Source organism: Aegilops tauschii, chromosome 6 (assembly GCF_002575655.3).
Source record: "Aegilops tauschii subsp. strangulata cultivar AL8/78 chromosome 6, Aet v6.0, whole genome shotgun sequence".
Classification (NCBI taxonomy): Eukaryota; Viridiplantae; Streptophyta; class Magnoliopsida; order Poales; family Poaceae; genus Aegilops; species Aegilops tauschii.
In genome coordinates, this window is record NC_053040.3 from 430,789,058 (window position 1) to 430,933,236 (window position 144,179).

Consider the following 144,179-nt stretch of genomic DNA (forward strand, 5'->3'; position numbering starts at 1 on the left):
CGCAATGCGGTGCTTGCCGCTAATGCAGCTTCAGCGATGCTCACCTCGAACGCCCTGTGCCGCTCCAGACGACCCCTCTCGAAGCGGTGGTTCTCCTCGTAGATCTCCTGATTCCTCGCCTCTGAGGCGGCGTGTGCCGCGGCCACTGCGGCGGTAAGGCTCTTTGCGTGCTCGACGAGGCGCTCCTCCTCCCGCAGGAACTCGATGTAGCGCGCAAGGTCGCTGTCGCACGTGCGGGCATCCACCTCCGCCTCCCGCCTTCGGGCGGTGGTGGCGGAGCGGGTGATGACCCTGGCGGTCGACGGTGGGCTGGCAGCCACGGCGGCCGACGACGGGGTGGCGGCCACGACCACCACCTCCCGCCTTCGGGCCGCGGTGGCGGAGTGGGTGATGGCCACAGTGGCCGGCAGTGGGGTGGCGGCCACGACGGCCATCTCCCGCCTTCGGGCCGCGGCGGCAGAGTGGGCGATGGCCCTGGCTTTCGACGGTGGTGTGGCGGCAACGGCGGCCGGCAACAGCTTCCGACGGGCACCGGCGGGGGAGCGTGTGGTGGGTGTTCCGCCCACACCCAATAGGGACGCCACACACACTACACTACTCCGGGGACTGCGCCGCCGTCGCGGTGCAGCCTCCCAGCTGGAGCTGTCCTTTGATGACGGCCGAGTGGCTGAGCGACGACAACGGACCGGTGCCATTGGCGAATGTGGGAGAAGCAGACGAGATAAGCTAGAGGGATGGAGGGGAAAATATGACGCAGGACTCGCCGGCCGTGAGGGTTTTTAATTCTATAGCAGGCCGGTAAGCATTGGGATTTTGTGGGATTTCCCTGAGTCGGGCGGGAAGCTTGCGCGGGAACCTGCGAGGTTGCGCGGGAACAGGCTCACCGATGATTCATTGGCGCCACCGTTTGGCAAAAAAACGCCTCCGCGTGCTGCACAAGCTTGCGCTGTAAGCCGTCTGCGGCAGTGGGGTGACAAGTCGTGCGAGAGGAGGACGAAAGGCCACGTACACTTACGGTTAATAAAAAAACGTTTGCGATTTAATTACCTACTATACCACCGACCTAGTTTATAAGTATGATTTAACTAATAAAACACGAATGCATGTCGCCAAAGATTATATAGTTGGATTTGTATTTGAACATAGTTTCCAATTATATAATTTTTAAAACATGCAGTAACATTTTGTTGGTTAAATTTGAGGGCAAAGTATGGCACGGAATATAAAGGAGACTATAGACTAGACGGAGGTGGTACCACACGGCCGCTCTCTACGCAGGGACGCAACTGTCAGCCGGCTTGTAGGCGACCTTTTCCTGCGTGTTCAACTGCTCTATGCGCGCGTGTGGTTGCTTGCGGTTCAGGCGGCCGCGGGGCGGTCCGCTCGTGTCCCGCCGCGCGCGCTCTGCTCTCGTGTCCCTCCGGGTTCTCTGCCCTCGTCCCTCCACGCGTGCTGCCAGTGTTTTGGGCCGGCGCACGATCACACACGTTCGTGTGCAAGCGGTTGCGCCGAGCGCGGCGCGACGATGCAGTTACCCACTGCATGCAGACGCACCGAGAATCCACGCCACCTGGCCCCCTTTTATTCCTGCGGCTATTTACCTTCATCTCTCGTCTCACACGACACAATAAGCACACCCACGAGGAGACATACAGAGAGGACATCCAGCGGTTCCAATGGCGCTCCCCGTGGCTCCAATGGCGCTCCCAGCGGCCGACGACGACAACGGCGGGCAGTTCACCACGCATCACGTAGTGGACACCCACGTGAGGGGGAAGGCCCTCTCGGTGGTGTACACAAATGATCCGGTCTCGGTGGAGAGCTCCATCCAAACTATGGAGAAGTTCCTCGCCGAGGACAAGTACCGAGTGGTCGGCTTCGACCTCGAGTACACCATCGGTCGTGCCGGGCACGATCAGAAGGTTGCCGTCGCCCAGTTGTGCGTGCGACATGACGTCCTCGTCTACCACTTCCACCTTGCCACAAGGGCTTGGGAGCGTTTCTCCAGGTTTATCATAAGCTCCGACTACAGTTTCGCTACGGTGGACACCACCAACGATCTAAAAGCGCTCAAGGTTTCGGACTTGAAATGCCCGAATCTTGTCAACATCCAGGACCACTACAAGATCTGGGCAGCGACAAAAGCAAACTGAACTCCCTGGTTGACCTCGCCTCGGCCATCATCGAACCCTACTACGAAGATGAATCAAGAGAGCAATAAGGACAAGAACGCCTGGCACAGTGTGTGGCATAAGAGACTGGATGAACAACATGTCAAGTACGTGGCCATGGACGCGTACACAAGCTACGAGATGTACAAGCGGATCGTTGACATGAGGAACTGTCTTCTTCCTGACCCAGACGAGGGATCGAGCCACATAGTAGTGGTGGGAGCGTCACAAGAAGTAGATGACTAGACGATCGTTTCTCCTACTTTAGAATGCATGCAATTGTTTATTGAGGTGTGTGCGAATGATCTGTATAGTCACTTATGTAATTGGATGTTTATTTCAGTTATATATATATATACACATACATGTTATTCTATTGTAGACAGAGCAATTCACACGGCTTATTAGCAGCAATCATTTGTGTTATTATTGGTCTTCGCACACATTTCAGATTACGGACCTGTTTGCCGCGTATCACAGACATCTTGTTCGGTTGAACTATTTCCATTATGTTGCCTAATCACACACCGTTCATCCCAGTGAACCGTATGCTGTATATCGCACACGCCTTCATTTGGCTGCCCATTTCTTTTGTTCCTCCTCATCGCAAACAGTTAATTGAGCTGAACCGTATGCCCTGCATCGCACACGCAACTAAATTCTGAACCGTGTTTGATGCATCTGTCATCGCAAACGTTCTGCACCTTTTTTGACGGGTTTTTTACACCACCGTTTGCGATTATGGCATCGCACACAGTTTCGTCGAAGGGTCTTTGAACGTAGTGTCGTGTTTGGACCATCCCGCAGTAGTGTTGAGCATGGTTATTATGATAATATGAAGAATCCGACATCGAATATGAGAAGACTATGAGAAATCTTAGTCTCATGTCAAATCTTCAGGATTACATGGCCGGAGGAAGAGAGTGGATTCTTGATAGTGGTTGCATCGATCACATGACCGGAGATAGACATGTTTCGTGAGTGTGCCAAAATGATGGTCCACGCAAGTATGTGACTTTTGGAGACAACTCCAAGGGTAAGGTACTTGGCCTTGCTAATAACGTGGACATATCCAATGATAGCTCCATTCAAAATGTTATGCCTGTTGAATCTCTTGGTTACAATCTTGTTTCTGTATCTAGACTAGCCAACTTTGGTTTCAATGTTCTATTTACTGAAGTAGATTGCCAAGTGTTTTCTCGATACATTGTTGATTTCACTAAAAGGGCCCAGCCTCATACATGTCTTATTGCAAAATCTTCTAAAGGTTGGCTATGGCATAGAAGACTAGAACATGTTGGCATGCGAAATCTTGATAAGCTTGTTAAAGGAGATCACATCCTTGGTGTTAAAGATGTTATATTTGACAAGGATAGACTTTGTAGTGCTTGCCAAGTAGGAAATCAAGTTGGAGAAAGTCATCCCGTGAAGAACATCATGACCACAAGGATACCACTTGAACTACTCCAGATGGATCTCTTCGGTCCGAACGCTTACAAGAGCCTTGGTGGTAACTCTTTCGGTTTGGTCATTGTTGATGATTTTTCAAGATTTACATGGGTGTTCTTTCTTGATGACGAATCACGGATACAAAATATCTTCAAGAACTTTGCTAGGAAGGCCCAAAATCAATTTGGAGTGAAGATAAAGAAGGTTTGAAGCGACAATGGAACGGAGTTCAAGAACGTCAATGTAGATACCTTTCTTGACGAAGAAGGCATCTCACATGAGTTATCGACTATGTACACACCTCAACAAATTGGAGTTATTGAGAGGAAGAAACGTACCCTTATTGAGATGGCAAGAATGATGCTAGATAAATATAAGACACCAAAACACTTTTGGGCGGAAGCGGTTGAGACGGCTTGTCATGCTGCATCGACTTTATCTTCACAAGCCTCTTAGTAAAACAACATACGAGCTACTCATTGGTAACAAGCCACAAGTTGATTACCTTAGAGTATTTGGCTCCAAGTGTTACATTCTTGACAAGCATCCTCGTTCAAAATTTGCTCCCAAATCTCATGAAGGTTTCCTACTTGGTTACGGATCGAACTCTCACACTTACCATGTCTACAATAACTTCACTCGAAAGTTGAAGAGACGGTAGATGTGAAGTTTGATGAATCTAACGGCTCGCAAGTACAACAATTGCCAATTGATGTAGGAGATAAAGATCCTTCCGAAGCAATTCAAGACTTGTCTATTGGCAAGATCCGTCCAACAGAGGTGAAGGAGAGCACTTCGTCCATTCAAGTGGAAGCCCCAACTTCACATCAAGGTGAACCATAAGTTGACATGAAAGCATCCACAAGTGGAACACGTCAATACAAAGGGAATGAGGAAGTACAACAAGATGATCCACCTCGACCTCCTTCTCCACCTACACAAGCGAACAACGACACCAACAACAATGAAGAAGAAGAAGAAGATGATGAGGATGCATCACCACAACCCAAGCAAAAGCTACCCCGAGATTGAGCAAGAATCGACAAGCATCATCCCATCGAACAAATTCTTGGCAACATCAATTCTGGGAGAATTACTCGCTCTAAATCTCGCTTAGCTAACTTTTGTGAGCATTACTCATTCATATCTAGCATTGAGCCTATGAAGGTTGATGAAGCTCTTGAAGACCCCAATTGGGTAAATGCTATGCACGAAGAGCTACATAACTTCGAGAGAAACCAAGTGTGGACATTGGTTGAGAAGCCCGAAGATGAACAAAACATCATTGAAACCAAATTGGTGTTTCGGAACAAGCAAGATGAGGATGGACAAGTCATACGCAACAAGGATCGTCTCGTTTCTCAAGGCTACACTCAAGTTGAAGGTATGGACTATGGTGAGACCTACACCCCCGTTGCTAGACTTGAGTCTATTCGCATCTTACTTGCTTATGCCAATCACCATGATATCACCCTCTATCAAATGATATCAAAAGTGCTTTTCTAAATGGTGAAATTGAGGAGGAAGTTTATGTAAAACAACCTCCCAATTTTGTTAATCCCAAGAAACCAAACCATGTCTACAAACTTCACAAAGCTCTCTATGGTCTCAAACAAGCTCCTAGAGCTTGGTATAAATGCTTGACAAAGTTTCTTCTTGAAAAAAGTTTTGAGATTGGTAAAATTGATTCAACCTTATTCACTAACAGAGTAAATGGTGAACTATTTGTGTGCCAAATTTATGTTGATGATATTATCTTTGGATCTACTGACCCTCTCTTTAGTGAAAAGTTTGGAAAGTTAATGTCAGAAAAGTATGAGATGTCTATGATGTGTGAACTCAAATTCTTCATTGGTTTGCAAATCAAGCAAACTCGGGATGGTACCTTTGTTTCTCAAATAAAGATATGAAGGATCTATTCAAAAAATTCAACATGCGCAAAGGTATGAAAACTCCCATGCCTACCACCAGACATCTTGACTTGTCAAAGGATGGCAAACCCTCTGATCAAAAGGTTTATCAATTCATGATTGGTTCATTGATATATCTATGTGCCTCCCGTCCCGACATTATGCTAAGTGTGTGCATGTGTGCACGATATCAAGCGACACCAAAAGAATGTCATCTTAAGGCCGTGAAGAGGATTGTGAGATACCTTATAAATACACCAAACTTTGGCATTTGGTATCCCAAAGGATCTTCTTTCAAACTTGTTGGCTATTCCGATTTGGACTATGCCGGAGACAAGGTTGACAGAAAATCTACTTCGGGTACATGTCAATTCCTTGGTAGATTTCTCGTGTCTTGGTATTCCAAGAAACAAAACTCGGTATCTCTATCCACCTCCGAAGCGGAATACATTGCCGCGGGATCATGTTCTGCTCAATTACTATGGATGACACAAACTCTCAAAGATTATGGGATACATATGAAACATGTACCATTACTATGTGACAATGGGAATGCTATTAAGATTGCACACAATCGCGTGCAAAATTCTCGAACCAAGCATATTGAGGTTCGTCACCATTTCATTCGGGACCATGTTGCTAAAGGTGACATTGACCTCAAGCATGTTCGTACCAACAAACAATTGGCGGATATCTTCACTAAGACTCTTCATGAAAAGATATTTTGTCACTTGAGAAGTGAGTTGGAGTTCATTGATGCTTCTGACATGAACACAATTATAACAGTAGCATAATTGTGCAAACACTCAAGAACAGAAAGAAAAAGACAAAAATAGATTTTATTCATTGGGTTGCCTCCCAACACGCACTATCGTTTTACGCCCTTAGCTAGGCATAATGCAAAGGATCTAAGTGTTGTAATCTTTGTTTCTAGATCCATAAGATGTCCTCATGATTGATTCATATGGTGGCTTAATTCTAGTTCTTGGGAAGTGTTCCATACCCTTCCTTAGTGGAAATTGAAATTTAATATTGCCTTCTTTCATATCAATCACGACACCAATAGTACGTAAAAACGGTCTACCAAGAATAATTTGAAAAGACGGATTGAAATCAATATCAAGAACAATAAAATCTATGGGCACATAATTCCTATTTGCAAGAATAAGAACATCATTAATTCTTACCATAGGCTTTTTAATAGTAGAATCCGCCAAGTGCAAATTTGAAGAACATTCTTCAATATCGGTAAGACCAAGCACATCACATAAAGATTTTGGAATTGTAGAAACACTAGCACCCAAGTCACATAAAGCAAAACACTCATAACTTTTAATCTTGACTTTGATAGTGGTTTCCCATTCATCATGTAATTTTCTAGGAATTGAAGCCTCTAATTCCAACTTTTCTTCTAAAGCTTTCATCGTAGCATCAACAATATGTTTAGTAAAAGCTTTATTTTGTTCATAAGCATGGGTTGAATTTATCATGGATTGCAACAAAGAAATACAATCAATCAAAGAGCAATTATCATAATTAAAGCCTTTGTAATCCAAAAGAGTGGGCACATCACTAGTTAAAGTTTTGACCTCTCCAAACCCACTTTTATAAAATTTCTCAACAAGATTTTCACCCTCCAAATTATCGGCACACCTTCTAGCTAAAGTTGACTCTTCTCCAGTCCCTTTATTATCAATATTAATTTCACTAAATAAGGAATCAATAGAAGAAACACCAATCATTTTAAGATCTTGATCACTTTTATCTTCTAACGAGATTGGTTTAGCAGCCATTTGATTTACTAGGGTAGCTTGTGCATCGGATATTCTGCCTAGCAAAAATTTCAGCAAAAGTATACTTAGATTAGAGATTGCAAACTTCTCTACTAATATCATCAAGTTGTTTTGTTATAGCATCTAGCACAACGGAGTGCTCCTTGAGTTCTTCGGTAAAATATTTATTATGCTCAAATTGTGTAGTCATATATTCCTTAGTACTTTTCTCAATTTCAAGCAAAATATTGGGGTAAGGAACATCATAATATTTTCTATGAGGCATCATGACTACACAAACAAGTATGCACTCAAAAATAGATCTGACGAGAAAACGGCGAACAAAAAAGAGGGCGAATAAAACGACAAATTTTTGTGAAGTGGGGGAGAGGAAAACGAGAGGCAAATGGCAAATAATATAAATTGCAAGGAGATGAGATTTGTGATTAGGAACCTGGTATATGTTGATGATGTCTCCCCGGAAACGGCGCTAGAAATTGGTGAGTTATCGGGAGACTATCTTGACACGATCCTCCCCGGCAACGGCGCTAGAAATTCCTTTTGATGCGGCTTGAACTATGTCGGTATTTCCCCAAAGAGGAAGGTATGATGCAGCACAGCTGCGGTAGGTATTTCCCTCAATGATGAGACCAAGGTTATCGAACCAGTAGGTGAACCACGCAACACCACGTAAACAACTCCTGCACACAACGAACAAATACTTGCAACCCGACGTAAGAGAGGGGTTGTCAATCCCTCACGGGTAAAAGGATAGGTAAAATTGTAGTAGATTGGATAAATAGATCTTGCGGGAACGTGAGATAAAATAAATAAATAAAAATAGCAGCAAGGTATTTTTGTGTTTTTTGGATTAATAGATCTGAAAATAAAAGCAAATAAAAATAGATCTCGAAGGAAAATATAATAAACAGGAGACCCGGGGGCTGTAGATTTCACTAGTGGTTTCTCTCGAGAAAAATAGCATATGGTGGGTAAAAAAATTACTATTGGGCAATTAATAGAACTTCAAATAATCATGACGATATCCAGACAATGATCATTATATAGGCACCATGTCCAAGATTAGTAGACCGACTCCTGCCTGCATCTACTACTATTACTCCACACATCGACTGCTATCCAGCATGCATCTAGTGTATTAAGTTCATGAAAAAAATGGAGTAATGCAATAAGAACTATGACATGATGTAGACAAGATATATTTATGTAGAAATAGACCCCATCTTGTTATCCTTAATGGCAATGATACATCGTGTCGGTTCCCCTTCTGTCACTGGGATCAAGCACCGTAAGATCGAACCCATCACAAAGCACCTCTTCCCATGGCAAGAAATCGATCTAGTCGGACTAACTAAACCAAAGATTCGAAGAAGAAATACGAGGCTATAAGTAATCATGCATATAAGAGATCAAAAGACTCAAATAACTTTCATGGATAAAAACATAGATCTGAACATAAACTCAAAGTTCATCGGATCCCAACAAACACACCGCAAAAAGAGTTACATCAAATAGATCTCCAAGAGACCATTGTATTGAGAATCAAAAGAGAGAGAGGAAGCCATCGAGCTACTAACTACAGACCCGTAGGTCTACAATGAACTACTCACGCATAATCGGAGAAGCACCAATGAGGATGATGAACCCCTTCGTGATGGTGTCTAGATTGGATCTGTGGTTTCTCGAACTTGCGGCGGTTGGAATTTATTTTCGTCGACTCCCCTAGGTTTCTGGAATATTGTGGTATTTATAGATCAAAGAGGCGGTACGGGAGGCCACCGTGGTGGGCACAACCCACCTGGGTGCGCCTGGGCCCCCAGGCGCGCCCTGGTGGGTTGTGCTCCCCTCGGAGCCCCCTCAGGTACTTTCTTGGCCCACTGTGTGTCTTCTGGTCCAGAAAAAATCACCAAAAAGTTTTGCTGCGTTTGGACTCCGTTTGGTATTGATTTCCTGCGAAGTAAAAAACAAGCAAAAAACAGCAACTAGCACTGAGCACTATGTCAATAGGTTAGTCCCAAAAAATGATATGAAGTTGCTATAAAATGATTGTAAAACATCCAAGAATGATAATATAACAGCATGGAATAATAAAAAATTATAGATACATTGGGGACGTATCAATGACCTATGATCAAGTGATCTCACTTGACTCCCAAGTCAATATACTCTAACATAGGTGACTTAGTCGCCGACCCCCCCTCTAGATGAAGTTTTCTAGTGTTCTCTTCATTTGCCTTTCTTTTGCTGGAGTGCTTCCTTTATCGAAAAAAACTTCATCTAGATTTCTCTCATTTCTGTGTTCTTTTTCTTAGTCAGTTTCTAGTAAATTCGTTGCAAATCTTATTCCAATTCCTTGCAAATCCTTGTAAGAATTATTTGCCTAGTGAGCCGTGTCTGTTAAATATTCTCTCTGTGATGAACTCGGCCCCACCGAATTGAAACATGTCGGCGTCACCGAAGTGTAGTTAACACTACGGCATAGTTCACCGGCACAACCGAAACGGACTACTTTGGACTCATCGATGTGGCCTCTTTGTGTTGTCCTAATGTCAGACACACCGATTAGCACAACTCAGGTCACCGATTTCACCACCTAAAGAATATTTAATCAATCTTTTTCTCTCTATTTCTTCTTCAGCTCCACTCAATGATTCTTTCCCTCTGTCTGCATCTACAATCTACAACTACATAATGCCTAGCTATGCTTCTCCAGGACCACACTCACTTGACTCACAACCTTGAAGCCAACCCTTCTTGGAAATTGATGTCAAAGGGGGAGAGAGATGCACATCAAAGCTTATTTTTTAAATCTCTTCCATATCAAAAGGCATACCCTAAGGGAGAGAGATGCACTTAAAAGAGGAGAGAACCTACATGTTTCTCAGAGGGGAGAGACATGTTGTTAATTCAAGTTGAGTCTTTGTTTTCTCAGCTTGATAAGTAATGTTTGCTCTGTCACAGTTTGCTAGTTTTACTCTGATTTTGTCTCTACCTACCTACTTCCATTATCCAATGATAGATTCAGGGGAGAGGAAGTTCAAGTTTAGGGGAGAAAATCCTTGAAAGTTTATTGCAAATCTTATTAAATCCTTTTGGGGACATGTCTATATCTAAAGAATTACTCACCTAGTGATACTTATCTATTACATGCCATCCCAATCTTGGTACTCTTGTGGATCTTGTGGCTCCTTTCTTGTGTTATCTAACCTTGTTTTCTCAAGCCTATTTCTTCAAGAACCAGTTCAAGAACCCCAAGGTAAGTATATGCATCTCACTCATGCACATGATGATCTCTTGCTTGTTGCACATATTGTTTGCAAGAAGGTACATCTTCCATCATACTGCTGTGATGCATATAGCCAAGATACATGTAACTCATTACTCATTTCTTCCTGTTGTGCATTCACATCTCTTTAGCTTCTATCACAAACATGATTGCACACTTTTAGGGGGAGCATATGCATGTTTCATGTTCTTTCGAAGCTTTGATGTACTATTTACTATATTCTTACTTGAAGCTTTGATGCATGTTGTCATCAATTACTAGAAAGGGGGAGATTAAAAGCACATTTGCTCCCTTGGTGGTTTTGGTAATTAATGTCAACATACATATTGTTGGACTAGCACTTTTACCTAGTATATTTCACACAAGTTCAACACCGGCATGGCAAGGACATGAGGATGTGGACCTCTTCAAAATGTCAACGACAAGAATTGGCTACTCCAAGACTCTACATTTTTGGTTTAGTGATCCAAGATCACATTGAGTCCCTTAGGAAAGCCAATACTATTAAAAGGGGATGAGGTATTGTTGATGAGGTTGTTGCTCAAGTGCTTAGTGATATTGCTCCGAAAACCCTCCGTCATTTTCTCAAAACACATTTGTCCAAACCCTAATTCCCTATCTTGGTCCCACCGAAAATATCCCATTCGGACCCACTAATATGACCACTAGCATTTCCACAGCCAAACCCTAGCAATTTAGTTTAACTGAAAAGGATCTCGGTCCCACCAAGATGGCATTGCCAAGTTTCTGTGATGACATTTTTTCACTTCGGAATCACCGAGTTGAAACAATCGGAAATTCCGAGATTGGGTTCTGCCCTAACCACTGCACTTCAGTCCCACTGAGTTGTTCCACTTCGGTCCCACCAAAAAGCCCAACGTTCATATCTTTTACACTAATCGGTCTCACCAAGTTTTATATTTGATCTCACCGATTTGAGTCAAAAGTGTGTAACGGTTGGATTTTGGGTGAAGGCTATTTATACCCCTCCACCCCCACCTACTCTCTAAGAGAGCCATCAGAACGGAACACAACTTCCACCATTCATATTCTTAGAAAGAACCACCTACTCATGCATTGAGATCAAGAGATTCCATTCCTACGATTTGAACCTTGATTTCTAGCCTCTTCAAGTTGCTTTCCACTCCAATCCTTTTCCTACCCAAGCCAAATTTGTGTGAGAGAGATTGAGTGTTGAGGAGACTATCATTTAAAGCACAAGAGCAAGGAGTTCATCACCAACACAACATCTATTACCTTTTGGAGAATGGTGTCTCCTAGATTGGTTAGGTGTCACTTGGGAGCCTCCAAGATCATGTGGAGTTGAACCAAGGAGTTTGTAAGGGCAACGAGATCGCCTACTTCGCGAAGATCTACCCGAGTGAGGCAAGTCCTTCGTGGGCGTTGGCCATGATGGAATAGACAAGGTTGCTTCTTCATGGACCCTTCATGGGTTGAGCCCTCCGTGGACTCGCGCAACCGTTACCCTCCATGGGTTGAAGTCGCCATCAATGTGGATGACGATAGCACCACCTATCAGAACCACGCCAAAAATCTTCGTGTCCTCATTACGTTTGATCTTCTGACTCTACCCTTTACTTTCTGCACAATTGCATGCTTTACTATTTCCGTTGCTCTATCTCTAGATATGCATGTGTAGAAAGTCTTGGTGTTATCTTAACTAGTGCCAAAATCTGCCTAAGTTTCAAGAAAACTAAAGACTGCACCTTTGGTTGGTTACGAGTCTATTCACCCCCCTCTAGACCTATCTTCTTCGATCCTACAGAAGTGTAGATCTAGGTCTCCTCCCTCAAACCCTAGCAAATCAACAAGTTTGGTTGGCTAGAGAACGAGATCGGGAAAAAATGAGCTTCGGGCATTAATGGAGAAGAGAGAGAGAGGTAAGAGGTGGGTGGGAGGTGTGGAGGAACCACCTCCTTTTATAGCGGTGCCACAAATCCAACCATTATGTGCAGAAATGCACAGGGTGGTACAACCGCTGGGAGCACCGGTACAGCCACCCTAGGCATAAGTGTGCACTTGCAGAAAGAGAGGGTGGTACAATCGGGATGCCATACAGTTGTACCACTTAATAAATATAAACAGGAACAACTGCCTGGCCACCACCCTTGTACCGCTCATCTCGCGAAAAGAATCACCCTTGGGTCTGTTGATCGAGCAATACTTGGGCTTATACAACCGCCGAGAAGCGACCTCCAGAGGTTGCTACGTCCCTGGCGGTACAACCAACCTGGACCCAGTTGTACCTGTAATTAAATACCTACCGGAAGAACCGCACAGCAACCGCCGGCTACCACATGCCCTACCTGAGGGCATCACCCCTCGGGCGGTGGTTGGGCCCGTGCAAGGCCTGGTTGAACCGCCCACAAGCAAGCTGGTACAACTGCGTCAGCATGCGGTACAACTGCCAGGGTAGTAGCAGCGTGGCCACTCCACAGAGGGAGCGGTACAACCGCTGCTACCTGCGGTACAACCGCCCTGGGTAAGTTTCTCTGCATATGTTAGATAACAGACTCTCTCCTTGAAATGGAACGCTATATCGTGGGTGCAATATGTATTTTTGTACATGTTTGATTCCACCCGTACCTTCCAATACGACCCCCTCTTAATAGTATGGATTTCCTACAACCAAAGGAATAAAACATGTCGAAAATGTCATCTTCACTCTTTTCCATCCGAAGGGTGCCCAACAGTCTTGTGCCAAATAATGTATACATGTGTAGCTTAGGCACACAATTACTCTGCAATTTGCATTGTCATCAACACCAAAACACTTAAGGCGGGAAATGCCCTTTCAACATGCTATCGATTCCAGAGTGGAAGGGTCTACAACCTGGTAAAACAAGAGCTGGAGCACCCAAGTAAAGGCCTTGGCCATCCCTGCATACCGCGGCAACAACTCAAGTCGTCCCAGGCCTAGAAATTCACCATCGACATTGATCTCTACAGACCCACCGGAGGAAACTTCCAAACCAAGGTATTCTGCCCCGAGGCCACGTGTATTGATGGTTTTATCACCTTCAACTTTTTTAGATCATCGAGCTTAAAGATATACCGATTTACAAATTCAAGCGTAGTGAGCGGAGTTTGGAAAATACTCTCATGGATTTCCTTTCTCCTCGCCATCCAGATCACCCACATAGTGCCCATCAAACGGACTACTGTTCATGTGATATAGACTTGAACATGGAGAACAACCATGACTTAGGGTTAGGTTCATTCATGGCCATCATATGCTCTAGCGGATCCCCATCTACCAACACCCAGAGCCCCTGATGCATCGGCTCATCGAACACTCAATGAGAGAATGTTTCCACGAATCCTCAACGCTACACAGTGAATTTGTCGGGACCCCGATTCCAAGTCACACCGATCTAGCCTGTAACACCTCATATCACTTTGCGGCCTCACGCACGGTACTCCCACGGGTGTCGCCTTACCATGGCCCGGGACCGTTTGCGCCTTTTGGCTCGCGTATATGACAATGTCGCTAGCATCCATATGACAGAGAACCCGGGCCGACATGGCTAGTCGTGAACCCAAAGCGGCACTAACGTATGGGGACAGGCATACATGAATCAACATCGAACGTGTCGGTCAGCAGCGTGCGAATCCGGGCTGTAGCACTGGGCTAACAGGACTCCGGGAACCCGGGCTGTAGCAGGCTAGGCAGGACTCCGGATGTCACCGCGTGACATCTCCCCGAAGGGACAGACACAGGAACGATATGAAACACATGCCGGCCAGTCAAGTGTCCAGAGCAGTAGTGCTGGGCTAGCAGGACTCTGGTGAACCGGGCTGTAGCGGACTACTATGGCTCAAGGAGGCACTAGACTACATTTCCCCATAAGAGAGGCTGCTAAGGATAGACAACTAGATTGTCGGATCCCACACATACCAAGCATTTCAATCATACACACAATATGCTCGATATGTGCAAATACAACATGGCATCACAACAAGACTCTACGACTCAGAGTATTTATTCATTAGGCTCTGAAGAGCCAGATATTACAAACATGGGTCTCATGACCCAACATTCAGAGCATACAAGTCAAAGCACATGCGGAAGCTTAACATGTCTGAGTACAGACATCTACAAATGAAAAAAGGCTGAGAAGCCTGACTATCAACCAGATCCTGCCGAGGGCACAAGATCGTAGCTGAGGTATCAAGCTAAACGTCGAAGTCCACACGGAACTACTAGCGAGACTGACATCTCTCTGCAAAACATAAAATAAGCAAATGTGAGTACAAATGTACCCAGCAAGACTTACATCAGAACTATCTACATATGCATCGGTACCAAAAGGGGGTGGTGGAGTTTAACTGCAGCAAGCCAGCTTTGACTCGGTGGCTATCCTAAGCTACAATTGCAAGTAACTCTTTTGAGGTGGTGCACACGAGTCCACATATTCACCATATCAATACACCAATATGGATCCGCTCCCGTCTCCCTACGAGAACGCCATCCATAGCACTCACGCTTATCTTGCGCATTTTAGAGTATCCACTTTCACTTGTCTATGAACTGTACAGGCAACCCAGAAGTCCTTTACCGCGGACACGGCTATTCGAATAGATCATATTAACCCTGCAGGGGTGTACTTCTTCACACACGCTCTCGCCACTTACCACCATGTACACATCGTGTACCTCGGCAACCTTCAAGCGGAAGCCTGGCGAGGGAGTCGGCCACGACCTGACTAACCACACAAGTCTCTCGTCCAGGTTTATCGCCTATTCGGGTTCCATCCGCAAGGAGATCCGGCCGGGGTGTCGCTCATGGCCCCAAACGATGTGTGCAGGGTTCCCGAGCCCACCATCCGGGTGCCACTCGGTACACCAGGCCACGTGTGCCTAGTCTGTCCCAAGCCCACCTGTACCGGGTGCCACTTGGTAGACTAGTAACACTACCTACAAACACCAGAAACTAGTTGCAACTCCTGGACAGAGATCAGGTTGATTAATAAGTCGAGAGAGCTTGGAGTGCCCGGAGCCCAATGTGTGGTAGTAACTGTTCATGGATCACAAACACAGAACTCAGTTCCTGAGGACGGCTGCAATGAGACAACCCACCATGTACTCCTACATGGCCTCTCACCGCTACCTTTACCAAATCGTGTTCACACACTTAGCTCTCACACAGTAGGACATGTTCACAACTTTCCAATTCATTCCCGATGAATCAGACCTGACACAACTCTAAGCAATAGCAGGCATGACAAACAAGCATGAATGAGTAGGCACATCAGGGCTCAAACAACTCCTACTCATGCTAGTGGGTTTCATCTATTTACTGTGGCAATGACAGGTCATGCAGAGGAAAGGGGTTCAACTACCGCAGCATGTAACAGATGAATCGTTGTTGTCCTAATGCAATAAAAGAGAGCAGGAGCGAGAGAGTGGGATTGTATCGGAATGAACAAGGGGGTTTTGCTTGCCTGGCACTTCTGAAGATAGCATTGAGTCTTCTTTAGTGTCAACGATCACAGCGTCGGAACATCGTCTACTGAGAGGGGACAAACACCGGCAACAGAGAGGAAACCAATCAATGCAATGCAACAATATGATGCATGAATGTGACATGGCAATATGCTGTGAATTGAGCTAATGCAGCTAGCAACAAGTGCAAGGGAGTCCATTTGAACCAAAGGTTCAAATGCAAACTCTAGTTTGAGCATTTAAAATGCCATTTGAATGTTTTCACTTATACAGCAGGTATAAGTTGGTTTTTCATGCATGAAAGTAGCATAAATGGATAGATTGGATTTTTCTGATAATTTTTCATATATAAATTATTTGATTTGGAGCTACGGTTGAATTTATATGATTTTTGGAAGTTTATAACAATTTCTGGAATTTCTGAATTGTTTTTAATCCAGAAAATGATTTTCTGCGTCAGCCTGACGTCAGTGTGACGTCAGCAAGTCAACAGTGGCTGGACCAGGTCAAACCTGACAGTGGGGCCCGCATGTCATCTGGTCAGCTAATTGATAGGGTTAATTAACACTAATTTAATCCTAAACTAGAAATTACTTAGGGGTTGGCCCCACATGTTAGTGACTCAGGGGGAAGTCAAACAGGGTCAACCCGGGTCAAACTCGCCAGAGTTGACCCGGGGCTCGTCGCCGGCAGGGCCAGAGACGGCGGAGGGGCTCGGGATTCCTGCTACGGCGACCAAATGGCCGGCGGAGGGCATCTACGCGACGGGGAGGCTCGTCCGCGTCGAGTGGTGCACGCAGCAGCGGCTCCAGTGGCCTAAGTCGACGGCGGCAGCGACTTGCGCGGCGGCCGGAGTTCGGGAGTGCTTGGACTCGGCGTTGTGGTGCACGATGGGACGAACGGGTGGGCTAGTTCGGTTCCTGGGAGCAGCACGAGCGCGATGACGTGCTCAGGGGCAAGCTGAGCTTGCTCTAGCCACGGTGACGACTTCGCTGGCGGCGTGGAGCTCACGGGCATGGCGGAGAGAGATGCTACGGTGAGCTACAGGCCACGGGGATAAGGGGAGATGATGAAGGATCTCACTGGGAGGTCGAAGAGCAGCTCCGTGGGCTCGGGGAGGCGCTCGGGAAGGCGAATCGACGGCGACGATCTTCGGTGGCCGACGAGGGAAACGGCGGCGGTGGCGGCGCAGCAGTGCTTCTTGCGCCGCGTGACTCGGTGGAGAGGACGAATACGGCGAGGCGGAGACGCCTGGGACGGAGAGGGAGTGAGGGAGTGGTTGTGGCCGCGGCGGTGCACGGCGGCGCTCTCTGATGCGTTCGGGTCCGGGCGGGAGAGAGAGCAGAGGAGAGTGAGGGGGTACGGGGCTGGCGCGTGGCGTCTTCCAGAGACGTCCGGGCAAGCAGGCAGAGAGGAGGTGGCCGGGCGCGTGCGTGCGCGCCGCGGGCACACGCCCTCGTGCCTACTGGCACGAGGTTGAAGACAGTGGCGGCTGCGGTGGGCTGGGCCGCGCAGTGCTGGACCAGCACAGGAGCTGGGCCGGCTCTGGTGGGCTGGCTCTGGTGGGCTGCACAGGTAAGCGCTTCTCTCTCTCTCTCTCATTTGTTTCTGTTTTTCTATTTTGCTATTATGTTTTGATTTAGTAAAAAATACTAAATCACTTCCAAAACTCCTGAAAATATTTGTGGGCACCTTTTGAATTATTTCCAACAGCCCTCAAATGCTTTCAAGATTATTTGGATAGTTTAAATATTTTATAGAATTTAAATGTCCAAATTCAAATACTTTATGATTTAATCCAATGATCCAGAAATGACCTAGAAATATGTTTATCATTTTGGCAGAGGTTTTTACCTTTATCAGAAATGATGAACATTTCCAAAGGCATTTTGGGATCATTGAAAATATTTCATTGTGATCCTAGTTGGATTTCATTTGGTGCTGGGGTTTGAACATCCCCATTTCAAGTTTAGGCAAAATTTAAACATGATGCACACATGAATCTAGCCTAGTGCAATGTCAGAAGCTAGGGATGTGACAGAATTGATAACCCACAAGTATAGGGGATCGCAACAGTTTTCGAGGGTAGAGTATTCAGCCAAATTTATTGATTAGACACAAGGGGGGCCAAAGAATATTTGCAAGTATTAGAAGTTGAGTTGTCAATTCAATCACACCTGGAGAACTAAGTATCTACAGCAAAGTGATCAGTATCATATTAGTATGATAGTTTGATAGCAGTGGTAATAATAGCAATAGTAATGGTAATAATCACAGTAGCAGCTTTGTAGTAATTGTAACAGCAACATCAACGGAAGTTACTTAGCAAAGATCAATGTATGAAAAGCATAGGCATTAGATCAGTGATGGATATTTGTGTTGGATGACATTCATCATGTAACAGTCACAACCTAGAGCGATACACAATAGCTCCAATTCATCAATGTAATGTAGGCATGTATTCCGTATATAGTCATACGTGCTTCTAATAAGCACTTGCATGTCGTCTTTTGTCCTACCCTCCCATGGCAGCGGGGTCCATAAGGAAACTAAGGGATATTAAGACCTCCTTTTAGAGAGCCGGAGCAAATCATTGACACAAAGTGAATACATGAACTCCTCAAACTACGGTAATCACAGGAAAGAATCCGAAAATTGTCACTTTGGGGTATGCAGATCATAACACGTAACAGGTGCATATAACTTGCAAGAGGATTAAGAACTCAAATATATTCATGAAAACATAAAGGGTTAAGATCGGAAATCATGGCACTCGAGCCCCAGTGACAAGCATTAAGCACACCAAAGTCATAGCAACATCAATCTCAGAACATAGTGGATACTAGGGATCAAGCCCTAACAAATTGACTCAATCACATGACAAACCTCATCCAACTCCATCACCGTCCAGCAAGCCTACTATGACAACTTGGTTTTTGGCCCTTTATTTTTCTTTTTTCCTTTATTTGGTTTTTGCCATGTTTTTCTTTTTGGAGTGGATCTGTGGACTTGAAACCTGTGAGATCATCAATTCTTCTTCTCCCAAGTGGCTCATCATCCTCAAACCCATCCCAAATTCTTTTTCTTGGGGAATATTCCTTTTTCTTATTAAAGGAATAACCTCATATGCCTTAGGTTGTGAAGCAACCTATATTTCTATCACTCCCAAAATTCCCAAATAATTCTCATGATTTCTTTGGGTCATATATTGCTCAAATATGCCCAAACTTTCCTGTCCTAGCCCAAAAATAATTTCCCAATAATTATTCTTCATTTCTCTCCAGAGTGGCTTTCTGTGAAGGAAGTGCCACCTATCCTTTCTTGATTGCTCCCAAAATTTTTGGGCATGATATATCATCCAACTTATTACCTGATGCAAAAATTCAACTTTATTTGCCTAGCCAATCTTGCTCAGCATTTTTCAAAGTTTCTGTCAGACAGAAAGCATTGTGAAGGAAGTGCTAGCTAGGAGTATCCAAATAAGTTGAAATTTTGCACACTTCTTCATGCTCTCATATGATCACACTCCTCCAATTTTCAGCTTCATCCAATCAACTATGTAAGCACATGATCAAGTCTATGATTCTGTGAATATTTTTAGGTTGTGAAGCAAGTATATTTTATTCTTCTTTATTAATGCTGAAAAAATTCTAGATCATGCTCCTACCCAATTAACCTCTCTGCACCAATTCTGGGATCAATTCTTCAAGCCCATATTTCTCTAGAATTTTTGCAAGTTTCAGAACAGGAGTATGTTCGTGAAGTAAGTACCATTTTGGCAAGTCCATTTGGTATGAAACTTTTACATCATCTTCATATGTCCATATAATGAGGCTTTACCAAGTTTCATCCCATTTCATCACTCCATGTGAGTGCCCCTTCTTAATCTAGTTTCTGGACCATAATGACAGTTACAAAGTAACCCTATTGTTTCTTGGTCCATTTCTCCTCAAACTCCCCAGGATTATAGTCCTTCCATAGTTAAACACCCCACATAACAGCTTTGGCGCCAATCAATTCCCTGTTGATCAGAAGTGCACAGCCAAGTTTGCTGCAGCAAACTTCAGAGCTTAACTCCAACCCAACCACAGTTCCCCATATCAAGCCATAGCCTCATTTATGATCTACTCCCTCCGTTCGGAATTACTCGTCCAAGAAATGAATGTATCTAGATGTATTTTAGTTGTAGATACATCTATTTTTGTGACAAGTAATTCCGAACGAAGGGAGTATGTTGGAAGGACTATCAGCTACACAACATTTTGGGTGCCAGAGAGCATTGAATGCCCCGGTTCACGTGATGACTACGACGATGGCACGCCTGTGCACACGCTCTGCTCGCTGGGCCGCGTCCAGAGCGCCCTTTGTGCTTCGGCACCTCCCCCTCTTGTCGTCTTCCCGCGCGTGAGCATGTCCAGTGGCTTCACCTCGTCGTCGCCTTCTCTCTGGAGCTTTCTCCCTCTCCGAAAACCTCCTCGTCGGCGCTCGCCGACGCACGCCCCGGGTGAACAGTGGCGGTCTCGCTTTAATGGCGCCCGTCTTCTTCCTCCCCGTGCTTCCTGGCGTCGTCTACCTCCTCGTGAGCCCTCCCCTGTTCCTCCCCCGTCGCCTACCGTCGAGCTCGCGAGCGTGGCCACGCGTCTACGGCGACTCCAGCTCGGCCACCTCGCCCCGCGCCTATTTAAGGCCTCCCCGACCTCGTCTCTCCTCACCACTCGTCTCCTGCACCTCCTCTAGCCCCGCCCATCCACTTCGCCGAGCTCGAGAGCTCCTCCTCGACCACCATCGCCGCCATGGTCGCCGCGACACTCCTCTCAAATTCCGGCCAGCCGGCCCCTTTCTCTCCTCCTCTCCGCCCCCAGAAGCTCTCTACCACTCCCCGGAACAACTCCAGCACCACTTATCCTCCTCCCGCGCCCATTTGCAATGAGCTCCCCAGTGGCCGAAGCTCTCCTCCGCCGCGGGCTCATTGTTCCGCCTACTCCGCTGCTCTCAGGCGTGGGCAGATCCCTCAGGCGGGAGCGTCTCCTCGCGCTGGTCACTCCGGTGGTCCGAGCTCCACGGGAGGTGGCCGGAGTCGACCGGGCGAGCGCCGGCGCCAGCGACCCCTCCCTCTGTTCTGCGCCCGCGTCGAGGAAGAAGAAGGAGGAGCGGGAGAGGGAGATGTCAGCCGCGAGCCCCACCTGGCAGCGAGTCAGCGCTCGGCCCCGCCTCTGCTGACTAGGATAAGTGGAAGCGTATTCCACTGTAATACGTCTTCCCTTTCCGAAAACGTACTTTGGCTCTGCTTCTAAACAGTTTATGTTTTCTCAGTTGGAAAGCGTATTCTGGGAAAGGCGCGTTCTGTTTTTTCAGCCAAGGGCTTGTTTGTTATGATTTTATTACAGATAGGTCCCTGGCAGAAAAACAACTATATCTTTTTTATCCTAACTCCAAATGAGGTGATTCCAAAGCCCACTTCTTCGTATCGTCGAGCCCGTTCTGTTGGTATCATTTCCACCATGTGTTAACATTCTGAAAATGACCATTATGCCCTTGCCCTTATTCAGCCCCCTTCGAGAGAGAACGTTTTCCGGCGATTCTTTCCGCGAGTTTCTCGCACTTCTTCCCGGTGGTTCCACCCCTCTCAGGCAAGCCACACCCTCCATTTGCATGATTGCAATGCAGTGACATGGTTTACTTATTTAAACTTATTTAAAATATTGCATTAGCTATGTGTGATTTTGTTCATAGCATTTCTCGGAGTATTATTATGATCTTGCTATTGCCATGATATTGTTTGGAGTTCTAGGACTAATATTTTGCAGCTTATGTGGATGACATGTTGCCATGGATTATTAGTGGCTTATATTATGATTATTTTCATGTTGGTATCTGGTATTATTTTGGAGTATTACTTTGGATGTCATGTTGCCTTTGGATTATTAGTGGCTATTATGATTATTTTCATGATGATAGCTGATGTTATGCTGGATATGATGACTGCATGAGGATCTTAGGTTAATATTTTGATCTTGTTATTGGATTAGTAGTATGTTGGTACTTGGATTCATCATGATAGTAGTGATATGTTTCCCTCAGAGTATTTTGGTATGATGATAGCATGCTTTGGATTAGTTGTTGGATATTGCTATGACTTGGATTACATGTGGATAGATGATATTGGAGTATCAGTTATCGCAAATATACATTGGGGATAAATTTCGTCATTAAGTTGGTCAGGTGCCACCTAACCGGGCTTTTCCAGTGCAACCACATTTGCCTTTATGGGAAGGCCCTAACGCGGTCTATTTTCATGTCTCTCGCCGGTGCCTCCAACGAGGGAAGGTTATGGGCGTGCGTTACCCTTGCCCGGTAGGCAGACATAACCTTGTGTGCCCGTAGTTGTTGTTAGGTGCCTTTTTGTCCCGTTTGGGACCGTTTATGTTTTTCCACGATGGTGGCCGTTGGATGTCTTTGGTAGACATCGGGGCCACCCAGGACTGAACCCAAAGGGGGTGTTGGTTGGAGTGGCTGGGAGAGTGTCATGGCAGTAGGTCGGTTTTGTCGGAACACCGTTGGTCCACCCGAATGGGAGTGTGAGGCCGTGGGTTCCGTTGTGTGGGTACAGCGTGCTAACCTTTGCAGAGTGTGTGTGTGTGTGTGTGTGTGTTTAATCTATCGATAGCCGCGTCCTCGGTCATGGGCACCAGTTCATACTAGGTCACACCGTTCGATCAACACTCACATGACGGAATGACATATAGGTGATTTACATTTTGATATATTGTGAGTAGTAACAGTTTGGCAGGATGATGTTGGGATGATCTCGAGGATGATCATTCGGTTTGTGATGTGGTCACGAGGTGATCACGTGGAGGTATTGGTCACGAGGTGATCATGTGGATGTTTCGATCACGAGGTGATCGAGATGGTATATTGCTTGGCCGGTTAGCCAAGAGTGAGATGGTTGTTGAGACTCGAGATGATGGTTCATCAGTTTGGTAGTAGTTTCATATCATGCTTAGTAGTTGCTTTCGCATCATAGTAGTTGTTAAGTATTAACCTGTTTAATGCTATGTTGTTGTCTTGCCTTGATGCTTTTGGTTGTTGTGAGCTTGCAAGTACATTCAATGTACTGACCTGGCGTGTCATGCCAGATTGCAGGTGATGCCATGATTGCTTGTTTGTCGAGGTTCCCATGTGTGCGAGCTAGATCGTGTCCCAGCCAGAGTCCCTGCGGAGTGGAGTTCACCACCTTCGTCGTTGTTCCGCTGCTAGAAGATTTTCCGCTGCAACGAGTTGTTCCGCTCCTAGCATAGAGCAAGCGTAGTGTCACCGTGCTGATGTGATCCCTTGTAACATCAGACCCGTGTATTTACCCTTTGTAATAAGAGCTGATTTGTTCTATGTCAAGCAGTGCCGTATTCCAGAAGACTTCTCCTCGATCTCTGGGCTAGAATACGGGGTGTTCCGGTTTCTCTGAGCCGGGGTGCCACACCTATGAAGGAATTACTCACTCCTGGTGGTGAGCATCATGAAATTGGTGACGAAGAAGGGTTTGTGATGATGATGGCGACGAATCCCCCTCTCTGGAGGCCAGAAGGGACTCTAGATCAGCCCTCACAAAGAAGAACAGGAGGTGGCGGCAACTCTGTATCGTAAAACGCGATGATTCCTTCTCTCTGAGTTTTCTCCCTGAATAGGTATATATGGAGTTGGAGTTAGGGTTGCCAGAGGCTCCAGGGGCCCACAAGCCTGACAGGCGCGCCCTGGGGGCGTGCCCCCTGGGCTTATTATGGCGCTTGGGTTGCCTGCTACTTGTGAGCTGCGTTGGGATATCCTTGAAGAGGAGAGGAGGATGCAGTACAGTAGAGATAAGGATTTCCCTTAGTTAAGAACCAAGGTTATCAATCCAGTAGGATAAGCACGCGAAACCTCGTTAATAGCACCTACACACAAAAGAGCAAATACTTGCACCCAACACGAACAAGGGGGTTGTCAATCCCCTTGGCGGCTATTTGCAAGGATCAAATCTGATAGTGATAGATAGATAATATAAAACACAAAATACAATAATCGTAAATAAATTACAGCAAGGTATTTTTGGATTTTAATATATGATAAAAGTAGACCTGGGGCCCATAGTTTTCACTAGAGGCTTCTCTCTCTCACAAAAAGCATACGGTGGTTAAACAAATTACTGTTGGGCAATTGATAGAAAAGCACATAATTATGACGACATTCAAGGCAATGATCATGTATATAGGCATCACGTCCGAGACAAGTAGACCGAGTCCTGCCTGCATCTACTACTATTACTCCACCCATCGACCGCTATCTGGCATGCATCTAGAGTATTAAGTTCATAAGAAACGGAGTAACACCTTAAGCAAGATGACATGGTGTAGACAAAGTAAACCCAATCAATATGAGTAAACCCCGTCGTTTCCCCCTTAATGGCAACAATACAAATACGTGTCTTGTCCCCTACCTTGTCACTGGGATACAGAGCACGGCAAGATTGAACGCATTACAAAGCACCTCTCCCATTGCAAGATAAATCAATCTAGTTGGCCAAACCTAACAAATAGATTAGAGAGAAATACAAAGCTATAATAATCATGCATAAAAGAATTCAGAGAAGACTCAATTAATATTCACGAACAATCTTATCATAAAGCCACAATTCATCGGATCCCAACAAACACACCGCAAAAGAAGATTTCATCGAATAGAACTCCAAGAACATCGAGGAGAACATTGTATTGAATATCAAAGAGAGAGAAGAAGCCATCAAGCTACTAGCTATGGACCCATGGGTCTGTGGTAAACTACTCACACATCATCGGAAGGGCAGCAATGTTGATGTAGAAGCCCTTTGTTGGAGATATAACTCCGAGGTGTGACCCGCCCAGGAGGGGCCTGGTTACACTGATGGCGGTTTAACATGAAGAAGGTCCAAAGAGGCCCAAGGGGAAGTATGAAGACGGCGGCTCTTGGAGGCAGGCCAGGTGAAGGCCCAAGACCGGGGCCTGTGAACCGCCGAAATAAGACTTGCTCCATAAGGCATGACTAGTTAGAAACCGTGCCGGTCACGTTGTGTGAGCCGGCCGGGACTCTGTAAGCCTCCGGGTCTCTACCTATGTATATAAAGGTGAGACCCGATGGCGGGTTAACTCAAGAGACAAGCAATCGAGAACTAGGTCAAGCGTATGCTCTCCCTTGTAATCGAAACTCAAGCAATACAACTAGAAGCAGGACGTAGGCTTTTACCTCATTGAAAGGGGCCGAACCTGGGTAAACTCCTTGTGTCCTTTGTCCCGTTCAACCCCTTCAAGCTAACCTAGTTGTGATGGCTCCACACCTAAGTCCTTTCACTAGGGCATCTGTCGTGTTAAATCCACGATAGTTGGCGCCCACCATGGGGCCAAAGCACGGTGGTTTCGAGTTCTTGAAGGGCAGTTTCTCAGGGATCGAGGGATACAACATGGGCCGGATGACCAAGAGCACCACAGCAAGATCTACATTGATGATTCTGGCTGGGGTTCCGAGGACGATTCAATCGAGTATGAGTATTGGGTCCCCTTCGGCGGAATTCAAGTCTTCATCGGCAAGATTGGCGAGTCAGATCCTGAGACGGTCGCCTGCACCGACACCGTTGATACGGCTCGGCACGCGAGACCCGCCAAGGTCCAACCCGTCCGGAAGTGTGCTTTCGTCGTTTTTATCCATGGGGCGGATCTTGAGGAGGGTTCTGTGTCTGGTGGAGAAACGGCCATCTATTCAGGTGATGAATCTTCAACCGGCGAGACCGAATCAATCTATCGACAACAAGATGGCGGGCTTGGGGGCTATTCCGACGGTGACAGTATTCCAGACCCCTATGAGCCACCGACCACGGCTGCTATCTTCATGGCCGGTACACAACAGATGCTGAATTCATCAACTGCAGCAGCTATGACCTCTAGTTCAACAACTGCTGCAACGGCCGGGGCAAGCGGCCCTGTGCGCCCGCCGGCTCAGGTCTTATCCGAGCTCTTGGATGCTTTGGCAACTCTGTTAGCTGCAGAGGTAACCCCGACGACTCAAGCACAACATAAGGGGAAGTTGCGAAACTGCTGGATGAGGTAGCTCAGGCTAAGGAGGAGCTTAATGCTAAGAATGCTAGGATGGCAACAGAGCAAGCCGCGTTGGAGGCCGAGTCACAACAGATTCAAGCAGAAACTTTCCGGTTAAACTTGGATTAGAATGCATCAAATGATGTTCTTCGAAGGAGGCACCAGAGCCGTCTACCTTTGGAGTTTGAGGCGAGGAATCTTTTCAATACACCTGGGGCAGGACCAAGTAACCCACCCGAGGTGACCTGAGCTGTCGAGGCGCCCGTGGCCAGGGCGACGGCTCAACCGCGTGTAACAGACCCGCCTCGTTTGAACTTAACCCTGCCTTAACAGACCCGCGAGTCATTATTCTAACCCTCTAGATAACATGATTGCCGCGGCTTCGCGGCTGGCGGCTCTCCCAGTAGAAGGCGAGTCTCCCGCGGCGGTCGAGGCCCGGAAGGCGGTGGAGCATCTTCAGACGGCGGTAGCTCAGCAGGCGGCTTACTCATATAGCCGTGAGCGAATTCATTCGACTCCACGACATAGTCAAAGTTATAGCTGGCGCATTGAATCGCCAGCGGTCTCCAGTAGTGAGCGGCGCCGTAACCCGCCCCATGGGCATGACCCGCCACGTGTTGATAACAATGCTCAGGCCCTGATGGATCAGGCCAAGGCACGTCAAGAGGCAGAGCTGGCGGCTTAGTTAGCGGCCCATCAACAGCTTCAGCATAACCCTTCGACGTCTGTAGAAGCCGGGATGACTTCCAGGACGGTGGGTGTGCCATGCTTAGCACCGGCTCTTCGCAATGAGTGGTTGCCTAAGGACTTCAAGGGTCCTCGAAAGGTGCCCAATTACACAGTTGATCAACCTCCTGAGGCTTGGATTGAGAGCTATGAGCTGTCTATGAAGATTTTAGATGTTAATGACGTTGTGTGCGCCAAATATTTCAGCATGATGTTGGATGCGCCGGCTCGAACATGGTTGAAGGGATTACCCCCTAATTCTATCAATTCATGGGCGGAGTTGAAAGCACGTTTTATTCAGAATTTCAAAGACACGTGCAAACAACCTCTGTCGATCATCGACTTAGACGCTTGTGTCCAGCGTGAGGATGAGTCCGCCCACCATTGGGTCCGTCGGGTGTCCACTATTATACACTCGTCGGATAGCATCAACGTCGGTTCTTTTGTTCTAATTCTGGAGAAAAATTGCCGTGTCACCCCTCTCAAGCAAAAGTTAGGGCAGCTTAAACGTCACTGCAATGACATGGGAGAGCTCATGGCGGCTCTCATCAAATACGCCGACTATGACGATACTAAAGACCCGGGGTCCGATGAGGAGAAGTCCAACAAGGGGAAGAAGAACGGCAATGGAAAAGGGCAGCAACCAAATGTGACAGGGCATAACCATGGTGGTAATGGTAAGCGCAAGCAACCTGACGGCGGGTCAGATTTTGTGGCCAATACCAATACATAGAATAATGGTCAACGTCGTAAGGGAAAGCCACTACCTCGTTTTGGAGGGCCAAAGTTCAACCTTGAGGCGATGTTGAACCAGCCTTGCCCGAAGCATAGTTATCCAGATAGACCATCGACCCACATGTGGAAAGATTGTTTTATCATGAAGGAGTATAAGAGCTCCGGTTTTCCTCAGGACCACAATAATAATAATGGCCCACACGGCGGGTCAGGATCCAGCTCACATGGGCCCGGCTTTGGAGGTGGCGGCTCAAATTCCGGATATCAAGGTCAGGGCAATCAGGGTGGTTATAGCCAGCAACCCGGTCAGGGTAACCAGCAACAAGAGTCAGGATATTAGAGTAATCCCAAGCAGCTAAATAGTAGCCAATATCATGTTTTCACCACAAGCTTGTGCAAGCAAGATCAAAAGGTTCATAAACGAGCGGTCAGCGCAGTTGAGCCTGCAGTACCTCGATACTTATGATGGTCAGAGCAGCCAATTGTATGGAGCCGTGAGGATCACCCGTCTGTCGGATGTGGGGTTCCGGCAAACCCTCAAGGTTCGAACACTAGGGTGCGCGCGAAGTCTTTCCCTCCTACCAATCTATGCTCTAGCTCGCTAAGATCTCGTGGACGAACTCGACGAACTTGCAACACAGAAAGACACGAGGTTTATACTGGTTCGGGCCACCGTTGTGGTGTAATACCCTACTCCAGTGTGGTGGTGGTGGATTGCCTCGTGGGCTGATGATGAACAGTACAAGGGAAGAACAGCCTCCTAAGGTTGAGGTGTTCTTGTGGCTAGGCTCTCGATCGGGTTGGATCAAGCTAAGATCCGATGCCATGCTATGGTGGCTAGCTCCACTTATATAGGCCCTAGTCCTCTTCCCAAATAATGAGCGGGAAGGGAGCCAACAATGGCGGGCAAATTTGAAGGGGGACAGCTAGTACAAGCAATCCTGACAAAAGTGGTCTTCGCCTGCAAAAAGCTCTGGTGGTGACGCCGTCCTGGGCTCCACGATGACCTCCGTCTTGCCGTCCTCCTGGTCTTGATCTCGTTGCACCAATATAGCAACCTTTGCCTGATGCCTCGGTACTCTTCGCCTGCGCTGGCCTCCTTAGCACCAAAGAGGAAATAAGGACGATGCGCGCGCTGGCGCCTGCCTGGTGCCATTCGTCATGGCTCACGTCACGAGAACCTCGTTAGGTTTGCCCCGCCTTGATATCTCTGCTCCTCGTGAGCCTACCTGGCTAGGCTACTCCAGAGGAGGTCTTGCGTCGTCCGCCTCGCGAGGCATGGCCCCTCGCGAGGGTCATGAATGCCTTGTTGATGAAGACGGGCCGTACGGCCTGCTGCTTAGCCACGCTGTGGGCCGCAGGCAGGCAAGTCTGGGGACCCCCATTCCCAGAACGCCGACAGTAGCCCCCGGGCCCAAGGTGCACTCGGGCTTGGCTTCGCGGCGAAGCCATGGGTCAAGTTCGGAGCACTACGGGCCCCAAAAGCCCGCGCCCTCGGTTGAAGCTTGGCGGTTGAGTGGATGTGGGCGTCTCCGCTTCCCCATGCTGCCTCGGCGACTGCACGACTTGACAAGTCCCTGCGACATGCAAGGAAAACCATCATTACCTACGATCGTGGGAGACGCCGGTTGGCCTTCTCTTGCTATAATGGGGAGGGGGGCAGAGCCCCCGTCGCCCATCTCTTCCTCGCTTGCTTGCTTCTTCTTCCCCGCTCCATTGCTGACAACAATGGCGCCACGAAGGAAGCTCTCTGCCGCCAAGAAGGGGAAGGCCCCTCGCGAGGGCCCCGGTTCCCCGGCGCCCAAGTGCGGGCGCGGCCGTCCGCGCAAGCACGCCACGACCCCCGCCGTGGCCCACCGCCGAGATGGCGCCGCGACACGCGGAGTGGGTCACTCCAGCCATGGCGGTCCAGTTGATGAGCGGAGGCATGCTATGGTGGCGCGGCCTCCTCGTCCGCGCTTCCACTCGGCGGAGGTGTTGCCGGAGTTTGTCGTCTGGTCGGAGAACCCGGCCGGCAACTGGCTCCAGCTTCCGCGCTTCTTTGTCGGCGAACTGCCAGCCTCTGGTCCAGGCAGACTCTGGTTGCAGGTGGATGGCTGCTGCAGCAAGGCCTCTTGGGTTGTGGACGAGACCTCCGCCGCGAGCAACATAGCCCTGGCCCGCGGCTGGCAGACGTTCGCCCGCGCGCGCGGCTTGGGCAGGCGGTGCACGCTCCGCTTCAAGTATGACGGTGGATCGACCCTCTATGTGAGGGTGTTCGGAGAAGATGGTCGCCGCGCCGGGTGCTGCCCCGAGACGAACGACGGTGAGGAGGTGCTTGGCCTTGGTGATGGTCGCGACAAGGATGAGGGCGAGTCTGCCCTCGGCGGCGACCGCGTGTCCTCCAGCTACGGCGGCTCTTCATCCGGTGACAGCTCCAACAGCGGTGGCTACGACCAGCCGCCGCGCCACGGCACCCACTTCGAAGGAGGCAGCAGGTCATCTCGTCATCGCGCCTCCATGAAGCGCGAGGAGGGGTCTGGCTAGGCTCGGGGCGTCGCTGAGGGGCCTGCCCCGCGGATTGCTGCAACACCGCTTTGTTTAGCTTTTCTTTTTCCCTGCATCAGAAAACGAAACCAGTATGGGCCCAGGGGGCGTGTATCGTACTGTGGTTCTTTGGTTAATGCACTGTGCGTGTTATTCCCATGCCGTGTTGTTATTTTGCGCAAAGATAACTTAACCTGGCGCGTTTGGGACGCCCTTTCCCTCACGAGGTGTCTGCGTTGCTCAGAAACTGCAAAAAATTCGTTAGGGGGTGCACTAAAGGATCTGCCATCCACCCAAGCCTTGACTTGGCGCTTTATATCGCGGTACCCGAGGGCACGGATTAGGAGAGATGTGCCAGCTTTCAGGCTCGAACGAGGGTGGCTCGCGAGAAGGCAGAGAGAAGAAAAATGCTCGCGCGAGAAGGCAGAGAGAAGAAAAATGCTCGCGAGGGCACCTGCCTAGCCCCCTCGCGGGGCATGCGAGAGAGTGAACATGAGCAAACCAGAGCCGAAAAATGCGGTAAAAGGCTAAGGAATCAAATCAGCAACGAACACCAAGAGCAACTTCGATTAAGGAAAAGCGAGCCAACTACGGAAAGCAAATGAAAAGCCGCGTCCGGCACCTAATCTAGTCTTCAAGTCTTCTCACTAGCGCGGAGCTAAGTGCTGTCCACTAGGCGTGGGAGGGAGCCCCAGGTACTGAGGCCGGCGCTCCTGAGACTCCGGGGCATGTACAGCCCCAACTCATTATTACGTGAGAGTGTCATGGGCGGCGATTCTTCACAGGCACCGAGCCTTTCTTCACAGGCTCTGGGCCTTGCTTCATAGGCTCTGGGCCTTGCTTCATGGGTAGAACTTCTGGAGGTGCTGGATGTTCCAGGCGTTTTGGATAGGTGTCCCTTCTTGCGTCTCCAGGCGCACGGCGCCAGGCCTGGAGATGTGGACGACCCTGAACGGGCCCTCCCACATGGGCGAAAGCTTGTGCAGCCCTTCCCTAGAGAGGACCCGTCTCAGGACCAGGTCACCCATCTCGAGCGTCCTGGAGCGAATGTTGCGGCAGTGGTAACGCCGCAGCGCTTGCTGGTACCTTGCCGCCCTTAATGCAGCTTCGCGATGATGTTCCTCCCCCAGCACGAGATCCATCCCCCGCATGGCGTCCTGCTGCGTTTCGTCGAACGCTAGCACCCGCGCGGAGCGATGCTTGACCTCGTGAGGAAGGACTGCTTCAGCTCCGTAGACGAGGAAGAATGGAGTCTCGCCCATTGGCCTGGTGGCGGTGGTTCGAATGGACCACAACACGGACTGGAGCTCGTCGTGCCAGCCCCTGCCGCAGGCCTCCAGCTTCTTCTTGAAGGTCCTGGTCTTGAGGCCCCTCAGGACCTCCGCGTTAGCGCATTCGGCCTGACCGTTACTCCTGGGGTGGGCCACCGAAGTGTAATAGATCTGCGTTCCAAGGTTAGCACAGTAGGTTTTGAAGAGGTTGCTAGTAAACTGGGAACCGTTATCTGTGATGATGCGGTTGGGGACCCCGAAGCGGCTCACGAGGCCCTTGATGAACTTGATAGCAGAGCCGGCTGGAATGGTACCGACGGCTTCCACTTCCGCCCACTTGGTGAACTTGTCGATGGTGACGTAGAGATAGCGGTAGCCCCCTGGCGCCCGGGCGAACGGGCCTAGGATGTCCAGCCCCCAGACCGCAAACGGCCACGTGAGCGGGATGATTTGGAGGCCCTGAGCAGGCTGATGGATTTGCTTCGCATGGCATTGGCAAGCTTCACAGGACTTCACTAGCTCGGCTGCGTCATTGAGTGTTGTAGGCCAATAGAACCCACTGCGGAACACCTTGCCGACGAGGGTCCGTGACGACGAGTGGTGTCCGCAGTCACCGTTGTGTATGTCAATCAGCAACTCCCTTCCTTGATCACTGGATATGCAGCGCAGCGTGACATCATTTGGCCATTTTCTGTATAACTCGCCGTCTTGGATACAGTATGCCGTGGCTTGCCGTGCCACGCACTCTGCGTCCTCTTCCTTCTCCGGCAGTGTCCCGTGCGTCAGGTACTCCTTGAACTCCTTGGTCCAGCATTCCTCCTGGGGCTCGAGCGCCAAGAGCAGCCGAGCTCCTGAGGTCGGGCCACAGGCCGGGGTTCCTGTGGCCGGAGGCTGTGGGAGCTCCTCCCGAGGCTGAGTCGTGCTCGAAAGAGGTGGCGTAGCTGATGGCTTGAAGAGCCGCTCCTCGAAGACACCGGGCTCTTGCGGTTGCCACTTGGACGCTCTCTTGGCGATGTCGTCGGCTTCCTTGTTGGTGCCCCGGGGCACGTGCTGTAGCTCAAGGCCCAAGAACTATTTTTCCATCTTGCGCACCTTCGCGAGGTAGGCCTCCATATGCTCGTCCTTCGGCTCGTACACCTTGTTGGTGAAGTTGACGAGGAGTTGTGAGTTGCCTTTGATGGTTAAGCGCTTCACCCCTATAGCCGCCGCAACCTTCAGGCCAGCTATGAGGCCTTCGTATTCTGTGATATTGTTGGACACCTTCTCGCCGTGCTGAAAACAGAGTTGCACGGCATAGTAGAGCTTGTCCTGAGTGGGCGAGATGAGCATTGCTCCAGCCCCCGCGCCCTGGTGCGCGAAGGCGCCATCGAAATACATGACCCAGCCGTCTGGTGCCTCACTTCCTGGGGAGGTGGACCGGTCTTCTCCTTCCTCAAGAGCCGGGGCATCTGTCCATTCTGCCACAAAATCGGCGAGCGCGGCTCCCTTGATGACCCTGGTAGTGCTGAACTCCAGCTGGAATGCTTGCAACTCGATGTTCCACTCAGCAACCCTTCCTGCTAAGTTAGGGCTCCTGAGTACCCTCTCCAATGGGTAGGCTGAGACAACCTTGATGGGGTGGCCCTGGAAGTAGTGCCGTAGCTTGCGCGAGGCCACCAAGAGTGCGAGCAGGAGCTTTTGCGGCATGGGGTAGCGCGCCCTCGCGTCCCGCAGTACGGTGCTGACGAAGTACACCGGGTGCTCGACGAGGGCTGGCACACTGTCGAGGCTCGGGTCCTGCGGAGATTGTGGCATACCCTGAGGTGGTGGGTTTCCTGAGACCTGGCCGTCCTCAGGAGCTTCTGCAATGTTGCCGTGCTGAGCTTGGTCTCCCACCGCTAATGGCTTTGCTGCGCCTTCCTGACCCCGCGCTGCATCAACTCTGGCTTGGCGCGGCACACCCTTGTCTTGGCGCTCCCCCCGAACCGCCACCAGTGCCACGCTGGTGGAGTACGGGGTGGCGGAAAGGTAGAGCACCAGAGGCTCGAGAGGCCGCGGTGCCACCATCACCGGGGGGCTGGTGAGGTATTTCTTGAGGTCTTGGAAGGCCCGGTCGGCCTCCGGGGTCCACTCGAACGGGCCCTTCTTCTTCATGAGCTTAAAGAAGGGTAAGGCACGCTCGCCAAGCTTGGATATGGAACGCCCTAGCGCGGTCAACCGCCCTGCTAGCTTCTGCATCTCCTTGAGGGTCTGCGGTGGGTTCATGTCTTCAATGGCCTTGATCTTCTCCGGGTTCACCTCGATCCCTCTGTGGGATACGAGGAACCCCAGTAGCTTGCCGGAGGGGGGGCCAAACACGCACTTCTCCGGGTTAAGCCTCAAGTTTACTTGTTGCAAGCTCTCGAAGGTCTCCTCCAAATCTTGAACCAATGTCCTCGCCTCGCGAGATTTGACCACTATGTCATCAACATACGCTTTTGTGTTTCTGCCGAGCTGTCGCCCCAAGGCGATGTGCATCAACCGCTGAAAGGTTGCGCCCGCGTTGCGTAGCCCGAAGGGCATGCAGGTGTAGCAGTACACCCCGCATGGTGTCAGGAAGGCTGTCTTCTCCACATCCTCCACCGCCATCTTGATTTGGTGGTATCCTGAGAATGCATCCAGGAAACATAGCAAGTCGCACTCGGCGGTGGAGTCGACGATTTGATCGATGCGTGGAAGTGGGAACGGATCTTGGGGGCAAGCTTTGTTAAGGTTTGTGAAGTCGACGCACATCCGTTCCTTCCTGCCTTTCTTCGGTACCACGACGGGGTTTGCCAGCCATTCGGGGTATCAAACTTCTCGGATGGTACCTGCCGCCTCCAGCTTGCGTGTCTCTTGGACGATGAAGGCCTGCTTCTCAGTGGACTGTCGTCTTGCTCGCTGCTTCACGGGGCGTACGTTGGGGCACACCCTTAGATGATGCTAGATCACCTCTCTCGATACCCCTACCAGCTGATTGGGCTCCCATCCGAATATCTCCTTGTTCGCGCGCAAAAACCTCACCAAAGCTTCTTCTTGTCGCGGGTCAAGGCCGGTTCCTATGGTGAAGGGTGGCTCTTGAAGACCCGTCCTCGTTGACCAGCACCTGCTTGGTCTTCACCTTGTCTTGAGTGAACAACTACTTCTTCTTGGTGGGCGCGGTCTCCTTGGCCTCAGGCGTACCGGCGCCGGCTGGCTGTGCTGCTGCCGCGGTCTTGAAGGCGAGCCTGAGCGCCGTCACGACCTCCTTAGTGTCCCCCTTGATGGTGAGGATGCCCTTGCTCCCTGGCATCTTCATGAGGTTGTAGGCCGGGTGAGTCGCCGCCATGAACTGAGCGAGAGCCAGGTACCCGAGGATGGCGTTGTATGGGAGACCGATGCGGGCGATGTCGAAGTCCACCAGCTCAGTGCGGTAGTTGTCGCGTGTGCCGAAGGTGACAGGGAGGCGGATCTGCCCCAGAGAGTGGGCATCTCCACCATCCACTCCCGAAAAGGGCTTGCTGAGGTTGAGCCGCTCAAGCGGCACGTGGGGAAGGCTGAAGGCTTCTACGGAGAGCAAGTTGAGGCCGGCACCGCCGTCAATGAGGGTCTTGGTGACGGCCACGTTGCAGATGGTGGGTGTGCAGAGCATCGGGAGCATGCCAGAGCCGGCGGTGGAGCCGGGGTGGTCTTCTGAGCCGAAGGTGAGGTCGGCCTCTGGGCAGCCCAACCTGGCGGAGCCCTCGAGCACTTGGAGACGGCCCCGAACTGACGGAGGAACGGTTTGACGTGGCGATCTGACGGCGGTGCTTGGGAGCCACCCAGCAGTGCCGCGACTGCATGGTGCGCCGGCACCGCGTAGCGCGCGGTGAAGAGATTGCGGAGTTCCCCCCAGGATGCCTGCGTGGATCCCGCGAGGTTGAGTAGCCAGGCGCGCGGCTCGCCGGCGAGGGCCATGGGGAACCAGTTGGCCATGATCTTGTCGTCACCTCCGGCTTCAAGGACGGCCTCCTCGTACGCCAGCAGGAACGGCGCCGGGTCTGCCGCGCCGTCGTAACACGGCGGCATCTCCGGCTTGAACTTGGTTGGCCACTGCACTCGCCGCAGAGCGGGGGCCAGGGCTCGATACCCAGACTCCCTACTCCTGGTGTCAGCCGCAGAGGGGGGGCGGCGGGGCACCTGCCATGGGAGCGTAGTGCGGCGGTACGAGGCGCAGGTTGGTGGAGAGGAGCTCCAGCGCACCCCTACCTGGCGCGCCATATGTCGGATGTGGGGTTCCGGCAAACCCTTAAGGATCGAACACTGGGGTGCGCGTGAAGTCTTTCCCTCCTACCAATCTACGCTCTAGCTCGCTAAGATCTCGCGGACGAACTCGAGGAACTCGTAACACAGAAAGACACGAGGTTTATACTGGTTCGGGCCACCGTTGTGGTGTAATACCCTACTCCTGTGTGGTGGTGGTGGATTGCCTCTTGGGCTGATGATGAACAGTACAAGGGAAGAACAGCCTCCTGAGGTTGACGTGTTCTTGTGGCTAGGCTCTCGATCGGGTTGGATCAAGCTAAGATCCGATGCCATGCTATGGTGGCTAGCTCCACTTATATAGGCCCTGGTCCTCTTCCCAAATAATGAGCGGGAAGGGAGCCAAAAACGGCGGACGAATTTGAAGGGGGACAGCTAGTACAAGCTATCCTGACAAAAGTGGTCTTCGCCTGCGAAAAGGTCTGGTGGTGACGCCGTCCTGGGCTCCACGATGACCTCCGTCTTGCCATCCTCCTGGTCTCGGTCTCATTGCACCAATATAGCAACCTTTTCCTGATGCCTCGGTACTCTTCGCCCGCGCTAGCCTCCTTAGCACCAAAGAGGAAATAAGGATGCTGCGCGCGTTGGCGCCCGCCTGGTGCCGTTCGTCATGGCTCGCATCACGAGAGCCTCGTGAGGTTTGCCCCGCCTTGATATCTCCGCTCCTCGTGAGCCTGCCTGGCTAGGCTACTCCAGAGGAGGTCTTGTGTCGTCCGCCTCGCGAGGCTTGGCCCCTCGCGAGGGTCTTGGATGCCTTGTTGATGAAGACGGGCCGTACGGCCTGCTGCTTAGCCACGTTGTGGGCCGCAGGCAGGCAAGTCTGGGGACCCCCGTTCCCAGAACGCCGACAGTAGCCCCCGGGCCCAAGGTGCACTCGGGCTTGGCTTCGCGGCGAAGCCAAGGGTCAAGTTCGTTGCACTGTGGGCCCCAAAAGCCTGCGCCCTCGGTTGACGCGTGGCGGTTGAGTGGACGTGGGCGTCTCCGCTTCCCCACGCTGCCTCGGCGACTGCACAACTTGACAAGTCCCTGGGCATCCAAGGAAAACCATCATTACCTGCGATCGTGGGAGACGCCGGTTGGCCTTCTCTTCCTATAAATGGGGAGGGGGGCAGAGCCCCCATCGCCCATCTCTTCCTTGCTTGCTTGCTTCTTCTTCCCCGCTCCACTGCTGACAACAATGTCGCCATGAAGGAAGCTCTCTACCGCCGAGAAGGGGAAGGCCCCTCGCGAGGGCCTGGTTCCCCGGCGCCCAAGTGCGGGCGCGGCTTTCCGCGCAAGCACGCCACGACCCCCGCCGTGGCCCACCGCCGACATGGCGCCGCGACACGCGAAGTGGGTCACTCTAGCCATGGCGGTCTAGTTGATGAGGGGAGGCGTGCTATGGTGGCGCGACCTCCTCGTCAGCGCTTCCACTCGGCGGAGGTGTTGCCGGAGTTTGTCGTCTGGACGGAGAACCCGGCCGGCAACTGGCTCCAGCTTCCGCGCATCTTTGCCGGCGAACTGCCGGCCTCTGGTCCAGGCAGACTCTGGCTGCAGGCGGATGGCGGACGTTCGCCCGCGCGCGCGGCTTGGGCAAGCGGTGCACGCTCCACTTCAAGTATGACGGTGGATCCACCCTCTATGTGAGGGTGTTCGGAGAAGATGGTCGCCGCGCCGGGTGCTGCCCCGAGACGAACGACGGTGAGGCGGTGCTCGGCCTTGGTGATGGTCGCGACGAGGATGAGGGCGAGCCTGCCCTCAGCGGCGACCGTGTCTCCTCCAGCTACGGAGGCTCTTCCTCCGGTGACAGCTCCAGCAGCAGTGGCTACGACCAGCTGCCGCGCCACCGCACCCGCTTCGAAGGAGGCAGCGGGTCATCTCGTCGTCGCGCCTCCGTGAAGCGCGAGGAGGGGTCTGGCTAGGCTCGAGGCGTCGCTGAGGGTCCTGCCCCCGCGGATTGCTGCAACACCGCTTTGTTTAGATTTTCTTTTTCCCTGCATTAGAAAACGAAAACAGTATGGGCCCAGGGGGCGTGTATTGAACTGTGGTTCTTTGGTTAATGCACTGTGTGTGTGTTATTCCCAAGCCGTGTTGTTATTTTGCGCAACGATAACTTAACCTGGTGCGTTTGGGACGCCCTTTCCCTCACAAGGTGTCTGCGTTGCTCAAAAACTGCAAAAAATTCGTTAGGGGGTGCGCTAAGGATCTGCCGTCCACCCAAGCCTTGACTTGGCGCTTTGTATCGCGGTACCCGAGGGGCACGGATTAGGAGAGATGTGCCAGCTTTCAGCCTCAAACGAGGGTGGCTCGCGAGAAGGCAGAGAGAAGAAAAATGCTTGCGCGAGAAGGCAGAGAGAAGAAAAATGCTCGCGAGCGCACCTGCCTAGCCCCCTCGCGAGGCATGCGAGAGAGAGAACATGAGCAAACCAGAGCCGAAAAATGCGGTAAAAGGCTAGGGAATCAAATCAGCAACGAACACCAAGAGCAACTTCGATTAAGGAAAAGCGAGCCAACTACGGAAAGCAAATGAAAAGCCGCATCCGGCACCTAATCTAGTCTTCAAGTCTTCTCACCAGCGCGGAGCTAAGTGCTGTCCACTAGGCGTGGGAGGGAGCCCCAGGGCCTGAGGCCGGCGCTCCTAAGACTCCGGGGCGTGTACAGCCCCAACTCATTATTACGTGAGAGTGTCACAGGCGGCGATTCTTCAGAGGCACCGGGCCTTCTTCACATGCTCTGGGCCTTTCTTCACAGGCGCTGGGCCTTCTTCATAGGCTCTGGGCCTTGCTTCATGGGTAGAACTTCCGGAGGTGCTGGATGTTCCAGGCGTTTTGGATAGGTGTCCCTTCTTGCGTCTCCAGGCGCACGGCACCAGGCCTGGAGATGTGGACGACCCTGAACGGGCCCTCCCACATGGGCGAAAGCTTGTGCAGCCCTTCCCTGGAGAGGACCCGTCTCAGGACCAGGTCACCCGTCTCGAGCGTCCTGGAGCGAATGTTGCGGCAGTGGTAACGCCGCAGCGCTTGCTGGTACCTTGCCGCCCTTAATGCAGCTTCACGACGACGTTCCTCCCCCAGCACGAGATCCATCCCCCGCATGGCGTCCTGCTGCGTTTCATCGAACGCTAGGACCCACGCGGAGCGATGCTTGACGTCGTGAGGAAGGACTGCTTCAGCTCCGTAGACGAGGAAAAATGGAGTCTCGCCCGTTGGCCTGGTGGCGGTGGTTCGAATGGACCACAGCACGGACTAGAGCTCGTCGTGCCAGCCCCTGCCGCATGCCTCCAGCTTCTTCTTGAAGGTCCTGGTCTTGAGGCCCCTCAGGACCTCTGCGTTAGCGCGTTCGGCCTGACTGTTACTCCTGGGGTGGGCCACCGAAGCGTAGCAGATCTGCGTTCCAAGGTTAGCACAGTAGGTTTTGAAGAGGTTGCTAGTAAACTGCGGACCGTTATCTATGATGATGCGGTTGGGGACCCCGAAGCGGCTCACGAGGCCCTTGATGAACTTGACAGCAGAGCCGGCTGGAATGGTACGGACGGCTTCCACTTCCTCCCACTTGGTGAACTTGTCGATGGCGACGTAGAGATAGCGGTAGCCCCCTGGCGCCCGGGGGAACGGGCCTAGGATGTCCAGCCCCCAGACCGCAAACGGCCACGTGAGCGGGATGGTTTGGAGGCCCTGAACAGGCTGATGGATTTGCTTGGCGTGGAATTGGCAAGCTTCACATGACTTCACTAGCTCGGCCGCATCGTTGAGTGCTGTAGGCCAATAGAACCCACTACGGAACACCTTGCCGACGAGGGTCCGTGATGACGAGTGGTGTCCGCAGTCACCGTCGTGTATGTCAATCAGCAACTCCCTTCCTTGATCACTGGATATGCAGCGCAGCGTGACATCATTTGGCCGTTTCCTATATAACTCGCCGTCTTGGATACAGTATGCTGTGGCTTGCCGTGCCACGCGCTCCGCGTCCTCTTCCTTCTCCGGCAGCGTCCCGTGCGTCAGGTACTCCTTGAACGCCTTGGTCCAGCATTCCTCCTGGGGCTCGAGCACCAAGAGCAGCCGAGCTCCTGAGGTTGGGCCACAGGCCGGGGCTCCTATGGCCGGAGGCTGTGGGAGCTCCTCCCGAGGCTGAGTCGTGCTCGAAAGAGGTGGCGTGGCTGATGGCTTGAAGAGCCGCTCCTCGAAGACACCGGGCTCTTGCGGTTGCCGCTTGGATGCTCTCTTGGCGATGTCGTCGGCTTCCTTGTTGGTACCCCGGGGCACGTGCTGTAGCTCAAGGCCCAAGAACTATTTTTCCATCTTGCGCACGTCCGCGAGGTAGGCCTCCATATGCTCGTCCTTCGGCTCGTACACCTTGTTGGAGAAGTTGACGAGGAGTTGCGAGTCGCCTTTGATGGTTAAGCGCTTCACCCCTAGAGCCGCCGTAGGCTTCAGGCCAGCTATGAGGCCTTCGAATTCTGCGATATTGTTGGAGACCTTCTCGCCGTGCTGAAAACAGAGTTGCACGACGTAGTAGAGCTTGTCCTAAGTGGGCGAGATGAGCACTGCTAGCTCCAGCCCCCGCGCCCTGGTGCGTGAAGGCGCCATCGAAATACATGACCCAGCCGTCTGGTGCCTCGCTTCCTGGGGAGGTGGACCGGTCTTCTCCTTCCTCAAGAGCCGGGGCATCTGTCCATTCTGCCACAAAATCGGCGAGCGCGGCTCCCTTGATGACCCTGGTAGTGCTGAACTCCAGCTGGAATGCTTGCAACTCGATGTTCCACTCAGCAACCCTTCCTGCTGAGTTAGGGCTCCTGAGTACCCTCTCCAATGGGTAGGCTGAGACAACCTTGATGGGGTGGCCCTGGAAGTAGTGCCGTAGCTTGCGCGAGGCCACCAAGAGTGCGAGCAGGAGCTTTTGCGGCATGGGGTAGCGCGCCCTCGCGTCCCGCAGTACGGTGCTGACGAAGTACACCGGGTGCTCGACGAGGGCTGGCACACTGTCGAGGCTCAGGTCCTGCGGAGATTGTGGCATACCCTGAGGTGGTGGGTTTCCTGAGACCTGGCCATCCTCAGGAGCTTCTGCAATGTTGCCCTGCTGAGCTTGGTCTCCTGCCGCTGATGGCTTTGCTGCGCCTTCCTGACCCCCGCTCTGCATCAGCTCTGGCTTGGCGCGGCACACCCTTGTCTTGGCGCTCCCCCCGAACCGCCACCAGTGCCACGCTGGCGGAGTACGGGGTGGCGGCAAGGTAGAGCACCAGAGGCTCGAGAGGCCGCGGTGCCACCATCATCGGGGGGCTGGTGAGGTATTTCTTGAGGTCTTGGAAGGCCCGGTCGGCCTCCGGGGTCCACTCGAACGGGCCCTTCTTCTTCATGAGCTTAAAGAAGGGTAAGGCGCGCTCACCTAGCTTGGAGATGGAACGCCTTAACGCGGTCACCCGCCCTGCTAGCTTCTGCATCTCCTTGAGGGTCTGCGGTGGGCTCATGTCTTCATTGGCCTTGATCTTCTCCGGGTTCGCCTTGATCCCTCTGTGGGATACGTGGAACCCCAGTAGCTTGCCGGAGGGGACGCCAAACACGCACTTCTCTGGGTTAAGCCTCAAGTTTACTTGGCGCAAGCTCTCGAAGGTCTCCTCCAAATCTTGAACCAATGTCCTCGCCTCGTGAGATTTGACCACTATGTCATCAACATACGCTTCTGTGTTTCTGCCGAGCTGCCGCCCCAAGGCGATGTGCATCAACCGCTGAAAGGTTGCGCCCGCGTTGAGCAGCCCGAAAGGCATGCATGTGTAGCAGTACACCCCGCATGGTGTCAGGAAGGCTGTCTTCTCCACATCCTCCACCGCCATCTTGATTTGGTGGTATCCTGAGAATGCATCCAGGAAACATAGCAAGTCGCACTCGGCGGTGGAGTCGACGATTTGATGGATGCATGGAAGTGGGAACGGATCTTGGGGGTAAGCTTTGTTAAGGTTGGTGAAGTCGACGCACATCCGTTCCTTCCCGCCTTTCTTCGGTACCACGACGGGGTTTGCCAGCCATTCGGGGTATCAAACTTCTCGGATGGTACCTGCCGCCTCCAGCTTGCGTGTCTCTTGGACGATGAAGGCCTGCTTCTCAGTGGGCTGCCGTCTTACTCGCTGCTTCACGGGGCGTACGTTGGGGCACACCCTTAGATGATGCTGGATCACCTCTCTCGATACCCCTACCAGCTGAGTGGGCTCCCACGCGAATATCTCCTTGTTCGCGTGCAAAAAACTCACCAAAGCATCTTCTTGTCCCGGGTCAAGGCCGGTTCCTATGGTGAAGGTGGCTCTTGAAGACCCGTCCTCATTGACCAGCACCTGCTTGGTCTCCACCTTGTCTTGAGTGAACAGCTGCTTCTTCTTGGTGGGCGCGGTCTCCTTGGCCTTAGGCGTACCGGTGCCGGCTGGCTGTGCTGCTGCCGCGGTCTTGAAGGCGAGCCTGAGCGCCGTCACGACCTCCTTAGTGTCCCCCTTGATGGTGAGGATGCCCTTGCTCCCTAGCATCTTCATGAGGTTGTAGGCCGGGTGAGTCGCCGCCATGAACTAAGCGAGAGCCGGGTACCCGAGGATGGCGTTGTATGGGAGACCGATGCGGGCGATGTCGAAGTCCACCAGCTCAGTGCGGTAGTTGTCGCATGTGCCGAAGGTGACAGGGAGGTGGATCTGCCCTAGAGAGTGGGCAGCTCCACCACCCACTCCCGAAAAGGGCTTGCTGAGGTTGAGCCGCTCAGGCGGCACGTGGAGAAGGCTGAAGGCTTCTACGGAGAGCAAGTTGAGGCCGACACCGCCGTCAATGAGGGTATTGGTGACGACCACGTTGCAGATGGTGGGCGTGCAGAGCATCGGGAGCATGCCGGAGCCGGGGTGGTCTTCTGAGCCGAAGGTGAGGTCGGCCTCTGGGCAGCCCAACCTGGCGGAGCCCTCGAGCACTTGGAGACGGCCCCGATCTGATGGAGGAACGGTTTGACGTGGCGATCTGACGGCGGTGCTTGGGAGCCACCCAGCAGTGCCGCGACTGCATGGTGCGCCGGCACCGCGTAGCGCGCAGTGAAGAGGTTGCGGAGTTCCCCCCAGGATGCCAGCGTGGATCCTGGGAGGTTGAGTAGCCAGGCGCGCGGCTCGCCGGCGAGGGCCATGGGGAACCAGTTGGCCATGATCTTGTCGTCACCTCCGGCTTCAAGGACGGCCTCCTCGTACGCCAGCAGGAACGGCGCCGGGTCTGCCGCGCCGTCGTAACGCGGCGGCATCTCCGGCTTGAACTTGGTTGGCCACTGCACTCGCCGCAGGGCGGGGGCCAGGGCTCGGTACCCAGTCTCCCTGCTGCTGGTGTCGGCCGCAGAGGTGGGCGGCGGGGCACCTGCCATGGGAGCGTAGTGCGGCAGTATGAGGCGCAGGTTGGTGGAGAGGAGCTCCGGCGCACCCCTACCTGGCGCGCCAAATGTCGGATGTGGGGTTCCGGCAAACCCTTAAGGATCGAACACTAGGGTGCCCGCGAAGTCTTTCCCTCCTACCAATCTACGCTCTAGCTTGCTAAGACACGAGATTTATACTGGTTCGGGCTACCGTTGTGGTGTAATACCCTACTCCAGTGTGGTGGTGGTGGATTGCCTCTTGGGCTGATGATGAACAGTACAAGGGAAGAACAGCCTCCTGAGGTTGAGGTGTTCTTGTGGCTAGGCTCTCGATCGAGTTGGATCAAGCTAAGATCCGATGCCATGCTATGGTGGCTAGCTCCACTTATATAGGCCCTGGTCCTCTTCCCAAATAATGAGCGGGAAGGGAGCCAACAACGGCGGGCGAATTTGAAGGGGGACAACTAGTACAAGCTATCCTGACAAAAGTGGTCTTCGCCTGCGAAAAGCTCTGGTGGTGACGCCGTCTTGGGCTCCACGATGACCTCCGTCTTGCCGTCCTCCTGGTATTGGTCTTGTTGCACCAATATAGCAACCTTTGCCTGATGCCTCGGTACTCTTCGCCTGCGCTGGCCTCCTTAGCACCAAAGAGGAAATAAGGACGCTGCGCGCGCTAGCGCCTGCCTAGCGCCCGCCTGGTGCCGTTCGTCATGGCTCACGTCACGAGATCCTCGTGAGGTTTGCCTCGCCTTGATATCTCCGCTCCTCGTGAGCCTGCCTGGCTTGGCCCCTCGTGAGGGTCTTGGATGCCTTGTTGATGAAGATGGGCCGTAAGGCCTGCTGCTTAGCCACGCCGTGGGCCGCAGGCAGGCAAGTCTGGGGACCCCCGTTCCCAGAACGCCGACACCATCAACCCGGGTCAACTGGGTTTGGTGGTAGCTCCTCGGGTTGGAGGTTACAAGTTCACTAATTAAGGTGCTTATGGACGGATGCAACCATATCAATATCCTTTATTATGATACTTTTCGCCGGATGAATTTGACTGACAAAGATCTTAAGCCGTCCTCTACAGTCTTTCACGGGGTGGTGCCTGGTAAGTCGGTCTACCCAGTTGGTAAGATTGCTTTGGAAGTAGCTTTTGGCAATGAACATGATTACAGGGCAGAGACATTGAACTTTGAAGTGGTCAAGATCAAAAGCCCCTATCACGCTCTGTTTGGATGGCTGGCTTACGCCAAGTTTATGGCACGACCTTGTTATGTGTATCTGCAGCTTAAGATGCCGGGTCGCAAGGGTACCATCACAGTACATGGTGACAGGGAGATAGCCTTGGAATGTGAAGAATGCGATGCTGCTTATGCGGAGTCTGCCTGTGCCACGGAGGAACTTAAGTTTTATAAAGACAATGTTGACCCGGCTGATATGACTCCGTTAAAGAAGCCAACCATAGAGCATAATCCTTTGTTGAAGTTTAAGTCAGCAGATGATACCAAGCAGGTTGACTTTATCCCTGGCGACTCATCTCAGCAGTTCACTATCAGTGCCAATATGGATCCGAAATAGGAAAGCACACTCATCGAGTTCATCATGAGAACCGGGACATCTTTGCATGGAAGCCTTCAGACATGCCAGGTGTACCGAGAGAACTCACTGAGCACACTCTCAATATTGATCCCAAGTTTAAACCGGTCAAGCAATTCCTCCGTCGTTTTAATGAGGAGAGACGTAAGGCCATTGGAGAAGAGGTGGCCCGGCTCTTAGCAGTCGGGTTCATCGTTGAAGTTTTTCAACCTGAGTGGTTGGCTAACCTGGTGCTAGTACTTAAGAAAAATGGCACTTGGCGTATGTGTGTGGATTACACAGACCTTAATAAAGCTTGTCCAGCTGATCCTTTTGCTCTTTCCCGTATCGATCAGATCATCGATGCTATGGCGGGTTGTGACCGTTTGAGCTTCTTAGATGCTTATTCTGGTTATCATCAGATCAAGATGACAGTTAAATACCAAGAGAAGACGGCTTTTATCACGCCCTTTGGAGCTTTCTGCTATGTATCTATGCCTTTCGGGCTCAAGAGTGCCCAGGCGACCTATCAACATTGTGTCCAGAACTGTCTCCATAATCAGATTGGGCGTAATGTTCATGCTTATGTAGATGATATTGTTGTAAAGTCTAGAAAGAAGGAGACTTTGTTGGATGGTCTGAAGGAGACCTTTGATAATCTCTGGGTCTACAAGATGATGCTTAACCCGGCCAAATGTGTTTTTGGTGTGCCTGCAGGCAAGCTCTTGGGTTTTTTGGTTTCAGAGAGAGGCATTGAAGCTAACCCTGAGAAAATCAAGCCTATCACCTCATTGGTTAAGCCGGCGTGTGTCAATGATGTCTAGCGTTTGGCGGGTCGTATTGCAGCTTTAAGTCGGTTTATAAGCCGCCTGGGAGAGAAGGCTATTCCTCTGTACCAGATGATGAAGAAAACATATCGTTTTGTTTGGAGTGATGCTGCTAATGAGGCGTTTGAAGCACTTAAAAAGCAGCTGGCTGAGCCGCCGGTTCTTGCAGCTCCTATTGAGAAGGAACCTTTGCTCTTATATATGGCGGCTAACAGCAGAGCCGTAGCGTGGCGGTTGTAGTGGAAAGAAAAGAGCCGGGTAAGGAATATCTGGTTCAAAGGCCTACTTATTATGTTAGTGAGGTCTTGATTGAGTCTAAACAGAGATACCTGATATCTACTATGCAACTTTATTCTTGTAGACTCGTGTTGGGCCTCCAAGCGCAGAGTTTTGTTGGACAGTAGCAATTTTCGCTCAAGTGGATGACCTAAGGTTTATCAATCCGTGGGAGGTGTAGGATGAAGATGGTCTCTCTCGAACAACCCTGCAACCAAATACAAGAAAACTCTTGTGTCCCCAACACACCCAGTACAATGGCAAATTGTATAGGTGCACTAGTTCGGCGAAGAGATGGTGATAAAAGTGTAATATGGATGGTAGAAATATTTTTTTTATAATCTGAATAAATAAAAATAGCAAGGTAGCAAATAGTAAACAGGCACAAAAACGGTATTGCAATGCTTAAAAACAAGGCCTAGGGTCCGTACTTTCACTAGTGTGATCTCCCAACAATGTTGACATAGTTGACTCATATGTAAATGCCTCAAGTGTGGCGTAGAGTTCACTCCAAAATTACTTGTTATATAGAAATTGTTGTCGGGCACGAAACCACCACGAAGCTATTCTTTAGAATAACACCTTCAGATGCAAATCAACCAAAGCCCTAATGTCACCTAGATATCCCAATGTCACCATGAATATCCGTGGGTTGGATTATACGATAAGCATCACACAATTTCAGATTTATCTATTTGATTCCCAAGGAGTGCCCCAAAGTATCTATCGAAAAGTCAAGATGAGAACGTGTGCCAACCCCTATGCATAGGCCCTAAAGTCACGGAACCCGCAAGTTGATCACAATAATACACATCAAGTAACTCAATTGGATATCCCAATGTCACTACATATATCCTCATGCAAAACACATATTAAGTGCTCTCGAATCCTTAAAGACTCAATCCGATAAGACAACTTCCAAGGGAAAACTCAATACAAGATAGAGAGGGGAAATGCCCCATATGATTCATCTATGTCAACAAAGCCCGCGTTACATCAAGATCGTTCCATCTCAAGAACACGAGAGAGAGATACAACACATAGCTACTGGTACATACCCTCAGCCCCGAGGGAGAACTACTCCCTCCTCATCATGGTGGCAGTCAGGATGATGAAGATGGCCACCGGAGATGATTCCCGCCTCCGGCAGGGTGCCGGAATGGGGTCTAGATAGGTTTTCGGTGGCTACAGAGCCTTGCGGCGGTGGAAATTGTGATCTAGGGCTACCCCGAAGGGTTTCGGAATATTTGGGAATTTATAGTGCAAAGAGGGGGTACGGGAGGCCATCGAGGTGGGCACGCCTGGGCCCCTGGTGGGTTGTGCCCCCCTCAGGGCACCCCCCAGGTGCAGCTCTGGCCCATTGGGTTCCTTCTGGTCCAAAAAATTCTCCGTAAAGTTTCGTTGCGTTTGGACTCTGTTTGATATTGATTTCCTGCGATGTAGAAAACAAGCAAAAAACAGCAACTGACACTGGGCACTGGGTCAATAGGTTAGTCCCAAAAAATAATATAAAGTTGCCATAAAATGATTGTAAAACACCCAAGAATGATAAAATAATAGCATGAATACTTCATAAATTATAGATACGTTGGAGACGTATCAGCATCCCCAAGCTTAATTCCTACTCGTCCTTGAGTAGGTAAATGATAAATGAAAAAATTATGAAGTGTGAATGCTAGCAAAGTGCATAAGTTTGATCAATGATAATTTCAATCACTTTTTCAAGCATCATAACATCAATTCTTTCTTATAAAACTTCTCATGTTATAGTAGCAACCAATTCACATGTTAAGGTTCAAAAAATGAACTCTCCTGAAACTCAACAACCTATGTTCTCCGTCACCAAGCAATTGTAATTCAACTTATTCAACAGAGTTTAAGTAAGAGCTCCACATACTCAACCATCATATAGTCTTCTATGATTGCTAACACTCACCTCATACACATGAGCAAAACATTTCAACCTGACACATAGAAAGATAGGGGCTTATTGTTTTGCCTCCCAACGTATTCACCTCAAGGGTGATGTCAACAATAATAACTCATGCTATCCATATTCAACTGGACATATGTGCCTAGATCTTTCCTCACCACACGATGCTTGCCAAAGGAGAAAAATAAAAAGGAATAGAAAGAAAAACTTTGACTCTTGCATAAAAGTAAATACATAAAAGTAAAAGATAGGCCCTTCGCAGAGGGAAGCAGAGGTTGCCATGCGCTTATTTGTTTGTATGCTCAATCCCTTAGTGCAAAAGAACGTCACGTTGTATTGCCCCTTAATATGGCAACCTTTATTATGCAGTCTGTCACTTTTATTCTTTGCCATCCAAGTTCGTACAATGCTCAATTTTCTCTTACACTAAATGATCTCACACTTTTAGAAGCAATTTTTATTGCCTTATTGCACCGATGACAACTTACTTGAAGGATCTTGCTCAATCCTTAGGTAGGTATGGTGGAATCTTGAAAATAAGATTTGGTTTTAAGGGTTTTTGGATGCACAAGTAGTATCTCTACTTGGTGCGGAATTTTTGGCTAGCAAAGATGGCGGCAAGCACCACATGTTGAAGGATCTATGACAATATAGCTTCTATGTGAATATGAACAAACATAAACCATTACGTTGTCTTCCTTGTCCAACGTCAACAATTTTGGCATATAATATTATGATGCGGGCTCACAATCACAAAAGATTTCCAAGATAGTGTATTTGCATGTGAAAGTTCTCTTCCTTATACTAATTATTCGTGAATTGCTTGTATGACCAATATTGTGATTGTCAAGCCTCAAAAGATTTCACTTTCTAAACCCAATGTGAAGCTACCACTAGGCATGATATGAACATATAATTTCAACTTCATCACATTCAATTTATTCAACAATTTACTCATAGGATAAAAGTGAAGCACAAGTGTAAATGACAAACTACTCCAAAAAGATATAAGTGAAGATCATGCGAGTAGTTAAGTAAATAGGTAGCTATTTGGGGACTCTCTCTTATTCAAAAACTTTCAGATCTAAGTATTTATTAAAACAGCAAGAAAAACTAAATAAAATGACATTCCAAGGATAGCACACATCATGTGAAGAAGCAAAAACTTAGGCTCAACCGATACTAACCGATAATCGTTGAAGAAGAAAGGTGGGATGCCTACCGGGGCATCCCCAAGCTTAGATGCTTGAGACTTATTGTAATATTATCTTGGGATGCCTTGGGCATCCCCAAGCTTGAGCTTTTGTGTCTCCTTAATTCCTTTTATATCACAGTTTCCTAAATCCTAAAAACTTCATCCACACAAAACTCAACAAGAACTCGTGAGATAAGTTAGTATAAATCAATGCAAAAACCTTATCATTCTCTACTATAGCAAATCACTAAAATTATTACTCAACATCGCATACTAAATGCCTCTGCATATTTAATAATTCTATCCTCAAATAGAATCATTAAGTAAGCAAACATATGCAAACAATGCAAACATAACAACAATCTGCCAAAACAGTACAGTCTGTAAAGAATGCAAGAGTATCAATACTTCCCTAACTCCAAAAATTATGAAAATTTGCCACACTGTAGAAAATTTATCAGAGCTTATTTTGAAAAAAGTTTCATCATTTTATCACATTCTGACTTTTCTAGGGAATTTTTGCAACAGCGATAAACTTTTTGTTTTCAAACAACAACTCATATACTTGCAAAATAAGCATGGTAAAGGCTATCCTTGACATTTTTATTGAAAATAAATATGCAAAATATTATTATAAATAACAGCAAGAAAATCCTAGAAAAATAAAATGACGCTCCAAGCAAAACACATATCATGTGACGAATAAAAATATAGCTCCAAGTGAGGTTATCGATAATGTTGGAGACGAAAGAGGGGGTGCCTTCCGGGGCATCCCCAAGCTTAGTTGCTTGGATCTTCCTAGGATATTGACTTGGGGTGCCTTGGGCATCCCCAAGCTTAGGGTCTTGTCACTCCATATTCTCCTCATATCGACATCTCACCCAAAACTTGAAAACTTCAATCACGCAAAACTTAACGGAACTTCGTGAGATAGGTTAGAATGATAAAGAGCAAACCATTTCACTTTGGTACCGTCAAAGACAAGATTCATAATTGTGTTCACACAATGCCTACTGTAGCATATCATTTCCACAATTTATATTGAGCAATATAAGCCATAGAAACTAGGAAACAAGCAAACTATGCATTGAAAACATAATCTGTCAAAAACAGAACAGTCTGTAATAATCTGTAGTCCAACCATACTTCTGCTACTCCAAAAATTCTGAAAAATTAGGACATCCCGAGAAATTTGTATATTGATATTATGCAAAAAGAAACAGAGCAAAAGCACGTTTATGTGATTTATGAAAATTAATTTCGTGAGTGCAAAAGTTTCTGTTTTTCAGCAAGATCAAACAACTATCACCCAAGAAGATTCTATAGGCTTTACTTGGCAGTTTATGGGAACAAAAGCTATAAAATATGATTACTACAGTAGCATACTCATGTGAACACACAAAAACAGTAGGTAAAAGTATTGGGTTGTCTCCCAACAAGCGCTTTTCTTTAATGCCTTTTAGCTACGCATGATGATTTCAATGATGCTCGCATAAAAGATAAGAATTGAAACATAACAAGAGCATCATGAAACACATGGCAAGCACATTTAAGCTTAACCCACTTCCTATGCATAGGGATTTTGTGAGCAAATAACTTTTGGGAGCAAGAATCAACTAGCATAGGAAGGCAAAACAAACACAAGTTCAAGATTTTCAACACATAGAGAGGAAACTTGATATTATTGAGATATGTAAAAGCATATGTTCCTCTCTCATAATAATTTTCAGCAGCATCATGAAGAAATTCAACAATATAACCATCACATAAAGCATTCTTTTCATGACACATAAGCATAGCAATTTTGTTACTCTCCACATAAGCAAATTTATTCTCATCAATAGTAGTGTGAGCAAACTCAACAAAATAACTATCATGTGATTGAAAATTAAAATCATGATGACAAGTTTCATGGTTATCATTATTCAATATAGCATAAATGTCATCCCCATAATCATCATAGATAGCAATTTCACTGTCAAAATCAATCAAAACCTCTTCCAAAATAGTGGACTCATCATTAAATAAAGTCATGACCTCTCCAAATCCACTTTCATCAATATAATCATCATAAATAGGAGGCTTGCAATCATCATAATAAATTTTCTCATCAAAACTTGGGGGAGTAAAAATATCATCTTCATCAAATATAGCATCACCAAGTTTGTAGCTTTGCGTATCATTAGCATCATGGATATTCAAACAATTCATACCAACAACATTGCAATCATGCTCATCATTCAAATATTTTGTGCCAAACATTTTATTGACTTCTTCTTTTAACAATTGAGCACAATTTTCAGATCCATCATTGTCAAGAAATATATTATAAAGATGATCAATAATATGATGCAACCTCAATTCCAGTTTTTTATGTAGTTTTCTTTTATAAACCAAACTAGTGATAAAACAAGAAACTAAAAGATTCGATTGCAAGATCTAAAGATATACTTTCAAGCACTCACCTCCCTGGCAACGGCGCCAGAAAAGAGCTTGATGTCTACTACGCAACTTTATTCTTGTAGACTCGTGTTGGGCCTCCAAGCGCAGAGTTTTGTAGGACAGTAGCAATTTTCCCGCAAGTGAATGACCTAAGGTTTAACAATCCGTGGGAGGTGTAGGATGAAGATGGTCTCTCTCGAATAACACTGCAACCAAATACAAGAAATCTCTTGTGTCCCCAACACACCCAATACAAAGGCAAATTGTATAGGTGCACTAGTTCGGCGAAGAGATAGTGATAAAAGTGTAATATGGATGGTAGAAATATTTTTTTATAATCTGAATAAATAAAAACAGCAAGGTAGCAATAGTAAACAAGCACAAAAACGGTATTGCAATGCTTAAAAACAAGGCCTAGGGTCCGTACTTTCACTAGTGTGATCTCCCAACAGTATTGACATAGTTGAATCATATGTAAATCCCTCAAGTGTGGCGTAGAGTTCACTCCAAAATTACTTGTTATATAGAAATTGTTGTCGGGCACGAAACCACCACAAAGATATTCTTTAGAATAACACCTTAAGATATCCGTGGGTTGATTATACGATAAGCATCACACAATTTCAGATTTATCTCTTTGATTCCCAAGGAATGCCCCAAAGTATCTATCGGAAAGTCAAGATGAGAACGTGTGCCAACCCCTATGAATAGGCCCTAAAGTCACGGAACCCGCAAGTTGATCACAATAATACACATCAAGTAACTCAATTGGATATCCCAATGTCACTACAGATATCCTCATGCAAAACACATATTAAGTGCTCTCGAATCCTTAAAGACTCAATCCGATAAGACAACTTCAAAGGGAAAACTCAATACAAGATAGAGAGGGGAAATACCCCATATGATTCATCTATGTCAACAAAGCCCGTGTTACATCAAGATCGTTCCATCTCAAGAACACGAGAGAGAGGGATACAACACATAGCTACTGGTACATACCCTCAGGCCCGAGGGAGAACTACTCCCTCCTCATCGTGGTGGCCGCCGGGATGATGAAGATGGCCATCGGAGATGATTCCCCCTCCCGGTAGGGTGCCGGAACGGGGTCTAGATTGGTTTTCGGTGGCTACAGAGCCTTGCGGCAGCGGAACTTCTGATCTAGGGCTACCCCGAAGGGTTTCAGAATATTTGGGAATTTATAGTGCAAAGAGGGGGTACGGGAGGCCACCGAGGTGGGCACAACCCACCTGGGCGCGCCAGGGGGCCCTGGCGCGCCCTGGTGGGTTGTGCCCCCCTCGGGGCACCCCCCGATGCAGCTCTGGCCCATTGGGTTCCTTCTAGTCCAAAAAAAATCTCCGTAAAGTTTCGTTGCGTTTGGACTCCGTTTGATATTGATTTCCTGCGATGTAAAAAACAAGCAAAAAACAGCAACTTGCACTGGGCACTGGGTCAATAGGTTAGTCCCAAAAAATGATATAAAGTTGCCATAAAATGATTGTAAAACACCCAAGAATGATAAAATAACAGCATGAATACTTCATAAATTATAGATACATTGGAGACGTATCAATACCCACATTGGCAGAAGCTGGTATATGGGGTGCTCATGGCCAGTCGCAAGTAAGCATTATTTTCTTGGTCATCCCATTACTGTGGTCAGCTCTGCTCCCTTAGGCGATATTATTCAAAACAGAGAAGCCACAGGCCGAGTGGCCAAGTGGGCCATTGAGCTCGGACCCCTTGGTTTGACATATATGCCAAGGACAGTTATCAAGTCTCAAGCTCTTGTGGATTTCATCAATGACTGGACAGAGTTGTAGATGCCTGAGGACAAGCCTGATAATACATATTGGACTATTCATTTTGATGGGTCCAGGCAATTGGAAGGCTCGGGGGCTGGAGTTATTTTGACTTCCCCACAAGGTGACAAGTTTTGTTATGTTTTAAGGCTGATGTTTCCCTGTACTAACAATGCAGCCGAATATGAGGTCTTGCTTCATGGTCTAAAGGTGGCTAAAGAGATGAATTTAAGTCGGGTCAGGTGCTTCGGTGGCTCAGATTTGGTGGCTTAGCAGGTCTCTGGCACTTGGGATTCTAAAGACCCACTCATGGCGGCTTATCGCCGGGCGGTTGATAATATTGTTGGTCACTTCAAAGGTTATCAGGTGGAGCATTTGGATCGAAGGAAGAACGAGGCGCCTGATGCTTTGAGCCGGCTTGGGTCGCAGCGTAAGCCGGTACCCCCTAATATCTTTCTTGATGTATTAAGTAATCCTTCAATTAAACTGCCACCCAAAGAAGATCTTGCTATTCCTGACCCGGAGGCATAGTTGGTGACGATTCTCCATGCCATCCCTGATTGGACATTTCCTTATTTGGCTTATATAACCCGGGGAGAGTTACCTGAGGATGAAACTTTGGCCAGGCAAATAACCCGGTGGTCTAAGTCTATGATTATTGTCAATGGCGAGTTACACCGATGCAGTGTCACAGGCGTGTTCCAGCGCTGTGTTTCTCCTGAAGTGGGCCATGAGATTCTAAGGGAAATTCATGAATCACGCCAGCTCTAAATCTCTTGTGGCTAAAGTTTTTTGTCATTGGTTTTATTGGTTGACGGCTCATGCTGATGCAGAAGATCTGGTTAGCAAGTGTGATGGCTGTCAGAAATTTTCTAGACGAGCTCATGTGCCGGCTCAAGAATTGAGGATGATTCCAATTACTTGGCCATTTGCAGTCTGGGGGCTGGATGTGGTTGGGCCTTTCAAGAGGTCTAAGGACAAAAAGACCCACCTCTTGGTGGCGGTTGATAAATTTACCAATTGGGTTGAGGCAGAGCCGGTCAGTAAGTGTGATGCGGCAACGGTGTTCAATTCATCAAAAAGGTGATCTTCTGTTTGGCTACCCTCACAGTATCATAACTGATAATAACACTAATCTGTCTAAGGGTGCTATGAAAGAGTTCTATCAATGAGAGCATATTCGTCTTGACGTTTCATCAGTGGCTCATCCACAGTCTAATGGTCAAGCTAAGAGGGCCAATCAGGAAATCTTGAAAGGTATAAAGCCCCGACTTATGGTTCCATTGCAGCGAACGCCGGGTTGTTGGGTTGAGGAGTTACCCTCAGTAATTTGGAGCATCAATACTACTCCTAACAGGTCAACAGGCTATACACCCTTATTCATGGTCTACGGGCAGAGGCAGTTCTTCCAAGTGATATCCGTCATGACTCGCCCCGTGTGGCGGCTTACGTGGAAACTGTCAATGAGGAAGCACGTCAGGATGGACTTGATGTGTTGGATGAAGAGCGTGACCTTGAGGCAGCTCGTTCGGTGATATACCAGCAGGATCTGCGTTGTTATCATAGCCGCCGGGTTAAAACCCTGACCTTTCAAGAAGGCGATTTGGTGCTCCGGTTGATCCAGGATCAAACAGATATGCATAAGTTATCCCCACCCTAGGGGGGACCGTTTGTGGTCAGCAAGAACTTGAACAATGGGTCACACTACCTTATTGATATGCGAGAACACAAGGACTCACGCACATCGGAGGAGGAGACCCGCCGGCCTTGGAACATCGCTCGTCTTCGGCCTTATTACACTTGAGTCACCGGCTCTTGTGCTGTACATACTTTTATCAATGTATATATTATGATCAATATAATAAAGCCGGCATCCCTGATAATTCAGGGCCTCTGTCATTTCATTTATAAGTATCTGAGTCTTTATTGTTTGTTCATAAGGTCACTTGGTGGCTTCCTGCTCAATGAGCATAGCTATGCTTACCCTCTTGATCAGGCTTTCATGCCTTATTATAGGTCACTTGGGGGCTTCCTGCTCAATGAGCATAGCTATGCTTACCCTCTTGATCAGGCTTCCATGCCTTATTATAGGTCACTTGGGGGCTTCCTGCTCAATGAGCATAGCTATGCTTACCCTCTTGATCAGGCTTTCATGCCTTATTATAGGTCACTTGGGGGCTTCCTGCTCAATGAGCATAGCTATGCTTACCCTCTTGATCAGGCTTCCATGCCTTATTATAGGTCACTTGGGGGCTTACTGCTCAATGAGCATAGCTATGCTTACCCTCTTGATCAGGCTTCCATGCCTTATTATAAGTCACTTGGGGGCTTCCTGCTCAATGAGCATAGCTATGCTTACCCTCTTGATCGGCTTACATGCCATAACTGAGTTTTGACCTGCCTATCTGCACGATGCTACTCCACCAGGTAATCCTGAATGACCCGCTGAACACTTAATAGTCAATCTTTTAACTAAGACCCTGAACTTGTTAAGGTTAAACGACGGTTTGTCATGTGAGGGTCGGCTTACAGTGAGCTAGGACGACTCTAAGGCTGTGCGGCCTATGAAAGCACTTGAATCTTAGTGGCTGTGCGGCCCATGAAAGCACTTGAGTTTTAAGGTTGTGCGGCCTATAAAAGCACTTGATTATTTCTGAAATTCTTGTCTTTTGACATTTTGGATTTGGGTCCATCAATGATTTCTTCTGCTCAAGTATGCTTGGTGCAGTTCAGGCCATGTAGCCTTGATCATATGACTCATAATTGAGCATATTGGGTTGGTAACCCGCCCTGATAGCGGATTGTAAGCCGCCAAGTTATTTGCCTCGAGCAAATCGAATCTCATGATATTTCATGTCTACGGCTTATCATTATCAAAGGAGTTACTGTGCTATTAATCTACAGGTATGTTCTCCATAATGATATAAATATTCAGGGTTTGGTAAGCCGCCCTGGTTGTCGACTTTCAGTCGCCAGCATATTTCTGGCTTAGATAGCCTTTAGTCTTTCTCTTGAAGATTTTTATCAGAGTTTTTTCAAAGATATTTGTGACCCGTCCTGGCCTAAACTGCCAGGGCTTATGCTATTTCCTTGTGTGCAGGAAGTATGACAATGTTTGACCTGATCCACATAATTGATAATATTATACGCACAAGTGGCGGGTCATAAATATTAGTTCAGCGGTTTAAACATGCAAAGGATAAACATGCACGATGGCATGATAGATCATTGTTCCAACTAGCCTATTACAAGTCTCTCTTTAACCCAAAAGAATTGAGTGTTTTTCAATAGAAGCTCCGCACCGTGGTCTGAGAGCCGTCCCCAGGTTCAGTTGCTTTGGCCCTGGCGAGTTGAAGACTCTGGGTTATCCTGCGCTGGTTCTTCTTCTCCGTCTATCATCTGGAAGTCAGGTGACGTACAGTCGATGCCAATTAAGACCTTGAACACAACTTTATCATCTATAAGCATGGACGGATCAACATCAGGAGCAAAAGTGTGCTTACGCGTTGGAGGGATGAGATCAACAACTTCATAAGCCAGTGCTTTCACTTTTGCATTTTCCATCATGTAAGCCGCCTGATATCTGGATAGATCGGTATCCTCAGACAGCTTGCTTGCCATGGGACGCATCTCCTTCACACAATTGGCAAAGTCTTTTTCCTCGAAGGGAGACCCGTCTTCTTTGAGACTCGGACAGGCAGTGGCCATCTCCTCCGGGTCTAGCTCTGCTTGCCATGTTTGGCCTGGCTCAGAGCGTTGATGACACCAGCTCTGGCGGATGATCGCTTTATCTCTTCCACTCTTTGGGGCATGACCGATAGTTTGTCCAGTACTTCCCTGATAAGTGTGGGTGGTTGTTTGCTGTGGGAGATAGCCACTATGGTTCGCTGAGTGCCAGTATATAGTTGCTCCACCAGGGTATACACGGCTTTCAGCTTTACAAGCATGTCCTGGCCAAGGTTGGAGCTCATGGGGCCTGTTGAGCAAACATATGGATAAGTCGCCAGGCGGGTCACAGTAAATCGCTCGTGAAAGATTGCAGTGCAACGTCACTTACCAAAGATGGCGGCTGACATCTGGTTAATATGTCGCTTTAAGCCGGATAACTCCTCAATCATCGACTTAAGAGCAGCCTCAGCGTCCTCAGCTCTTTTCAACAGAGCCGCCTTTTGAGTATCCCAGCCGGCTCTTTCAGCATTGAAGTCTTTCCTCAATTTTTCCGTTACTTCTAAGGTGGTTTTCAGTTCTGACCTGGCCTTTGAAGTTTCTGCTTGTTGCGATTTGACATTTTACCGCAAGTCAACTACTTGAGACTCTTTCATGCTTAATTCAGCCTGAAACACAATAGCCAAGCAGTACTTTGCAGTTATGATAATCATTCTATTGAAGTCCCAAGCACAATACATGTATTTTACTTGGCACTTGGGGGCTAATGTAGGTCATTTTTTGCACAAACAAGTACTTAATGACCCGACTTAATTATTCAATTTAAGCCGGGCCATGGGGGCTTTATATTCAAATTCTTTACAACATGATCTTAAGTCCCGGCTTAACTATTCAGTTTAAACTGGCCCTTGGGGACTACTCATTTGGATCTAATGGAGATAAAAACTGATATTGAGAAGCTGCAAGTTGAAGGCTATTATTTAAGTCTACAGTATTTTCACTTCTTTCATATCCTCTAGACTTGACGGCTGACATAGATTCATATGAGAAGGGTTTTGGTTGTTTACCTCAATGCGCTCTTTCATCAAGTTCACCAGACCAGCTTCCATGTCACGGCTGGTATGAAGGCGGCTCAAGTAGCCCGCATGGATCTCACTTGCATTAAAGCCGGCGTAGCTTTCCAAGTCCAATTTCCACTTGCCTTTTTCGGGGGTTAAACCTTCTTCCTTGGCGCTATGTTTCGCTAAGATAGTGGGATTCCTTTGTTCTCTGAAGCTTGTGCCAGTAATGATGACGTCATCAGCAGTTTGGTGAGAAGGAGTTTCCTCAACAGGTTTGATAGGACTTGGCGGCTTAGCGCTGGACGGGTCAACACCCATTGGATCCACTATGACATCGTGAGTCTCTGGTGGCGGGTCATCGGCAGTTGCTTCAGGAGTTTGATGAGAAGCTTCTGATATTGTCTATTTCTCTGGCTCGGTGACCTTGGGATCTTCGGCCGACTTGCTCATATTAGACTTCTTGCTTGGTTTGGCCATACCGCTGAAAATAAGACATATGAGGATGTCACTATATTAGTGTACAAGTATTAAAATAGAGAAATCAAATGTTCTTACCCAGGGGCAACTTTGAAGGGAGGTATCTGAGTCCCAGTAGAGTCGTCGGAGGATGAGTGAGAGGTTCCCTGATAATTTGAGTCGGAAGGATTAAGTGGTTGACAGATAAGACCTGCCTTTGGAAAAGAGAATATTGGGCTCCGAGGCACCTCTGTTTAGTGTTTGCGAGGGGCCGGCGTATTGGGTAAGCCGGCATGAAGGTCTCCCCCTCCGTTGTTCTGGGTTGTATGCCGAGCTTCATGCTGTTGTTTCTTCAAAATAAAGTTTGGATCCAAGTAAGCTAAAGGGTGAGAAAACATTACTTTCCGGGTCACTTCCCGAACTTTCTGTCTTGGCAAAGGCTCTGAGTCGGAGGAAATAATAGTTACCTCTTCAGCATCTGCTTGGCTGGTCTCCGCGTCATCCTGAGAGGGGTCAGCGTCAATAAGATGTATAAAAAGGAACCAAGAGAATCAAGTTCTACCTCCGACTCATCATCCAGGGTGAATTGCTCTGTCACATCTGTTTTCTTCTTAGTCTTTTTTGAAGCCTTGGTCTTTGCCCTGGCCTTTTTGGCCGGTTTATCTTGAAGCTTCTTGTTCCAAAAAGGCAAGTGCAGTATATGAGAATAATGAATAAAGTAAAAGTAGCTTGAAATACTTACAGCTGGAGCCAGGTTAGAAACACAGAAGGGGCTCAACCCCGTTTTGCTGCAGTTTTCTAGAGTTTCCCCAAGCAAGGTCTTGGTCATTTCATTGAGGTATTTATCTTCAAGGCATGTTGAATTACACCACAAGGGGTCGTTTACATCGCCTGTGTATGTGCACATTAACCCGGGGCGGTGGCTCAAAGGCATGATCCTCCAGCTAACCCAGCATCAGACCAGGTCAACACTGGTTAAGCCGTTTGCCATCAAGGCCCTTATCTTGGTAAAAGTGGGTCCGTATTTGGCCCGTTCAGCAGAGCCGATCCAGTTTGGATTGGGTGCCTTGGGTTGAGCCGGTGGATACGGAAACCCGGCAGAGGATTCTCACCCGCCGGAGATGTGTCTTGGCAGTAAAACCAAGTCTGGTTCCAATCTTTGGGGTTACCGGGAAGTGTAGCTGAAGGGAAGACGGCGTCTGTTCGTATCTGGATAGAAATTCCACCAAGTTCAAGGTTGGGCCCATCTGTCATCTCTGTTTGGCGGTTCAAATAATAATATTCTCTGAAGAGGTCAACGCTAGGCTCTTCTTGAAGGTATACCTCACAAAAGACTTGAAAGTTGCAGATGTTGGAGACTGAATTGGGTCCGATGTCTTGGGGGTGAAGCTGATAGAAGTTCAGAACGTTACCGAAGAACTTTGAGCCGGGCGGACAAAAGCCTCTGAGCATGTGATCAGAAAAACTATAACTTCTCCTTCCTTTGGTCGAGGAGGAACGTCAGCTCCCGGAACCTGCCAGTGGATGGCATCCTTAGATGGCAGGACACCCATGTCAACAAATTCTTGGAGAGACCGCTCCGTGACATTGGAAACAACCCAGTCGCAGGAGGTGACAGTCTTAGTCATTTTATCAAGTGAAAGCCTAGAAAGGAAATCATGGCGGGTCATTTGTGAAAGATAAGCCGCCCGATGCCTTAACAAAGTAAAGTTATCATGTTGAATTGGTTATGTGCAAGGATCGGTAAGCCGCTTAAAAGTTGAAGAAAATAAAATGGCATGATTAACCCGACAGGGTACAAGCCGGATAATGTGGCACCCCGATCCGCATGGAGCAGGGGGCCTTCGCGCGTCAGCCCAGGATAACACCTGACGCACGACAGGTCCATGATACAGCATTCCAGGTACAATAATATTCATCAAATACATGTGTATAAGATTACATCCTTGATGAATACAATCTTCTGGCATAGCCCTAAGGCTATTAAATGGCAGCGGAAGTCTTGGTTTGGCTGCGTCTCACTCTGGCTGGACTCCATAACTCACAGGACTGGCAAGATTACGGCCTAGCACGACGGAACAAGCGAATAGTCTGGGCACGACCTACAAAACTGGCATGACACTACATGTCAGTACATTGAATGTACTTGCAAGACAACCAAATACATAGCATCCAAACAAACAGATGACAAAGCAAGAACCAAGCATATGCAACAGTCTACTTCAACACAACTTCTAAGCATGGCATAATATTAACTAGAATCATAAATCAAACTAAACATGAACAACATCATAGCATCTACTAGCATGGCATATCAAACTTACTTCTAGCAAAGCAACAACAAAGCATAGCATATCAAAACATGGCATGGCATCATGAAACTATGCTGAAAATAAACTACCAGTTACCTCCCGTGAAGACATGTTGTATTAACCTTATGCAACAATCACTTACTCTGCCAAGGCTCCTCGGAGAACACGCATGACTTACTGAGACCTCGTCTCGGGATCATATCAACACATCATCATGACTTCTCATGATTTCTCATAATCCAAGTCATCACCTTCTTTTTGTTGCACATTAATCATCAACTTAGTTATTTTAGGTTTATCCTGCATTTCTACCGAGACCCGATAGTGTGACCTACTACGTACTTGTGCCCATGACCGAGGACGCGGCTATCGATAGATTGAATACACACTCTACAGAGGTAGCGCACTGTACCCACACCACGGAACTCATGGCCTCGCACTCCCATTCGGGTGGACCAACGGCGTTTCGACAAAACCGATCAATTGCCATGACACTCTCCCGGCCACTTCGACCAACACCCCTTTTGGGTTCAGTCCTTGGTGGCCCAGCCTACCAAAGGCAAACAGCCAACGTCGTGCAAAAACGGTCCCAAACGGGGACAAAGCGCGCAAAACAACTCGGGCTCACAAGGTTCATGTCCGCCTACCTGATCAGGGTAGCGCGCGCCCATAACCTTCCCTATGTTGGAGGCACCGGCAAGAGGCATGACAATAGACCTGTTAGGGCCTTCCCATTCCAAGGCAAATGTGGCTGCACTGGAAAAAGCCCGATTTGGTCGCACTATGACATCCCAGTGATGACGGAGGAGGTTTGTTATCAAGTCATATTATTAACTTCTCCATCATCAATCATTATGCGAGCATTATTAACATGAATGCAACAACTAACATGCAACATATCGATGTAGTAACAAAACATCAAGGATTTCAAATGAACAATGATAGCATGCGAAACATGGCAATACCAAGTACTAGCAACCTTAGCAGTGCAACAGAATTATCATAACATCGATACTACTAACATGAAACTAAACAGAGGCATGATATTATCAGTAACAACATCAAACGAGCATGTCAACTTATTTCATGAAAGCACAAACATGCAAGACAGATAACAAAAGCATAGAGCCCGAATGAAATAGCAGCAGACGGAACAAACAAGAAACTACTGCAACTAAACACACACACGAGGTGCAAGCAAAGTCAACATGCAAGTTCGGGGCTCATGATAAGAGGTTGGCTTGCCTGGGGTCGAGAAATACTCCGGAAATGAGTGAGGTCACTTCTCGGAAAAATTTGCCGGAGAGGGGTTCGCTCTCTAAGGGGCTGGATTAGGGCAAGGGCAAAATGGGCATTTTCAGAATGTGCAAACATCAAGAAAATTGTCCCATCGAAAATAGCTCGACGAACAAAGAACATGAGCATTGGAATCACCTCAATCGGAGTTACGAGCGCAAAGTTGTGGCCGTTCACTTTTTAGGCAGAAAAGTGGCTTAACCAGTGAACGTTCACAAATTAACCATTTCGGCGGGCGGGGATGAAAAAACAGAAAGCGTCTTTCTGAGAATACGCCTTCATAGGAGTGAAAACGTATTTTCATCTAAACGAACAAAAGAATACGCTTTCTAACCTGGGAAACGTACTACGGGGTAAATAAGTTTTTAGCGCAGGGAAACGGCTTCCCGACGGGGCGCCGCCACTTATCCGACGTGGCGAGGCGGGGTCAACGCGGGGCAGCGGGGGCGGCCGCCTGGGTCACTGCCAGGTGGGGTCCGCAGGGAGGAGGCCCACTAGCAGGTCTCCTTCCTTCCGCTCGGGAGCACGCATGGCTGAGGGAGCTGCTCGCCTCGATGGCGACTGCCGGCGTTCCCGGCCATGGCTGACGACGGGTGACCTACCCAGCTGATCGGGAGGGAGTGGCGGATCCGGTGGAGGTGGTTGCTGCCGCCTAGGAGCGCCAGAGAGAGAGCAGCAGGGCTCGCGGCGGAGGGAGGCTTCGGCCGGCGGCGAACCAGGTGCTCCGGTGGGGCAAATGGGTGGGCAAGGCAATGGGGAGGCTCACCGGACCTGGGAAGGGCAGAGGTGGTGAGGGAAGGGAGAGAGGGGTGCGGCATCGCCGGAATCAAAGAAGAACCGGGGCGGCGGCATGGCGATGGGGTGGGGTCAGAAAGGCTCGGGAGCTCGGGAGAGAGGCTTGGGGGGGTTGTGAGCTGCGAGAGAGCTCGAGGGCTGCTTATATAGCCACGGGGATGAGCTCTAGAGGGAGGGGTGAGGGGACACGCGGCAGGCGACGTGTCCGTGCGCCGGCGACGCGCACGCGTGGCCAAGTGCGGTGTCGAACGACACCTATGGGATCACAAGAATCCCTACTACGGTTGCCGGGGCGCAGGATTGCGTGGAGAGCAGGGCTAGTAGACAGCACAAGGATCGTTTACCCAGGTTCAGGCCGCGAGGATGCGGAAAACCCTAGTCCTGCTTTGGTGGGTGTATTTCTGAGAGTTCTTGAGCTCTCGAACTAGCTGTGGTCAGTGCGTGGTTCGAAAGAGCCGAATCCTTCTCCAGTATGCCAAGGGCCTCCTTTTATAGTTGGAAGGGGCTGTCACAGTGACACATAGGAGGTGGAAAGGCGTACAGTGCTCTGAGCTTATCGCTCGTATTACAGGACAAGACGCATTTAATGCGTAGTGTAGGTGTCCCCTTGCTTTATTGGGGACGGGAGCGAGGCCCGTCTCGTCCGTCGCCGCTCCTCCTCGCCTTGACACGCGCCCTGGCCAGCGAGGTGCGTGGTGCCATGTAGGCAGCCAGGCAGCTGAGGTGGCGTGATGGTGGAGGCTTCATGAAGGTCTGCATGCCGCCACGCAGGCGCTCGATGAGTTGGCCTGGGAGCTGCATGTTGCCACGTAGGTGCCCGCCCAGCTGGTTGGGCTGGCAGCTGCATGGGAACGGCGGTGGAAGCTTGGTTGGCGCGGGCCTGGCGGTGGTCCCGCTGGCGTCCTTGGTGAGGGCCTTGCCGGGTGGCCCGGCAAGGGTCTTGCCGTGGCGCGCTGTCGTCCCCGGCAAGGGTCTTGCCGGGGGTCTGGTAGCCTTCCTCGGCAAGGATCTTGCCGAGGATTGGCGTCTTCTAATCCTCATCTGATCTTGAATATGTCTTCACAAAGATCTGCATGCCACCACGGAGGTGCCTCCCGAGCCCTGGCCCCACGTGGATGATGGTGTTGGGGATCGTGGGCTCAAGGGTGGCTTGCTCTGTTGGTGTGGGGCGAGCTGTCCCGGCAAGGATCTTGCCAGGGCCGCTGAGGTTGCCCCGGCAAGGGTCTTGCCGGGGGAACCTACTTTGTCCCTTTGCTCTTTGTGGTCTTGGCCTTGGTGTTGCTTTGATTGTCTTGGGCTTCGGTCTTACCTTGGCTCACCTCCCCTGTTCTGCTTGGTGTGGTCGTGGGCGCGGCTCTGACTGCCCATGCACAGGTAAAGGGGTACAAAAGCGTGCCCTCTTTTTGTACATCGACAGGAGCCCCCGGGCCTGGGCCACACATAAGCGCGACACGTTGTTGGGCCAGGCCCAAAACGGTGCGCGGGCAGGTGGGGCAGTTTTTACCGTGGTAAGACTCTTCGCGCGCTCCGCTTCCCACGACCCGCGCACGCGGCACAGCGTGGAGGGGCGTGCATGATGTGGGCGGCATGCGTGGGGTGGTTTCCACATGCATGCGTCACATCGCAGTAAATGGGTAGCGCGCCCCGCGGCTTCCCCATAAAAAGGGATAACCGCGGGCGCACTATTCCTTTTACCCTCCGCGCAACCCCAATCTTGGAGACCTCCGCCTGCCCCCCTCTTCTTCTTCAGGCTTCGTTCCTGCTTGCCGCCGTTGTGCCCCCGCCGCCCTCGGTCTTGCCCTCCTCCCCCAGCCGTCATGGCGCCAAAATCCACCAAGGGCAAGGGAGTGGCTAAGGATGCCGGAGCCGCGGAGCCGCCGGAAAGTGCGCTGGCGGTGCAGCGGACGCAGTTCGCCTTCTTCCTCTCGACAGTTGACATGTTCGAGCTTCGGGACTCCTTCAGGCCCTTGTGGGGAATGAAGATGGGGGGGAGGATTCGGGGCATCCGGCCACGCGTGTCATCCCCGCCGACTGCGCCGAGGCTGCCCCAAATCGGTACCCCTTCTTTGTTGATTATTTTTCTTGTCGGCTCTGTCCTCCCTTCTCCGACTTCTTCAGCGACATCATGCACACCTTCGGCTTTCGCCTCCTAAATTTTACTCCGAATGCGGTGGCCTGCATGGCCCTTTTCGCGCACCTCTGCGAAGGCTTTGCCGGGGTGCACCCCAACACGGCGCTCTTCCACCATTACTTCTTCCCTCGGATCCAGACGAGAGGCGCCATCTTGGGGTGCATCGCCTGGATCCCAAAATCCAAGGGAGCGTACCCGGACGGCGCCATGAAGGAGAGGGGGGAAGAATGGCGGGGCCGGTGGTGCTGGATCGAAGAGAAAGACCCGCCGGCGTTCTGCAGAGTTCGCCGGGCGCCGCCGGTTCGCGGAAGCGATTGGAGCGACGTCGACGTCGATGACGGAAAGCTCACGGTTGCCACCACCAGGATTCTCCGGCCTACCCAGGCCGGGCTCACCCTTGAGATGATCGGGGCGGACTTCATCCGTCGCCGGATCACTCCTCTGCATAACAAGGGGAGGCCAGTGTTGGAAATATGCCCTAGCGGCAATAATAAAATGGTTATTATTGTATTTCCTTGTTCATGATAATTGTCTGTTGTTCATGCTATAATTGTATTAACTGGAAACCGTAATACATGTGTGAATACATAGACCACAACATGTCCCTAGTAAGCCTCTAGTTGACTAGCTCGTTGATCAATAGATGGTTATGGTTTCCTGACCATGGACATTGGATGTCATTGATAACGGGATCACATCATTAGGAGAATGATGTGATGGACAAGACCCAATCCTAAGCATAGCACAAGATCGTGTAGTTTGTTTGCTAGAGCTTTTCTAATGTCAAGTATCATTTCCTTAGACCATGAGATTGTGCAACTCCCGGATACCGTAGGAATGCTTTGGGTGTACCAAACGTCACAACGTAACTGGGTGGCTATAAAGGTACACTACAGGTATCTCCGAAAGTGTCTGTTGGGTTGGCACGAATCGAGACTGGGATTTGTCACTCCGTATGACGGAGAGGTATCTCTGGGCCCACTCGGTAATTGTTGGGGATATAGACCTTAGAGTCACCCGCCAGGAGGGGCCAGGTTACTCTAATGATCATTACCAGAAGCCCGACGTCAAGCTTAAAGATGGTGGGCCGAAGATGGGCTTAAGACCCGGCAAAGGCTTAAGGCCCGTAGTTAGAATCATTGTTATGGTAGAACTTGTAGTGTAAGGCAAGAATAGTTAAGAGTCCGAGCCGGACACTATTATGAGCCGGCCGGGACTCTGAGAGCTGCAGGGCGTCAGCCTCCCTATATAAAGGGACGACCCGGCAGCAGTTTAGGGGCGACAACAATCTCATCGAGAGCCGGGCATAGCAGTTTAGCTCCCTGGTGATCGTAACCCTAATCAATACCACCTCAACTGGACGTAGGCTTTTACCTTCACCGCAAGGGGCCGAACCAGTATAAACCCTCGTGTTCCTTGTCCCGCATTAACCCCTTCAAGCTTCCTAGCTGCGATGGCTCCACGACTAAGTCCTAGCTCGAGGACATCTGCCGTGACAATTCCACGACAGTAATGCATCATCATAATGAGCTCAATGTGACTAAGAGTTAGCCACGGGATCATGCGTTACGGTACGAGTAAAGTGACTTGCCGGTAACGAGATTGAACAAGGTATTGGGATACCGACGATCGAATCTCGGGCAAGTAACGTACCGATTGACAAAGGGAATTGTATACGGGATTGATTGAATCCTCGACATCGTGGTTCATCTGATGAGATCATCATGGAACATGTGGGAGCCAACATGGGTATCCAGATCCCGCTGTTGGTTATTGACCGGAGAGTCGTCTCGGTCATGTCTGCATGTCTCCCGAACCCGTAGGGTCTACACACTTAAGGTTCGGTGACGCTAGAGTTGTAGAGATATTAGTATGCGGTTAACCGAAAGTTGTTCGGAGTCCCGTATGAGATCCCGGACGTCACAAGGAGTTCCGGAATGGTCCGGAGGTAAAGATTTATATATGGGAAGTCCTATTTTGGCCACCGGAAAATGTTCGGGATTTTTCGGTATTGTACCGGGAAGGTTCTAGATGGTTCCGAAGTGGGGCCCACCTGCATGGGGGGACCATCATGAACGTGGGTAGTGGGGGCAAGGCCCCACACCCCTGGTCAAGGCGCACCAAGATCCCACCTTAGAAGGAATAAGATCATATCCCGAAGGGATAAGATCAAGATCCCTAAAAAAGGGGGATAACAATCGGTGGGGAAGGGAAATGATGGGATTTCTTTCCCCCACCTTTGCCAACGCCCAATGGACTTGGAGGGAAAGAAACCAGCCCCCTCCACCCCTATATATAGTGCGGAGGCGCATGGGAGCAGCACCCCAAGCCCTGGCGCCTCCCTCCCTCCCGTGACACCTCTTCCTCCCCGCTTGCGCTTGGCGAAGCCCTGCCGGGATCCCGCTACTTCCACCATCACGTCGTCGTGCTGCTGGATCTCCATCAACTTCTCCTCCCCCTTGCTGGATCAAGAAGGAGGAGACGTCCCCGCTCCGTACGTGTGTTGAACGCGGAGGTGCCGTCCGTTCAGCGCTAGGATCATTGGTGATTTGGATCACGACGAGTACGACTCCATCAACCCCGTTCTCTTGAACGCTTCCGGGCGCGATCCACAAGGGTATGTAGATGCACTCCCCTCTCTCTCGTTGCTAGATGACTCCATAGATTGATCTCGGTGATACGTAGAAAATTTTAAATTTCTGCTACGTTCCCCAACAATGGTATCAGAGCCAGGTTTATGCGTAGATTCTATGCACGAGTAGAACACAAAGTAGTTGTGGGCGAAGATTTGTTCAATTTGCTTACCGTTACTAGTCTTATCTTGATTCGGTGGCATTGTGGAATGAAGCGGCCCGGACCGACCTTACACGTACTCTTACGTGAGACAGGTTCCACCGACTGACATGCACTTGATGCATAAGGTGGCTAGCGGGTGTCTGTCTCTCCCACTTTAGTCGGATCGGATTCGATGAAAAGGGTCCTTATGAAGGGTAAATACCAATTGGCATATCACCGTTGTGGCTTTTGCGTAGGTAAGAAACGTTCTTGCTAGAAACCCATAGCAGCCACGTAAAACATGCAACAACAATTAGAGGACGTCTAACTTGTTTTTGCAGGGTATGCTATGTGATGTGATATGGCCAAAAGGATGTGATGAATGATATATGTGATGTATGAGATTGATCATGTTCTTGTAATAGGAATCACGACTTGCATGTCGATGAGTATGACAACCGGCAGGAGCCATAGGAGTTGTCTTAATTTATTGTATGACCTGCGTGTCAATGAAAAACGCCATGTAATTACTTTACTTTATTGCTAACCGTTAGCCATAGTAGTATAAGTAATAGTTGGCGAGACAACTTCATGAAGACACGATGATGGAGATCATGGTGTCATGCCGGTGACGAAGGTGATCATTCCGCGCCTCGAAGATGGAGATCAAAAGGCGCAAGATGATATTGGCCATATCATGTCACTTTAAGATTTGCATGTGATGTTTGTCATGTTTACATCTTATTTGCTTAGAACGACGGTAGCATAAATAAGATGATCCCTCACTAAAATTTCAAGAGATGTGTTCCCCCTAACTATGCACCGTTGCGAAGGTTCGTTGTTTCGAAGCACCACGTGATGATCGGGTGTGATAGATTCTAACGTTCGCATACAACGGGTGTTGACGAGCCTAGCATGTACAGACATGGCCTCGGAACACAAGCAAAACACTTAGGTTGACTTGAGGAGCCTAGCATGTATAGACATGGCCTCGGAACACAAGAGACCGAAAGGTCGAACATGAGTCGTATAGTAGATACGATCAACATGGAGATGTTCACTGATGATGACTAGTCCGTCTCACGTGATGATCGGACACGGCCTAGTCGATTCGGATCATGTATCACTTAGATGACTAGAGGGATGTCTATCTAAGTGGGAGTTCATTAAATAATCAGATGAACTTAATTATCATGAACATAGTCAAAAGGTCTTTGCAAATAATGTCGTAGCTTACGCTTTAGTTCTACTAAGATATGTTCCTAGAGAAAGTTTAGTTGAAAGTTGATAGTAGCAATTATGCGGACTGGGTCCGTAAACTGAGGATTGTCCTCATTGCTGCACATAAGGCTTATGTCCTTAATGCACCGCTCGGTGTGCTGAACCTCGAGCGTCGTCTGTAGATGTTATGAAACACCTGACATACACGTTTTGATGACTACGTGATAGTTCAGTGTGTGATGCTAACGGTTTAAAATTGTGGCACCAAAGACGGTTTTGAAACGTCGCAGAACATATGAGATGTTCCAAAGACTGAAATTGGGATTTCAGACTAATGCCCACGTCAAGAGGTATGAGACCTCTGACAAGTTTCTTAAGCCTGCAAACTAAGGGAGAAAAGCTCAATCGTTGAGCATGTGCTCAGATTGTCTGAGTACTACAATCACTTGAATCGAGTGGGAGTTAATCTTCCAGATGAGATAGTGATGGTTCTACATAGTCACTGCCGCCAAGCTATTAGAGCTTCGTGATGAACTATAACATACCAGGGATAGACATGATGATCCTTGAGCAACTCGCGATGTTTGACACCACGAAAGTAGAAATCAAGAAGGAGCATCAATTGTTGATGGTTAGTAAAACCACTAGTTTCTAGAAGGGCAAGGGCAAGAAGGGATACTTCATGAAACGGCAAATCAGTTGCTGCTCTAGTGAAGAAACCCAAGGTTGAACCCAAACCCGAGACTAAGTGCTTCTGAAATGAGGGGAACGGTCACTGAAGCAGAACTACCCTAGATACTTCGTAGATGAGAAGGCTGGCAAGGTCGACAGAAGTATATTGGATATACATTATATTAATGTGTACTTTACTAGTACTCCTAGTAGCAACAGGGTATTAGATACCGGTTCGGTTGCTAAGTGTTAGTAACTCAAAATAAAAGCTGCGGAATAAACGAAGAGTAGCTAAAGGTGAGATGACGATATGTGTTGGAAGTGTTTCCAAGGTTGATGTGATCAAGAATCGCATGCTCCCTCTACCATCGAGATTGGGGTTAAACCTAAATAATAATTATTTGGTGTTTGCGTTGAGCATAGACATGATTGGATTATGTTTATCGCAATACGGTTATTCATTAAAGGAGAATAATGGTTACTCGGTCTAATTGAATAATAACTTCAATGGTCTTGCACCTAAAATGAATGGTTTATTGAATCTCGATCGTAGTGATACACATGTTCATGCCAAAAGATATAAGATAGTAATGATAGTACCACATACTTGTGGCACTGCCACTTGAGTCATATTGGTATAAAACGCATGAAGAAGCTCCATGTTGATGGATCTTTGGACTCACTCGTTTTTGAAAAGATTGAGACATGCGAACCATGTCTATTAGTATATATGCATGAAGAAAGTCCATACAGATGGATCATTTGGACTCACTTGATTTTGAATCACTTGAGACATGCAAATCATACCACATGGGCAAGATGACTGAAAGGCCTCGTTTTCAGTAAGATGGAACAAGAGAGCAACTTGTTGGAAGTAATACATTTGATGTGTGCAGTCCAATGAGTGCTGAGGCACGCAGTGGATATCGTTATGTTCTTACTTCACAGATGATTTGAGTAGATGCTGAGAATATTTACTTGACGAAACACAAGTCTGAATTATTGAAAGGTTCAAGTAATTTCAGAGTGAAGTTGAAGATCGTCGTGACAAGAGGATAAAATTTCTATGATATGATCATAGAGATGAATATCCGAGTTACGAGTTTGGCACACAATTAAGAAATTGTGGAAATTGTTTCACGACTAATACCGCCTGGAACACCATATTGTGATGGTGTGTCCGAACATCATAACTGCACCCTATTGGATATGGTCCATACCATGATGTCTCTTATCGAATTACAACTATCGTTTATGGGTTAGGCATTAGAGACAACCACATTCACTTTAAATAGGGCACCACGCAATTCCGTTGAGACGACACCGTATGAACTATGGTTTAGAAAAACCTAAGCTGTCGTTTCTTAAAAGTTTCGGGCTGCGACGCTTATGTGAAAAAGTTTCAGGCTGATAAGCTTGAACCCAAAGCGGATAAATGCATCTTCATAGAATACCCAAAACAGTTGGATATACCTCCTATTTCAGATCTGGAAGCAAAAGTGATTGTTTCTAGAAACGGGTCCTTTCTCGAGGAAAAGTTTCTCTCGAAATAATTGAGTGGGAGGATGGTGGAGACTTGATGTGGTCATTGAACCGTCACTTCAACTAATGTGTAGCAGGGCACAGGAAGTTGTTCCTGTGGCACCTACACCAACTGAAGTGGAAGCTTATGATAGTGATCATGAAACTTCAGATCAAGTCACTACCAAACCTCATAGGACGACAAGGATGCGTACTACTTCAGAGTGGTACGTAATCCTGTCTTGGAAGTCATGTTGCAAGACAATAATGAACCTACGAGCTATGGAGAAGCGATGGTGGGCCCGGATTCCGACGAATGGCTCGAGGCCATAAAATCCGAGAGGATCCATGTATGAAAACAAAGTATAGACTTTGAAAGAACTACTTGATGGTCATAAGGCTGTTGGGTACAGATGGATTTTAAAGGGAAGACAGAGAATGATGGTAAGTGCCACCATTAAGAAAGCTCGACTTGTCGTTAAGATGTTTTCCGGCAAGTTCAAGGAGTTGACTGCGATGAGACTTTCTCACTCGTAGCGATGCTAAGAGTCTGTTAGAATTATATTAGCAGTTACTGCATTATTTATGAAATCTTGCAGATAGGATGTCAAAACATTGTTTCCTCGATGATTTTCTTGAGGAAAGGTTGTATGTGATACAACCAGAAGGTTTTGTCAATCCTGAAATATGCTAACAAGTATGCAAAGCTCCAGCAATCCTTCTAAGGATTGGAGTAAGCATCTCGGAGTTGGAATGAACGCTTTGATGAGATGATCAAAGATTTTGGGTTTATACAAAGTTCATGAGAAACTTGTATTTCCAAAGAAGTGAGTGGGAGCACTATAGAATTTTTGATGAGTATATGTTGTTAACATATTGTTGATCAGAAATGATGTAGAATTTCTGGAAAGCATCCAGGGTTATTTGAAAAGTGTTTTTAATGGAAAACCTGGATTAAGCTACTTGAACATTGAGCATCAAGATCTATAAGGATAGATCAAAAATGCTTAATAGTACTTTCAAATGAATACATACCGTGACAAGATTTTGAAGGAGTTCAAAATAGATCAGCAAAGAAGGAGTTCTTGGCTGTGTTACAAGGTGTGAGTATTGAGTAAGACTCAAGACCTGACCACGGCAGAAGAAAGAGAAAGGACGAAGGTCGTCCCCTATGCTTTAGACGTAGGCTCTACAATATGCTATGCTGTGTACTGCACCTGAAGTGTGCCTTGCCATGAGTTAGTCAAGGGGTACAATAGTGATCCAGGAAGGGATCACATGACAGCGGTCGAACTTATCCTTAGTATCTAGTGGACTAAGGAATTTTCTCGATTATGGAGGTGGAAAGGGGTTCGTCGTGAAGGGTTACGTCGATGCAAACTTTGACACTAATCCGGATGACTCTGAGTAGTGAACCGGATTCGTATAGTAGAGCAGTTATTTGGAATAGCTCCAAGTAGCGCATGGTAGCTGCATCTACAAGATGACATAGAGATTTGTAAAGCACACACGGATCTGAATGTTGCAGACCCGTTGACTAAAACCTCTCTCGTAAGCATAACATGATCAAACCCTAGAACTCATTGAGTGTTAATCACATGGTGATGTGAACTAGATTATTGACTCTAGTAAACTCTTGGGTATTAGTCACATGGCGATGTGAACTTTGAGTGTTAATCACATGGTGATGTGAACTAGATTATTGACTCTAGTGCAAGTGGGAGACTGTTGGAAATATGGCCTAGAGGCAATAATAAAATGGTTATTATTGTATTTCCTTGTTCATGATAATTATCTGTTGTTCATGCTATAATTGTATTAACTAGAAACCATAATACATGTGTGAATACATAGACCACAACATGTCCCTAGTAAGCCTCTAGTTGACTAGCTCGTTGATCAATAGATGGTTATGGTTTCCTGACCATGGACATTGGATGTCATTGATAACGGGATCACATCATTAGGAGAATGATGTGATGGACAAGACCCAATCCTAAGCATAGCACAAGATCGTGTAGTTCGTTTGCTAGAGCTTTTCTAATGTCAAGTATCATTTCCTTAGACCATGAGATTGTGCAACTCCCGGATACCGTAGGAATGCTTTGGGTGTACCAAACGTCACAACGTAACTGGGTGGCTATAAAGGTGCACTACAGGTATCTCCGAAAGTGTCTGTTGGGTTGGCACGAATCGAGACTGGGATTTGTCACTCCGTATGACGGAGAGGTATCTCTGGGCCCACTCGTTAATGCATCATCATAATGAGCTCAATGTGACTAAGGAGTTAGCCACGGGATCATGCGTTACGGTACGAGTAAAGTGACTTGCCGGTAACGAGATTGAACAAGTTATTGGGATACCGACGATCGAATCTCAGGCAAGTAACGTACCGATTGACAAAGGGAATTGTATACGGGATTGATTGAATCCTCGACATCGTGGTTCATCCGATGAGATCATCGTGGAACATGTGGGAGCCAACATGGGTATCCAGATCCCACTGTTGGTTATTGACCGGAGAGTCGTCTCGGTCATGTCTGCATGTCTCCCGAACCCGTAGGGTCTACACACTTAAGGTTCGGTGACGCTAGAGTTGTAGAGATATTAGTATGCGGTTAACCGAAAGTTGTTCGGAGTCCCGGATGAGATCCTGGACATCACAAGGAGTTCTGGAATGGTCCGGAGGTAAAGATTTATATATGGGAAGTCCTATTTTGGCCACCGGAAAATGTTCGGGATTTTTCGGTATTGTACCGGGAAGGTTCTAGAAGGTTCCGAAGTGGGGCCCACCTCCATAGGGGGACCCACATGAACATGGGTAGTGGGGGCAAGGCCCCACACCCTGGTCAAGGCGCACCAAGATCCCACCTTAGAAGGAATAAGATCATATCCCGAAGGGATAAGATCAAGATCCCTAAAAAAGGGGGATAACAATCGGTGGGGAAGGGAAATGATGGGATTCCTTTCCCCCACCTTTGCCAATGCCCCAATGGACTTGGAGGGCAAGAAACCAGCCCCCTCCAGCCCTATATATAGTGGGGAGGCGCATGGGAGCAGCACCCCAAGCCCTGGCGCCTCCCTCCCTCCCGTGACACCTCTTCCTCCCCGCTAGCGCTTGGCGAAGCCCTGTCGGGATCCCGCTACTTCCACCACCACGCCGTCGTGCTGCTGGATCTCCATCAACTTCTCCTCCCCCCTTGCTGGATCAAGAAGGAGGAGACGTCCCCGCTCCGTACGTGTGTTGAACGCGGAGGTGCCGTCCGTTCGGCGCTAGGATCATCGGTGATTTGGATCACGACGAGTACGACTCCATGAACCCCGTTCTCTTGAACGCTTCCGCCGCGATCCACAAGGGTATGTAGATGCACTCCCCTCTCTCTCGTTGCTAGATGACTCCATAGATTGATCTTGGTGATACGTAGAAAATTTTAAATTTCTGCTACGTTCCCCAACAGCCAGCCTGGCTCTTCACGAACCCCGCCGACATCATGCGGCTCCGCCCCGGACTCGACCACAACTTCACAGTGATGGCGCACGCCCATTTCTGCCAGTGGATCTTCCAGCTCGACGTGGGCCGCGACGGCGAGGTCGAGCGGACCAGCAAGGTTGCGAGGGTCGCCGCGAAGGCCGGCAAGGTCCTCAAGGGGCCTCTGTTCAAGCTGCCGACGGGGGTGGTCCCGTTGTGCAACAACTCGTGTCGGTCCGAGATCATGGCCATGGTGCCGGACTGCAACGCGCATGGCCCTGACCCGAGCTGGAAGGAGCCAGAGGATGCCGAAGTGCAGCAGTTCTTTGACACCCTGCATGAGGGGTACGTCAAGGCCAACGCCGAGCGGCTGCTTGTCCAGGACACCACCCAGGCAGAGCTGGACTACATCGCCACCACGGCGAGGGAGGCACAGCTTGCCAGGGAGGCCGGTAGCGCCAGCGGTGTGGAGGACAAGGCCGCGACGGCCGTGGAGGAGGAGGAGCTCGCCCGGTGGGCGGCGGCCGCCGGGGGAGCCAGCAGCGCCGGCACCGAGGCTCCTTTGGTTGAAGATGTGACCGGCGAGTCATCGTCGGAGGAGGCCGAGACCGCAGACCCGACGCCACCTACGGGGAGGGGGTGAGTCCTGCGGCGTGCCAGTTCCGGCGAGCCGGTCCGGCCCGGCAGGGCTGCGCGGCCACAACTGGCCTTGGAGGGGCCCGGGCGCCACACGAGGGCCGCGACGGCAAAGAAGCCGGCGAAGGCCGCGGTGAAGAAGAAGACAGCCGCCCCTTCTTCGTCCGCGTGTGTCCAGACACCACCTCCTTCTCCTCCTCCGTCGAATGTTGATACGGAGGTTACTTTTGATTATGGATCCCTCAGCCCGAGGAGGAAGAGAAAGATAGCAGAGGAGGAGGCGGACGACGAGTAAGTATCTGGTTCCTTTTTGTTATCTCCGCCTCCTCAATCTGCGTTCCTTGCCTTGATTTGTTTTCATCTTTGCAGGGACGGGGACACGCTGGCCCAGAGAGCGAAGAGGGCCAAGGTCTCGGCGGGTGGCCAGCCCCCGGCTGGTACTTCGAGGGTGCCTTTGGTGGTGTTGAGCCGCCCAGACAGTAGCCCCCGGCATAGCCCCCAGCGTAAGTTCATCACTCTTCCCTCGTCGACATGTGTCAAGGGCACGACACTTTGGCGCTGACCTTGCCAGGTATGCAGGAGGAGAGCAGCAGGAGGAGGAGCCACAGAGGGCCGCTCCCAACACGCCGCCCCCATCGACCACGCCGCCCCGAGGGGCGTCCCTGGCAAGGGCGCCAGGCACCGGGCCCACGCACATGGAGGAGGAGGAGGAGAACTTGGGCGCCGGCGGCTTTGCCTCGACGCCAAATGTTGGCGGGGAGGAACTTCCGTTTCCCAGCTGGGTACTGGCACGGGTAAGTCGTTCGCCGTTCGTCCCTGTTCTTTCCCTTTCTGGCTTTTGGTCATGGCCTTGCCTCACCCCCTTCTTCGGCGCCCAGATTCCTCCTCGGTGAACCCAGAGGACGTGGACGCCGTCATCGAGGGCGTCGCCAAGGCCGCCGAGGCGGACGCCGAGAAGATCACCGCCGAGGAGGCCGCCAAGGATGCTGCCGAGGACACCGCCGAGGCGCCTAGCAGGGAGGCCGGCAAGGCTGCCGCTGAGGAGGCCGGCAAGGGGCCTGCCGGGGAGGCCGGTGGGGCCGCTGCCGAGGAGGAGGAGGAGGAGGAGGTTGGCGACCAACCTTCCTCCTCTGCTGCTTCCGGCTCCGGCAAGTACTTGAGGGTGAGTGACGACTTGTTCGTCCACCTTCCAGGCGCGTCGAGCACCAGGACACCCGTTGAGGGAGAGGTGTTCGACGACGAAGTGCTCGCCACTGCCGGGCTTGAAGTCGTCGACGAGCCGATCGTCGGTGGCGACGGCTCGCAGGAGGAGCGGCTCCTCCATGCCACGGGCGCCAGCTTCCGGAAGCTCCAGGCGCTCCACCGCGCCCGCCTGGACAGACGGCGGTGGTGGAGAAGGCGGAGGTAGGCCTTGAGAAGCGCGTTGCCGAGGCGCAGGACTGGTTCCGCGAGGCCCACAAGGAGCTCAAGGCTGCCCAGGCCGAGCAGGCCAAGCGCGACGTGGAGCTCACCATGAAGCTCTCCGACGTCGAGAAAGCTCAGGAGACGGCGAAGAACTTGGCTGCGGCCGCCGAAGCCGCTCGGACCCAGCGCGAGGCCGCGCTGAACTCCCAGGAGGAGGACCTTGCTGCGCGCGAGGGAAAGCTTGGCGCCATGCTTCGCGACAAGGAAGCAGAGGTGGAGAAGCTTGTCTTGCAGCAGACCAGTGAGCTGAAGCAGAGGCACGAAGAGGCACTCAATGCCCAGGCCCAGGTTCACGCCGGCAAGGTGGAGGAGTTGGAGGCGGAGCGCGACGGGCTGAAGGAGCAGGCCCTGAAGCTGTCCCAGGAGAGGGACACGCTTAACAGTGCCCTGACAGAGGCGCAGGGCGCGGTCGTTGGCAAGGCTGGGGAGCTCTCCAAGGCCAACAACTCCATCAAAGACCTCCAGCTGAAGCTGGAGGGTCTCGAGAAGGTGCTGTCAGAGGCCAAAACCCGAGAGGGGACCTTGGCCAAGGAGCTGGAGGCCGAGAAGCAGTTGCGGACGAACGAGGGCCTCAACTTCGTGGATCACGTGGCGGGCGAGAAACATTGGCTCGCCACCGTCGCCAACCAGGCCGCCGCGCAGCTGGCCATCATGGGGATGCCGGACGTGAGGTATGTCCCGAAGCGGAGCGTGAGCGCCAATTGCAGCCTGACCATGTTCTTTGAGAAGGTCGTCGGCGCTCTGGAGTGGCTCCACGCCAACCGGGCGGCCTCACTGGCCGACGAATCCCGGAGGTTTTGCCAGGGAGCCATGACCAAGGTTCTCACCAAGGTGGCGCACTGGTACCCCGACCTCGACTTTGACGCCGCGCTGGAGAGCTTGCCGGAGGGTACTGACCTCGCGCCGCTCATGGAGCGCATCAAGCCCATCATCAGCCGAGTCGGCGGAATTCAGAGGGTGGAGGGCCAGCGCCGGGATTAGGCATCCCATTCTTTATCGCCGCTGCAGGTTCACAAGCAAGAAAATTGCTATCTCTAGTTAGAACCGCAGCAACAATTTGATGTAATATAACTCTGCAACACTTTCGGTATTATGCATGTTATTTCCCCGTTTGATTTTTCCTTGTATGTCTGCCCTACGTAACTGGGTAGGCTTTGTCGGCGCATAAACCCAGGGCGGCGTCTTGGGGACGGATACCCATTGGCCTGCCGGGTGTGCTTGCTGTTGGGCAAACCACCTTACCGCCCTTAGCGTGGCCGCCCGAACTGTCGAGTTTGACTCGAGTCAGAGTCAGGAGCGTTGCCAGGTGCAGAAGGCTACCCCGCCACTCTCGACGTGGCCGTTCTGAACTGTTGAGCGGACTCAAAACAGAGCAAGGGCGTTGCCAATCGCGGGAGGGCCCCTTTGCGTGCAGGCTTCCCATACATAGGCAAGATCCTCGAGGACAATAACCTTAAGTGTAAAAGAAAATAAACCAAGGCTCTGAATGACTTAGCTTTTCTGTTGCCGAGCCAGCGTCGTTCCTCTAGCCGCCTTCTTCTCAGAAAGCGAAAGCGATGAAGAACTGCTAGGCTAACTACTAGACCAGAATCTCACAATTGCGCCCCCTACCTGGCGCGCCAAAGATGTCGGTGTGGAACGACACCTATGGGATCACAAGAATCCCTACTACGGTTGCCGGGGCGCAGGGTTGCGAGGAGAGCAGGGCTAGTAGACAGAACAAGGATAGTTTACCCAGGTTCGGGCCGCGAGGATGCGTAAAACCCTAGTCCTGCTTTGGTGGGTGTATTTCTGAGAGTTCTTGAGCTCTCGAACTAGCTGTGGTCAGTGCATGGTTCGAAAGAGCCGAATCCTTCTCCAGTATGCCATGGGCCTCCTTTTATAGTTGGAAGGGGCTGCCACAGTGACACACAGGAGGTGGAAAGGAGTACAGTGCTGTGAGCTTATCGCTCGTATTACAGGACAAGACACATTTAATGCGTAGTGTAGGTGTCCCCTTGCTTTATTGGGGACGGGGGCGAGGCCCGTCCCGTCCGTCGCCGCTCCTCCTCGCCTTGACACGCGCCCTGGCCAGTGAGGTGCATGGTGCCATGTAGGCAGCCAGGCAGCTGAGGTGGCGCGGTGGTGGAGCCTTCACGAAGATCTGCATGCCGCCACGCAGGCGCTCGATGAGTTGGCCTAGGAGCTGCATGTTGCCACGCAGGTGCCCGCCCTGCTGGTTGGGCTGGCAGCTGCATGGGAACGGCGGTGGAAGCTTGGTTGGCGCGGGCCTGGCGGTGGTCCCGCTAGCATCCTTGGTGAGGGCCTTGCCGGGTGGCCCGACAAGGGTCTTGCCGTGGCGCGCTGTCGTCCCCGGCAAGGGTCTTGCCGGGGGTCTGGTAGCCTTCCTCGGCAAGGATCTTGCCGAGGATCGGCGTCTTCTAATCCTCATCTGATCTTGAATATGTCTTCACAAAGATCTGCATGCCACCACGGGGGTGCCTCCCGAGCCCTGGCCCCACGTGGATGATGGTGTTGGGGAACGTGGGCTCAAGGGTGGCTTGCTCTGTTGGTGTGGGGCGAGCTATCCCGGCAAGGATCTTGCCGGGGCCGCTAAGGTTGCCCCAGCAAGGGTCTTGCCGGGGGAACCTGCTTCATCCCTTTGCTCTTTGTGGTCTTGGCCTTGGCGTTGCTTTGATTGTCTTGGGCTTCGGTCTTACCTTGGCTCACCTCCCCTGTTCTGCTTGATGTGGTCGTGGTCGTGGCTCTGACTGCCCGTGCACAGGTAAAGGGGTACAAAAGCGTGCCCCTCCTTTTGTACACCGACACCAAGGGTCATGGGGAGGGGCAGGAAGGCGACGAGGGGGATGCGGACGACGCGCAGGGGCTCACAGAGACGAGGGGCGCTCGCGGACGAGAGGGAGAAGGGGACAGGGGCGAAGAAACGACGATGCACACGGAAGCTCACTGTGTTCGGCAACGGCGACGGCTCAACGAGGAAGCAAACTAAAGGGGAAACGGGTCCAAGCGCACAGCGACGAGGAAGCTGAGCCGGTTGACAAGCTGGGACGAGCCAGAACTGGCCGGAGCAAGGGTGCCGACGAGAATAGTGGCTAGACCATCGATTTGGCCTGCATAGCCCCGTGGTTAGCACCGACAACGCACGCTCGGGTCGTCTACTTGGTGCGAAATGATGTCTACAGCGTAGTCCATCCAAGGCTCATTAAGAATGAAGTGATGGCACATGCAAAGGTGTAGAGAGCAGAGGGAAACGAGCTCGACAAGTTTGCTGTTGCAAACTTGGCCACATCCTAGAGACTAAACCAGAGAGGTTAAGAGGCAAACTTGATGTCTAGGCGGTTTAGTCTAGCAAGGACTACGGTCCTGGAAAGTTGGAGGGGATTTGGGCAAGGATTTAGCATAGCTGCAGTTCAAATGCCAAATCTGACCCAGAAAGCAAATGATGAAGAAGCACTCACTAGGAGTGTTGGATTGGGCTAAAAATAGGCAAAGCTTCCTGATTTGGTCATATAATGATGCTGTAAAAATATCATACCAAATGGACTTGCCAAATTGGTACTTATTTCACAAGCATCACATCTGACCAGAAACTTTGGAAAAATCCAGGAAAATATTGGCTACATGAAATGAGCAAAATTTTGTTGGAGATAGGTTATATGGATAGTAGAAGGCTTAGGAATATTTTCAGCCATAATGGAGCAAGATAAAATACACTTGCTTCACAAACTGAACATTTGGGGAGAAAAAAAAATTGCTCCTGTGCTCACATAGTTCAATGAAATGAACTGAATTTAGGTGGAGGCTAATGATGTGAGATACTTGAGAAGATGGAACAGTTTCATCCCATTTGGAAACTCCATGAAGGTACTTCCTTCACCAAGTTGCAATCTGGTCAGAAACTTTGAAAAATTTGCACAGGGAGCTAGGATGAATGGATTGAGCTCATCTTTGGTATTCATGGGTGATTTATCAAGGTTAATCACCCTACCAAAATTCAGCTCAATTGGAATTAGTAATAAAGCACTTCCTTTGCAAAATTTCAGAGAAGGCAGAAACTTGCATCGGATCATGTGCCAAAATTTTCAACTATGGAACATGGGATAAGGATGGAACTAGTGATTATATAGCAAGGACAAGATCCACAAATTATGTGGGAATTTTCTCTGCTATAAAAATAGTAGTTCCTTTAGAAAGTGGCAGAAATGCAATATTGGTATTAAATAGGAAAAGACAATTTTCCACATTTAATTATGGCCAATATCTTTGCCAGAGCTTGGATTAGGCATAAATATCAACTCCACCAATTCTCATGAATTTAGGAGATGGCTAGCTATGCCTTTGGATTTTATTCCTCAGAAAGGCAAGAAAAGGAATAAATCATAATTCAAAAATATTGCATGGGACTTAGCAATATTTTTGTATATCCAAGGATTAGGAGGATAGGAGGGTCTCCTAGAACAGATGGGATGATCAACAGATCAAGGACAATGATGGCTCCTTTGTAATCACAAAGGCCACATTCAAATTCCAAAAAACTGGAATTAGGGTTTGAGAGAATTTGAGATGATGCAATTGAGGTCTTGCCCACTGACAAAGACATGAGCAAGGTTTTGAAAGGTTGGAAATGACAGGAATTCTTAGAGTCATCTAACAAACTTAGGAGAAAGATTTTGAAAATGAGTGCTAGGAAGGAATAATAGCACAAAAATTAATAACCCAATTTTGGGGCTGTTACAAACCTTCCCCCCTTGAAAAGAATCTCGTCCTCGAGATTCCTAGGGTTACAGCACGACTGCAAAGATAACCACTTCGGGGAATAACCTCTGGGTTATTTTTTTAGCCCTTTGGTCAGATTTCAACGAGTTGGGGTACCGATAATTGATACACCCCGAGAGATATGGGCAAACACGGTTATATCCTCGGCTAGGGGCACTCGAGATCAAAGTCTCAAAAAATCTGCTAGATGCACCCCAATGAACAGTGGATTCACCTGCTGACACGTGGGTCCAGGGCCCACTGGCAGCCTCCTTCTTCTACCTCCGGCTAACTGCTTCTTCTGTGCTGCTGCTTCGCGTGCGACTTGGCGCAGCGCACATCTAGCTCCTAGGGCGATGAGGACCCTAGTGCCGTAGTGCGCGGCGTGCATGGCGCCGGTGCAGCGAGCACTCATGTCGCGGGCCAGCGCCTTGTCGGCACTGCTCGCGGATTCGCCTCCTGGACGCCGGTGATCGAGCGATGAGCGGTTTTCCTAACCTTGCTCACCGTACACCGGGGTTGGACTATAAAAACGGCAGCGCTGCTCTCCTCCAACTCACAAACACCATGCCGCTCTACTACCTCTTTGGTTTGGACGAGATCGAGCCGAGCTCCTTCGGCGAGGCTGTGTTCCTGGTGGCGCTGTGGTGGTTCCTAGCTGCGATGCTGGGCACGCTGATCGGCTCATCAATCCTCCTGATGGTGCTCATCAGGAATGATCGAGCTCGAGGCAACGCGCGACTGGGTGCGGTGGCTCGAGGTGTGGAAGAAGATGGTGCACGGGGTGGTCCTCCGCCACGCTTGATTCTCCGTCGCTTTGCGCCGACAGAGTAATCGCGTGCTACGGTGGTGGCGACTTGCTGATGCCACGCAAGGCAGTGACTGTGGTGATGATTTGATTCGGATGCGGGTGAGGTGGCTGCGCCAGCTCAGGAATCAGACTAGGGCACGGGAAAAATTTCGTGGATAGCTCCACGAAAAGTAGGTGTCGAGGTAGAATCGGAGTTGAAATCTGTATCGGGGTAGATGTACTGGATCGAGTGAAATAAAACTGGCAGTGTTTCTCCGGAAATGAAATTGGTGCTAACGAACAAGAATTAGGGACGAGAAATGGCTAGATGGAAATGCCTCTTCGAGGCTATGGGTTTGGAAAATCTGGCACACGGGGTATGCACAGATAGAGAGGGATATGTGACTTTACATTCCCCCGAGTACTTCCCCTAAATGTACTCATGGGTGAACCGGGTATGCATGCAGTATGCAATGCAGTCTAAACTAACAACACACAAATGCAATAAACATGCAATGAAAAACACACCAGACAAATCATTCTAAGGTGTTTTAATGCTTGTGGGTACATGTAATCCTGGTGTACATATACCTACACCAGCGCATATTTTATTAAAGACTCGGGAAGAGTCAATGTTGCTTTTAGTGTATGTGTCGTACTGATTAAAATCTTGTTATCACACATTGCCAACCCTGTCAAACATCTCTGTTTGACAGAGAGAAAAACAAAAACAAGCACGAAATCAAAGATAGAACACAACATACGTATTACAACAGTACTAGCATACAACAAAGCACGAACGCTCTACGCGCTAAACGAAACTACTCACTCCGGGATACATAGTTCTATCCTCATATCGAGGATGAACAGGCTGACTGACCTACTCGCAGAATCATCCCACTGCGTGACTGAGGTCATGCAGAGGACTGGCCTTGCTGGGGCTCTCCGGGAGGAGGAAGACTGAGCCAATCTCCATCTTCATCGTCCGACAGCACTATGGGTTGGGGTTCGACTACTGGGGGTGTGGCTGAAATTGATCCAGGCAAATGCTGGTGGTGGATTCAGTAAAGAGCCTTGTCGAGGGTGACGATGTTTTGCCTAGGCCACAACACAGGTTGAGAGGGTAGCACTGGTTCAGATGGCATGGGGTGAACGGCTTGAGATGCGAATTTACGAGCCTCACGATAAGCTTCCTTGACAACTCGTACCGGATCGTTGTCCAGGGTTCTAAACTCGGCAAGCATCTTGGAAATCATCATCCCCTGGGCAGTGATATACTGCACCAGGCGAGCGATTGTGGGGTCATCTCCTTGGATAGTGGGAGAAGGCTGAATTCCTGCTTCTGCCACAATGGGAAAAAAGCAGAACTCCTGCCTTTGTGCCACTTGCGGAAACTTGGTTCGGAGGTATAGGATGGCCTCCACAGCAGCGGCCTGAATGGCTAAATCAGTGGTAGGCATGGCTCTACCCTGAAAAACCAAAGGCTGGCCATCTACTGCGGGACCTGGGCCGATGTGCACTCTTGCATCATAGCGATGAAGGCGAGGGACGGGTGTCGACTGGAACACCAGGTAATCGGGGCTAGCATTACACCCAAAGGCTTTGGTGAGCATCTCAGCAAGAAGGGGTGGAAAACCAGGGTGGTTGACGGCAAATGTGCGGGTGTAAAACTTGGGAGCTTTGAGGGTGCTAGCCATGACTGGAGTGTTGCTAGCTAGACTTCTTTGCAGGGGCATGGCTGACTGAGGAGTGAGCGATACGGCTAGCAGAAAGAGGGCTTTTATAGGCAGCTACGCGGGACATGCCCGCAATGGTGTGGCCCCTTTCCCTTAATGGCGAAGGGCAAGCGGTGCGGCCGACCAGAAAGGATAGGGTTGCTATTCAATCCACGGATAACTAGGCGAGGACAGCGGGGTAAGGACATGTCGGTCCCGACCACGCCACCTGTTGATTAACAGTGGCCATGCCGGATGCCAAGGATGGGTCAAATCCCTTAGGGTTATTACGGGTTGATGGTAGCGGTGATCTAATGCTAGGATAACCTATGCAAGCCTGGCTGGTCTGATACCATCTCCTATGGCACCCCGATCCACATGGAGCAGGGGGCATTCGCACGTCAGCCCAGGATAATACCTGATGCACGACAGGTCCATGATACAGCATTCCAGATACAATAATATTCATCAAATACATGTGTATAAGATTACATCCTTGATGAATACAATCTTTTGGCATATCCCTAAGGCTATTAAATGGCAGCGGAAGTCTATTTAAATGGCGGCGGAAGTCTTGGTTTGGTTGCGTCTCACTCTGGCTGGACTCCATAACTCACAGGACTGGCAAGATTACGGCCTAGCACGACGGAACAAGCGAATAGTCTGGGCACGACCTACAAAACTGGCATGACACACCAGGTCAGTACATTGAATGTACTTGCAAGACAACCAAATACATAGCATCCAAACAAACAGATGACAAAGCAAGAACCAAGCATATGCAATAGTCTACTTCAACACAACTTCTAAGCATGGCATAATATTAACTAGAATCATAAATCAAACTAAACATGAACAACATCATAACATCTACTAGCATGGCATATCAAACTTACTTCTAGCAAAGCAACAACAAAGCATAGCATATCAAAACATAGCATGGCATCATGAAACTATGCTGAAAATAAACTACCAGTTACCTCCCGTGAAGACATGTTGTATTAACCTTATGCAACAATCACTTACTCTGCCACGGCTCCTCGGAGCACACGCATGACTTACCGAGACCTTGTCTCGGGATCATATTAACACATCATCATGACTTCTCACGATTTCTCAGAATCCAAGTCAGCACCTTCTTTTTGTTGCACATTAATCATCAACTTAGTTATTTTAGGTTTATCCTCCATTTCTACCGAGACCCGATAGTGTGACCTACTACGAACTTGTGCCCATGACCGAGGACGCGGCTATCGATAGATTGAATACACACTCTGCAGAGGTAGCGCACTGTACCCACACCACAGAACTCATGGCCTCTCACTCCCATTCGGGTGGACCAACGGCGTTCCGACAAAACCTATTGCCATGACACTCTCCCGGCCACTCCGACCAACACCCCTTTTGGGTTCACTCCTGGGTGGCCCAGCCTACCAAAGGCAAACGGCCACCGTCGTGGCAAAAACGGTCCCAAACGGGGACAAAGCGCGCAAAACAACTCAGGCTCACAAGGTTCATGTCCGCCTACCTGATTCGGGTAGCGTGCGCCCATAACCTTCCCTGCGTTGGAGGCACCGGTGAGAGGCATGACAATAGACCCATTAGGGCCTTCCCATTCCAAGACAAATGTGGCTGCACTGGAAAAAGCTCGATTTGGTGGCACTATGACATCCCAGTGATGACGGAGGAGGTTTGTTATCAAGTCATACTATTAACTTCTCCATCATCGATCATTATGCGAGCGTTATTAACATGAATGCAACAACTAACGTGCAACATATCGATGTAGTAACAAAACATCAAGCATTTCAAATGAACAATGATAGCATGCGAAACATGGCAATACCAAGTACTAGCAACCTTAGCAGTGCAACAGAATTATCATAAAATCGATACTACTAACATGAAACTAAACAGAGGCATGATATCATGAGTAACAACATCAAACTAGCATGTCAACTTATTTCATGAAAGCACAAACATGCAAGACAGATAGCAAAAGCATATAGCCCGAATGAAATAGCAGCAGACGGAACAAACAAGAAACTACTGCAACTAAACAGACACACGAGGTGCAAGCAAAGTCAACATGCAAGTTCGGGTCTCATGATAAGAGGTTGGCTTGCCTGGGGTCAAGAAATACTCCGGAAATGACTGAGGTCACTTCTCGGAAAAATTTGTCGGAGAGGGGTTCACTCTCTAAGGGGCTGGATTAGGGCAAGGGCAAAATGAGCATTTTCAGAATGTGCAAACACTAAGAAAATGGTCCCATCGAAAAGAGCTCGACGATCAGAGAACGTGAGCATTGGAATCACCTCAATCGGAGTTACGAGCGCAAAGTTGTGGCTGTTCACTTTTTAGGCAGAAAAGTTGCTTAACCAGTGAACGTTCACAATTTAACCATTTCGGCGGGCGGGGCTGAAAAACAGAAAGCGTCTTTATGAGAATACGCCTTCAGAGGAGTGAAAACGTATTTTCATCTAAATGAACAAAAGAATACGCTTTCTAACCTAGGAAACGTACTACGGGGTAAATACGTTTTTAGCGCAGGGAAACGGCTTCCCGACGGGGCGCCGCCACTTATCCGACGTGGCGAGGCGGGGTCAACGCGGGGCAGCGGGGCCAGCCGCCTGGGTCGCTGCCAGGTGGGGTCCGCAGGGAGGAGGCCCACTGGCAGGTCTCCTTCTTGCTCCTGCTCGGGAGCACGCAGGGCCGAGGGAGCTGCTCGCCTCGACAGCAATTGCCGGTGTTCCCGGCCACGGCTGACGACGGGCGACCTATCCAGCTGATCGGGAGGGAGTGGCGCATCCGGTGGAGGTGGTTGCTGCCGCCTAGGAGCGCCGGAGAGAGAAAGAGCAGCAGGGCTCACGGCGGAGGGAGGCTTCGACCGCCACCAGGTGCTCCGGTGGGGCAAATGGGTGGGCATGGCAATGGGGAGGCTCACCGGACCCTGGGGAGGGCAGAAGTGGTAAGGGAAGGGAGAGAGGGGCGCGGCATAGCCGAAATCAAAGAAGAACCGGGGCGGCGGCCATGGCGATGGGGAGGGGTCAAAAAGGCTCGGGAGCTCGGGAGAGAGGCTTGGGGGGGGGGGTTGTGAGCTGCGAGAGAGCTCCAGGGCTGCTTATATAGCTACGGGGAAGAGCTCTAGAGGGAGGGGCGAGGCGACACGTGGCAAGCGATGTGTCCGTGCGCCGGCGATGCGCACGCGCCGCCAAGGGTCACGGGGAGCAGCGGGAAGGTGACGAGGGGGATGCGGACGACGCGCAGGGGCTCACGGAGACGAGGGGCACTCGCGGATGAGAGGGAGAAGGGGACAAGGGCGAAGAAACGACGGCGCACACGGGAGCTCACTGTGTTCGGCGATTGCGACGGCTCAACGAGGAAGCAAACAAAAGGGGAAATGGGTCCAAGCGCACGACGACGAGGAAGCTGAGCTGGTTGACAAGCTGGGACGAGCCAGAACCGACCGGAGCAAGGGTGCCGACGAGAACAGTGGCTAGACCACCGATTTGGCCTGCATAGCCCCGTGGTCACCACCGACAACGCACGCTCAGGTCGTCCACTTGGTGCCAAATGATGTCTACAGCGTAGTCCATCCAAGGCTCATTAAGAATGAAGTGATGGCACAGGCAGTGGTGTAGAGAGCAGAGGGAAACGAGCTCGACAAGTTTGCTGTTGCAAACTTGGCCACATCCTAGAGACTAAACCAGAGAGGTTAAGAGGCAAACTTGATGTCTAGGAGGTTTAGTCTAGCAAGGACTACGGTCCTGGAAAGTTGGAGCGGATTTGGGCAAGGATTTAGCATAGCTGCAGTTCAAATGCCAAATCTAACCCATAAAGCAAATGATGAAGAAGCACTCACTAGGAGTGTTGGATTGGGCTAAAAATTGGCAAAGCTTCTTGATTTGGTCATATAATGATGCTGTAAAAATATCATACCAAATGAACTTGCCAAATTGGTACTTGTTTCACAAACATCACATCTGACCAGAAACTTTGGAAAAATCCAGGAAAATATTGGCTACATGAAATGAGCCAAAATTTGTTGGAGATAGGTTATATGGATAGTAGAAGGCTTAGGAATATTTTCAGCCATAATGGAGCAAGATAAAATACACTTGCTTCACAAACTAAAAATTTGGGCAGAAAACAATAATTGCTCCTGTGCTCACATAGTTCAATGAAATGAACTGAATTTAGGTGGAGGCTAATGATTTGAGATACTTGAGAAGATGGAACCGTTTCATCCCATTTGAAAACTCTATGAAGGTATTTCCTTCACCAAGTTGCAATCTGGTCAGAAACTTTGAAAAAATTGCACAGGGAGCTAGGATGAATGGATTGAGCTCATCTTTGGTATTCATGGGTGATTTATCAAGGTTAATCACCCTACCAAAATTCAGCTCAATTGGAATTAGTAATTAAGCACTTCCTTTGCAAAGTTTGAGAGAAGGCAGAAACTTGCATTGGATCGTGTGCCAAATTTTTGAACTATGGAACATGGGATAAGGATGGAACTAGTGGTTATATAGCAAGGAAAAGCTCCACAATTTATGTGGGAATTTTCTCTGCTACAAAAATAGTAGTTCCTTTAGAAAGTGGCAGAAATGCAATATTGGTATTAAATAGGAAAAGGCAATTTTCCACATTTAATTATGGCCAATATCTTTGCCAGAGCTTGGATTAGGCATAAATATCAACTGCACCAATTCTCATGAATTTAGGAGATGGCTAGCTATGCCTTTGGATTTTATTCCACAGAAAGGCAAGAAAAGGAATAAATCATAATTCAAAAATATTGCATGGGACTTAGCAATATTTTTGCATATCCAAGGATTAGGAGGATAGGAGGGTCTCCTGGAACAGATGGGATGATCAACAGATCAAGTACAATGATGGCTCCTTTGTACTCACAAAGGCCACATTCAAATTCCAAAAAAATTGGAATTAGGGTTTAAGAGAATTTGAGATGATGCAATTGAGGTCTTGCCCAGTGACAAAGACATGAGCAAGGTTTGGAAAGGTTGGAAATGACAGGAATTCTCATAGTCATCTAACAAACTCAGGAGAAAGATTTTGAAAATGAGTGCCAGGAAGGAATAACAGCAGAAAAATTGATAACCCAATTTTGGGGCTGTTACAGATAATGTCAAGCTTGGATAAGTACTGGAGGCTTAAACAGCTCATAAGGTAAGCCGACTAGTATTTGGCGGGCTACAAAGGTATCATTTGAGCCACCCGTGCAGCAGTGGTCAAGCAGACGGTTACGTATTTGGGAATGGAATAAAATTTCACTAAGTGCAAGACAAATAGATTCCACAGGACAGTTCTATAATATTGGATCTACGACAGTTCGAAAAATAGGTGGAAATTACTAAACCTAATATGAGAGGACAAACTGCTGTGTTGGGGTGAATCTCAACAGAAGGTAATGGATCTATAGTTGACAGCATGCATCAAAGCAATCAAAACATGACTTTGGTATCGCATCTGGGCTCGACTAAATGGCATGGTATATGAACTACGAACAACAGTGATGAACGCTGACGAACTCGCGAACAGCTGATGACCTAATGCAGATCTGAAAGACCATGGAGTGGTACCTGATGATGGAGATGGGAAGCGGGAGTGCGTCGCAGTTCTTTGGTTCGTTCAGGCTGATGCAGTGGCCGGAGTTGACGTCGCTGAAGGAGGACGGCGGCGGCGGAGCTTGGGTCGCAGTGGTGTCGCGAGGAGGAAGAAGAAGAGGCAGAGGTAGGGGTAAAAAGTGAAAAAGAGGGCCCCCTGTCCCAATTTATAAGAAGGTGATAAGATGGCATGCGCGAAAATCGAGGAGGCAAAATGATTATGTTAACAATGCTGGCGCCTTGATTCATGGGAAGCCCATTAAGATAAAGATCCATTGAGATATTCTGGGCCTTGTGCGGAATTAATGCACAAGATGTCATGGCGGTTTACAATGCCTCTTTTTATGTGATGTCATGGCGGGTTATATTGGTCTAATGAAGATTCGACACAGATGCATTTCTGCTAAGTTAAATAGTGAAGATTGGTGTGAACGAGTTCAAATCAACCCGGGGCCTAATGTTGGGGATATAACTCTGAGGTGTGACCCGCCCAGGAGGGGCAGGGTTACACCAATGGCGGTTTAACATGAAGAAGGTCCAAAGTGGCCCAAGGAGAGTATGAAGACGACGATTCTTGGAGGCAGGCCTGGTGAAGGCCCAAGACCGGGGCCTGTGAACCGCCGAATGAAGACTTGCTCGTAACGCATGACTAGTTAGAACCGAGCCGGTCACGTTGTGTGAGTCGGCCGGGACTCTGTAAGCCTCCGGGTCTCTACCTGTGTATATAAAGGTGAGACCCGACGGCGGGTTAACTGAAGAGACAAGCAATCGAGAACTAGGTCAAGCATATTCGCTCCCTTGTAATCAAAACTCAAGCAATACAACTAGAAGCAGGACGTAGGCTTTTACCTCATTGAGAGGGGCCGAACCTGGGTAAACTCCTTGTGTCCTTTGTCCCGTTCAACCCCTTCAAGCTAACCTAGTTGTGATGGCTCCACACCTAAGTCCTTTCACTAGGGCATCTGCCGTGTTAAATCCACAACACCCTCCGTGATCAATTCCCCCTCCCGCAGACTACCAGAAAAGGCCTCCAGATGGGATCACGGGAGAACAGAAACTTGCGGCGGCGGAAGAAGTATTTTGGGTGGCTCTCTGTTGGTTTCCAGATTTTAGAGAATTTATAGAGCTAGAATTGGGTCAGACGGAGCCTCGAGGGACCCAAAGGTACTAGGGCGTGCCCTAGTGCCTTGTTGTCTACTCGTTTGCCTTCTGGTCTCCTCCCGAAGCTTCTAGGGTTTCTCTTGTCACTAGAGGCTTCTCTCTCGAACAAAAAGCATACGGTGGGTAAACAAATTACTGTTGGGCAGATAGAAAAGCGCAAAGTTATGACGATATTCAAGGCAATGATCATGAATATAGGCATCACGTCCATGACAAGTAGACTGACTCCTGCCTGCATCTACTGCTATTACTCCAAGTAGACAAACTCCTGCATGCATCTACTACTATTACTCTAGTGGAGTAATAGTAGTAGATGCAGGCAGGAGTCGGTCTACTTGTCATGGACGTGATGCCTATATTCATGATCACTGCCTTAGATATCGTCATAACTTTGCACTTTTCTATCAATTGCCCAACAGTAATTTGTTTACCCACTGTATGCTTTCTTCAAGAGAGAAGCCTCTAGTAAAACCTATGGCCCCCGGGTCTATTTTCCATCATATATTTTCAGATCTATAAAATCAAAACCCCAAAAATACCTTACTGCAATTTATTTATATTTACTTTATTTTGCCTTTTAATTATCTTTTATATCTATCTCTATTAGATCTCACTCTTGCAAGTGACTGTGAAGGGATTGACAACCGCTTTGTCGCATTGTGTGCAAGTGTTTGTTAGTTTGTGCAGGTGCATATATTGGGGACTTGCTTGTACCTCCTACTGGATTGATACCTTGGTCGTTAACTAAGGGAAATACTTATCTCTACTTTGCTGCATCACCCTTTCCTCTTCAAGGAAAAAATCAACGCAAGCTCAAGAAGTAGCAAGCACGCCTGAATAGAGGTAGAGAGGTGCCACTCGGATTCCTTGATATCACCGTGCCATTGCGAGCATGCACAAGCACCACGTTGTGGATCAAATCCTGGTAAGGATGATGGGAGGTGAAAATTAAGAACAGAAGGAGAAAACCAATATTCTCTCAATATTGAACAAAATTTCAACTCACCCATAGAAGGAACATGAACCTGGGCGATTGAATCTCTTGTTCGTGTTGTGATGACAAATAGGATGATGCCAATGAGGCTAGGATTTGAGACACCTCTTACCAAAGGAGGCAGAGATACAAGAAAATGTGCAGATTTCTTTTGTTGATAACGACAAACCAGAAGTTGCAGAGGTCAGAATATAAGGAATCACTCAGACCTGGAGAGGGAGCAGGGCTGTCCGGCGCGGTGGGGTAAGGTCTGGTGGGTGAGGCGCAACAAGATCAGGCGTCGTGCGTGGATGGTGAGGTGGCAGCGAACCAGGGGCCAAACGTGCGGCGCGTCGGTTGATGCAGTGGGCGACGACGCGTGGGCACCCGAAAGAAGCTGGCTCACGTGTCCCCGGCGGTGGCTCGCGTGCCTGGCAATGACATGCGCCTCGGGCGTCCCGACGGCGGGCCCTTGCACTACTAGGGAAAACCTTACACTAGTGGGAAAAAGCCTAGCTATCGTGTGCCAAAAAGGCCTTGCTAGCGTGGACACACGATGCCACTAATATGGCGCCATTGCTAAAATGTAGTGGTGGCGTTGGAGGACACGTCAGCAGTATCCTACATCGTGCTGGCGTATCACCAGTCCAGCGCCAGCACTTAGTCCATCGTAACTCTGGCGTGCCTGCTCGTCCAATGCCAGCAAATGGTTTTTTGTAATAAAAAAATTACTCATCAGCACTAGCTAGCTACTTACTTAATAGATACTATTGAACACAATATACTCATCAACAATAGGTACTTACTTAATAGATAATCATTATAGAAAGAGGCTCATGAACTCAACAAGTTGATATTAAACTTCACAAAAGTTCACTCAAGTACTCTAGTTACTCGACCATCATCAACTAATAAGATAAGCTAGCTAGCTACTTAAAAAACTAATCTTCGACAAGGAATATGCCCAGCTGCATCAGCATCTTTCTATCCACCTCTCCTTCTCTTCTGAAATGATCTATGTCCATCTTCAGGTCAATCCTCTCACCCCTGAGGCGTCTCCTATCCTCCTTCAGTTTATCCCGATCCTCGACGAGCTTATCCCTCTTGTCCCTAAGCTGATTAGTCTCCTGAACGAGCCGAACAACATCCTTGTGTAGCTCTTTAATCTCCCCCTGTAGATCATCATTTGCCCCTTGCACGCTCTTTATGACATACTCAAAAGTGTTTAAGGATTCATTGTTGGCCATGTCCACATCGCACACCGACTCGTTGTTGCCTCCAGAATTGTCCATGACCTACAAACACATCGCGTATATATATGATCAAGATAATATGCAATGTAAAATAGTTCATGTGTTGGAAAGATGTGATTTTGTTAATTAAGTAGAATAGATAAAATTATGAATCTATTTTGATAAATAAGATATAGAACATTGACTTGTATACATACACATACTACCATATATAAGAATAACTTCTGTCAATCACTACAAAAATATATATAGATAGCATCACAATGTCAAACAAGAATTTCCTTAGTGCTGACAAGAACCAAACATAACAATAATAACAAGCAAGTTGATAATAATTCCAATCAAAGTATGGCAAGTGATCTAATACACTTACACAAATTCTACAACCTAACTGATCTATACAGAGGCATGTCAACTTGTCAAGTAAACAAAGGAAATTATGTTCTTTTATGAGAGTAAACAATGGAACCCTCATCTACAATTTTAACGATTTGATTTACATATACCAGTCAACCTATACATAATTTCTACTAAACTTGCTCAGATCCACCAACGAAGGGGAGACACAATAGCAATCGGACGATTATCACTAGAATTTCCGGTCGTTTGGCGTGTCCACGCGAATGGAGGAGTAGATCTAACCTTGGCGCCGGCAAGGGGCGGCGACGGGGAAAGCGGCGACCTTGGTCCAATGGGAGTTGTGTCTAGCTAGCTATGACTGGGCTGAGTGGGGTGTGAAATGTGAGCGAGCGGTGGACTTAGGTATTTTACTAGGTCATTGCTGGTATTGGATAAAATGGCAACACCATAGCTGATCACGGCCAAATAAAACGATGGCAAAACAAGCATAATATAAAATTATACTATGGCATGCAAAGAAAAATAACGCCAGCACTAACAAAATAACTATGGTGTGCAAAGAAAACCAACGTCACCAGGGGTTCCCTTACAGTCTTTCTGTCAAAAAAAACGTCACCAGTGGTTTCCAAACAGTGAGTGCATATGGGCCAATAGATTTGTGGCGTTTACAAAACAAACAACGTCAGCACTATGCTTGTAAAGCCGGCGTACGGATTTCGCCTATGCCAGCACTATTTGAAAAAAATAGTGCTGGCGTGGATGTAAAATGCCGCGCCACCAATGAAAGTTGTGGCTAGCACTTTTTCCACTAGTGCTATACACAGAAGCTTACCAGTAGCGCTGGTAAAAAAAGCGCTACTGCTATTTACCCATAGCGTCTGGTCACAAAACGCGTTACAGCTAAGGTTATAGTAGTAGTGCCTCTGCATGAAAAAGCGCTACTACTGCAATTCCCACACTGTTCTCGGCAGGCTAGGAATAGTAGTAGCAAGCTTAGGTGAAACGCACTGCTGCTAAGTTGGTTGTAGTAGCGCTTTTTCTGGGAGAAGCGCTACTGCTAATGAAAATAAAATAAAATGAAAAACAAATATAAAAGTAAATGAAAATTAAAGAAATAGAAAAGGGAGAAAGGAAAAAATAAAATGTAAAGGAAAATAAAAGAAAAATAAAAATAAAGGAGAAAAGCATAGCAGTAGCGGGCTTTCAGAATAAGCGCTATAGCTAATGTAGCAGTAGCGCGTTCCTTGTACCCTCGCTATAGATAATTTCCTTAAATAAAGCAGAAAGGAAAAAAGAAAAGTAAATAAGAAAAGGAAAAGGAAAAAAGAAAAGAAAAAGGAAAATAAATAGCTACTGCCTATAGCAGTAGCGCGTTTTGGCAGCCAGCGCTATAGCTAAGTTAGTTATAGCGCTTTTCCGTGCCAGCGCTACCACTACTTTTGACTTAACCCCCGCGCGGTTTTATCACCCCGGCCACTTCCCCCAAATCCCCCCTCTGCTGTCGCTGCCACCGTCGCCCTACATCGCTGTCGGCCACCGCGCGCCCTCCCGTTGCCATCCGCACGCCGTCTGGTGCCTGCCCTCCGCAGCGCGCCCGAGCCCTGACCCCGACCATGGTGCCGAGCGCCCCCTCCCTCAGCCGCTCTACCTCCTCCTGCTCCCTAACTCTGCCGGCACCCGAGATGAGCACGCCTAAACCTCCTCCTCCTCCCCTACGTCTTCCTAGCTAGGGTTCATCAAATTTTAGGGTTCATCAAATTAGCTATGGTTCATCTAATTAGTTAGGTTTCATCAAATAAGCTAGTACTTGTAGATGCTTAAGTGGTTGTATAGTTGTTGTGCACCCAATGTAGTTAACTAAATATAATTTTTAGGGCAAATTTGTATATGCTTAAGTAGTTAACTAAATATTATTTTTAGGACAAATTTGTATATGCTGAAGTAGTTAACTAAATATATTTTAGGGTTCTATAGTTGCTTAAGTACTTGTATAGGTGTTCCGCACCCAATGAATGCTTAAGTAGTTGTATAATTCATAGGGTTCATCAATGGGTGCTTAAGTAATGGTAGATGCTTAAGTAGCTAGCTAGGGTTCATCTAATTAGTTAGTACTTGTAGATGCTTAAGTACTAGGGTAGTAGGGTTTACCTAGATGTTAATTAGGGCAGTATGGTTTAGTTTAGAGAAAAATTCAATATAAAAATATAAATTTATTATGACAGAAATTTAGGACATAATTTGAATTGAGTTCTAGGGTTCACAATTTGAAATTTAGGACAGAAATTGAGTTATAGGGTTCATAATTTATATTAGGACATAATTTTTATTAGCACAATTTAGGATAGAAATATGTAAAGGTTCTAGGTTTCTAGGGTTCATCCATCTATATTTGGTTTTTGAATTGAGTTTGAGAGAGCATGTGATTTGTGTAGATTTTCTTGAAGTTTCAACCACTAGGAGATGCAAATTTGAAATGGTCATGTTATATGCAAATTCCTCAATAGTGTTTGCTCATGTATATCTACTGTTGTAGTTGCTCATGTACAGGTTCTTAAGTGGTCCTGTTATATGCAACATTGAAGTGGTTCGATTATGCCCAAGTGGCCTTTTGATGTTTGCAGGGAATGATTCCGAGTGGCCTATGTTTTGTCAGAATGTTGATTCATTTCCGTTCCGGCAAATTTCAGGCGCTCGATTTGTCCACTTTGTACCAAAGGTCATGCCAAAATTTTCTGTGAATTTGGCATGACTTGTGCTACAAACTAGGACATATCGAGTGCCCGGGATTTGCCACAACGGTAATGAATCAACATTCCTACGAAACATAGGCCTTTTTTATGTCATTATTCATTTTATTAGGTCTAGAATTAATTGACTAGATTTAGTCATAGGAAACATGGCTACCAACGATGAAGGACAGGGTTCTCGTGATTGCAACGTCTACGAGGCGGCAGACGCTTATTTGAACTATCTCGAGGAGCAATAGTTGTTGCAGTGCCCACCTGTCACATTCGAGACTCCGACACTCTACATGGTTAACGTGCCACAGCAAAGGTGGTACATCCACATATTCCCCACGGAAAAGTTCTTCCTTCGATTCGATTACATCTTCGACATGTTTCACTTGAAAAAGCTGGATCTTACGTCTGTCCGCCTTTTTGTCTTGTACATGAAATACATCATCAGGATTGATCAAATACCTTATATTTGTGTCGCTGACCCGTACTTCATGCACGAGGGCTTCTTGGCAGTCTGCCCAAAGCACCGTGAATACGCGGGTAACTACATCGCCGTTTTCATGGTCGGCAATAAGGACAAGGAGACAATTCTCGTGCCTTATCATCCCATGTAATTCTTCCCCGGATATCCTTTCTTCGATTTCTATCATTCATTTGCATGCGTGGAGGCTAATTTGAGGTGTACTTACTTTGCACAGCGACGGGCACGCCGTCCTCAGCATCCTTTACCCTCAATTCTCCCATGTTCTTTACTTGGACTCATCGAAGAACATGAAGAAAAAGGACTACACCCATATCAAGTCTGTTCTCGATAGTGCTATCTTAATGAAAGGATCGAGATGGACCTAGAGGGGGGTGAATAGGTCCAATTACAAATTTTAATTGTTACTTAGCAATTTTAGGCACTGAAGCGGAATATGAAAGTGAGCCTAATAATTGGAAGTATGATACTAAGAGCTAAGCAAGGTAAACAAGTATCACAAGTATACGAGTAAGGAAGCACAATATGATGCAAGTAAAGACTAGGAGACAAGTAATCACAAGTAGGGAGTTAGGGTTAGGAATAAACGCAACTCTGAGAGATGAGGATGTATGCCAATGTTCACTTCCTTGGAGGGAAGCTACGTCACCGTTTAGAGAGGTGGGTGTTACCACGAAGGCACACCAACGCCACGAAGGCTCACCATATTCTCTCTTTGAGATATCACCACGAAGGCGATTCTCAACCACTAGTGGTAGACCTTGGGGTGGTCTCCAAACCCTCACAAACTTTCCGGGGGTAATCACAATGGTCGATTCCTCTCTGAAGAACTACTACCGCCTAGGAGTCTCCAACCTCCAAGAATAACAAGAACAATGGGGAAAAGCTCAAGACTTGCTCAAATCACGAATTCCTTTGGTGCAAAGAGGGGGAGGAGTGGATCTATCACTTGAGTGGACAACTTCTCACAAATGCTCTCAAATCCCTTAGGGATCTAAGCTTTGGTGTATGAGTGTGTGAGAGAGAGAGAGTGAAAAGTGTTCTTGAGGATGTTCAAAGTGAATGGGCAAACCTCCCACGGGATAGGTGAGAGGTATTTATAGTATCCCTCAATAAGTGGTCGTTGGAGCCACTTGAGTGTAGCAGCTGTCGGACGTCCGAGACTTACAGGACAACCGAGGCCTTGGCAGACACCGGAAGTCCGACGTTTTGGTTCTGCATAGGAAGAACTGGACATCTGGTGGATACCGGAAATCCGATGTTTTGGCTCTGTAAAGTAAGTGTCGGACATCCGATGGACACTGGAAATCTGACGTATTGGTTCTGTAAAGGAAGTGCCGGACGTTCGATCGACACCGGAAATCTGACGTTTTGGCTCTGTATAGAAAGTACCGGACGACCGGTGGATACCGGTCGACCGACAGTTATCGGACGTCTGAGAGAGATAGAGAACATATGGTGAAATCAGAAGATGATTATTGAGCAAGTCCTTCGTGAGACCCCATGTTCCCCTCTTAATAGTGCGGGATCCCTATACTCAAGAGCAAACATAAAGATCCTAAGCTAGTAGCCGTGTTCCTTTGTTCTTGAGCAATATATGTATGTTTGGTAGTCGTGATCCACACACATGATTCTGAGGGGACTAAACATGAGATATACTTGACAAACATTGTTAGTCCCCTATGTGTATAATGTCATCAACATCAAAATACGATTAAGGGCATGATTGCACTTTCAATCTCCCCCCTTTTGGTAGTTGATGACAATATACACATAGTAAAGAAAATAATAATACGATTGTTCTTTATTTAAGACAGATTTGTCGAAGAGTATTGCAACGCCTAGATGCACAAATATGGAGCTCCCCCTCACAGTGATAATCATTAAAAAACATTATATGGAGAGCTCCCCCTTACAGTAACAACCATTATAATCATATGAGCAAAATATTTTTGGATATGCATAGCTCACACAAAAGAAGGTATCTAATCCTGAAGAAACCCATGACATCATAATATCATAATATCTCCTCATACATAAGTCATACACCCACTTAAAACATAATGGTTTAACATAATAAAAACAACAAGTCTTAAGATAGATACAACAATAACTAGTTCTCCCCCTTGGCATCAAGTACCCAAAAGGGACAAAGAGAACCAAACAGAAAGTCACAGATCATCATCATCATCATCATCATTATGAGCTCCACTACCACCAGCCTCGTCAAAGGAATCAGCCCACTCAGGCCCCGAAGGAAAACCAAAATATGAAGGAGGAGCCGCCGGAAGACGCTCATCGTCACTAACATCGGTAGCACAAGAGATACGCATACGAGACTTCAAGGCATTCTTGGAGGTGATCATGCGAGTGAAGACATCATGGTTTTGTGTGCAGTTGAAGGTAAAGGACTTCATCATGGCAGAGTGGGCCTTCCCGAGAAAACGGGCAAGACACCCAACAGACACAGAGTTGGAAGTGGTAGGATGAGACCGAGCAGCAGACCTACGAGCAGGGGCAGACTTGGAGGAACCCTTGGGAGCCCAATCGTCTGCCATGTGAGGAGGAATAATCCACTTCTCATGCACATGAGTCCGTTCAAGAGAGAACGGAGCTACATTCTCAATGAGAGCCTGGATGAATGGAGCATGAGGGAAAGCCCGCTTGTACTGAAACCAAGGAAGACAGATTTCATGCCACATAAAATGAGGAACATTGATCTTTCCTTTGGGAGACTCATAGAGGCGGGACATGAGATCAATGCAATAACTATTGCAAGATCCCTTGTCACCCATCTTGGGATAGATGGTGCGGATGACACATTGATAAATGATGTAGAAAGGAGATCTCCAAATAGAGATTTGATTCAGATCCTTCAACTTATCTTCCTCAGAAAGATCAGCCAGGTCTTTTAGAAGATATCCACAAGCCTCAACAGCTTTAGGTTTGTGGTTGGGATCATCCTTGTGGATCTTGAATCCAATGTCAGGAAAGCCAAGGGCAGCGACAAACTGAGCATAAGTGGCAGTTAGCTCGGTGTCAGAGGTCATCCAGGTGACTGTCTTGTCAAGACCAAAGAAGCATGTGGCATAAAATTGATGTATAGCGGCATGGTTAAAATCATGCTGAAATGCAAATTTACCGGCAAGACCGGATGACTCGATGAGTTCAATAGCACCTGGGTACTTCACGGGATGAGCCCGAATGTGGTCCAAGTCAATGAAGTGGTGCAGAGCGAGTCCGTTTGGGAGGACAACGGAGTTGTAGATGTCTGCCTGAACATTCGTGCAAAAACGTTGATCCAGAGAGTCTTGAACCACCTTGAACTGATCAACATCACGACGAAACTTAAGATATGTAGGCTTGGGCACTTCAGTGAAATCCTTGAGGGCACGCCCACGAAGTTGAGGGGCCTCAAGAGGTATGCATCGATCATCCACATTCGGCTGTTTCACAGGAGGAGCAGGCATGTAGGTGGCCCTTCGAGAACCGCGAGGGCGGGTCAAAATAGCCACATGCACCTCGCGCTCCTCATATTCCATCTCCTCTTCATAGTCAGAGCCCTCAGAAGAAGAGGACTCCTCAATCACAGGACGTTTCCCAGCACATTTGCGCGGACGTTGATACTCTTGAGAGTCATCAGAGCCACCACGACGAGAAGCTGAAACCAAGAAGACATTGGACATGGAAGTTTTGCACAGTGAGCCCTTGCGAGGGATGGAGATGGGAAAGATGATAATCAAAAAAGGAAAGGACAATAATTACCGCGAGCAAAGGCACCCCCGGTATTCTTGTGAGCGGTGTGTTTGGTTTTCACCATCGCAGGGAGAACCATACCTGAGAGATGATCCAAGATAAAGGGGATCACAAATAGGGCATGAAGACCAACAATGCGAGAACAGGGGAGTGGACCGAGGGATAATACCGGGCCGGATTGAATGGAGAGGGTCAGATCGACGGAGATCCTACACGGCGGCGAAGAACACGGGCGGCAGCACGTCCTCCCCCGGCGGCGGCGACGGAGCCGCACCTAGGCGGCGGTGGTGGATAGAGAGACGAGGTGTGGAATAGGGCAAATGCCTGGACAATCCCGTCCCCAGGTTTTATATGGGCCACGGGCTTTACTGGATGACTGACAGATGTTGGACGTCCAGGGACTGATGGAAGTGCCAGGCGACGGACGACCGGACAGCCTCGGACGCCCGAGGCCTAGGGAAAAGAGGCCAGTGAAACGATTTCTACACAACGACCGGACATCCGACCAGCGTCGGACGACCGGAAGCTATGAGTCATCGTATATCCGACAATTATCAGACGAACGATGGCAAAGGGTTTGTGCAGACGGCGCTTAGAAGGATCTAGATCAATCAAAAGACAAGAATAGGTGAAAAATACAAATATATGGGCAACCAGACAATGATGATACCATATGATTATTAACTAGACACAGACATTTTGGACCCCATGCATGATTGAGCAATCCTCTCTCGAGGAGAGGCGGTGGCCAAAGCCCACCATGTGTGAGTATGTGTGGTGTGATGCCGCGAAGATGTTATCCTTGGGCTCACAATCACTACTCCATCATTTAAAGCACTGTAGTTCAAAAAACATGGTAACTTTGAGAGTGTTTGTTCTTTTTATGCATTATATAGGATGAGAGTACTCATGAGTTGAGTGTCTCCCCCTAAATATGTGCCTATATCAAGACAAGACATGAAGTAAATGCATGCATGGGTACTAGATTTCACATAATGTTGTCAAGCTCCAAGATACCAAGTTCACGCCTAAGTTGACAAAACCATGCTTCATCCAATGGTTTGGTGAAAATGTCTGCAAGTTGAATATCTGTACCAACATGAGCAATATCAATGTCACCCTTTTGCACATGGTCTCTCAAGAAGTGATACCTAATATCAATGTGCTTGGTGCGAAGATGATCAATGGGATTCTCAGCAATCTTGATGGCACTTTCATTATCACATAGAAGAGGCACATGTCTATAGGTGATTCCATAATCCTTCAAAGTTTGCCTCATCCATAGTAATTGAGTTGCACAACTGGCGGTTGCAATGTATTTGGCTTCGGCGGTGGAGAGGGAGACACAATTTTGCTTCTTTGAGGACCAACTTACCAAGGAGCGTCCAAGATATTGGCATGCACTGGAGGTGGACTTCCGTCCCACTTTGTCTCTAGCCCAATCTGCATCCGTGTACCCAATGAGATCAAACTTGGCATCCTTGGGATACCATAGACCCTACTTTGGGGTGTGAACAAAGTATCTAAGAATATGCTTAACCGCCTTATGATGACTTTCCCTAGGGGAAGCTTGAAATCTAGCACATATGCCTACACTTAGCATGATGTCTAGTCTAGATGCACAAAGATAAAGCAATGAACCAATCATAGAGCGGTAGGGAGATGGGTCGAAAGGGATGTCGTTTGTGTCTTCGGTGAGTACATTTTTTGTTGGCATGGGTGTCTTACATGGACTAGCACTTGTCATGTCAAACTTCTCTAGAATATCCTTGAGGTATTTTTTTGAGACAAGATAATTCCTTCTTGAAATTATTGTATTTGAAATCCGAGAAAGAATTTCAAGTCCGCTTTGAGTGACATCTCAAAGGTCTTGGTCATGGAGGCCGCAAACTTCTTGCACAAATGGATGTTAGGAGAACCAAAAATGATGTCATCTACATAGATTTGGCATAAGATCAAATCACCCTTTTCCCTCTTAGTAAAAAGAGTGGGGTCGATCACTCCTATCACAAAATCATCATTGAGTAGAAACTTCTTAAGATGATCATACCAAGCACGAGGTGCTTGTTTGAGGCCATACAAAGCCTTGTGAAGTTTATACACATAGTCTTTGTGATCGGGATCAACGAACCCAGGAGGTTGTGATACATATACTTCTTCTTGTAGAGGACCGTTAAGGAAAGCAATCTTCACATCCTTTTTATGTAATGTTAAACCATTGAAAGCGGCATAGGCAAGTAAGATGTGAATGGATTCAAGACGGGCAACGGGAGCAAAGGTCTCATCAAAGTCCAAACCTTCAACTTGTGAGTACCCTTGTGCCACTAACCTTGCCTTGTTGCGGATGATTATGCCATTCTCATCTTGCTTGTTCTTGAAAATCCATTTTGTTCCAATGGCATTGTGTTACTTAGTTGGTCTCTTGACTAATGACCATACTTTGTTGCGTTCAAAACTGTTCAGCTCTTCTTGCATAGCAACGAGCCAATCATTGTCCATCAATGGATCTTGTACCTTGAGGTGGCTCAACACTAGAGAAAAACTAAAAGTGAGCACAAAAGTTTGTCAATTGTTTACGAGTGACTCTACCTTCCGATATGCCGATAAAAATTTGATCAACATCAACCTGACCGGCCACTCGTGGCATGATGGAGGTTAGGCTTTCACGAGTTTCAACTTCATTTCCATCATCCACATCCTCAACATATGGATCATTATTGTATGGTGGAACATCTTCTTCTTCATGTTGCATTTGTTGAGGTTCATCATCAATGATTTCACTTTCTTGTTCTTGCTTGTGGTGAGGGTCTTGTTCTCCTTCTTGATCTTGAACAACGGGCATAGTTTGAGCAATAGGATCTTGTGGAGGTATGGGCATTGAAGTGGCTTGAGGATGAGAGAAACTTCCATCTTCTTCATCATCATCATGAGGTTCTTGTTCCATTGGAAGAAGAGCACCAACACCCATGGTCAAAATATCTTGAGAGGGATCTTCTTCACCTACATCACTTAGATCAACTTGCTCCCCATGGGATCCAATAATTCATCGAACACCATGTCACAAGTTTCTACAACACATCCATTGGATTTGTTGTAGACTCTATGGGCGTGAGAGTTTGATCCATAACCAACAAATATCCCCTCAATTGTTTTGGACTGAAATTTTCCTAACCACTCTCTCTTGTTGAGGATGAAACACTTGCACCCAAATACATGAAAGTACTTGACATTTGGCTTGTTCCCGATTAGGAGCTCATATATGGAATCTTCTCCAATATCGTGTGGAAGAAGAGTCGGTTTGATGCATGGCATGCAGTGTTGACAGCCTCGGCCAAAACCTCTGTGGTGACTTGTATTCATCCAACATGGACCTTGCCATTTCCAGAAGTGTACGGTTCTTCCTCTCGGCTACACCATTTTGTTGAGGAGTGTAGGGTGCGGAATATTGATGCTCAATCCCTTCATCACTAAGAAATTCTTCCAAGGTGTATGATACGTCTCCAATGTATCTATAATTTTTGATTGTTCCATCCTGTTATATTATTATTCTTGGATGTTTTAGAAGCATTTTACAATCATTTTATATCATTTTTTGGGACTAACCTATTGACATATTGCCAAGTGCCAGTTGCTGTTTTTTGCATGTTTTTTACATCACAGGAAATCAATATCAAACGGAGTCCAAACACCGCAAAACTTTTTGGAGAATTTTTATGGACCAGAACACCCAGGATGGGCCAGAGCAGCACCTGGGGGGTGCCCCGAGGGGGGCACAACCCACCAGGGCGCGCCTGGGGGTTGTGCCCACATCGGTGGCCTCCCGCACCCCCTCTTCGCCCTATAATTTCAAAAATATTCCAAAACCCTTTGGGGTAGCCCTAGATCAGAAGTTCCGCCGCCGCAAGGATCTGTAGCCACCGAAAACCAATCTATACCTTGTTCCGGCACCCTGCTGGAGGGGGGAATCATCTCCGGTGGCCATCTTCATCATCCCGGCGGCCACCACGATGAGGAGGGAGTAGTTCTCCCTCGGGGCTGAGGGTATGTACCAGTAGCTATGTGTTGTATCTCTCTCTCTCTCTCGTGTTCTTGAGATGGAACGATCTTGATGTAACGTGGGCTTTGTTGACATAGATGAATCATATGGGGTATTTCCCCTCTCTATCTTGTATTGAGTTTTCCCTTTGAAGTTGTCTTATCGGATTGAGTCTTTAAGGATTCGGGAGCACTTAATATCTGTTTTGCATGAGGATATCTGTAGTGACATTGGGATATCCAAGTGAGTTACTTGATGTGTATTATTGTGATCAACTTGTGGGTTCCGTGACTTTAGGGCCTATGCATAGGGGTTGGCACACGTTCTCATCTTGACTTTCCGATAGATACTTTGGGGCACTCCTTGGGAACCAAATAGATAAATCTGAAATTGTGTGATGCTTATCGTGTAATCAAACCCACGGATATTCACGGTGACATTGGGATATCTAGGTGACATTAGGGCTTTGGTTGATTTGCATCTTAAGGTGTTATTCTAAAGAATAGCTTTGTGGTGCTTTCGTGCCCGACAACAATTTCTATATAACAAGTAATTTTGGAGTGAACTCTACGCCGCACTTGAGGGATTTACATATGATTCAACTATGTCAACACTGTTGGGAGATCACACTAGTGAAAGTACGGACCCTAGGCCTTGTTTTTAAGCATTGCAATACCATTTTCATGCCCGTTTACTAGTTGCTACCTTGCTGTTTTTATTTATTCAGATTATAAAAATATATTTCTACCATCAATATTACACTTTTATCACCATCTCTTCGCCGAACTAGTGCACCTATACAATTTGCCATTGTATTGGGTGTGTTGGGGACACAAGAGATTTCTTGTATTTGGTTGCAGGGTTGTTCGAGAGAGACCATCTTCATCCTACACCTCCCACGGATTGATAAACCTTAGGTCATCCACTTGAGGGAAAATTGCTACTGTCCTACAAAACTCTGCGCTTGGAGGCCCAACACGAGTCTACAAGAATAAAGTTGCGTAGTTGACATCAAGCTCTTTTCTGGCACCGTTGCCGGGGAGGTGAGTGCATGAAGGTATATCTTTAGATTTTGCAATTGAATCTTTTAGTTTCTTGTTTTATCACTAGTTTGATTTATAAAAGAAAACTACAAAAAATGGAATTGAGGTTGCATCGTATTATTGATCATCTTTATAATTTCTTTCTTGAAAATGATGGATTGGAAAATTGTGCTCAATTGTTAGAAGAAGAAGTCAATAAAATGTTTGGCACAAAATATTTGAATGATGAGCATGATTGCAATGTTGTTGGTATGAATTCTTTGAATATCTATGATGCTAACGAAATGCAAAGTCATAAGTTTGGGGATGCTATATTTGATGAAGATGATCTTTTTACTCCCCCAAGCTTTGATGAGAAAATTTATTATGATGAAAGCATGCCTCCTATTTTTGATGATTATATTGATGAAAGTGGATTTGGAGAGGTCATGACTTTATTGAGTGATGAATCCACTATTTTGGAAGAGGTTTCAATTTACTATGATAACAAAGTTGCTATCTATGATGATTATGGTGATGACATGCATGTATGCTATAAAGAATAATGATAACCATGAAACTTGTCATCATGATTTTAATTTGCAATCAGATGATAGTTATTTTGTTGAGTTTGCTCCCACTACTATTGAAGAGAGTAAATTTGCTTATGTGGAGAGTAATAAAATTTCTATGCTTATCCATCATGAAACTAATGATTTACGTGATAGTTCTATTGTTGAATTCATTCATGATGCTACTGAAAATTATTATGAGATAGGAACATATGCTTGTATGAATTGCAATAATATCAAGGTTCCTCTCTTTATGTTGAAAGTTTTGAAGTTGTGCTTGTTTTGCCTTCCTACGCTAGTTGATTCTTGCTCCCATGAATTATTTGCTCACAAAATCCCTATGCATAGGAAGTGTGTTAGACTCAAATGTGCTAGTCTTATGCTTCATGATGCTCTCTTTGTGTTTCAATTCTTATCTTTTATACGAGCATCATTGAACTCATCATGCCTAGCTAAAAGGCATTAAAGAAAAGCGCTTGTTGGGAGACAACCCAAAACTTTTACCTACTGTTTCTATGTGTTCACATGATTATGCTATTGTAGTAATCATGTTTTATTGCTTTTGTTTCAATAAAGTGCCAAGTAAAGCCTTTGGGATAGTGTGGATGATAGTTGACTTGACTCTGTGCAAAAATAGAAACTTTTGCGTTCAGTCTAGGAAATTTGAAACTTCACTGGAAAATGCTTTTGATCTTAATTTTTTACGGGTGATATATATACAAATTCTCTACGTTGTCCTAATTTTTCAGAATTTTTGGGGTAGCAGAAGTATGGTTGGAGTACAGATTACTACAGACTATTCTGTTTTTGTCAGATTCTGTTTTCAATGCATAGTTTGCTTGTTTTCTAGTTTCTATGGCATATATTGCTCAATATAAATTGTAGAAATGATATGATACAGTAGGAATTGTGTGGAAACAATTATTAATCTTGGCTTTGACAGTACCAAAGTGAAATGGTTTGCTCTTTATCATACTAACCTATCTCACGAAGTTCCGTTAAGTTTTGTGTGATTGAAGTTTTCAAGTTTTGGGTGAGATGTCGATATGAGGAGAATAAGGAGTGACAAGACCCTAATCTTGGGGATTCCCAAGGCACCCCAAGGTAATATTCAAGGAATATCCAAGCAACTAAGCTTGGGGATGCCCCGGAAGGCATCCCCTCTTTCGTCTCCAACATTATCGGTAACCTCACTTGGAGCTACATTTTTATTCGTCACATGATATGTGTTTTGCTTGGAGTGTCATTTTATTTTGTTAGGATTTGCTTGCTGTTTTTTAGAATAATGTTTTGCATATTTCTTTTCAATAAAAATGTCAAGGATAGCCTTTACCATTCTTATTTTGCAAGTCTACATGTTGCTGTTTCAAAACAGAAAGTTTATCGCTGTTGCAAAAATTCCCTAGAAAAAATAGAATATGATACAATGTTGAAACTCTTTGCATAAATAGCTCTGTTGAATTTTCTACAGTGTGGTAAATTTTCAGAATTTTTGGAGTTAGGGAAGTATGATGAATCTTGCATTCTTTACAGACTGTACTGTTTTGGCAGATTGCTGTTATGTTTGCATTGTTTGCATATGTTTGCTTGTTTAATGATTCTATTCGAGGATAGAAGTATTAAATATGCAGAGGGATTTAGTATGAAATGTTGAATAATAATTTTAGTTATTTGCTACAGTAGAGAATGATAAGGTTTGTGCATTGATTTATACTAACTTATCTCATGAGTTCTTGTTGAGTTTTGTGTGGATGAAGTTTTTGAGATTTAGGAAAACTGTGATATGAGAGGAATTAAGGAGACACAAAATCTCAAGCTTGGGGATGCCCAAGGCACCCCAAGTTAATATTCCAAGAAGTCTCAAGCATCTAAGCTTGGGGATGCCCCGGTAGGCACCCCACCTTTATTCTTCAACAATTATCGGTTAGTATCGGTTGAGCCTAAGTTTTTGCTTCTTCACATGATGTGTGCTATCCTTGGAATGTCATTTTATTTATTTTTTATTGTTGTTTTAATTAAATACTTAGAACTGAAAGTTTGTAAACAAAATAGAGTCCTCAAATAGTTGCCAGAGAGGCTAGGTAAGCTGCACTCACATCCCGTCAACGAAGCTCTTTTCTATGGAATTGCTCTAGTGCTTCACTTATATCTTTTTTAGCACGGGGTGCTTTAATATTTTTGAGAAATTCTCTCTTGCTTCACTTAAATTAATTTGAGAGAAAGAAATATTATGCTCATGATCTTCACTTATATTTGTTTGAGCTTATCAAAAGCAACACCTGGAAATTAGTTCCAAAGTGATAGATATCCAAGAAGGATATAATAAAAACTTTCATGAAGATCATTGGACAAAATAAACTTGATTCTTAGTAATAGTTTTGAGATATGATGATGTGATATGTGAGTTGTGTTGATGAGTAATTATGCTTTAATAAGAATATTGGTGTTAAGGTTTGTGATTCCCTATGCAAGTATGAAAGTCAATAGTCATGCAATGAAATTATATCCTACTTGTGGTGCATTATTCGGTGTTAATTATGCTTAATGCTTGCTTATGAGATTATTCGTTTCTTGGTTGGTCACTTCTCAATCTTTTGCTAGCCTTCATTTTGCACTAAGTATGATCTCTACTTGTGCATCCAAAATCCTTTAAACCAGTTTTGCCACATGAGTCCACTATATCTACCTATATGCGGTATTCTTTTGCCGTTCTAAGCAAATTTGCATGTGCCATCTCTAATTTTCAAAATGAACTTCTCTTTTGTGTGTTTGTTTTGCTCGCGGAGCGGTGAGGGGTGGCTAATATTTTCCATGCTGGATGTGTTATTCTCACGATGAGTGTTTATTCACTTGTCATTGCACGAGAGTAAGGCAAAGGTTTTATGGATGCCCAGTCCCGAAATGCAAAAAATAATTTACTTTATGTTGTCAACTAATAAATTCCTTGGAAAGTGTTGGTATGGAGGGCAACCGTGGATACGGCTAGCCATGGAAAGGAATAACCATTATTTTCTGTTTGGGAACCGCCTATGATATATCGAGCATGGAAAGTGTTGGGAACTCTAAGTCGTTTTTGGGGGTGGGATGGATACACCTCCCAAAATGTTTTTATCTCTAAGTTTTTCGCTTTGAGCTCTAGCACCTCTACAAATCCCTACTTCCCTCTGCGAAGGGCCTTTCTTTTACTTTATGCAATTTTTATTTTGAATTCGAGTCTCCATCTTCTCTTATAAAAGCACCAACTAGGAGGCAATATGATCGTACTTGAGCATTGGGTGTAGATAATATGCCAGTGTGTTTCATGAATGGATCAATGATTGAGCATGATGGGCTAGGGATAACTTATTTTAGCGTTGATATTTTGACAGACATGGTTGCTTGTTGATATGTTGAGTATTTAAGTCGCATGTCAAAACTAGACTATTGCTTTGAACCATATAAGTCCAAATGCCATGCTATAAAGAAAAGAAAAAGATATGACATGATAGGCAGCATTCCACATCAAAAATTCTGTTTTTATCATTTACCTACTCGAGGACGAGCAGGAATTAAGCTTGGGGATGCTGATACGTCTCTGTCGGATCACGGGTTCCGGCAAAACCCTCAAGGTTCAAACTCTGGGGTGCGCACAAAGATCTCTCCTCTCCCAAGCTCTCACACTCCACGATCTACTGGACTAACTCGCCGAACCCAAAGAACACAGAGACACGAGATTTATACTGGTTCGGGCCACCGATGTGGTGTAATACCCTACACCAGTGTGGTGTGGTGGATTGCCTCTTGGGCTGGGGATGAACAGCACAAGGGGAAGAACAGCCTCCTGAGGTGAGGTGTTCTTGTGCTGGTGATTGGTAGGATGGAATGGATCTGCTCCCAGATGAGATGATATGATCTGATCTGCTTCGTACGGTGGTGGCTAGTCCTATTTATAGAGGCCCAGGTCCTCTTCCCAAATATTGAGCGGGAAGGGGTCCCACAACGGCCAAGTTTGAAGGGGAACAACTAGTACAGCTTATCCTGACAAAAAGCGGTCTTCGCCTGCCAAAGGCTCTGGTGGTGACACCGTCTTGGGCACCACGGTGAGCTCTGCCCTGCCGTCCTGCTGGTCTTGGTCGCGTTGCACCGATATGGAAACCTTTGCCTGATGCCTCGGGACTCCGCGCCTGCACTTGCCTCTTTAGCACCAAAGAGGAAACAAGGACACTGCGCGCGGGGGCGCCCGCCTGGTTGCGGTTGTCATTGCTTGCGTCATTGGGACCTCGCGAGGTTCGCCTTGCCTTGATCTCTCCGCCCCTCGCAAGCCAGCCTGGTGAGGCCGCTCCTGAGGAGGTCTTGTGTCGTCTGCCTCGCGAGGCTTGGCTCCTCGTGAGGGTCTTGAGTGCTTGCTGGTGGAGATGGGCCGTCCGGGCCCGCTGGTGGAGCCACGCTGTAATGCCCACGATGCGGCTATATCTCCCACGTGTCGAGGCATGACTTAGAGGCATAACCGCATTGTAGGTATTGTCGCAAGAAGGGTCATCTTCACACAATCCCATGTAATGAACAAGAATGGGATAACGAGAGTTGGCTTACAATCGCCACTTGACACAATACATAATTTAATTCATACATCATCCAAAATCCACAGATAGACCGACTACGGTCAAATACAAAAGAAAATAAGATAACCCCAAATGCTAGATCCCCGATCGTCCCAACTGGGCTCCACTACTGATCATCAGGAAACGAAACATAGTAACGACCACGTTCCTCATCGAACTCCCACTTGAGCTCGGTTGCGTCATCTGCCCTGGTCACGTCGGCACCTGTAACTATTTTTGGTAGAATCTGTGAGTCACGAGGACTCAGCAATCTCACACCCGCGAGATCAAGACTATTTAAGCTTATAGGAAAAGGATGGTGTAAAGGTGGAGCTGCAGCAGGCACTAAGCATATATGGTGGCTAACATACGCAAATGAGAGCGAGAAGAGAAGCAACGCAACGGTCGCGAAGCTAGAAATGATCAAGAAGTGATCCTGAAACTACTTACGTTCATCCATAACTCAAACCGTGTTCACTTCCCGGACTCCGCCGAGAAGAGACCGTCACGGCTACACACACGGTTGATGTATTTTAGTTAAGTCAAGTGACAAGTTCTCTACAACCGGACATTAACAAATTCCCATTTGCCACATAACCGCGGGCACGGCTTTCGAAAGATAATACCCTGCAGGGGTGTCCCAACTTAGCCCATTATAAGCTCTCACGGTCAACGAAGGATAAACCTTCTCCCGGGAAGACCCGATCAGTCTCGGAATCCCGGTTTACAAGACATTTTGACAATGGTAAAACAAGACCAGCAAGACCGCCCGACTGTGCCGACAAATCCCGATAGGAGCTGCACATATCTCGTTCTCAGGGCACACCGGATGAGACAGGCTACGAGTAAAACCAGCCCTCAAGTTTCCCCGAGGTGGCCCCGCAGGCGGCTCGGTTCGGACCAACACTCGAAGGAGCACTGGCCCGGGGGGGTTAAAATAAAGATGACCCTCGGGCTCACGAAAACCCAAGGGAAAAAGGCTTAGGTAGGCAAATGGTAAAACCAAGGTTGGGCCTTGCTGGAGGAGTTTTATTCAAGGCGAACTGTCAAGGGGGTCCCATAAATCACCCAACCGCGTTAGGAACGCAAACTCAAGGAACATAATACCGGTATGACGGAAACTAGGGCTGCAAGAGTGGAACAAAACACCAGGCATAAGGCCGAGCCTTCCACCCTTTACCAAATATATAGATGCATTAATTAAATAAGAGATATTGTGATATGCCAAAATATCCATGTTCCAACATGGAACCAACTTCAACTTCACCTGCAACTAGCAACGCTATAAGAAGGGCTGAGCAAAAGCGGTAACTTAGCCAAACAACGGTTTGCTAGGAAAGGATGGTTAGAGGCTTGACATGGCAATATGGGAGGCATGATATAGCAAGTGGTAGGTAGCGCAGCATAGCAATAGAATGAACAACTAGCAAAGCAAAGATAGAAGTGATTTCGAGGGTATGGCCATCTTGCCTGCAAGGTTCTCAGAGTTGTCGAAAGCTTGATCCTCGTAAGCATACTCAATAGGTTCCTCGTTCACGAACTCGTCTCCTGGCTCTACCCACAGCAATAACACAAGCAATGGAACCACAATCAATCACGGGAAATGCGCAAGCAACATGATGCAATACATGCATGATATGCGAGATATGATATGCGATGCGTATGCGTGCTCCGGAAGAAAAAAGATGAACAAGGCAGTAACTTGGCAAACCAAGTATGCCACTGGAAAGATGAGATGATTTCGTTCGAAATCGATATAAAGATCACCGGAAACGGATGCACGGTTTGCAAATGGCAAGCAAAACAAGAATGACACGATTCTGCGATTAACAGCATGATAGCACTTAGAATACATCAAGTAACTATGCTACAGCACTCCAACATCGCAACAAAGCATATGGCAGTAATCTACAGGAGATGCTTGACAAAATATGAACACTGAGCTATGGCTAGAGCACAACATAACAGGTTCAAACAAGCATGGCAAAAATGCAAAAGATATCAGCTTCACAGACTTGAAGAAAATACTGGACATGGCTGAAACAGCACCAGGTAGCAATGTTCAGAGCAAGCAAAACACATGCTACAGGAACTTAACATAGCAAAACAAGGCATGGCATGAATCTACTAAATGCATAGAACAAAAGTCCCTTACTGTCCATGAGTAAAAAAGGATCAGAAGATATTATGGCACTCATGTAAACATAGCAAGTTTCGTTAACAGGTTTCAGGCTTAGCAGAAAACAGAGCATGGCATTAACAGAAATTATGAGGGCATCTTGGTGAGCTTGATTCACTCATCACAAAGCAATGCATGACAAAAAAAGGATACCTACAGCAAGACGGAATGTTTATGAAGCTAACCATGGCAAGATCAAGTTCATAGCATGTATGGATCAACTACAACAACCTTGGCAAAATTGAATATCACGTTAACATTCTGCCAGAAATATTTTATAGCAAAAGTAGAGCAAGATTAAGACATGCTAGGGCACTCCATAATTGCACACAGGGGCATGGATGGATAGAACACAACTATATCTACAAAACATCCTTACTGAACATACCCAAAAGAAGCATGGATCTCACTGTAGCCACATGGATAGATGGCAACAAAATAACAGCAGTAACAGACTTGGCAAAATCCTAAGTCCCTGAAAACAGAAACATCACGAAGCCTAGTTTGCATGCTTGTGCTAGTTACCACATAGATAAAAAAATACATGGCATACACCTCTGTAATGGCATGGCATAGATCAAAACACCTGTAGAGTTCATGCCCATAAGATGCACACATCAAATGCAAAATAACAAAACATCAAGTTCTGAAACAGCAGTAAACATCATATAGCACTCTTGCACCAGAGATTTGGGCATCAAGATGAACTCAAACGAGCATGGCACAATGGAACAAAATGAAGAGCATCTCGAGGCGAACATTTCGATATATCATCCGCGCAAGACGGAGCAGTATGCAATAAGATATGCCATGATGAATAATGCAACATATTGTAATAATCTTCGGGACTTGGGAAGATTTCGGGGGGGGGGGGGAGTCAACCTCGTCTAGATCTGGATCCGGGGCAGCACGCGAACCGATGCAGCGGGGCGGCTCGCCCGAGTTCTTGCCGGAGAGGGGAGAGGAGGCGCCGGCGGGCGAGGACGGCGGGGACGGCGTCGAGGAGCGGGCACGGGTGAGGACGGGCATGGACGCCGAGGCGTTGGGGAGCGGACGGCGGTCGGCAGGCGCGGGCGGCCGCGGGTGCGGGCGGCGGCGCCGGCGGGAGAAGAGGAGGCGGCGGCGCGGGTCAACGAGGCGGCGGGGCGCGGTCGCGGTCGGAGGCGCACACGGGCTCGGGCGGCGGAGCGAGGACATGGGCCGGGAGGGCCCGATCCGGGCTCCCCGGGCCGCGGCGGCGGAGGCGGATTGGAGGACATGTGTCGCGCCCCGATTGGTCGGGCGCGGCGGCGGGATTCGTCCGGCGGCGGCGGACGTGTCCGGTGGCGGCGGAGGGCGATTTGCTAGGGTTTCATCCGGGATTTTGGACGGGGAGGGAATATTTATAGGTAGAGGGAGCTAGGAGAGTCCAAATGGAGCACGGTTTTCGCCCACACGATCGTGATCGAATGACCGAGAGCATGGAGGGGACTTAGATGGGTTATTGGACTGTTTGGAGGGTTTTTTTGCTGCAACACACAAAAGCCCTTTGCGGTTACCCGGTTAACCGTTGGAGCATCAAACGACCTCCAAATGGAACGAAACTTGACAGGTGGTCTACCGGTGGTATACCAAGGCCACTTGACAAACCTCGGTCCATTTCGAGAACATTTAACACCTGCTCACGAAAAGAAACAAGAGGGGTGCGACGGTGCATGTGGGAGTGCCGGATTGCAAAACGGACAACGGGGAAAATGCTCGGACGCATGAGACGAACACGTATGCAAATGAGATGCACATGAAGACATGATATGAGATGCATGACATGAACAAAATGCAAAACGAAAAACAAAACCCGACCACGAAGGGAATATCATAACACATAGCTGAAAATGGCAAGAGTTGGAGTTACAAATATGGAAAGTTACATCCGGGGTGTTACACACGCCGTGGGCCGCAGGCAGGCAAGTCTGGGGACCCCCGTTCCCAGAACGCTGACAGTAGCCCCCGGGCCCAAGGCGCGCTCAGGCTTGGCTTCGAGGCGAAGCCAAAGGGCAAGTACGAAGCGCCGCGGGCCCCAACAGCCTGCGGCCATGGTCGACGCGTGGCGATTGATTGGACGTGGGCGTCTCCGCTTCCCCACACTGCCTCGGCAATTGCCCGACTTGACGAGTCCTTGCTGCATGCAGAGAAAAATCATCATTACCTGTGATCGTGGGGGTTGCCGGTTGGCCTTCCCTTGCTATAAATGAGGAGGGGGGCAGAGCCCCCGTCGCTCATCCCTTCCTGCTCCGCTTGCTTCTTCTTCCTCGCTCCATCGCCAGTAGCGACATCCATGGCACCAATCCGAAGATTCTCGGCCGCAGAGAAGGGGGAAACTCCCCACGACGAGCCCGGGCCGCTCCCGCCGAAGAAGAGGCCGGTCCACCGCCGCGATGTAGTCGTAAGGCAGGAGGTGACAAGGCCTTGGTACAAGCGGCCACCTCCGGGGTATCCGCTGCCTTTATACGCCCAAGCCGAGGGCTCAGGAGGAAGAAGCAGCGACCGGCACCGCTCATGCCGCGGCCGTGGTCGCCGTGCCGCCGCGGCGTGCGGCGTCGCCCCAGGGGTCCACGCCATGGACTCCTCGCGCGAGCTCGTGCTGTGGGCGGCGATGTCTCCGCGCACTTGGATCCGCCTCCCCCAGTTTTTCTCTGCCGAGATGCCGCTGAGGGGCCCCCTTGAACTATGGCTGCAGCACGCCGACTGCGATGCCCTGGCGACCGGAGCGGAGGTGGAAGCTGTCTCCCCGGGCAAGATCTTCATGACCCGTGGCTGGGGTGAGGTTGCCCGGGTTTTCCACACAAAAGGCGCCCTCGCCATCCACTTCAGGTACGACGGCGCCTTCATGATGTTCTTCAAGGTCTTCGACGTGGAAGGCCGCCGCTTGGAGTGCTGCCCTGGACAGGGCCGCCAGGACTGCCCTGCCAGCGGTCCCTCGGGCGGCAGCAGCGACGCTTGGGAGTCCGGCGATTCTCCCGAGCCATACGAGACTCCGAAGACGAGCGACGACAGCTATGTGCCCCCGAGCTCTCGCCGCGCCCGGAGCAAGGACGCAACGCCCGGCCGTCGCCGTCGCTGATCTGGATGGGGTTGGCGCCGGCCTCCTAGGGCCCACTGTTGATGATGGCGTCGGCGATGCTTGGGCGCGTAGATAGGGCTCCTTGAATTTCCTTCCTTTTGTTCCCTGCGAGGAATCGAGATGAACCCTGCTGGGGCATGTAAAGGGCCTGTAATGCTTTTGTTGATATTATCTTTATTATGAAAATCAGAGAACACGCGTCCTGTTCTGGCTTGGTCTCCCCTTTCCATCTCGCGACAACTTGGTGCTCTACGCTGACAGGTCCCGATCCCTAGGCAGGCTGCAGCCGTCGCTGGTATGCCAGGTCGCGATGCCGTGGTCAAGGCCAGGAGGTGAGCGGCCCGAGGTCCAGTAAGAGCTCCTGAGGCGCGATGCTCAAAAGGTCCCCTTTAGTGCTCAAGCAGCTACCAAAAGGTAGGAAAGGGAGGCGACGTTGCTGCAACGGGCTGCAACAGGTGGGGATTTTATGATGAGGTGCTTGATCAACGCCAGCGCGAGACTTATCTTGGCGGTCGAGAGACGATGCCTTGTGCCAGGCCAAACTCGCATGTCGTTAGCCATAGTGTAGCTAGGTTAGGCCCATGCGAGCCTTCCCCTCTTCCCCACGCTCTTCTATGTGCTCTACGTCCTTAGGTCCCGGCCCTCGACAGAGCTCAGCCGTCGCTGGTATGCCAGGTCACGATGCCGTGGTCAAGGCCAGTGGGTGAGGGCTGGAGAGCCAGTAAGAGCTTCTGAGTCGCGATGCTCAGGAGCCCCCCTTTTAACGCGCGAGTGAATTGCATGGGAGAAGTGGGAGCCCGTGGTACCGCCTGTTGCTATCCTCCGGAGGTTCATGCAGGTTAGTGCGAAGAGGGGCACAAGTTGTTCTTGTGATTGCGGCTTGCTCCGCAAGAAGGTGAAGGCACTGAGGGCCTGGTGAGGTGACATGCGCGGAGCATGTCACGAGTCAGAGCTCGACCGCTCAGATTTGTCGACGTTGCAGGGATGGACCTGAGCACAAGCGTCGTGCCAGCATGAGCAGCTCCCGTGGTGGGTGATAATCAAGTAGGTGATAATCATAGATAGATCATGCATGAGAAGGCATACTAGCTTGGGGAAATGCAAAAACGACACATGCCACTGGGCAGGACCCGAGCGGCTTGGGGATGATGCAGCCCGAGGGGCACCCCCAGAAGGTAAGCTAAAGACATAGAAGGATACATGCCGCAGGGACGGACCCACGCAGCCTGGGAATGATGCAGCTCGAGGGCGCTCCCAGCTAAATGAACTTGGAAATGTCACCTGGTTTAGTTGCCGACGAGATGTTGGTGTAGCTGAAGTTGCGCAGTGATGAGGCTATTCCTCACGAGCCACCCGGGCCCTGAGCCTCGGGAGGCTCTGAGGGTCCAGGCAGTTCCTTGAGGGCCGTCTCCATCTCCGCCAGGACCGCGTGATGCCTGGCCTCCTGAGCCGCCATGATGCTCCACAGGTTGCGTTGGAAGGCGGACGCCATGCTTGGCAGGCCAAAAGGCAAACATAGCTGTGAGGTCGCCATGCAGCGTCCCACGCGCGAAGGCCAGAAGCGCTCCTGAGATGTGTCCCGGTTGAGCCCTGGGATGTTGACGCAGACACGCAGCCCACCATCCTCGCCCGTATGGGGGGCCGTGCGAGGTGGGCGGCGATCGCCGCACATGGCCCTTGCATTTTCTAGCTCCTGTATGGTCTTGTGGATGAACTCCTATGCGCCGAGCGCTCCCTACTTAACGCCTTCCTGAGGGAAACATGCCGCAAAGCACGCCTCCATGTGGTGCCCGAGCGCCTCGCTTGTGACGTTGGCGAGGTCAGAGGCCCCCTAGAAGAGAGCCCCCGAGCCTTGCCCGAGGATGGCACCGGGCGGGCTTTCCTATGCACGGGAGGGACGCGCCCCACCTGAGGGCGCTGGTCTTGAAGTGGTGCTGCTGGTGGCGTCGCCCTCCTGAGGAACCTGCATGGAGCAGCTGCTTCTTCTTCTTGGGGTGGCCTCAAGAGGGTACTGGATTCCTTCGTTGTCGGGGTCTTCAATCGCTGCGGCTTGGAAGGCGCGCTCGAGGGAGCACACCGCATCTCTTTCTTCGCAGGGGACCGTGATGATCCCGCCGCTCCCAGGCATCTTGAGGACGTTGTAGCCATGATGAGTGACCACCATGAACTTGGCCAATGCTGGGTACCCGAGGATGGCGTTGTACGGTAGGCGGATATGGGCGACGTCGAAGTCGATGAGCTCGGTGCGGTAGTACTTGCGTTCTCCAAAGGTGACAGGAAGGCGGACCTGCCCTATCGGTGTGGTGGATCCGCCACTCACTCCTGAGAAGGGCTTGGTAGGCTGTAGCTGTTCATATGGCACTTGGAGGCTGTCGAACGTCTCGACAGACAGGACATTGAGTCCTGCTCCGCCGTCGATGAGGGTCTTGGTGACTTGAACGTTGCTGATGACGGGCGAATAGAGCATCGGGAGGGCGCCGACAGTTGCGGCACACTTGAGCTGGTCAGCTGAGCTGAAGGTGATGGTGCACTTGGACTACCTGAGTGGGCATGTGGCCTCGAGCCTGGGAAGAGCCGCGTTCACCTCACGAGCAAACTGCTTGAAGAGGCGCTGGGAGGCTGGGGCCTGCACACCGCCCAAGATGCAAGCGATGGCGCGAGGTTCCTGGAAGCCCCCAGCCCCCTCGTCCTGGTGGTGGTCATCGTTCCTTCTTGGTGGTGGCGGCAGCGGAGGAAGGCCGGCGTTGCCCTGAGGGCGATCCTCGCGAGCCTGATCCCTGTAGTTGCCCTCACGAGGCTGGTATAGCCAGCGGTCCTCACAAGGTCGGTCGCGCCACTCCTGGCAAGGGCCGCGGTCATCCCAGCATCCTCCGCCTCGTCCTCCTCCTCGGCCGTAGCCCCGGTCGTTGCGCTCGGGGAGTCGACCGAAGCGTCCATCTCGAATGGCCCTAAGCTCTTGACAGTCGTTGGTGTTGTGGTTGTGCATGTTGTGGAAGGCGCAGAATGGTCGGCTGCTCTTGGAGCACTCAGGAAGGTCCCGGCCGCGCTTCGTATCCGGCTCTCCTGCGAGTACGGCTACACCCTTGCGCTTCAGTCCTTGGCCTTGGTTTTCTTGTCTTCTGGATCTGCCGTTGGGAGCTTGACGAGGGAGAGACGCCCTTCCTCGGCTCTCGCACACTTGGTCGCCAGGTTGAACAGCTCCAGAGCCGTGCACATGTCTTCATGGATAGCGAGCTCCTCCTTCATCTTGATATCGCGGATGCCATCGGAAAACGCGGAGGTGATGGCCTCGTCCGTCACCTTGGGGATCTTGAGGCGGGCGCAGTTGAAGCGCTGAATGTACTTCTGCAGAGTCTCTCCAGACTGCTGCTTGATGCGGCGCAGGTCACCCACGGCCGGCGGGCGGACGCGCGTGCCCTGGAAGTTGGCGACGAAGCGATCGCGCATCTCACCCTAGGAGGAGATGGATCCCGCAGGCAGGTTCAGGAGCCAAGAGCGTGCACCGTCTTTAAGAGCCATGGGAAACCAGTTCGCCATGACTTTTTCATCACCGTTGGCTGCCTTGATGCTCAGCTCGTAGAGCTGCAAGAACTCTGCAGGGTCGGGGGTGCCGTCGTAGCGAGGAGGTAGGTCTGGCTTGAACTTGCCCGGCCAGACGACACTGCGCAGCTCCAGAGTGAAGGCGCGGCAGCCTGCTGTCGCCACCGGGGCCCATCGTGGGAGCGGAGCTAGGTCTTGGTGGCCTCGCGCCGCCACGGCAAGTGGCGCATGGCCCTGCCGCGGCAAGCGATCCTGACACGGCGGTGCTGGCAGCGGTGGAGCGTTCTCTTGCGGTCGAGGAACTTCTTGGCAGCTTCTTTCTTCACGTGCGGGCGCCTGGCGCGGTGGATCGTGCCGCGGGGCCGCGTGTCTTGGCGCCAGGATGCCATCTTGGTGCGGAGGTGGTGGAGGCGCTCCGTGAGCTACGTCGCCCGTAGTTAGCGGTGGACGAGGCAGCGAAAGGGACGGTGCGGGGGAGCCACCTGCGACGCTGACGAGCTCGGCGATGTGGTCGAGCCAGTCCTCGTAGAGGTTTTCGACCGGACGGTAACGCAGGAGCTCGCGCGCCATGAGTAGCGCGGCCTGCGCGTCCGTGGGAGCGCAACGAGCGTGAGACGATGAGCCGGCTGGAATCGGCGACGGAGTGGCGGTGCAGCCGTCCCGCTGCACCGAGGGGTGCACGAGGACGCCTGCTGCTCGTTTCCAGCCGGGCCAGTGGCAGCATTGGCGGCGGGTGACGGAGAACGACGGGGAGGTCCGCCGGCAGGAGCCGTCTGGGCGACGCGGGCAGCGAGGGCGGCCCGGCGCTCCACGTGGGCACGTCGAGCGTCCGACATGGTTGTGGTGGAGCGGTCAAACACGGATCGACGAGAGGAAAGCTTCGACGCACCCCTAACTGGCGTGCCAAATGTCGGATCACGGGTTCTGGCAAAACCCTCAAGGTTCGTACTCTAGGGTGCGCGCGAAGATCTCTCCTCTCCCAAGCTCTCACACTCCAGATCTAGCGGGCTAACTCGCCGAACCCAAAGAACACAGAGACACGAGATTTATACTGGTTCGGGCCACCGATGTGGTGTAATACCCTACTCCAGTGTGGTGTGGTGGATTGCCTCTTGGGCTGGGGATGAACAGTACAAGGGGAAGAACAGCCTCCTGAGGTGAGGTGTTCTTGTGCTGGTGATTGGTAGGATTGAATGGATCTGCTCCCAGATGAGATGATATGATCTGATCTGCTTCCTACGGTGGTGGCTAGTCCTATTTATAGAGGCCCGGGTCCTCTTCCCATATATTGAGCAGGAAGGGATCCCACAACGGCCAAGTTTGAAGGGGAACAACTAGTACATCTTATCCTGACAAAAGCGGTCTTCGCCTGCCAAAGGCTCTGGTGGTGACGCCGTCTTGGGCTCCACGGTGACCTCTGTCCTGCCGTCCTGCTGGTCTTGGTCTCGTTGCACCGATATGGAAACCTTTGCGTGATGCCTTGGGACTCCGCGCCTGCACTTGCCTCTTTAGCACCAAAGAGGAAACAAGGACACTACACGCGCGGGCGCCCGCCTGGTTGCGGTCGTCATTGCTTGCGTCATTGGGACCTCGCGAGGTTCGACTTGCCTTGATCTCTCCGCCCCTCGCGAGCCAGCCTGGTGAGGCCGCTCCTGAGGAGGTCTTGTGTCATCCGCCTCGTGAGGCTTGGCCCCTCGCGAGGGTCTTGAGTGCTTGCTGGTGGAGATGGGCTGTCTGGGCCCGCTGGTGGAGCCACGCCGTGGGCCGCAGGCAGGCAAGTCTGGGGACCCCCGTTCCCAGAACGCCGACAGTCTCCAACGTATCTATAATTTTTTATTGTTCCATGTTGTTATATTATCATTCTTGGATGTTTTAGAAGCATTTTACAATGATTTTATATCATTTTTGGGACTAACCTATTGACATAGTGCCAAGTGCCAGTTGTTGTTTTTGCATGTTTTTTACATCGCAGGAAATCAATATCAAACGGAGTCCAAACACCGCGAAATTTTTTGGAGAATTTTGATGGAGCAGAACACCCAGGATGGGCCAGTGCAGCACCTGGGGGTGCCCCGAGGGGGGCACAACCCACCAGGGCGCGACTGGGGGTTGTGCCCACCTCGGTGGCCTCCTGCACCCCTTCTTCGCCCTATAAATTCACAAATATTCCAAAACCCTTTAGGGTAGCCCTAGATCAGAAGTTCCGCCGCCGCAAGGATCTGTAGCCACCGAAAACCAATCTAGACCCCGTTCTGGCACCCTGCTGGAGGGGGGAATTATCTCCGGTGGACATCTTCATCATCCCGGCGGCCACCACGATGAGGAGGGAGTAGTTCTCCCTCGGGGCCGAGGGTATATACTAGTAGCTATGTGTTGTATCTCTCTTTCTCGTGTTCTTGAGATGGAACGATCTTGATGTAACGCGGGCTTTGTTGACATAGATGAATCATATGGGTATTTCCCCTCTCTATCTTGTATTGAGTTTTCCCTTTGAAGTTGTCTTATCGGATTGAGTCTTTAAGGATTCGAGAGCACTTAATATGTGTTTTTCATGAGGATATCTGTAGTAACATTGGGATATCCAATTAATTTACTTGATGTGTATTATTGTGATCCACTTGCGGGTTCCGTGACTTTAGGGCCTATGCATAGGGGTTGGCACATGTTCTCATCTTGACTTTCTGATAGATACTTTGGGGCACTCCTTGGGAACCAAATAGATAAATCTGAAATTGTGTGATGCTTATCGTATAATCAAACCCACGGATATTCATGGTGACATTGGGATATCTAGGTGACATTAGGGCTTTGGTTGATTTGCATATTAAGGTGTTACTCTAAAAATAGCTTTGTGGTGGTTTTGTGCCCGACAACAATTTCTATATAACAAGTAATTTTGGAGTGAACTCTACGCCGCACTTGAGGGATTTACATATGATTCAACTGTGTCAACACTGTTGGGAGATCACACTAGTGAAAGTATGGACCCTAGGCCTTTTTTTTAAGCATTGCAATGCCATTTTCGTGCCCATTTACTATTTGCTACGTTGCTGTTTTTATTTATTCAGATTATAAAATTATATTTCTACCATCAATATTACACTTTTATCACCATCTCTTCGCCGAACTAGTGCACCTATACAATTTTCCGTTCTATTGGATGTGTTAGGGAACAAGAGATTTCTTGTATTTGGTTGCAGGGTTGTTTGAGAGAGATCATCTTCATCCTACACCTCCCACGGATTGATAAACCTTAGGTCATCCACTTGAGAGAAAATTGCTACTGTCCTACAAAACTCTGCGCTTGGAGGCCCAACACGAGTCTACAAGAATAAAGTTGCGTAGTAGACATCAGTGTAGTTCTTGAACTCGGAGCCATTATCACTTCTTATTGCCAAGATTTCTTTGTCAAACTTGCGTAGGGCTTGCTTGGCAAAATCAGTGAACGTAATCTTCATCTCATCCTTGGACTTGAGGAAGAACACCCATGTATATCTTGAGTAATCATCAACAATGAGAAGTCCATACTTTTTCCCACCAAGACTATCCCATGAAGGAGGCCCAAAAAGATCCACATGAAGTAATTCCAAAGGCCTTGAGGTAGATATAATATTCTTGGGTGGGTGCTTTGATGGATGTTGCTTCCCGACTATGCATGCACTACACACACGATCTTTGTCAAAAGAGACATTGGTTAGTCCAAGGATGTGATTACCCCTTAAGAGATCTTGAAGATTTCATATGCCAACAAGGGCTAGCCGGCGATGCCATAGCCACCCCTTGTCGGCCTTCGCCATTAAACAAGTTGCATGGAATGTGTTCTCTTTCGAGAAATCAACCATGTAAAGGTTGCCATCCAACTCTCCAACAAAGGACACTTCGAGAGTATCTCTCTTAAAGACACTGGTACGCGCCGGTCCTAAACAAACGGTTTTTAACCCCTTTCCGTGACAGCATTTGGAACCATCGCCAAGTGAGTGTGGGCGATAGGGGGGTCCTTCCCACACGGCCCAGAAACCATCGGGGATATGCCCTCCTGGCACACACACTCGGCAAAATGAGGTCGTGTGCGACCGGCGAGCGCTCAAATACAGAAATAACTACAGCAGAGCTAAAAAATACAATTATACGGAGAAATTGTTTCCGGTCGCAAGTACATCCCACACAGTCAGTCCCCGCCAAACGTTTCCGTTCGTATGTACATCCCACACAGTCGCTCCAAGGAAAACGTTTCCGTTCACAGGTACATCACACACAATTTTTCCCGTTAAATCGTTTGCGTTATTGAATGTATAACACACGGTCTGTAGAAGAAACTGTGTTGCAAAGGCTGTCCATCACACACGGTTTTTATGTGGTAAACGTTTGCGCAAGGTGGCCTAACGCAAATAGTTTTCAAGAGAAAGTCGTGTGTGATTGTTCATTGATTCAACATGGTTTATTCCTAGAAACTGTGTGCGTTGCGTGAGGTCATCGCCCACGGTATTTTTTCAACAACCGTTTGCAATAGCAAAACCCAATTAGCAGGCTAATTCGCCATTAGCAGGCTAATTATCCGATTATTCATAATCCATTTATTAATCTAATTGACATTTCATATTAAGCACACAATATATTTCATTTCCATATTAAGGAAGCAGAATTTCATAATTGAAATACATCAGAGTACAACATGATATAGCTTCAGCACTCTGCTACCCCATTACACAACTGCACTGGCAGCAAGTTCCACATGCAACATGTAGAACCTTTTGAAATTAGCATCATAGACGGTATATAGACAGATGCATCTCATCTGGAAAACTGCTGAAGCGGAAGGCGAATATTGAGCCTTCCTTCATGTTAAAGGTCTTTGCAACTTTAGGCCAGTGCCTCTGGATGATTGACCGTCCATCCTTTGTCCTCTTTAGGGACACTTCAATATTGAAGCGTGGGTATTGTATGAAAACCTTCCTCGCCTCATGACCATAGAGGTGGTTTGAGATGTAATCATCAGTGAACTGCTTTGGAAAGGCCTGAAAACAAGGATGTGCATAAATATCTTCTCTATATTGGAAATGGGGCAAAGGAATAAAAAAAAGGCAAGGTATAATAGATAGTACCATCTTGTAGCGAACTGATGTCTTCTTCATTGTGCAGACAAAGATCTTGTTGTTTTTTGTCGCTAATTTCTTTATCCTAACAATCTTTCTAAGTTTCTTGATTTGATTGATATTCATGGACAACTCATTTCCCCATACGCAAAAAGGGTCGAACAGTGGGTCAAAACCTCTGACAGCAGGACCTACATGTGCAAGAGCAAATTGTTAAAAACCAAAATATTAGAATGGTTCCTGCAATTGCACAATAATGTGCTATTAGAGAACGGACCATGCACGTGCTAACCTCGATTGTAAACCTCAGTGCTTCCCATTGTTTCCCTGCAACACATATAAGGTAGTTAGTCATCAGGTTAAGTAAGGATTCGCATGCTATCAGTAAAATATGTTGATGAAAAATAAGCACATTGCAGATTCATCCGATTAATTCAAGCCACACGGAAAACCCATTTACCCAAACCAAGCATGATTAAGAACTAGTAAATATAGCACTTGTATATGTTTCTCATGTATTAAGTGCAGCCAAATTCGATTTATTCCTCACATGCACAACAATACAAAATTCTACCCACGACAATTGGACTTCGGATTGCATAATTGAACCAAGCAGTTAACTAAACACCACAACAAATGAACCAAACATTAACTGAGCACCACATTGCACAATATAACATACTCCTAATAGAAGATCAGACAGTTAACCAAACAGTTAACTACAACCAATTGTAGCAATTGTATTTGTTTCTCATGTATTTACTACAACCAAATTCAATTTATTCCTCACATGGTATATAATAACAGAATGCACCCACAACTATTGAACATCGCATTGCAGAATTGAACCAAACAGTTAACTAAACACCACAACACAAATGAACCACACGTTAACTGAGCACCACATTGCACAATGTATAACCAAACCAAGCATGCTTGACAACTTGGAAATATAGCAATTGTATTCGTTTCTCATGTATTTTGTAAAGATAAATTCGATTTATTTCTCACATGGAAGACAATACAAAATTGCAGCCTGAAGAATTGAACATCACATTTGCAGAATTGAACCAAATAGTTAACTGAAGACGACAACTAATTAACAAAATAGTTAATAAGTGAGCACCACACTGCACGACATATAGAACATATACACTAGAGCAACATATTGCATGGTAAAATTAGATAGCACAATTCACTAGAATTTGTGAAGGAAAGGCAGGAGCAGCACACGCAACGTGTAAACCGAGCATGCTTAACCGGCATAGCTAGCAAATGGCAAGGTGCTCCACCAAGATCTGGGGGTCCGCACGAATGGCAGCCATCGCGACCTCATTCGCGAGTGCAGCCGCGATTTGCTTCTCCACTGCCAAATGCTCCTTGAGATCCTGGCTATACTGCGTGCACCATGGCTTAGGCCGGCGCTTATTTGGTGGAGGGGTCGGTGATTTGGGTGGAAGGTGTCGCGCTCGCGCCGGCGGTTGCATGTGGGATGTGCAAGGAGGAGGAGGATGGGGGTCGGGTGTGGATTACCTGCCTGGATAGACGAGGCCGAGCAGCATGAAGGAGGGTCGCCGACGAGGAGGCGGCGCTGCAAGCAAGGAGTGAAGGTTTCAACTTGGAAAGGAAGGCAGAAAGAGGGGAAATGTGGCTTTTGGTAAGGGGGAGGGGGCGGGGAGGTAGATATTTCCACGGAAGCCGAAAATTTGGAATCGCTTCAGCCAAAAAACTGGTGCGCAAAGTGTCATCAGACACGGTCCCTTATTCAGAACTGTGTACGATATGTGGACATCACAAACGATTCAGATAACTTAACCCGTGTGTGATGAGTTTGAACGTCAAAAGTTGGTTCGAATTTCCATGGTTACAGTGGTCATCCACGTCATTGCATAATTTGGGTACACAAAGGAGACTACATCACACCCACACTTCTTAATCAAGCAGGTTCAGCAATTAAACAGACCTAGCTGACCTAAACATTACTCAAACAGATTAAAGACCGGCGCTCTTAATTAAACAAAACAAAGAGTACTACTACGGCTGGTGCTCGTCGATCTCCGCCGCCGCCTCCATGTCCAGCTCGCGTCCGACTGTCTCCTGGGGAAGGGGCTCCATGGCATCCATCGCACCATACTCGGCAAGCATCTCGCCATCCGCGTTCGCCATCTCTTTGGAAAAGGCCGCCAATGCTGGGCGTGGGCGGACGCGATCTGGGCTTGGACGGGCTCCGTTGTCGCAAGGTATGCGGCGGAGGAACGAACGGCTGCTCCAATGCTCTCGGCGATTGCCAGCTCTTCGGCTGTGGGTTGCCGACCATTGTCAGAGAAGCTTTATTCGATTAGTGCACTAACCGCGAGGAGCTGGGCGTGGGTGGCCTCGACATGGTCGTGGGCAGCCTCCTGCAGGGCTAAGGCCACCGCTGCGGAACGGACAGTTGTTGTGCCGCTCTCGCCAGTTGCTATCCCCAAGGCAGATGTTGCTGCCGCCACCTGAGAAGCAACAGCGGCCGTTTGGGCTGCCTTTGCCGCCCGGTCGCAGATTGCGGCCGTGCTCATGCAACTTGTTAGCATGCACATGGCGGCTGCGGCCGCGCTCTCGCTGGAGTGGGCCACCGAAGTTGCCCTCACGATGCGGGTCCATGTGCCCATCTTTCACCGGCGACGATTGAACAGTGAAATGATATTTGGGGAGCGAGTTAGTGTGCTTGAGACGCCGTCTGTGGACTGTAGCCGACGCACCTTCTTGCGTAAGCCATAGGCGTACTATACACCGACGGTGCTCCAGGATATTTTGTGCTGCATCTCACACAGTTGCTGATAATAAACTGTGTGCGATCTACTAGATTTTTCATCTTGATTTGAATTACATAATGGAGTCACAGCGGCAATGGATGGTGTTTGAATTGCTAGACCTTTTATCTGAAGTGAACATGCAACTATATGTGTGTCGTAAAAGAATTGGAATTATTCAAGGTTCGTTTGAACATTTTATACATTAAATTGGTTTTCTAGCCATTTTAGGTGCACAATTCAAAATTAAACTACATGCACATGCTCCAGTGCATATAAATTGGTTGAAAAATCAAATCTGTGTCCTTGGGTGCATGCTTAGGTGCCATGCAAGAAATGGGAATGAATTTCAAACACAAGGGCACCGTTGATTGCCGGCAATACATTGAGATGCCTGGTTTTTAAATTCTAGTAAATCCAAAACTCGTCTGAAATTCATGAAACTTGGCATGCTATCATGGAGCGGCATCAACATGCCGTGGTAAAAATTTTGTCCCATTTGGGGCAGGTTTGGGTATATGCTTCTCACAAACCGGAGCATCTCACAACAAGCATGATGGTTTTCGGTAGGGAACGTCCCACCTTTGGGGACGAAACGATATCCATTGCCTCTTATTGCTTTCAAATTTTTTTCTCGTGTCAACATAGAAGAAAAGGAGTGTTGTGTGAATTTTTGAGATTTTCGGGGTTCGTTTGGACATTTTTATGCATTAACTGAGTTTTCAATGCATTTATGTGCACAATTCAAATTTGAACTACATGCACATGCTCCAGTGCATATAAATTGGTTGAAAAATCAAATCTTTGTCCTTGGGTGCATGCTTAGGTCCCATGCAAGAAATGGGAATGAATTTCAAACACCAGGGCACTGCTGATTGCCGGCAAAGCATTGAGATGCCTAGTTTTTAAATTCTAGTAAATCCAAAACTCGTCTGAAATTCATGAAACTTGGCATGCTATCATGGAGCGGCATCAACATGCCGTGGTAGAAATTTTGTCCCATTTGGGGCAGGTTTGGGTATATGCTTCTCACAAACGGAGCTTCTCACAACAAGCATGATGGTTTTCGGTAGGGAACGTCCCACCTTTGCGGACGAAACGATATCCATTGCCTCTTATTGCGTTCAAATTTTTTCTCGTGTCAACATATAACAACAGGAGTGTTGTGTGAATTTTTGTGATTTTTCGGGGTTCGTTTGGACATTTTTATGCATTAACTGTGTTTTTAATGCATTTATGTGCACAATTCAAATTTGAACTACATGCACATGCTCCAGTGCATTTAAATTGGTTGAAAAATCAAATCTGTGTCCTTGGGTGCATGCTTAGGTCCCATGCAAGAAATGGGAATGAATTTCAAACACCAGAGCACCGTTGATTGCCGGCAAAACATTGAGATGCCTTGTTTTTAAATTCTAGTAAATCCAAAACTCGTCTGAAATTCATGAAACATGCATGCTATCATGGAGCGGCATCAACATGCCGTGGTAAAATTTTTGTCCCATTTGGGGCAGGTTTGGGTATATGCTTCTCACAAACCGGAGCTTCTCACAACAAGCATGCTGGTTTTCAGTAGGGAACCTCCCACCTTTGGGGACGAAACGATATCCATTGCCTCTTATTGCTTTCAAATTTTTTCTCGTGTCAACATAGAACAACAGGAGTGTTGTGTGAATTTCTGTGATTTTTCGGGGTTCGTTTGGATATTTTTATGCATTAACTGAGTTTTCAATGCATTTATGTGCACAATTCAAATTTGAACTACATGCACATGCTCTAGTGCGTATAAATTGGTTGAAAAATCAAATATGTGTCCTTGGGTGCATGCTTAGGTTCCATGCAAGAAATGGGAATGAATTTCAAACATTAGGGCACCGTTGATTGTTGGCAAAACACTAAGATGCCTGGTTTTTAAATTCTAGTAAACCCAAAACTCGTCTGAAATTCATGAAACTTGGCATGCTATCATGGAGCGGCATCAACATGGCGTGGTAATTTTTTTGTCCCATTTGGGGCAGGTTTGGGTATATGCTTCTCACAAACCAGAGCTTCTCACAACAAGCATGATGGTTTCGGTCGGGAACGTCCCACCTTTGGGGACGAAACGATATCCATTGCCTCTTATTGCCTTCAAATTTTTTCTCGTGTCAACATAGAACAACAGGAGTGTTGTGTGAATTTTTGTGATTTTTGGGATTCGTTTGGACATTTTTATGCATTAACTGAGTTTTCAATGCATTTATGTGCATAATTCAAATTTGAACTACATTCACATGCTCCAGTGCATATATATTGGTTGAAAAATCAAATATGTGTCCTTGGGTGCATGCTTAGGTCCCATGCAAGAAATGGGAATGAATTTCAAACACCAGTGCACCGTTGATAGCCAGCAAAACATTGAGTACTTTATTTTTAAATTCTAGTAAATCCAAAAGTCGCCTGAAATTCATGAAACTTGGCATTCTATCATGGAATGGCCCCCGACATGCTGTGGTATTTTTCGTGTCCATTTTGAGAGAAGGCGCACTCGAATAATGATAGCCAACAAAGGCATTTTGAAAAAATAGCTGCCACTTTAATAACTCAAACGTTTGTAGAATTCAAACTGTGCGCATTCTGTTAACCATTCACGTGACGCCATGTGTCTTGGTTTTAATGGCTGTAGGAGGTGCCATGCGGACAGCTGCTTGACGTTGACTGAACGGGAGGCGTGCGAGCACTGTCCGGTGCGCAGGCTGACCGAGAGGCGTGCAAGCTGTCCTCGAATGCGCAGGCTCACCAGGAAGCATGCGAGTTGTACGCTGCGCACGCTCACTGGGAAGCGAGCCCTATGACTTTCATGGCCGCCCGCCTTGCTCGCATCCTCTCCATTAATGGCGCCCAAGCCGCAGTTTAATTCGCTTTTTAAATATAAAACACTCATCGCAAACATTTTAGTTAGAACACCAGTATGCAAACCGACAGCTTCTCGAGGAAGCCAAGAGAAAATGTGCCGAGCAGGATTTCTGCAGCTCTTGATCGCAAAAGTTTTAGATAGAGCACCCATATGCAAAGTGAGAGCAGCGCAGGATTTGTGCATCCCTTCAATGCAAACGGTTGTTTTGGATGACCCGTGTGCAACCACGTACAAACAATTTGGTAAGATTTGTCAATCCTTGTAACACTGCGATTTGTCAAAATATGAAGCTAGAAATCACTAGCAGTATCTAATTTTTGCAACTAAAATTTAGTAATTAAGCATAGATTTCATTCATAGATTAAGCAGTCGTTCTTAATTTATACAAACAGTTCAACTGGATAGCTGAACCGACCAAACTTTCCCCCAATATTTGCCAACCACGTACTGAAATAGCTAGTTCAACTATATATACTAGCTAATTTTAAGTACGTTGTACAGTTCCACCACATCTATAGTCAGATGAACTGAACAAAATAGCCCCTAAATACTAATCTTACTACTACTACTGCGGAGGGGCTTTGTACTACTTCCGGCTGCCTCTCCTCTGCCGAGCGCGCTCAGTAAGAGGCGGAGAAGGAGGAGCCTACCGACGAGCTGGGCAACCGCAATACGGTGCCTGCCACTGTTGCAGCTTCAGCGACGCTCACCTCGAACGCCCTCTGCCACTCCAGACGACCCCTCTCGAAGCGGTGGTTCTCCTCGTAGATCTCCTGATTCCTCGCCTCTGAGACGGCATGTGCCGCGGCCACGGCGGCGGTAAGGCTCTTTGCGTGCTCGACGAGGCGCTCCTCCTCCTCCCGCAGGAACTCGGTGTAGCGCGCAAGGTCCCTGATGCACGTGCGGGCATCCACCTCCGCCTCCATCCTTCGGGCGGCGGTGGCGGAGCGGGTGATGACCCCGGCAGTCGACGGTGGGTTGGCGGCCATGGCGGCCGACGACGGGGGTGGCGGCCACGACCACCACCTCCCGCCTTCGGGCCGCGGTGGCGAAGCGGGTGACGGCCACAATGGCCGGCAGTGGGGTGGCGGCCACGACGGCCACCTCCCACCTTCGGGTCGTGGCGGCGGAGCGGGCGATGGTCCTGGCTTTCGACGGTGGTGTGGCGGCAACGGCGGCCGGAAACAGCTGTCGACGGGCACCGGCGGCGGAGCGTGTGGTGGGTGTTCCGCGCACACCCAACAGGGATGCCACGCGCACTACACTGCGTCGGGGACTGCGCCGCCGCCGCGGTGTAGCCTCCCAGCTGGAGCTGTCCTCTGATGATGGTGGAGTGGCTGAGCGACGACGACGGACTGGTGCCATTGGCGATTGTGGGAGAAGCAGACGAGATAAGCTACAGGGAGGGAGGGGAAAATGTGACGCGGGACTCGCCGGCCTTGAGGGTTTTATAGCAGGCTGGTAAGCATTGGGATTTTGGGGGATTTCACCGAGTCGGGCAGGAAGCTTGCGCGGGAACCTGCGAGGTTGCACGGGAACAGGCTCACCGACGATTCATTGGCACCACCGTTTGGCCAAAAGAACGCCCCCGCGCGCTTCGCAAGCTTGCGCTGTAAGCCGTCTGCGGCAGCGGGGTGACAAGACATGCGAGAGGAGGACGAAAGGCCACGTACACATACGGTTAATAAAAAACGTTTGTGATTTAATTACCTACTATACCACCGTCCTGGTTTATAAGTATGATTTAACTAATAAAATACAAATGCATGTCGCCAAAGATTATATAGTTGGATTTGTATTTGAACATAGTTTCCAATTATATAATTTTTAAAACATGCATTAACATTTTGTTGGTTAAATTTGAGGGCAAAGTATGGCACGGAATATAAAGGAACTGTCAGCCAGCTTGTAGGCGACCATTTACTGCGTGTTCAACTGCTCTATGCGTGTGGTTGCTTGCGGTTCAGGCGGCCGCGGCGTGCTCTGCTCGCGTCCCGCCGCGCACGCTCTGCTCTCGCGTCCCTCCGGGTGCTCTGCCCTCGTCCCTCCACTCGCGCTGCCAGTTCTTGGGGCTGGCGCATGATCACGCACGTTCGTGTGCAAGCGGTTGCGCCGGGCGCGGCGCGACGGTGCAGTTACCCGCTGCAAAAACTGCCATGCGGACGCGCCGAGAATCCACGCCGCCCGGCCCCCTTTTATTCCTGCGGCCATTTACCTTCATCTCTCGTCTCACATGACACAATAAGCACACCCACGAGGACACATACAAAGAGGACATCCAGCGGTTCCAATGGCGCTCCCCGTGGCTCCAATGGCACTCCCAGGGGCCGACGACGTCAACGGTAGGCAGTTCACCACGCATCGCGTAGTGGACACCCACGTGAGGGGGAAGGCCCTCTCGGTGGTGTACATGAACGATCCGGTCTCAGTGGAGAGCTCCATCCAAACTATGGAGTAGTTCCTTGCCGAGGACAAGTACCGAGGGGTCGGCTTCGACCTCGAGTACACAATCGGTCGTGCCGGGCACGATCAGAAGGTTGCTGTTGCCCAGTTGTGTGTGCGACATGATGTCCTCGTCTACCACTACCACCTTGCCACAAGGCCTTCCGAGCGTTTCTCCAGGTTTATCAACAGCTCCTACTACAGTTTCACTACGGTGGATACCACCAACGATCTAAAAGCGCTCAAGGTTTCAGACTTGAAATGCCCGAATCTTGTCAACATCCAACACCACTACAAGGTCTGGGGCAGCGACAAAAACTGAACTCCCTGGTTGACCTCGCCTCGGCCATCATCGACCCCTACTACGCGAAGATGAAGGAAGAGAGCAATAAGGACAAGAACGCCTTGCACAGTGTGTGACATGAGAGACTGGATGAACAACATGTCAAGTACGCGGCCATGGACACGTACACCAGCTACAAGATGTACAGGCGGATCATTGACATGAGGAACTGTCTTCTTCCTGACCCAGACGAGGGATCGAGCCACATAGCAGTGGCGGGAGCGTCACAAGAAGTAGATGACTAGACGATCGTTTCTCCTACTTTAGAATGCATGCAATTGTTTGTTGAGGTGTGTGCGAATGATCTGTATAGTCACTTATGTAATTGGATGTTTATTTCAGTTATATATATACATGTTATTCTACTGTAGACAGAGCAATTCACATGGCTTATTAGTAGAAATCGTCTGTGTTATTATTGGTCTTCGCACACATTTCTGATTACGGACCTGTTTGCCGCGTATCACACACATCTTGTTCAGTTGAACCGTTTCCATTGTGTTGCCTAATCACACACAGTTCATCCCGGTGAACCGTATGCTATATATAGCACACGCCTTCATCTGGCTGCCCGTTTCTTTTGTTCCTCCTCATCCCAAACAGTTAATTGAGCTGAACCGTATGCCCTGCATCACACACGCAACTAGATTCTGAACCGTGTTTCGATGCATTTGTCATCGCAAACGTTTTGCACCTTTTTTGACGGTTTTTACACCACCGTTTGCGATTATGGCATCGCACACAGTTTCGTCAGAGGGTCTCTGATCGTAGTGTCGCGTTTGGACCATCCCGCAGTAGTGAGACTTTCACATCTGTTAGTCCAAATAATGTATCATAACCAACGGAAGCCCATTAACGAACAGAAAGCAAATGGTATTTAAGGGATTGGACCAGCATGACATTCACAAGTGACATGTCATTTGCGATAGCCACCTTGCCCAACTCGAGTACCTGTCCTTTTGACCCTCCACCAAACACAATGCTCATAAATGGTTGAATAGCTTCCATGAAATTGAAAAGCAATTTGCTATCTCCGGTCATATGATTGGTGCGTCCACTATCGATCACCCTTTGACTCCACCGGAGAAGGCAACCTACACACAATTTATGACTTGGTTAGAGGCACCCATTTTGCAATGGGACCTCTCAAGTTAGTCACAAGGGTCTTAGGGACCCAAATAGCATAAAACCAGAATGCATTATGAGGACTAACAAATTTAGAATAAACTTCTCCATCCTTTGTTTTACAAAGTACATAGGATGGAGGCATGAATTCTTTTGACTTGTTGAGTGTGGGCATGCTCCTAGTGGCCTTCCCACTCACAACCTTACCCTTCTCCTTGTGCCCTTCTCGTACAAACGTATCCTTGAGAGGTGTGGTGCACTTTTGAGAGAATATTTTCTTCTTGCTTGTGCTTGGGTCAAACCCAAGCCCTTCCTTGGCAACCACCTCATTATGTCAGCTCAATACTTCATTAAGGTTCTTTTGTCCTTGAGCACATGTCATGAGTCCTCTCTCGAGTTGTGCCTTTAGAAAGCGGTTTTCCTCAAGAATAGATGCTAGGTCACCACTAGAGTTAGTAGTACAAGCATGAACATTAATAATAGGTGAAGAGTAAGCCTTGGCTAGAGTTTCAAGATAAGTAAGTTTGAGCATCTCAAAACTCTTTTTAAGAAGGGTGAGCTCCTCTTCCTTAGTCTTGAGGGACATGGATAGAAGCTCACAATCCTTAGAGAGAGAAGCATGAGATTCCACAAGCTTACTTTTATCATTCATCAACTCCTCGCAAGAGTCCTTGGCCTTTTTCAAGGAGGCAAGTTCTTTAGCATGAACATCAATGTTTGCACCATTTTTCAAGCATAGTTCATGATACGTCTCCATCGTATTTATAATTTTTTATTGTTCCATGCCAATATTCTACAACTTTTACATACTTTTGGCGACTTTTTATACTATTTTTGGGACTAAAATATTGATCGAGTGCCCAATGCCAGTTCCTATTTGTTGCATGTTTTTTGTTTCGCATAAAATCCATATCAAACGGAGTCCAAACACGATAAAAACTTACGGAGATTTTTATTGGAATGTATGTGATTTTTGGGAAAAAGAATCAACGCGAGACGATGCCCGAGGGGGCCACAAGGCAGGGGGCGCGCCCCAGGGGGTAGGGCGGCCCCTGGGCCCTTGTGGTCACCCCGTAAGGCCGTTGGTGCCCTTCTTCCGCCGCAACAAAGCTAATATCCGGATAAAAATTGTGTTAAAATTTCAGCCCAATCGGAGTTACGGATCTCCGGGAATTTAAGAAACGGTGAAAGGCCAGAATCTGGGAGCGCAGAAACAGAAGGAAATAGAGAGAGATCCAATCTCGGAGGGGCTCTCGCCCCTCCGCCGCCATGGAGGCCATGGACCAGAGGGGAAACCCTTCTCCCATCTAGGGGGAGGTCAAGGAAGAAGAAGGGGCTCTCTCCCCCTCTCTGTCGGTGGTGCCAGAACGCCGCCGAGGCCATCATGACGACGATCTACACCAACAACTTCGCCGCCATCATCACCAACTCTCTCCCCATCTATGCAGCGGTGTAACACCCCTTCTCCTCGCTGTAATCTCTACTTAATCATGGTGCTCAACGCTATATATTATTTCCCAATGATGTATGGCTATCCTATGATGTTTGAGTAGATTCGTTTTGTCCTATGGGTTGATTGATCATCGTGATTGGTTTGAGTTGCATGTTTTATTATTGGTGCTGTCCTATGGTGCTCTCCGTGTCGCGCAAGCGTGAGGGATCTCTATTATAGGGTTTGCAATATTTTCTTGGTTTGCTTATTGTCTGCGTTCCGTGAGTGATAGAAACACAAACACGGATAAGTGGGTTATGGCGTAAGGGAATAAAGAGGACTTGATACTTTAATGCAATGGTTGGGTTTTACCTTAATGATCTTTAGTAGTTATGGATGTTTGCTAGAGTTCCAATAAGTGCATATGATTCAAGAAGAGAAAGTATGTTAGCTTATGCCTCTCCCTCATATAAAATTGCAAGAATGATTACTGGTCTAGTTATCGATGGCCTAGGGACAAATAACTTTCTTATGACAAAAAGCTCTCTACTAAAACTAACTTAGTTGTTTATTTATCTAAACATCCCCTATCTTTTATTTACATGCTTTTTATTATCTTGCAAACCTATCCTACAACACCTACAAAGTACTTCTAGTTTCATACTTGTTCGAGGTAAAGCGAACGTTAAGCGTCTGTAGAGTTGTATCGGTGGTCGATAGAACTTGAGGGAATATTTGTTCTACCTTTATATCCTCGTTGGGTTCAACACTCTTACTTATCGAAAGAGGCTACAATTGATCCCCTATACTTGTGGGTTATCAGTTCATCATTTCGTGCTTCCTCATATTGGACTTTCCGCTCAAGGATTTCATATTTTTCCTTTTCCTCGGTGACGAGGGTTTCGAGTTCCTTAATGGTGATGGTGTGCTTACTCACCATCTCCATAAGCATACGAAACATAGTGAGCTTCTTTCCTTTGAGGGAGCACATGAACTTATTTAGTTTAGCAAGCATAGGATCATCTATGTCATCATCATCATCATAATTAGCCTGCGCATCAAGATACTCATCACAAGGAGTAGAAGGAGTGAAAAGAGGAGGATTTGACCGTGGGGTTACCTTGACCTTGTTAGGAGAGTTTTGGTCCTTTCCATCTTCTACCATGGCCTTTACCATTAGGCACTTGTGAGTGTTGCCCTTGTAGTCTTTCATATAGTTGTAGGTGACAAAATTACCGCTCTTGTTGACTAGCCTCAAGGTGTTTTGAGAATCTTGAGCTACTTCGGCAACACCACCAACATCATCCGGATTGGATTCTTCATGAGCAACCATTTCTTTCCCATCTCTCTTCTTGAGCTTGGAGTTCAAAGGATTTGTCAACTTCTTCTTGGGAAAGGTCTTGGGAAACCTTGGTTTATCTTCTCTCTTCTCATAAGGGCAAAAATTGGAGAAGTTGTTAGTTTCTTCACAGTTGTAGCATTTTCTCACTTTCTTCTTCTGGAATCTTCCCTTGAATTTTCCCGCGCTAAACTTCTTGACAAAGAGCACAATGTCTTCATATGAAGGGCTCTCGTCGAAGTCAATCTCATCACCATCTTCATCATCATCTTCTTCTTCACTTTCCCCTTCCTCACATACATGCTTGGCCTTCAAAGCAAGATTGATCTTTGATGTTGAGGTACCATGCCTGGCAAGATGTTTTGTAGCATTTGCCTTCGACTCTTCGAATAGTTGGAAAGTGGATATGATGTCATCCGGAGTCATTTCTTTGAATCCATGATGTTGTCTTATGTGCCACACCATTTGGTGATGATATGGAGCAAGATCATGAAGTAACTTGTCCACGAGAAACCGCTTAGTCAAGTAGGACTCAATGTCGGCGGTGAGAGTCGTGAGACGCTCAAGGAGCTGCTTGGGGAATTCACCTTTCTCCATACAAAAGTTTTGCAATTGACCCTTGGCAATTTCATATTGAGCAAGCCGGAGAGTGGAGGTACCGGTCTTGGTCCTTACAATGTTGTCTGAAAGGATCGAGAAGAGGTGTCTAGAGGGGGGTGATTACACCCTCAACAAGTAAAGGTAGCCGTTTTTAAGTTTTTCAAGTTAAAGTTGGAGATTAGCACAATTTCAAGCATTCACAACACAATTCAAGCAAGCATGGCAAGAGTATATAAGCAGCGCAAAGTAAAGCATGCAACTTGCAAGAAAGTAAAGGGATGGGATTGGAGTGTGCAAACGCAATTGGAGGCACGGAGATTTTTGGCATGGTTCCGATAGGTGGTGCTATCGTACATCCATGTTGGTGGAGACTTCAACCCACGAAGGGTAACGGTTGCGCGAGTCCACGGAGGGCTCCACCCACGAAGGGTCCACAAAGAAGCAACCTTGTCTATCCCACCATGGCCATCGCTCACGAAGGACTTGCCTCACTTGGGTAGATCTTCACGAAGTAGGTGATCTCCTTGCCCTTACAAACTCCTTGGTTCAACTCCACAATCTTGACGGAGGCTCCCAAGTGACACCTAACCAATCTAGGAGACACCACTCTCCAAAAGATAATAGATGGTGTGTTGATGATGAACTCCTTGCTCTTGTGCTTCAAATGATAGTCTCCCCAACACTCAACTCTCTCACAGATTTGGATATGGTGGAAAGATGATTTGAGTGGAAAGCAACTTGGGGAAGGCTAGAGATCAAGCTTCTTGTGGTTGGATTGGAATGTCTTGGTCTCAACACATGAGTAGGTGGTTCTCTCTCAGAAAATGAGTAGTGGAAGTGTAGGCACGTTCTGATGGCTCTCTCTCGAATGGAGAAGGGGGTGGAGGGGTATATATAGCCTCCACACAAAATCTAGCCGTTACACACAATTTACCAAACTCAGTTGGACCAAATAGTGAAACTCGGTCAGACCGATATGGTTCAAAATGTGAATGTTAGAGTTTTCGGTGGGACCGGCAAGGTCAACTCGGTCAGACCGATGAGATAGGGTTAGGGCAAAACCTCATCTTAGTGAGACCGATTGCATGAACTCGGTGAGACCGGTTTCAGCAATAAGCAAACAGAGACTTGGTCAAGCAAACTCGATGGGACCGACTGCTTATCTCGGTGAGACCGAAATAACTGCAATAGGTAACAGAGAGTTTGTAGGGCCATCTTGGTGAGACCGAGATCCCATCGGTGAGACCGAACTGCTTAGGGTTTCTGGCAGTGGCTATGTCAAGTGAACTCGGTGGCGCCGGATAGATCAAATCGGTAGGGCCAAGTTTGACTTTAGGTTTGGGACATATGTGGAAATGAGAAAGTGGTTGAGGGCTTTGGAGCATATCACTAAGCACTTTGAGCAAGCAAGCCATTAAGCAACACCTCATCCCCTTTTAATAGTATTGGCTTTCCTATGGACTCAATGTGATCTTGGATCACTAAAATGAAAATGTGGAGTCTTGAGCTTTTGCCAATGTTTGTCCTTAGCATCTTGAATGGGTTCCACATCCTCTTGTCCTGCAACTCCAATGTTGAACTTATCTGAAATATACTAGATAGAAATATTAGTCCAACAAGAGATATGTTGACATCAATTACCAAAATCACCCAGGGAGCACTTGTGCTTTCAATCTCCCCTTTTTTGGTAATTGTTGACAACATACATCAAAGCTTTAGATAAAGATATGAAGTATAACAAGTAAAGCTTTGGAAGAACATGCAACATGCATTGGCTCCCCCTACATGTATGCAATCATGTGAAGATAGATTATAAAAGTGTGTGAGTGCATACACATGTCAGAGCAAGAAATGAGTTACATGTATCTTGGCTATATGCATCAGAGCAAATGATGTGAAATGCAGAAAATGTACATACATGTTCATGAGTCCTTCTTGCAAACAATATGCACATCAGCAAGAGATCCTCATGCACATGAGTGTGATTCATATACTTACCTTGTGGTCTTGAGATGACTTTGGAAGAGATGAACCTGAGAAAACAGGGTTAGATAACACAGGAACATCTACTAAACAGAGCAAGAACGAGAAATCACAAGAGTACCAAGACTGGGATGACATGTAGAGAGTGAGTACTTAGTACTCTATTTGGATATTAACATGTTCCCAAGATATGCAATGAATTGCTGAGATTTTCTTCCCTTAGATGTCTTTCTCCCCCTGAATCAGATATTGGATAATGGGAGAAGATAGGGTAATAGAAAATCAGAGCAAAGAAAAACAGAGCAAAAGACACAAAGAATCATTTACTAACATGTCTTTCCCTCTTAAAGACATGTGGCTTCTCTCCTCTTTGAATACCAAGCATCTGGGAAGACTAAGAAATCTTTATCTCCCACAGGGTCTCTCTCTCCCTTTGATGTGATTAAGCTTTGATGTGATCTCTCTCTCCCCCTTTGACATCAATTTCCAAGAAGGGATCTTCTGGAGTATGAGTCAAATAGGTTTTCTCCTTGAGTCACATGACAAAGCAGCATGTAGAATGTGATCCAGGTAGAGGATAAGAATCATCGAGTGGAGCTGGATCAGAAATGCAGTGCAAATGGAAAAAATTTGCTCGGTTGTGAAATCGGTAACACCGGGTCTTTTTCTATGGTGACATCGAGTTGTTTTGGCCTAGCCGATAAGAAAAGATTGGTGAGGCCGAGTTCAACACAGAGAAAAATTTGTCATCTCTGCTCACTAGGCAAAAAGGATCTCACAAAGATTTGCAGGGAATTAACTAAAGGATTTGCAAAGAATTAAATGCAGGGAATGCAGAAAATAAAATAAAAGAAATCTAGATGAAGTTTTTTTTGAAAGGGGAAACAAACATGCAAGAGACAAATGCAAGAACACAGAGAAACACTAGAGAACTTCATCTAGAATTGGTCGGTGACAAAGTCACCTATGTTAGAGTATATTGACTTAGGATTCAAGTGAAGGCACTTGATCGTAGGTCATAATCATTGTTTAAGCTCAAAATGGGGTTGCCATTTTTTGTTTAGGCATTTTGATGTATTCACATCTTGTTGAGCTGCTTTGACCCATGTCTTGGGGTAAAGCTTCTCTAAGATGGAATGACATACCTTAGTGGTGGTGTTGATATTGATCATGTAGTTGAACTTGTGTAGGATGCTCAAGGTTAATGTAGTTCATCAAGAGTTGGGAGTACCACTTGTAATTTTAGTTCATCTTCCTACATGGGTTAGCTTTGCAAGGAAGAGCACTTGTGTATCCAAAATGACAATCATGAAGTTTGATACCAAATGAAATTTGATATATAGAAATTGTCAAAGGATATATTGAAAGGATCCATGCTTCCTTGTCTTCAACCACCATATTGTAGAGACTTGGCGATGTAGAGATTGCTAGAATTGGCCTTATCCAAGTACCTACAAGGGGTAGATAACATGTAAGGATACACGTATATCCAAGACATATGATCATCATCATATGAGAAATTTCAAGAATTAGTCATAAAAAGGCTCATGCCTTGCATGCATCCAAATGGAGTTTCTACTCCATGTTTGAGGCATCAATGATGTTCAGTTCACCTCTCAAACGGCAAAATACTTTCTCATCAGGCAGTTTGGTGAATATATCCGCTAATTGCTTATCGGTACGAACATGTTAATTGATATCTCCCTTAGCAACATGGTCTCAAATGAAATGATGACGAACTTCAATATGCTTAGTTCGAGAATGTTGCACGAGATTATGAGCAATCTTAATAGCACTTTCATTGTCACAAAGCAATGGAACATGTTTCACATATATGCCATAATCTTTAAGACTTTGGGTCATCCAAAGTAATTGAGCACAATATGAACCGGCGGCAATGTATTCCGCTTCGGCGGTGGATAAGGATACCGAGTTTTGTTTCTTGGAGGACCAAGAGACAAGAGATCTACCAAGAAATTGACAAGTATCCGAAGTGGACTTTCTATAAACCTTGTCACCGGCATACTCCGAATCGGAGTAGCCAACAAGATCAAAAGAAGAACTCTTAGGACACCAAATGACAAAGTTTGGTGTGTGAATTAAGTATCTCACTATCCTTTTCACAGCCTTAAGATGACATTCTTTGGGGGGCGCTTGATATCGTGCACACATGCACACACTTAGCATAATATTGGGACGGGAGGCACATAGATATAACAATGAACCAATCATAGAGCGGTAAACCTTTTGGTCAACCGGTTCGCCATCCTTTGTCAAGTCAGGATGTCCACTAGTAGGCATGGGTGTACTCATACATTTGCATTCTTGCATGTTAAACTTCTTGAATAAGTCCTTGGTGTACTTTGTTTGAGAGACAAAGGTACCCTCCTTAGTTTGCTTGATTTGCAAACCAAGAAAGAACTTGAGTTCACTCATCGTAGACATCTCAAACTTCTCCGACATTAGCCTTCCAAACTATTCACTAAAATGAGGGTTAGTCAAACCAAATATGATATCATCCACATAAATTTGGCACAAATAATTCACCATTAACCCTTTTCGTAAAAAGTGTAAAATCAATTTTTCCAATCTCAAAGCCCTTTTCAATAAGGAACTTAGTCAAGCATTTATACCATGCTCTAGGAGCTTGTTTAAGACCATAAAGAGCTTTGTGAAGTTTGTAAACATGATCGGGTTTCTTGGGATTAACAAAGCCAGGAGGTTGTTTAACATAAACTTCCTCCTCAATTTCACCATTAAGAAAGGCACTTTTAATGTCCATTTGATATAAAGTGATACCATGATGATTGGCATAAGCAAGTAAGATGCGAATGGATTCAAGTCTAGCAACGGGGGCATATGTCTCACCATAGTCCATACCTTCGACTTGAGTGTAGCCTTGAGCGACGACACGAGCCTTGTTGCGTACAACTTGTCCATCTTCATCTTGCTTGTTCCAAAACACCCATTTGGTTCCAATGACATTTTGCTTCTCATCGGGCTTTTCAACCAACGTCCACACTTGGTTCCTCTCGAAATTGTGTAGCTCTTCATGCATGGCGTTCACCCAATCCAGATCGTCAAGAGCATCTTCAACCTTCGTAGGTTCAATACTAGAAATGAATGAGTAATGTTCACAAAAGTTAGCCATACGAGTTTTAGAGCGAGTAATTCTCCTGGTCTGAATATCATCAAAGATTTGTTCGACGGGATGATCTCTTGAGACTCTTGCTCAAACTCGTGAGAGCTTTTGTTTGGGTCGGGGTGGAACATCCTCTTCATTGTCTTGTTCTTCTTCTTGTCTTTCTTCATTGTCGTTGGCGTTGTTGTTCTCTCATGGAGGTGGAGAAGGAGGTCGTGAAGGAAATATACCCTAGAGGCAATAATAAAGTTATTATTTATTTCCTTATATCATGATAAATGTTTATTATTCATGCTAGAATTGTATTAACCGGAAACTTGATACATGTGTGACTACATAGACAAACAAAGTGTCACTAGTATGCCTCTACTTGACTAGCTCGTCGAATCAAGGATGGTTAAGTTTCCTAGCCATAGACATGAGTTGTCATTTGATTAACGGGATCACATCATTAGAGAATGATGTGATTGACTTGACCCATTCCGTTAGCTTAGCACTTGATCGTTTAGTATGTTGCTATTGCTTTCTTCATGACTTATACATGTTCCTATGACTATGAGATTATGCAACTCCCGAATACCGAAGGAACACTTTTTGTGCTACCAAACGTCACAACATAACTGGGTGATTATAAAGGTGCTCTACAGGTGTCTCCGATGGTGTTTGTTGGATTGGCGTAGATCGAGATTAGGATTTGTCACTCTGATTGTCGGAGAGGTATCTCTGGGCCCTCTCGGTAATGCACATCACTATAAGCCTTGCAAGCAATGTGACTAATGAGTTAGTTGCGGGATGATGGATTACGGAACGAGTAAAGAGACTTGCCGGTAACGAGATTGAACTAGGTATTGAGATACCGACGATCGAATCTCGGGCAAGTAACATACCGATTGTCGGGGATATACCCCGTGGTATGACCTGGCCGGAGTTATAACCCGGCTGGGACTTGGTAAACTGGCAGACAATTAAGACAGACATTTAAGACAGATGGCTAAGCCAGACGGTAAACCGGCAGGTGGTAAACCGGCAGACAGTTAACCCAGATGATAACCCGGTGGATGTTAAGTCAGATGATAACCTGGCAGACAATCATAACCTGGCAAACAATCATAACCCGGCAGATAGTCATAACCCGGCAGACAGTCATAACCCGGCAGACAATCATAACCCGGTAGACAGTCATAACCCGGCAGACAGTCATAACTCGGTAGACAATCATAACCCGGCAGACAGTCATAACCCGGCAGACAGAGTCGCCTGGGGATAACAAGCCTGAGACGTTAAGAAGCCCAAGATGTTAAGAAGCCCATGAAGAGAAGTCAGAATAAGTTTAAGTCTTAATCCGAGTTGGAATCTACATGTAACCCGCCCCTTCAACTTATATAAGGAGGGGCAAGGCACCCCAAGAGGGGAGAGAAAGAATCTTAAGGGTTAGACACAACAGGAGAGCCGGTTTACGGCGACTCCCTCGTGATGATAATGAAACCTAGCCTCAAGCAGCATGTAGGGTTATTACTGGATGATGTTTCCCGGGGCCCGAAGCTGTCTAAATCCTTGTCTTGTGTGTTGATCTGTCTCACGTCTCTCGATTCTGACCAACCCCTTCAATCTACCGCGTAGATGTGTTGGCCTCACGACTAAGTCCTCACACTAGGACATCTACCGTGACAATTCCACGACACCGATGACAAAGGGAACAACGTACGTTGTTGTGCGGTTTGACTGATAAAGATCTTCGTAGAATATGTAGGAGCCAATATGAGCATCCAGGTTCTGCTATTGGTTATTGACCGGAGACGTG